This window comes from Henckelia pumila, chromosome 2 (genome assembly GCF_033568475.1).
Source record: "Henckelia pumila isolate YLH828 chromosome 2, ASM3356847v2, whole genome shotgun sequence".
Classification (NCBI taxonomy): Eukaryota; Viridiplantae; Streptophyta; class Magnoliopsida; order Lamiales; family Gesneriaceae; genus Henckelia; species Henckelia pumila.
This window is the reverse complement of record NC_133121.1, coordinates 90,862,139-90,979,732: the sequence shown is the minus strand read 5'-3', so window position 1 is coordinate 90,979,732 and position 117,594 is coordinate 90,862,139. Positions and strand designations below refer to the sequence as shown.

General features: G+C 35.5%; 9 protein-coding genes, 5 non-coding genes and 1 pseudogene across 16 annotated transcripts in view; 9 read left to right on the top strand and 6 right to left on the bottom strand.

The window, feature by feature from the left end:
- Positions 1-5,701: 5,701 nt before the first annotated feature.
- Positions 5,702-7,939, bottom strand: LOC140884272 (formiminotransferase cyclodeaminase-like protein). The gene is made up of 2 exons (XM_073290981.1): positions 7,393-7,939; positions 5,702-6,472 (listed from the first exon to the last, which is right to left on the bottom strand). Exons 1-2 carry the CDS (start codon positions 7,775-7,777, stop codon positions 5,952-5,954), a joined length of 906 nt encoding a protein of 301 aa, XP_073147082.1. The 5' UTR covers positions 7,778-7,939; the 3' UTR covers positions 5,702-5,951.
- A 9,214-nt stretch (positions 7,940-17,153) lies between these two features.
- Positions 17,154-20,257, top strand: LOC140877907 (uncharacterized). Its single transcript, XM_073281510.1, has 5 exons — positions 17,154-17,206; positions 18,292-18,406; positions 18,467-19,031; positions 19,233-19,535; positions 19,920-20,257. Exons 1-5 carry the CDS (start codon positions 17,154-17,156, stop codon positions 20,255-20,257), a joined length of 1,374 nt encoding a protein of 457 aa, XP_073137611.1.
- A 5,178-nt stretch (positions 20,258-25,435) lies between these two features.
- LOC140877906 (uncharacterized) lies at positions 25,436-27,262 on the top strand. Its single transcript, XM_073281509.1, has 3 exons — positions 25,436-26,108; positions 26,310-26,612; positions 26,997-27,262. Exons 1-3 carry the CDS (start codon positions 25,436-25,438, stop codon positions 27,260-27,262), a joined length of 1,242 nt encoding a protein of 413 aa, XP_073137610.1.
- A 15,100-nt stretch (positions 27,263-42,362) lies between these two features.
- On the bottom strand, positions 42,363-46,587 carry LOC140881642 (probable galacturonosyltransferase 10). Its single transcript, XM_073287115.1, has 2 exons — positions 46,242-46,587; positions 42,363-43,989 (listed from the first exon to the last, which is right to left on the bottom strand). Exons 1-2 carry the CDS (start codon positions 46,392-46,394, stop codon positions 42,538-42,540), a joined length of 1,605 nt encoding a protein of 534 aa, XP_073143216.1. The 5' UTR covers positions 46,395-46,587; the 3' UTR covers positions 42,363-42,537.
- Positions 46,588-48,115: 1,528 nt separating this feature from the next.
- On the top strand, positions 48,116-51,429 carry LOC140884417 (uncharacterized). The gene is made up of 2 exons (XM_073291171.1): positions 48,116-48,530; positions 50,529-51,429. The coding sequence occupies exons 1-2, from the start codon at positions 48,137-48,139 to the stop codon at positions 51,224-51,226; spliced, it is 1,092 nt and encodes a 363-aa protein (XP_073147272.1). The 5' UTR covers positions 48,116-48,136; the 3' UTR covers positions 51,227-51,429.
- A 543-nt stretch (positions 51,430-51,972) lies between these two features.
- Positions 51,973-52,120, top strand: LOC140885581 (small nucleolar RNA snoR134). Its single transcript, XR_012151024.1, has one exon. It is a non-coding gene; the product is annotated as a small nucleolar RNA snoR134 (small nucleolar RNA).
- A 228-nt stretch (positions 52,121-52,348) lies between these two features.
- On the top strand, positions 52,349-52,436 carry LOC140885579 (small nucleolar RNA U36a). Its single transcript, XR_012151022.1, has one exon. It is a non-coding gene; the product is annotated as a small nucleolar RNA U36a (small nucleolar RNA).
- Positions 52,437-52,512: 76 nt separating this feature from the next.
- LOC140885974 (small nucleolar RNA Z223) lies at positions 52,513-52,607 on the top strand. Its single transcript, XR_012151384.1, has one exon. It is a non-coding gene; the product is annotated as a small nucleolar RNA Z223 (small nucleolar RNA).
- Positions 52,608-52,685: 78 nt separating this feature from the next.
- LOC140885980 (small nucleolar RNA Z278) lies at positions 52,686-52,792 on the top strand. Its single transcript, XR_012151390.1, has one exon. It is a non-coding gene; the product is annotated as a small nucleolar RNA Z278 (small nucleolar RNA).
- Positions 52,793-53,116: 324 nt separating this feature from the next.
- On the top strand, positions 53,117-53,226 carry LOC140885575 (small nucleolar RNA snoR97). Its single transcript, XR_012151019.1, has one exon. It is a non-coding gene; the product is annotated as a small nucleolar RNA snoR97 (small nucleolar RNA).
- Positions 53,227-55,438: 2,212 nt separating this feature from the next.
- LOC140885220 (uncharacterized) lies at positions 55,439-57,057 on the bottom strand. Its single transcript, XM_073292164.1, has one exon. The coding sequence runs from the start codon at positions 56,988-56,990 to the stop codon at positions 55,563-55,565; it is 1,428 nt and encodes a 475-aa protein (XP_073148265.1). The 5' UTR covers positions 56,991-57,057; the 3' UTR covers positions 55,439-55,562.
- A 32,211-nt stretch (positions 57,058-89,268) lies between these two features.
- On the bottom strand, positions 89,269-92,633 carry LOC140884909 (peroxisomal nicotinamide adenine dinucleotide carrier-like). Of its 2 annotated transcripts, XM_073291799.1 has the most exons (6): positions 92,536-92,633; positions 91,991-92,048; positions 91,716-91,852; positions 91,543-91,597; positions 89,838-89,932; positions 89,269-89,765 (listed from the first exon to the last, which is right to left on the bottom strand). In XM_073291799.1, the coding sequence occupies exons 2-6, from the start codon at positions 92,030-92,032 to the stop codon at positions 89,738-89,740; spliced, it is 357 nt and encodes a 118-aa protein (XP_073147900.1). In that variant the 5' UTR covers positions 92,033-92,048; positions 92,536-92,633; the 3' UTR covers positions 89,269-89,737. The 2 variants fall into 2 exon arrangements, with proteins under 2 accessions (XP_073147900.1, XP_073147899.1); XM_073291798.1 differs by lacking the exon at positions 92,536-92,633 and having other exon boundaries at positions 91,991-92,128.
- Positions 91,481-100,878, bottom strand: LOC140877905 (protein ADP-ribosyltransferase PARP3-like; annotated as a pseudogene).
- An 11,325-nt stretch (positions 100,879-112,203) lies between these two features.
- On the top strand, positions 112,204-115,525 carry LOC140881763 (protein THYLAKOID FORMATION1, chloroplastic). Its single transcript, XM_073287322.1, has 5 exons — positions 112,204-112,467; positions 113,010-113,277; positions 113,631-113,847; positions 114,736-114,851; positions 115,145-115,525. Exons 1-5 carry the CDS (start codon positions 112,284-112,286, stop codon positions 115,239-115,241), a joined length of 882 nt encoding a protein of 293 aa, XP_073143423.1. The 5' UTR covers positions 112,204-112,283; the 3' UTR covers positions 115,242-115,525.
- Positions 115,526-115,633: 108 nt separating this feature from the next.
- Positions 115,634-117,594, bottom strand: part of LOC140881762 (pentatricopeptide repeat-containing protein At5g39680) — a 3,704-nt gene continuing 1,743 nt past the window's right edge. The window contains exons 2-3 of one of the 2 annotated variants that reach the window (XR_012150040.1): positions 116,480-117,594; positions 115,634-115,926 (exon numbers count right to left, since the gene is read on the bottom strand). The exon at positions 116,480-117,594 is cut by the window's right edge and continues 1,263 nt beyond it. Coding sequence is in view for 1 of the 2 variants with exons in the window: in XM_073287321.1 (XP_073143422.1) it covers positions 116,640-117,594 (955 nt within the window). In the remaining variant the exon portion in view is untranslated. Of the gene's footprint in view, positions 115,927-116,353 lie in introns of those variants that run through there. The other variant, XM_073287321.1, reaches the window with a different exon arrangement.

Genomic DNA, 117,594 nt, shown 5'->3' with positions numbered 1-117,594 from the left:
TAAACTATTTAAGAATAGTCAAACCATCTACATAATCTTGGCTACAAACTTGTGACACACAGAGCATATCAAGAGCAATAACACTGCAAGGTGCTCCAGCGCATGAAGTCGCAAGATTATTTTCAAATGGATTATTAAGTGGATTGAAAGTCAGTCCCAACAATCAAGAAATAGAACTATTTCCATATCAGTTGAGAAATAGTATCATTCAGTTCAAGAAAGCAGTCTTTAAGGACGATCCAGTATTAACATTGAGTATTCACTCAACCCTTCCAGATTGGGATGATAACAAATTCTATCAACCAATGGTATATATTCAATGTCGAAAACAAAAAGACAAGTTCTTATTCGAAGAATCAAATGAAGAGAAACCAGTAATGGATATCTCAACACTTCCTGAGATAAGAATAAAGACATTGATTGACATGATCTCAAAGACAGGAAAGATTGATGGAAACTCAAAGGTTAAAATAAATTTTACAACCAATAAAATTTTATTAACCACTGGACACAAAGAGACAATCCAAAAGAAAGAACAAGCCATGTTAGCTCAATTCGAAGCTCCAATCTATGAAGCAAGAGTTGACATGACCCGAGAAACCCAACAAATGCTATGTCAAAGACTAAGAACAATGATTTCCACACGCAAATGTGGACATTGCCAACCCATTCAGACAGAAGAAGCAGCTGTCAAAGAAGACAAACCAATAAAGAAATGGTCCGAATGTACCAGTGATTCAGAAAGTGACACAATGTAAAAACAAATGAAATCTTGGACCACACCACATGTTAAAGGCATCCACTCAGATGTAAAATGAGTTGTTTTCCATTATGTAGTGTCGGGTGGTCCCCCTCTTTTCTTTTATTATGTATGCGTTTCTTCATGCCTATAAAAGGAGATGTTTTGTGCTGAAAATAAATAAGTAAAGTTTGAGTATCTCTCTCTTCTTAAGTTTTTTACAATCTGGTTCATACAAGATGTATGAAAACTATCAGAAACTAAGAAACATAAAATCAAAAATAAAAATAAGCCATATGACTAATAACTAAACAAGCAGGGCGTAAGGAGGATAAGGTTGGAAACCAACCATTGAAGATTCATGGTTAGAGTAAACCTGGAGATCCATAGAGCAAGTACCAGTTGATCAAGTGATCATTAAGGAAAAGCAAGGATTTGGCCTCTGCTCAAAACCAAGATTCATTCAAACAAGGTAACCTTCCTAAATCTCCTGCCGCCCTTAATTCAAAGAAATATTCAAAATACGTTAATCATGTCATCATCCTTCATAAAAAATGGAAGATTGATAATAAAAAACTGGTTTGAAATAGAAGATGATCATGAATATGATACATTTCATGAATATCGTTTAAATACTTCTGATTTAACCATATTCGAATCAATTTATCAACTAAAATTTGTAATTATAACCTATGAATGGAACCAAACTAATCTGAAAACATTTATCTGTTATAAATGAATCAGATCTGTAAAGCCATGAATGATAAAATTCATAAGAATTTGAAGAATTCCGCAGATCAATTATGGAATAAAATAAAAGATCTCCAAACCTTTTATTTCAAAAATCATAAAAAAAAACATTTTTCAAGCAACTGGAAAATGATAATTCAAATTTCTGAAAACGATGAAATTGAAGACATAACAATATGTTATAAATAAGAACAAACTTTGTTATCGAAATCCGATCAACAAAAACAAAATAATAAAAGTAACAATTTTTACTAAATGTAAAATGTATGAAAATACAAAAATGAATATCTTTAATTTATATTCTCAAAATATAAATTTTGATATAGAAAATTGTGAAAACAATTTGAAACATCTTAAAAATTGTCAATTTTCAATTGATAGTTTCGAAAATTTTCAGAATTTATTAGAACAGATAGATTCAACAAAAAGGCTTTTAATAGCCTTAAGAAAATTAAGAAGTTCTATCATCTGTTAAAATGACAGAAGTAACAATTCCAAATCAAAATAGTCAAATTGATGAATCTGAAGAGAACCAAAAGTATAATTTAAATATTATATTTAATCAGAATAAGTTTGCTGAGATACAGAAAACAAGGTTTTCTAATTCAAAAACAAATCTAATAGACCAACCAGGAATATTAAGCAAGATTTCAAATTTTATTAATCCCAAAAAAAATTTAATTTATTATTCGATTCGTACAAAAGAACGATCTTGTAAAATAAATAACGAATCAAGGTCTAATACTCTGAAGTTATTAACAACTCAAGATATTGATACCATCATGGCAAAAGCCAGTGAAAAAGAACGATCTGAACTGAAATATGTTCACATTGGAGGAATCGAAATAATAGTATCAGCTCACTACCGAGAAGGAATAGATACACAAATTGAAATCACAGTTCGTGACAAAAGGATACGTAATTTTGAGGATTCTATCCTTGGAAAAACTGAAGGAAATTTATGTTACAAAAAGATAAAATTTTGTATTTATCCACAATACAATATATCTCTTTTTTAAAAACATAAATGACGTTTTAACATTAGATTATTACTTTTATAGGAATAATCTTATGTTAACAGGAAACCATCCGATCAATATAAACTATGTTGTCGGTTTATCAATAAGTAATAATTCTCAAACAAGAATAATTTCAACAAAACCAACTATTTTTGTTGAAAGAATGTTTGAAAATATTACAAGAATTGAACACCCTCGAAAAGCATTTATTGAAAAAATAAATCCCTATAAAAGATGGAGTTCAGATGACCTCCAAATCACAAAACAGTCTGTACCAAGAAGATCATTATCATTTGCTAGAAATGATGAAGATATTCTTGAAAAAATTGGAACCATGAATCAAAATATTCTTAAAATTAAACAAGCTATTGTTAATGAGTCAACCTCATCGCAATGACGTCCTTAATAAAATTAGAAAAAGATCTAGGAGATTTAAAAAATAATATTAATAAGATCAATCTATCAATACAAGAATTAGAGAAAAATTTCAAAGAATATATTGATTTAGCAACGACTAGATAAATAATTGAACAAGAAAGACATAGTAATGAAATATTAAACTATCTTAAGGAAGTTCTTCCAATAGATAAAGGAAAAATGAAAATGGAAGAAGAACCACCATTCAAAATTGAATCATGGTATAGAAATCCCCTTAGTTATGGAAAACATAAATATGGAGATATTTAGTGAAACAGACGAATCTGAACAAATAGGAATAAATACAGAAGAATTATATCATTCAAATCAGGAATCAGAACAATACAGAGATATAGATATTTCAGAATCAGAGTCTGAAGATGATTCTAGACCACAATTAAATCTACGAACGAATGTAGAAGGTAGTGGTGGAAGAGATGATGAAGAATTTAAATACAACAGAGACCAATACTCTGGATCTTATAAAGATGTTAGAGACATTCTTAGAGAATCAAAAACATCAAGATTTGTGAAACAAAATATTTTAGATTTAGGTTGTTCGACAGCTAAAGAAAGAAAATCAAAGATAGATCATTGGGCAAATGAACTATCGGTACAAATTCAATTAACATCATTATTAGACAAAAGTGAGAATATTCAAGTTTTAACTCATGGGATGATAAAAATGACATAGGTAGGAGCAGTAAGAACTTGGGCTGAAAACCTAGTAATTACTAATCTACCACAAGGAATGACAGGACATCGATATTTTGAACTATTTGTTGATGCCTTGTACCAAGAATTTTTAGGAGTTTCTAATAATGATGCTAATCTGGTAGCTAAGAACATAGAACAAAATAGAGCAATTTTTATTCTAGATAATATTAAACTATGTAATTTATGTTATCTAAAAGAATTTATATATGATTATGAAACAAACTATTATCAGTTAATAGATGCTGATAAAAAAAGAACATTATAAATTAAGTGTTTTTAATAAAATACCTAATATACCAATAAATAGTAAAGATGAATTCTTAACTAGCGCTTATGCCAAAACACTAGGAGGAGCTATTAAATTCATTAAAGATGTTATAACAAAGAAATGTCATGAAGTAACATTAAATAAAAGAATATCCAGATCTTACAAACAAAACAATAAACTTTGTTGTGACAAAATGAAATTCACAGTAAAAGAATACGGTTGCAAAACAAATATGTCACACAAATATTTAAAACGACAGAAACAGAATAAATTTAATAAACCTTATAAATCTTTTAATAGAAAATTTATTCCCTATAAGAAAAAGAAATTTAAAAGAATTTTTTTCAGAAAACCTTATAAAAGAAAATTTTATAAAAAATTTGATAACAAAAAACCACATTGCCCAAAGGGTAAAGGAAAGAATTGCACATGTTGGTTATGCAACGAAGAAGGACATTATGCGAATGAATGTCCAAAACGAAACGAAAAAAAAAATAAAGTTAAACTTCTTGAAGAAATATATACTATTGGATTCTATCCAGTAGAAACAATTGAATTTTCATCCGACGATGAAAATATTTATTATCTTGATGAATCAAGTGAATCAGATTTTGAATCTGATTCCACATTTGATAATTCAAGAAATAAAAATGATTAAAATAACGACAAGGGCATTTTTGAAAAATGCAACTCAAACTTTTGTTTGGCTTGGGTACCTATTTCCAAGTTGCCCATTCAAATACAATCTTTAAGTCCTTTTGATTTTTGATTTTGTTTTTCCTTAAAAAAAACAATAATTTACTTTCATGTTTTGTTGTTCGGCTTTTATGCATGAAAGATTTACAGCATTTTTTGAAGTTGTGTTTTCGGCCCAAAGTTAGTTTAGTGGGTAAAAGTTATTGGGTCATAATGGGAAAGCTATTTGACAGAATCTGTCGATTCGGCCCATATTAGATTACATATGAGGTTAAAAATTGAAATGCTTCGTGAATCGTGCTTGAGACTGTCAAAACCCGCTGACGGGATGAACGAATCTGCAACCCATCTCGATACATCATTTAGCCGCTATCCATCCTTCACTTTGGTGGTTTGGTCGTGACGGAATAATCCGACGAAACTATAAATTTTTAGTTATATTAGATGAGTCGAAGCGGATAAGTCCTTAGGTAAGTAACTTGTCACAATCCACCATTCGACAGACCAAATGACCTTCCATTTGGTTATTTAAAAATTATCGACCCATTTTGTCTATTTGACTAGCAGCACGAAGTTAACCCATTTTGATCGTTGTTCTATCAGTTGCAACTAATTTTTTTTTTTTTTGTCTTTTTTTTATTAACGGAACCAAATGCAGATATTTTACCCGTACATAATTATTTTTTTTTTTACATTTTTTTATACGTTGGAGCGAATGAAATCCTCCATTCCATTTTGTTATACGTTTCCTGCTATACAAATATAAATGATATAAATATTTTTTATCATATGATATAAATATTCATTCATACAAACATCTACTTGTCAAATAATGAAAATTAGAAGACTTGCACAACTGTATAATAGGAATTATATCGAGTAGAATTTCGTTCCATAAGTGAGAACTTAAGTTAAAGTAGAGAATTATATTAGTGATTTTTTATAAGAAAATTTGTGATTAGTTAGATAATTATTGATTATCATAAGTCAGAATAGTTAATTTAATAAGGATATTCTAAAATTTTAATTTTGGTCAAATGTAGGTACATATATTGGTTAAATGCAATAACTAATAAGGATCCTTGTGCTCCAGACTTTACAAAATTAATAATAACAATAACAATAATAATAAATCATACAGAAAGACCAAAAAGAAAACAAAAAGTGTAATTGCTATCAAATAAATGGGGTAAAAACAGAGGCTTAATCAACTTTGGCCTTGCCACAGACATGTTGGCCTAATTGGCACCAGCATCCCTGTCTCGGAAGAGGTCTCGCGTTCAAGACTCGTCGTAATTTTTAAACTCCGCCCCCAAGTATCAACAAAAGGGGGAAAAATTTTGGCCTATGCATCTTTAGCCGTACGAATCAGTTCAAAATATTTATCAACTAACATGTCCTGTGAAAGATCAGTATAGTATCCCTTCCCCACTTCCACTCGCTCCTCCTTCGCGAGCTGCTCAACATGAAGCTGGACTTCGTCGCCACCAATTTTACTAGGATCGAGTAAGTTGCAAGCCACCTCAATCACGTCGTCGCCATGAGCAAGTGCCATAGATTGCACAGACGCTAGGCCCCCTCCCCTACCACTTACCCTTCTTGAAATTTTACGAACAGTGGTTATGTCATGGGAGAAAACTGGGATGTTGTAGTTATCAACCCATCGGGTTGCTCCAATCACAAGAACACCTTTTCTTTGAAGAGCTCGAGGAGGGCCCTCGTCTGGAGTCAGTTGCAAAGATTCTGATCTCAGCCCACCGGTCCACTGATTCCCCGTGGAGTTCGGCTTGAAGTAACCAAGCTCTCTTCTGATAGAATCGAGGGATCTTCCCTCATGATGTGCTGCTCCGTATAGGAAGGTAGCAACTGCAGGCTCAGGAAACTAATGTAGAGTTACAATGTAAAGAAATCAAATTCTCTAATGGCTGTAGAAAAATCAGGATAACTTGCATGAACTTGTGGCTAGAACCACAAACTAATACCTTCGTAAAACATAGCAACACAAACAACATTAGACTAATCTTTAAACTTAACCAGAGCACTTTCAAGATTATGAAAGAGCGCGCATTGAAGTTTGTTTCTACATTTCGACTCAACAAGGTCGAATCTTTATGCTAAATGAATCAACTGAACTGATCCTGAAGAGAAATCACGACTCTTTATGTCTTCCCGAGCTACCATGTTTTAGAGGTAAGGTGAGTCTTTTGCTCTGAACTCACACTTCACCTACGTCTAAAGAGTTATCTTACAGCAGCCTATGATTTTAATGTCTCCTCACAAATTGAACACAGGAATGCATGATACCGAGTCTCTATTACGTTTGAACTAGCATATCCAACACAAACCAAAAGGTCTGAAACCACATCACTCACACCGAACTCAAGATCTTCCACCCAAAACTCTGACTCAAAAATAATCATGTTCTTCACTCGCACACAGACTCGGTAACGAAAAATTTGATGCAACAACTGCGTGCTTGACATATATTAGCCAAAGATATCCTGCAAGATGTGCTATTTTTCTATACGATTGAACCATCAGTTGGCCTTAAATATCAATTTTCATGTATGCAATGATGTTCCAACTTTTTTGCCAAAAGAATACATGAACTGAACTCCTAAAATCCTCACGGATCATTGACTGCAAGGGAGGGAATTGTTGAAAAAAGTTCCAAGAATAATATGAAGACATCACTACAATTTCATGTCCCATAAACCGAGAAGTTTTCAACTGTAAAAAACCTTCAAAATGGTACTTGGAGCCATTATTGAAATAAAAAACCAAACCTTGTAGCTTTGAGCCAACATCAGCAGCCAAAGATTTAGCAGTTGCTGCAACATGGTCCAGTGAAATGCCACCCAAAGAGTGAAAACAAATGTGGTCCACGACACCAAGCCTAGGGTGAGTCCCACTGTGGGTTTCAAGATCAATTTCTTGAAAGGCTACTTTTACCATTTCAAAAACACAGCTTTTCAACGAACATGAAATTGGGTTTTGACCCATTTCCGAGACAAGGGTATACCCAACTCTGTTGTAAGTTTCATCCTCAAATTTGTTCACAATCGGGGAAATTGGATACAATTTTGCTGCCTTCTCAATTGCCTCCAATGCAGCTTTGTTTCTGCTTTCAGATATGTAAACTTTGCAGCAGCCTAGCATTTGTTTTAACATTTTCCAGGGGTAAAACGCCAGCTTTTCACGGAATCACGAGTTGCAGAAAAATGAATGAATACCCAAGAAAATTTACACCATTGAAATAGGATGAGGCCGTGATTTCATTGCAAGCAAGCAACTAACTAAATTCTGAGAAACCTCCAAATCTTGAACATCAAATCTCACAAATAATATTAATGAACAGATTGGGAAGAGTTTTTGGTTAAACTTTGTAGCTAGTGCTGTCAGTCTAGGGGTGGGCGTTTTTACATCGGGTATCGGTACCGACCCGATCGGGTCGGGTAATTTTATGAAAATATCGGGTTCGGGTAATTACCCGAATCCGATTATTTGTGTTCGGGTTGGTGTCGGGTAGACAAGTGTCTACCCGAAATTTATTCAGGTAATCGACCTATATATATTATATATTTATAAAATAATTATGGCACATATATATATATATATATATATATATATATATATATTATAATTTATACATATATATTATATTAAAACTCAAAAGGGGAGAATTGAGGGAGTGCAATGACTCTTTTCTGTTTTTTGGTTATAAATTTCGGGTACCCGAGGTCGGGTACCCGAAACTACCCGACTTTTTCGGGTAACCGAATGGTCGGGTAGTGCATAATAAATTTCGGGTTCGGGTAGTATTTTTACTACCCGAAAAGTTAGGGTACCCGACCCGAACTACCCGAACCCGAGGAACCCGACTCGACGCCCACCCCTAGCTGTCACGCATACAAACCATTCTTTTATCATAAATAAAAGCTCCAAAAATATTGTCTTTACAACTCGATAATTCAAAAACTAATAAATAACTGCGCAAGCGACTATAAACTTAAATAATAAAATATTAACGTATAACGTATCAATCCCAAAAATAAAAATAACAAAATAAATTCTTAAAATATTCTTCTATCACCTCCCCAAAACATATCTTGTTCTCGTTCCTCAACATCATCATCTTCACCATCTGGGAGGGAAAAAGTAAGGGGTGAGTGCTTTGGAAAACACTCAGCAAGTGGGGGCCGATCGATCACATCAAATATATACATATATATATTTTTCTCAAAACTTGTAATATATTCCGTAACAAAAACATTTCTTTCATGTCCCAACAAAGCATAACAAAACATAACATCACCATCATAACAAAATAGACATGATTTCCATATTTTGGCCAGACACTGAAATTCCTCTCATTATTCGTGGCTAACTGATCAGTCCCCTATATGTAATACCTCTAAAGGGTGAGGTCATGGAACGATTATTATTACCTACCGCATCAGGGCCATATCAAAACATGGTTCGAAAATTTCCTTTCCACTCTTAATTTGAGTCATAACAGTGTCAAAACATACTTATAACAAATTCATCAAGAATAACAATTACATAGCAAAATTCGAAAGAATATCATGAACGATCGAAATTTTAAATCATACATAAGGTTTTAAAACAAAAGCCCACTTACCTCGCTACCCGTGCAAAATCAAATACTTGTATTGTCGCAAAAATTCAGTCATCTTGATGAAACGTCTATGACATATTGAACCGTCGGATCAATATGAAATTTGGTCTGGACTTCTCTAAGGATATGATCTAAATTGTGAACGGTGGAGATCTGGTTTCAACGCTGTTTGTATTCGTTTCTTGTCCACGAACAAAAGCTGCTCAATTCCCAAGTAGAATCTGTGCAGAAATCTTGTAAAAATTGTATAAAATATTCTAGCCGTTGGATCGGGCTGAAATTTGGACTTCAACTCGATAACATCTTCCTCTTCAATTTGAATGGTGAGATTGGATTCAAATCTCTGTACCATCAACAGTAGATCTCGTACTAGGGCTGATTTTTCAAACTTTAAGAAAAATCTCTGCAGCGTTTCGCCTACTCTCACACGAATTTGAGAGAACTTGTGGTATGATTTTTCTTAAACATTGCTTCTCTATTTATAGGCACCCAATAGAAGCTTAAGATTAACTAAGATACCGATAATCAAAGTTTGAATGGAAATTCTATCTCTCAAGATTTGACTTCATCTAAATGTTAATTACTTATCTTATTTTTGTAAACTAAATATCTCACAAAATTAATAATGAATAAATATATGAAAAGATTCTCACCAAATCTACTTATCTTGCATATATTTTATCTCCGATATGCAAACTTTCAAAATCTAATATTCTTGGTATTAATTTATCTTGGTATAATCACCTTCAAAATAATTAAATAAAAACAATATTTTAATATATTGTAACCTTTAAAAATACGGGGTTTCACAAGTGCCCTGCGGGTGACGTGACGACTCATGATTGGTTAAAATCAGTGGGCCCCACGTGGAACTCATTAATTTTGACTAATCATGGGGTTATACGTCACCCGCAGGGTAATGCCCTACTGACGGCATGTACTAAATCCAGTTCCAGCCAGAGCCCAGAAGCCTAAAGCTTTGGATTTTAGATAACAATTCAATAATTGTTATCTTAATCTTAAAAAAAAAAAACAAGTATAACAATATGTTAGTTAAATAAAGGGGTCTAGTGCAATAATTTTTTTGATGAATAGTTTTTAAAAAAAAATTATTTTACATATATATTTGCAACATTTTATTCAGATTGTTTCGTGTATACGAGCATGTCACATAAATAGAGGGAATATTTAATAAAATGACATTTATATGTGATGAATTTCAAATATAACATTCTCAATTTTTGAAATATATCAATCTAAGCCTGCGACAAATTTTTAGTTATGATGATATATGTAAAAATGTTAGTCCAAAAAAAATGATAGCTTAAATTTCCTCATAATGCTACGTGTCTCTAAATAAAAGTATAAAACTATATACTTTTTAGTTGAAATGCTTAAGATTTTAGTTCCAAATCTCATATATTACATTAATTTAGATTTAGATTTAACTAAAAGAGATATAGAAAATGGTGAAATTGTTATATGTATTCTCATCTCAATAATGTAATTATATACATAAGATTACAAACAAACTCCTAAACTAATTCCTCTGTATAAGGAAGACGTTAGACTAAGTTACAGAATTGGTCAAGGAGTTTTGAAATTTAAAAACTAAAGCTGACTCCTTTTATTAGGCCCCCTCAAGATGGATCTCAATGACAGAGTCCAATCTTGTCCCGTAGAGATAAAAATCGAGCCGGAGGTAGTGGCTTTGTTAAGATATCAGCTAGTTGATCAACTGAGGAGACATGCGCAACCCATAAAGTTTCATTTTGCACCTGATCCCGAATGAACATCCGTGAGTGGAATACAGGGTTTGAGCATAACTGATTTGTTCCAATGTTGTCACAATATATCACTGGGCATGTAGAGAGTTGAAGACCAAGATCATTTACCAAAGAGCAAATCCAATTTATTTCTGCAGTAGTATTAGCAACAGATCGATATTCGGCTTTCGTAGACGAGCGAGCAACAATTCGTTGCTTTTTAGAACTCCAAGATATAGCATTTCGACCCAAGTAAACAATATAAGCGCTGGTGGAAGAAAAGTCATCGACGTTCCCTGCCCAATCCGCGTCAGAGAATGCATGCAATGAGATCGGAGAGTCACGATACAGCTGGAGACCATGGTGAAGTGTGCCGCAAAGATATCTTAGTAATCGTTTCACAAGAGTCCAATGTTCAATAGTTGGCTTGTGCATGTATTGAGATAATTTATTCACAGCAAATGCAATATCTAGACGCGTAAGCAACAAATATTGTAGACTTCCAACTACTGCTCGAAATTCTGTGGGATCAGATAAATTGGCTCCAGAGTATAGAGATAATGATGAATTTGTTGGCATTGGTGTTTGTACTGGTTTTGCCTCCAACATTTTCACACGAGCCAAAAGATTTAAAAGGTAGCGCCTTTGAGACAGGAAAAGACCATGCTTATTTGGAAGCACTTCCACTCCAAGAAAATAAGACAACATTCCCGAATCCTTAAGAGAGAATCGACTTGATAATGATTGAACAAAATGATTCACCATTATATCATTGTCCCCAGTAACGATTAGATCATCAACATAAACAAGTAAATATAGTGTGTGACCATCAGACTTGAGAACAAATAGAGATGTATCAGAATAAGAATTCTTAAATCCAGATTGAAGAAGGAAGGAGCGTAATTCTTGGTACCATGCTCGAGGAGCTTGCTTCAGCCCATATATAGCTTTTCGGAGCTTACAAACATGTGAGGGAAAATCACGATCAATGAAGCCTGGAGGTTGACTCATGTAAACATTTTCAGTGAGATGGCCTTGTAAAAATGCATTGTTGATGTCTAGTTATCGAAGAGACCAGCCATGGCTTACTGCAAGACTGAGAACAAGACGGATGGTAGTGGGCTTGATTACTGGACTAAAGGTATCATGATAATCTACTCCTGGACATTGATGAAATCCCTTTGCAATCAATCGAGCTTTATACCTGCCAATGGAACCATCAGATTTATGTTTAATTCGAAAAATCCACTTACAAACAACAACATTTTGATCAGGATCAGATGGAACTAATTCCCACGTCCCATTCCGAACAAGAGCATCATATTCTTCAGACATCGCCTTACGCCATTTGGGTTCTTTCAAGGCTTGGGTTGGGGAGTTCGGTTCAAGTTCAGGTGATTTGGATAATTGGGTAAGAAGGTTTAATTTTTGAATACGTTTCTGAATGTTATCTTTGGCACGAGTTCTCATTGGGTGAGTTGGTTGTGGATTGGTTTGTGTATGGTGTATTGGGTTTGGGGAGGTGTTGGTGGTAGAATTTGCTGGAAGGGATTGGTTTTGGGTATTTTGGTTAGTTAGGGTTGTAGATTCTGGTGGATCTTCACACCGGGGCTATTGAATGAAAACTTCAGATGGTGATATGGTTGGAGGTGGAATATTGACCTTTATTGGTGGTGGTATCCAACTAGAAAGAGTAGTTGATTCTGGGCGTGCATTTTGCAGACATAGTGAAGTAAAAGGAAATACTGACTCAGTAAACCGGACATGCCTAGAAACATAGATTTTGTTTGTGGATGGGTCATAGCAAGAATATGCACTTTGAGTAAGAGAATATCCAAGAAAGACGCATGGTTTTGAATGTGATTCAAGTTTGTGAGAGGAATATGGTCGAAGCCAAGGATAACACAAACAACCAAAAATTTTTAACTTTGAATAATTGGGTGCTATACCAAAATTTTTTTCATAAGGAGACTGATATTCTAAGGTAGGAGTTGGCATGCGATTGATTAAATAAACAGCAGTAGAAAGGGCATGAGGCCAAAATGTTAATGGTATGGAGGCATGAGATAGTAAGGTAAGACTTGTTTCGACAATGTGAATATGATGCCGTTCGGAGAAACCGTTGTGCTCGGGTATGTGAGGCGGAGTAGTGAGATGAGATATACCATTGAGAGGTAGAAAACTAGTGAGTGCAATATATTCACCACCATTGTCTGAATAGAAGGTATTGATGTTGTGGTTAAAAAACTTTTCCACGATTGCTTTAAATCTTATGAAAACATCTTTGACTTCTGATTTTTGTTTGAGAGGATAAAACCAGATATACTTCATAAAATGATCGACAAAGATGACATAATATTTAAAGCTATCGTGAGAAATTATTGGTGAGGTCCAAACATCAGAGAAGATTATTTGAAGAGGTCGATTGGAAACTAAGGTAGAGTGCGAGAAAGAAAGTTTGTGACTCTTATTGCAACGACATGCATTACATGAAAATTTTGAATTGACAGAGGATGATAAATCTAACTTGAAACTAGAAACAATATGCTGCAGGATGGGCAGAGCAGGATGTCCTAATCTGCTATGCCATGTGGATGAGGTGGTCTTGACACTCGAGAATGCAGAAGGCTGAGAGGATGGAAAGGTTGTTGGCCACTCATATACACCATCTTTAGTTTGACCTTTCAATATTGTTACCCATGTGCGAAGATCCTTCACAATAAAAGAATGAGGTAAGAATTCAATGAAAACATTGTTAGAGATGCAAAATTTGGAAATGGAAATCAGATTCTTTTTCATGTCTGGAACATAAAGGACATTATCTAAGGTAAATTGAGCATTGGGGGTTTTTAGAGATGTTGAACCAGTATGAGTGATTGGAAGATTAGTGCCATCTCCAATCATAATGTCATCAGAGCCCGTGTACGATGAATGAAGAGATAGATTGCTCAGGTCAGAAGTGACATGGTGTGAAGCACCACTGTCCAATAGCCATGTTGGAGCTGCAATGTTGCTGTCAAAATGAGCCTTTGGTTGCCATGGAGTGGGGGATGTTTGAGTGCTATAGTTGTTGGTTGGCTCAATTGGTACTAGTCGGAATGACGGGCAATATTTCACAGTGTGTCCTTGATATCAGCAAATTTGGCAGTAGCCGAGATAAGGGCGTGAAGAAGGACATTCTGACCATGGTGTGGTAGGACCAGTTGAGGCACCGGGGCGAGTAAATGAATTAGGCGATGTTCGAGATCCCATACTGTTAGTTCCAGGTTTTGAAGATGATCGCCAGTTGTTGCTAAAGTTTTTCGAGTTAGCTCCAGAATGTGAGTAGTTGCGGCTTGTTGGATTGGCCGAAGCGGGAAAATATGAAGGCTCGTTTTTGGTACTGTGGAGAGAGACTTCAAAATTCAAAAGTTTTTCATGTATTCTTCAAAAGAAATTGGGTTATCTCTCGCTTGGACAACACGAACAAGTTCTTTGTATTCTTCGCCAAGATTGTCCAGAATTTTGTCGATGAGGTCTTCATCGTCAATCGGTGCACCAAGAATAGCAAGTTCGTCTGCTCTCGCTTTGATGGTCTGCAGGAATTCAGTAATAGACATAGAGCCTTTGGTAAGATTCTTGAGGTGAGTTTTTACTTGCTTGATTCGTCCTCGAGATGGCGTCGCATATGTGGTGGCTAATATGGTCCAAGCTTCTTTTGAGGTTTTTGCTCGGGCTATGAATGGAATTATGGCCGGAGATAGGGAGCCAACGATTGCATTTAGGATTAACTGATCTTGCCTGATCCAGATTGTATAGGCAGGATTTGGAGTGTTTTGTGTGAGGATAGCAGCTGGGCATGGTAAGGAGCCATCTATATATCCCATTAGATCATAGCCGATGAACAAAGTTTGAAACTGTAGTTTCCAAGAGACATAATTAGTGTAGGTGAGTTTTAATGGAGTTTGGGCAGCAACATTGAAGCTAACTAAATTGTTTTGTGAAGCAACTATATTGTGGGTAGAATCGGTGGTGGCCATGATGGAACGAAGGAAAAAAAAGTTATGGCTTTGATACCATAAAATAGATATAGAAAATGGTGAAATTGTTATATGTATTCTCATCTCAATAATGTAATTATATACACAAGATTACAAACAAACTCCTAAACTAATTCCTCTGTACAAGGAAGACGTTAGACTAAGTCACAGAATTGGTCAAGGAGTTTTGAAATTTAAAAACTAAAGCTGTCTCCTTTTATTATTAACATGTAAGAAAAATCAAATAAGAAATTTAGATTAATTTTGCCTTCAACCTCGCTAGTCAAATATTCGACTAGCCATACAGCACTTGTTGAGTAGTTGGGATTTACATTCTGGAGTGAGATTTGTTACTCGAATTATAATGGTTATTTGGCTATAATTGTAGCTTTTTTTTTTTTTTTTTTAGTTGGGCTATAATTGTAGTTTTACAAGAAGGTAAGAGTGTTTTAAATAATAATAATAATAATAATAAAACAACTATGGATTCTATAATTGAAAACAGATCATATATCTATCTACTTTACTCCATGCTGTTTATGTTAGTAATAGTATATTTTATAATTGGCCCTAGTTCTTAATGTTTGATTGTGTTTGGTTCGGACGATACTATTATAGTAAATAAATGATAAAAAGAATTATTGATGGAGAAATATAATAAAATAGTATTATGTTTGGTATAAATTTTGTGGGTGGGATAAATTAAGAATATTTTAATCTTCTGACTAAATTACTTTTCGAACATATTTTAATTACAATTTTAACCATCTTTTGTTTGGGCAGTTGGGCTTTTTGTTTCTAAGCTAAAGGTCAATTTTGGATACAATATAAATGTTTAAAAGATGGATTGTTAATACTAGGAATGAAGAAGTGCTTATTTTCCCACACTTTATTCCACCTAATCACAAAATTGAATGATTGAGTGAGTTTATTAAAAAATACACCGAACAAATGATAACTCAAAAAACAAGACATAATCTCACATTATCATGCACATCAAACATATAATATAGTTAAATAACGGGATTTGATAAATAACATTTTGAAAAGTAAAACAAAAACAATGCATAGACTCATACGTGTGAATTGCATAATATATATTGGGTGCATTGTTAAAAATAATGATGTTTTATATGACATCATATTCTTGTTAACACAAGAGTTTTTGTGAGTCCGTCTCACGACTTAATTTTATGAAATGAATATCTTAATCGATTCGATCCATAAAAAAATAATATTTTTATCTCAAAAATATCAATTTCCACTTGAATTGTAAGGACCCGATTTTAATATGTTAATTAATTTGTGTGTTAAAAATATGTATGAATAAATATCAGTTTATAGACGATATTAAAATGCATATTTTATTTATAGAGCACACAAGAGTTGAAATAACTCGAACCGAGTCAAAATTTAACCCCGAATGAATAAAATAAGACACACATTAAACCAATGCATATCTAATAAAATGGATATACATACAAGATAGATATATCTCTTTTCCTCGGTTTTCTCTCTCCTCCAGATTCCTTCTCTGCGTCGTCTTCTTCGTTCTTTTATTTCAACAATTTTTCCGTCGCTTTAAATACTCGTATCTTCTTCGTTTTTGGCCGAATTGCAAAAGTAAATATAGTTCTGGAATCCTCGCGACGTAAGCTTTCTTTTGATACCAATATTGTACGGTTTTCTCGCGTCACTCGAAGCTCGAATTCCGACAGCCGCCGCCGATCGCCGCCGATCGCCGCTTGCTGCAGAAGGAAGGTTATTCAGGATAGTTGGAGCTTTATGCCTTAGCTTTGAGGTAGATTTCGAGATTAGAGTTTCAAATTTTGGGAATTTTGATTCAATTGACTTCCGTTAATTGATATTTGATTTATTATTGGTTGTAGGTTTTATATCGGAATTGATATATATAAATTTCAGAATATTTGGGAATTTTATGGAAAAATTCAGAATCTGAATATGTTGGTATTTTGACTTTTAGAGTCGTTTATTCGATATTTGGACATTGATAGGATGATTTACTATGAATTATGAATATTGAGAAATATTAATTTGGATTTTTAGACTTAGTTCCGATAATTCTCATATTTGTACAAAGGAATAGGAATTAATATGAATAAATGATGTTTCCACAGGATTGGACTATTCGAGAAATACGTGAGATATTTCTGTGGTAATTAAGTGTTGATTGAGGTACGTATGAGCTGCTTATATTACGATGCCTATAATGACATTTAATGATATTTAGTATTTTGTAATGAGTGATAACGTGTTTTATGTGCTTATGTGGATTATATGATTGCATTCACTCATTTACAATTTTTCATAGTACGTTGAGCCTTGACTCCTTTGATTGCTATTGATATTGATCTCTTGAGATGTATTGAGTCATCGATGGAGCGAGTGACATTATTTAGTGCACTCCTGAGTTAGCACGAAACCGAGCGGGTAGCAACCGTGCTCTCGATGCTACGTACGACACTCCTGATGACAGCATGAGGTCGGACGGGTAGCTCCTGTCGCCCTCGATGCTACGTGTGTGGATTAGCAGTGATGATTCTGGTTTGATGCATTTCTGACATGGGTGGCCACTGAGATTATTGTGATACGATTATTTGGACTCCATTTGGTATCCTTTATTCTATTGATACCTGTCACGCATTGCATTGCATGTCATTGCATTGTACTTGATTTTATTCATGTCAGTTATATTTGGACTCTATTTTCGAGTATATATTGCTGGTTGTGTTGTACAGGTTTTTTTGGATGTCCTATTTACAAATAGGTCATGCCGAATTTTCTGTAGGCCCAAAACGCAAATTTTTAACTCGTTTTCGCTGTATACATTAGTTAATCCTGGTTGTTTGATCATTAAATATTAAATCAGGACACGGGCCCTTTCATTTGGTATAAGAGCATAAACTGGGATATGCTCGAATTAGAGTTTAGGACACTCGAGTTTAGACACTAACAAAATGGTTGCGTATGTGTGTGACTACTTGTTCTTACGTGACTTGTTTTGTTTGATTTGAACTTATCTGATAGATCCAGTAGTTCTTGGCTTTCCAACTTAGTTTATGAATTCTTATTAGAACTCTGAGTTCTTATCATAGTTTTCTGTTCGTTACATTCTTTCTGCTTGTGTATTTAAATCCTTGTGTCTTGTAGAATGGCACCGGGAGAAAGAGGTAGAAAAGGAAAAGAAGTTGTAGAATAGTCTGCAGTGGAAAATGTTAGAAATCTTGATGATATTGTCAGGGAAAGACGTGGTCGACCAACTATTCATCCTCCGAAAGATGTGGAATTAGAGGTGGAACAACAGCCACGGGTAAATCCTGACAAAGGAAAAGCTGTCCAGGCTGAGGCTGATCCAGTGACCCAATTGACTGAGAAAATGGGAGGAATACGATTAATAATTTCTCAATTTCAGTAGTTGCGTCCTCAAAAGTTTTTTGGCAATGAAGGAAGTGAGAAAGCTGCTAGTTGGTTGAAAAGTCTCAATAATATGTTTAATGGACTAGAGTATCCTGATGAAATTCGATTGAAGTTAGTTCCATTTCAACTTAAAGATCGAGCGCAACTTTGGTGGGAAACAACGACAGAAACACTTTCTGCTTCTGGTGAAAAGATTACATGGGAAGTATTTCGTACTCAATTTTCACAGGAATATGCACCACCATCATACTATTCTGCTAAGGAAGATGAATTTAATCTGTTGGTGCAAGACAATAAATCTGTTGCTGAATATGCTTCTCAGTTTTATGCTCTTCTGCCTTATGTCCCACACGTTGCAAAGGATGATCGGTCAAAGCTTTCACACTTTCTGAAGGGGCTTACACAAACTATCCACACGTTGGTAACTATTGAAACTCCATCAACTTATATGAAAGTCGTAGAAAAGGCAAAAAAGATTGAAGCAAGTCTAGTCAGGGGTGAACCACAATCAATTCCAGCATCTGTTCCTCAAGGAGCTGGAAGCAGTTCACAGACACCGATGGGTTTACCTCCATATCAGCCTACTCAGTCTTCTCAGCAAGCGAAGAAGCCTTGGTTTAAACTGCGAGGAAAACAATTTAAAAAGAAACAGCAGTCCAGTTCATCGAGTTCCAGTGGTAGTCGTGGTGGAAGTTCAGTTGGATCGACTAGTAGAGTGTACTGTGATAGATATGGTGGTAACCATTTGAGTGCACATTGTACAGGATTTTCAGGGACTTGTTTTATCTGTGGTCAGGTTGGACATTTGGCCAGAGCGTGTCCAAATGCGGGAAGACAACAGTCTCAACCACAACAATTTGGTCAGTTTCCTGGAAGACCATCGTTCAGGCCATATGCTCCTGTACCGCAATTTGCTCCTACACAGCCTTATGTTCCGGTACAGCCAACGCATCAGCCTAGGTATCCATATTCTCAGATTCAGCAGCGTTTTTCAGGTCCACAGCAGGCTCAAGTGCATGCCACGACTCAGGATCAGGCACAAGATGCACCTGGGGGAGTTATTGCAGGTATTTGTTATATTTTTGAGTATCCTGCACGTATCTTTATAGACACAGGAGCATCTCATTCATTTTTATCTGTTACATTTGCTGATGAGCATGAGATTGCTTTTACTCCGTTATTGGATACTGTGTCTGTTGCTACTCCTGCTGGTGTTTTCTTGATGTCTAATGAGATAGTTTTGAATTGTGTGATTAGATTTGAGGATAAGATCATGATAACCAATCTAATCAAACTAGCTATGTCTGATTTTGACTGTATCTTGGGTATGGATACACTGATGAATGATAGAGCTACTGTTGATTGTTTCCATGGAATTGTGAGATTTAGATCGTATTATGGCAATAAATGGAATTTTTATGGTACTGATTCACAATCTCGCATTTCATTAGTATCGGCAATGGAAATGTTTAGATTATTGTCGATAGGAAATGAAGGATTTATGATTTATGCTCTTGATGTGACGAAGGAGGAGAAATTGAAAGTTTCAGATATTCCTGTCGTCAAGGATTTTCCTGATGTATTTCCTGATGAGATTCCGAGTTTTCCGCCTCAGAGGGAAATAGATCTGAGCATTGAGTTGATGTCAGGGACAAGTCCTATTTTTCGAGCCCCATATCGATTAGCTCCAGCAGAATTGAAAGAACTTAAGACACAATTGCAAGATTTGCTGGAAAAAGGTTATATTAGACCAAGTGTGTCGCCTTGGGGGCTCCAGTCTTATTTGTGAAGAAGAAAGACGGAACTATGAGAATGTGCATCGGTTATCGGCAATTGAACCAGGCTACTGTGAAGAATAAGTATCCTTTGCCACGCATTGATGACTTGTTTGATCAGTTGCAGGGTACATCTGTGTATTCTAAAATTGATCTTCGTTCCGGATATCATCAACTTAGAGTTCGAGAGGAAGTTGTTCCCAAGACAGCATTTCGAATGCGTTATGGACATTATGAATTCTTAGTTGTGCCTTTCGGGTTGACTAATACTCCAACGATTTTTATGGATTTAATGAATCGTGTGTTTTGAGAATTTATAGATCGATTTGTTATCGTGTTTATTGATGACATTTTGATTTATTCCAAGTCAAGGAAGGAGCATAAAGAACATTTGACATTAGTACTTCAGACACTCAGAACATCACAATTATATGCTAAGTTTTCTAAGTGCGAGTTTTGGTTGGATAGAGTATTATTTCTAGGACATGTGATATCAGCACAAGGGGTATCTGTAGATCCTAGTAAAGTTGAAGTTGTTCTTAATTGGTCTAGTCCAACCAATGTCTTTGAGATTCGAAGCTTTTTGGATCTGGATGGATATTACAGGCGTTTTATTAAGGGATTTTCTGTCATAGCAAGGCCTATGACGATATTGACTCAAAAAGATCGACGTTTTGTGTGGACTGAGGAATGTGAAGATAGTTTTCAGACTTTGAAAGAAAAATTGACTACGGCTCCAGTTCTAGCATTACCTTCAGGCTCAGGTGGATTTGTTGTCTGTATAGATGCTTCTTTGAATGGACTGGGTTGTGTTTTGATGCAAAATGGACGCGTGATTGCGTATACATCTCGTCAATTGAAACCACATGAGACTCGTTATCCAGTTCATGATTTAGAATTGGCTGCCATTGTGCATGCATTGAAAATATGGCGTCATTATCTGTACGGTGAACAGTTTGTGATTTATTCCGATCATAAGAGTCTGAAATATTTATTCACACAGTCTGATTTGAATATGAGACAACGTCGATGGTTGGAACTGCTTAAGGATTTTGACTGTGATATTCAATACCAGCCAGGAAATGTGAATCAAGTTGCAGATGCTTTGAGCAGAAAAGTTCATACTAAGATGTTGGCATCTTTAACTATTTCTAAACTTCATGAGCATTTGGGAAATTCAGGATGGACTTATCGAGCTAAAGGTAATCATTTCATAGTTTCATCTATTCAAGTCGAACCACGAATAATTTCGAAAATCAAAGTAGCACAAAAAACTGATCCATACATTCATCACTTGAAAGAAATTAACTCCAGCTGGTCAGTCAGGGAAATTCCTTGTTGCTTCTGATGGATGTTTGCTTTATAATGGTAGACTTGTGGTTCCAAATTTGATAGATTTGAAAGAAGAAATACTACGAGAAGCTCATGGTAGTCAACATAGTATACATCCTGGAATTCGAAAGATGTATCATATCTTGAAATCCCATTACTAGTGGGAAGATATGAAGAAAGATATTTCTGATTTTGTGGCTAAGTGTTTGACGTGTCAACAAGTGAAGGCTGAAAGAATGAGACCAGGTGGTATGTTACTTATTTTTGAAGTACCACAGTGGAATTGGGAACACATTACTATGGATTTCGTGACACACCTACCTCGATCTAATCGTGGTTGTGATATCATTTGGGTTATTGTGGATAGATTGTCTAAATCTGCCCATTTTATTCCATATGATCATACTTGGACATATACAAAAATGACGAAAATGTACATTGATCAGATAGTGCGATTGCATGGTGTGCCAGTTACTAGAGTATCAGACCGTGATCCCAGATTTACTTCTAAGTTTTGGTCTAGTTTAAAATCAGCTTTGGGTTCTAAATTGTCCATGAGTACTGCCTATCATCCACAGACAGATGGTCAATTTGAAAAAACTATTCAGACGCTTGAAGATTTATTACGAGCTGTTGTGATGGATTTCAGTGGTGGTTGGCAAGAATCTTTAGCTTTGGTGGAATTCTCTTACAATAATAGTTATCAAGTATCTATCGGGATGTCACCATTTGAAGCCTTATATGGCAGAAAATGTAGATCTCCGATATGTTGGGAAGAAGTAGGATAAAGACAGTTGTCAGGACCAGAGTTTATTCAAGAGATGAAAGAAAAAGTTGAACTGATCAGGAAAAGAATGAAAGCAGCCCAGGATCGTCAAACCAGCTATGCTAATAACAGACGTAGACCTTTAGAATTTCAGGTTGGCGATTTTGTTTTCTTGAAAGTATCACCATTTCATGGTACTATGAGATTTGGGCGTAAAGGAAAATTAGCTCCTCGTTATATCGGTCAGTACAAGATTGTTGAGAAGATTGATATTTTGGCGTATCGTTTGAACTTGCCGCAGAGTTTGTCTGCGATACATGATGTATTTCACGTATCTATGCTACGGAAGTATGAACCAGATCCTTCTCATATCTTGAGGGCTGATGATGTGGAGTTGGATAGTTCCCTTAGCTATGTTGAATATCCAGTGCAGATTCTTGATCGTAAAGAAAAGCAACTTAGGAATAAGACGATTCCTTTAGTTATGGTGGAATGGAGTAGACATGGGAGAGAAGAAGCTACATGGGAATTGGAGTCTAGAATGCGTCAAGAATGGCCTCATTTGTTTGACATTGTGTTGAATTATGCCATGTACTCTGATTTCCCTATGTACTATCAGTAGTAGATGTTTGACCACTTGTATATAAGTTTGATGTGTGTTGATTTCGAGGACGAAATCTACTTTTTAGAGGGGAAGAAATGTAAGGACCCGATTTTAATCTGTTAATTAATTTGTGTGTTAAAAATATATATGAATAAATATCGGTTTATAGACGATATTAAAATGCATATTTTATTTATAGAGCACACAAGAGTTGAAATAACTCGAACCGAGTCAAAATTTAACCCCGAATGAATAAAATAAGACACACATTAAACCAATGCATATCTAATAAAATGGATATACATACAAGATAGATATATCTCTTTTCCTCGGTTTTCTCTCTCCTCCAGATTCCTTCTCTGCGTCGTCTTCTTCGTTCTTTTATTTCAACAATTTTCCCGTCGCTTTAAATGCTCGTATCTTCTTCGTTTTTGGCCGGATTTCAAAAGTAAATATAGTTCTGGAATCCTCGCGACGTAAGCTTTCTTTTGATACCAATATTGTACGATTTTCTCGCGTCGCTCAAAGCTCGAATTCCGACAGCCGCCGCTTGCCTCGCCGCTGATCACCGCTTGCTGCAGGAGGAAGGTTATTCAGGCTAGTTGGAGCTTTATGTCTTAGCTTTGAGGTAGATTTCGAGATTAGATTTTCAAATTTTGGGAATTTTGATTCAGTTGACTTCCGTTAATTGATATTTTATTTATTATTGGTTGTAGGTTTTATATCGAAATTGATATATATAAATTTCAGAATTTTTGGGAATTTTCTGGAAAAATTCATAATCTGAATATGTTGGTATTTCGACTTTTAGAGTCGTTTATTCGATATTTGGACATTGATAGGATGATTTACTATGAATTATGAATATTGGGAAATATTAATTTGGATTTTTAGACTTAGTTCCGATAATTCTCATATTTGTACAAAGGAATAGGAATTAATATGAATAAATGATGTTTCCACAGGATTGGACTATTCGAGAAATACGTGAGATATTTCTGTGGTAATTAAGTGTTGATTGAGGTACGTATGAGCTGCTTATATTACGATGCCTATAATGGCATTTAATGATATTTAGTATTTTGTAATGAGTGATAACGTGTTTTATGTGCTTATGTGGATTATATGATTGCATTCACTCATTTACAATTTTTCATAGCACGTTGAGTCTTGACTCCTTTGATTGCTATTGATATTGATCTCTTGAGATGTATTGAGTCATCGATGGAGCGAGTGACATTATTTAGTGCACTCCTGAGTTAGCACGAGACCGAGCGGGTAGAAACCGTGCTCTCGATGCTACGTACGACACTCCTGATGACAGAACGAGGTCAGACGGGTAGCTCCTGTCGCCCTCGATGCTACGTGTGTGGATTAGCAGTGATGATTCGAGGTTTGCTGCATTTCTGGCACGGGTGGCCACTGAGATTATTGTGATACGATTATTTGGACTCCATTTGGTATCCTTTATTCTATTGATACCTGTCATGCATTGCATTGCATGTCATTGCATTGTACTTGATTTTATTCATGTCAGTTATATTTATCGTAATTTTTCTAGTTCGTCGTACTGGGGTCCGACCCCTGTTTTCTTTTTATGTTGTGGTTGTTTGTGATTCCATAGCAGGTTATCCAGGGGATTTGACGCATCTGGTGGAGCGTCATCTAGTGGTACCCAGTGAGTCGAGCGTGGAGTCGAGTTCCCAGATATATGTATATATATCAGTTTAGCGAGTTTTATATTTGCCGGGGTGATGCCTGTGTATCTGTATCGATAGTTTTGGACTTTGTTTTGGATTGTTATTTGTGTTATCGAGCCTTGCCAGCTCTGCATGTGTTTAGTCCTGGCCAGTGCGGCTATAGGTTTGTAAATTGGTGTTGTGTCTCTATTTTCGAGTATATATTGCTGGTTGTGTTGTACAGGTTTTTAGGATGTCCTATTTACGAATAGGTCATGCCAAATTTTCTGTAGGCCCAAAACGCAAATTTTTAACTCGTTTTCGCTGTATACATTAGTTAATCCTGGTTGTTTGATCATTAAATATTAAATCAGGACACGGGCCCTTTCATTTGGTATCAGAGCATAAACTGGGATATGCTCGAATTAGATTTTAGGACACTCGAGTTTAGACACTAACAAAATGGTTGCATATGTGTGTGACTACTTGTTCTTACGTGACTTGTTTTGTTTGATTTGAACTTATCTGATAGAACCAGTAGTTCTTGGCTTTCCAACTTAGTTTATGAATTCTTATTAGAACTCTGAGTTCCTATCATAGTTTTCTGTTCGTTACGTTCTTTCTGCCTGTGTATTTAAATCCTTGTGTCTTGTAGAATGGCACCGGGAGAAAGAGGTAGAAAAGGAAAAGAAGTTGTAGAATAGTCTGCAGCGGAAAATGTTAGAAATCTTGATGATATTGTCAGAGAAAGACGTGGTCGACCAGCTGTTCAGCCTCCGAAAGATGTGGAATTAGAGGTGGAACAACAGCCATGGGTAAATCCTGCAAGGGAAAAGCTGTCCAGGCTGAGGCTAATCCAGTTACCCAATTGACTGAGAAAATGAGAGGAATACGATTAATAATTTCTCTATTTCAGGAGTTGCGTCCTCAAAAGTTCTTTGGCAATGAAGGAAGTGAGAAAACTGCTAGTTGGTTGAAAAGTCTCAATAATATGTTTAATGGACTAGAGTATCCTGATGAAATTCGATTGAAGTTAGTTCCATTTCAACTTAAAGATCGAGCGCAACTTTGGTGGGAAACGACGACAGAAACACTTTCTGCTTCTGGTGAAAAGATTACATGGAAAGTATTTCGTACTGAATTTGCACAGGAATATGCACCACCATCATACTATTCTGCTAAGGAAGATGAATTTAATCTGTTGGTGCAAGGCAATAAATCTGTTGCTGAATATGCTTCTCAGTTTTCTGCTCTTATGCCTTATGTCCCACACGTTGCAAAGAATGATCGGTCAAAGCTTTCACACTTTCTGAAGGGGCTTACACAAACTATCCACACGTTGGTAACTATTGGAACTCCATCAACTTATATGAAAGTCGTAGAAAAGGCAAAAAAGATTGAAGAAAGTCTACTCAGGGGTGAACCACAATCAATTCCAGCATCTGTTCCTCAAGGAGCTGGAAGCAGTTCACAGACACCGATGGGTTTACCTCCATATCAGCCTACTCAGTCTTCTCAGCAAGCGAAGGAGCCTTGGTTTAAACTGCGAGGAAAACAATTTAAAAAGAAACAGCAGTCCAGTTCATCGAGTTCCAGTGGTAGTCGTGGTGGAAGTTCAGTTGGATCGACTAGTAGAGTGTACTGTGATAGATATGGTGGTAACCATTTGAGTGCACATTGTACAGGATTTTCAGGGACTTGTTTTATCTGTGGTCAGGTTGGACATTTGGCCAGAGCGTGTCCAAATGCGGGAAGACAACAGTCTCAACCACAACAATTTGGTCAGTTTCCTGGAAGACCATCGTTCAGGCCATATGCTCCTGTACCGCAATTTGCTCCTACACAGCCTTATGTTCCGGTACAGCCAACGCATCAGCCTAGGTATCCATATTCTCAGAGTCAGCAGCGTTTTTCAGGTCCACAGCAGGCTCAAGTGCATGCCACGACTCAGGATCAGGCACAAGATGCACCTGGGGGAGTTATTGCAGGTATTTGTTATATTTTTGAGTATCCTGCACGTATCTTTATAGACACAGGAGCATCTCATTCATTTTTATCTGTTACATTTGCTGATGAGCATGAGATTGCTTTTACTCCGTTATTGGATACTGTGTCTGTTGCTACTCCTGCTGGTGTTTTCTTGATGTCTAATGAGATAGTTTTGAATTGTGTGATTAGATTTGAGGATAAGATCATGATAACCAATCTAATCAAACTAGCTATGTCTGATTTTGACTGTATCTTGGGTATGGATACACTGATGAATGATAGAGCTACTGTTGATTGTTTCCATGGAATTGTGAGATTTAGACCGTATTATGGCAATAAATGGAATTTTTATGGTACTGATTCACAATCTCGCATTCCATTAGTATCGGCAATGGAAATGTTTAGATTATTGTCGATAGGAAATGAAGGATTTATGATTTATGCTCTTGATGTGACGAAGGAGGAGAAATTGAAAGTTTCAGATATTCCTGTCGTCAAGGATTTTCCTGATGTATTTTCTGATGAGATTTCGAGTTTTCCGCCTCAGAGGGAAATAGATCTGAGCATTGAGTTGATGTCAGGGACAAGTCCTATTTTCCGAGCCCCATATCGATTAGCTCCAGCAGAATTGAAAGAACTTAAGACATAATTGCAAGATTTGCTGGAAAAAGGTTATATTAGACCAAGTGTGTCGCCTTGGGGTGCTCCAGTATTATTTGTGAAGAAGAAAGACGGAACTATGAGAATGTGCATCGATTATCGGCAATTGAACCAGGCTACTGTGAAGAATAAGTATCCTTTGCCACGAATTGATGACTTGTTTGATCAGTTGCAGGGTACATCTGTGTATTCTAAAATTGATCTTCGTTCCGGATATTATCAACTTAGAGTTCGAGAGGAAGTTGTTCCCAAGACAACATTTTGAATGCGTTATGGACATTATGAATTCTTAGTTGTGCCTTTCGGGTTGACTAATACTCCAACGGTTTTTATGGATTTAATGAATCGTGTGTTTTGAGAATTTATAGATCGATTTGTTATCGTGTTTATTGATGACATTTTGATTTATTCCAAGTCAAGGAAGGAGCATAAAGAACATTTGACATTAGTACTTCAGACACTCAGAACATCACAATTATATGCTAAGTTTTCTAAGTGCGAGTTTTGGTTGGATAGAGTATTATTTCTAGGACATGTGATATCAGCACAAGGGGTATCTGTAGATCCTAGTAAAGTTTAAGTTGTTCTTAATTGGTCTAGTCCAACCAATGTCTTTGAGATTCGAAGCTTTTTGGATTTGGCTGGATATTACAGGCGTTTTATTAAGGGATTTTCTGGCATAGCAAGGCCTATGACGATATTGACTCAAAAAGATCGACGTTTTGTGTGGACTGAGGAATGTGAAGCTAGTTTTCAGACTTTGAAAGAAAAATTGACTACGGCTCCAGTTTTAGCATTACCTTCAGGCTCAGGTGGATTTGTTGTCTGTACAGATGCTTCTTTGAATGGACTGGGTTGTGTTTTGATGCAAAATGGACGCGTGATTGCGTATACATCTCGTCAATTGAACCACATGAGACTCGTTATCCAGTTCATGATTTAGAATTGGCTGCCATTGTGCATGCATTGAAAATATGGCGTCATTATCTGTACGGTGAACAGTTTGTGATTTATTCCGATCATAAGAGTCTGAAATATTTATTCACACAGTCTGATTTGAATATGAGACAACGTCGATGGTTGGAACTGCTTAAGGATTTTGACTGTGATATTCAATACCAGCCAGGAAATGTGAATCAAGTTGCAGATGCTTTGAGCAGAAAAGTTCATACTAAGATGTTGACATCTTTAACTATTTCTAAACTTCATGAGCATTTGGGAACTTCAGGATGGACTTATCGAGCTAAAGGTAATCATTTCATAGTTTCATCTATTCAAGTTGAACCACGAATAATTTCGAAAATCAAAGTAGCACAAAAAACTGATCCATACATTCATCACTTGAAAGAAATTAACTCCAGCTGGTCAGTCAGGGAAATTCTTTGTTGCTTCTGATGGATGTTTGCGTTATAATGGTATACTTGTGGTTCCAAATTTGATAGATTTGAAAGAAGAAATACTACAAGAAGCTCATGGTAGTCAACATAGTATACATCCTGGAATTCGAAAGATGTATCATATCTTGAAATCCCATTACTGGTGGGAAGATATGAAGAAAGATATTTCTGATTTTGTGGCTAAGTGTTTGACGTGTCAACAAGTGAAGGCTGAAAGAATGAGACCAGGTGGTATGTTACTTATTCTTGAAGTACCACAGTGGAATTGGGAACACATTACTATGGATTTCGTGACACACCTACCTCGATCTAATCGTGGTTGTGATATCATTTGGGTTATTGTGGATAGATTGTCTAAATCTGCCCATTTTATTCCATATGATCATACTTGGACATATACAAAAATGGCAAAAATGTACATTGATCAGATAGTGCGATTGCATGGTGTGCCAGTTACTAGAGTATCAGACCGTGATCCCAGATTTACTTCTAAGTTTTGGTCTAGTTTGCAATCAGCTTTGGGTTCTAAATTGGCCATGAGTACTGCCTATCATCCACAGACAGATGGTCAATCTGAAAGAACTATTCAGACGCTTGAAGATTTATTACGAGCTGTTGTGATGGATTTCAGTGGTGGTTGGCAAGAATCTTTAGCTTTGGTGGAATTCTCTTACAATAATAGTTATCAAGTATCTATCGGGATGTCACCATTTGAAGCCTTATATGGCAGAAAATGTAGATCTCCGATATGTTGGGAAGAAGTAGGATAACGACATTTGTCAGGACCAGAGTTTATTCAAGAGATGAAAGAAAAAGTTGAACTGATCAGGAAAAGAATGAAAGCAGCCCAGGATCGTCAAACCAGCTATGCTAATAACAGACGTAGACCTTTAGAATTTCAGGTTGGCGATTTTGTTTTCTTGAAAGTATCACCATTTCATGGTACTATGAGATTTGGGCGTAAAGTAAAATTAGCTCCTCGTTATATCGGTCAGTACAAGATTGTTGAGAAGATTGATATTTTGGCGTATCGTTTGAACTTGCCACAGAGTTTGTCTGCGATACATGATGTATTTCACGTATCTATGCTACGGAAGTATGAACCAGATCCTTCTCATATCTTGAGGGCTGATGATGTGGAGTTGGATAGTTCCCTTAGCTATGTTGAATATCCAGTGCAGATTCTTGATCGTAAAGAAAAGAAACTTAGGAATAAGACGATTCCTTTAGTTATGGTGGAATAGAGTAGACATGGGAGAGAAGAAGATACATGGGAATTGGAGTCTAGAATGCGTCAAGAATGGCCTCATTTGTTTGACATTGTGTTGAATTATGCCATGTACTCTGATTTCCCTATGTACTATCAGTAGCAGATGTTTGACCACTTGTATATAAGTTTGATGTGTGTTGATTTCGAGGACGAAATCTAATTTTTAGAGGGGAAGAAATGTAAGGACCCGATTTTAATATGTTAATTAATTTGTGTGTTAAAAATATGTATGAATAAATATCGGTTTATAGACGATATTAAAATGCATATTTTATTTATAGAGCACACAAGAGTTGAAATAACTCGAACCGAGTCAAAATTTAACCCCGAATGAATAAAATAAGACACACATTAAACCAATGCATATCTAATAAAATGGATATACATACAAGATAGATATATCTCTTTTCCTCGGTTTTCTCTCTCCTCCAGATTCCTTCTCTGCGTCGACTTCTTCGTTCTTTTATTTCAACAATTTTCCCGTCGCTTTAAATGCTCGTATCTTCTTCGTTTTTGGCCGGATTTCAAAAGTAAATATAGTTCTGGAATCCTCGCGACGTAAGCTTTATTTTGATACCAATATTGTACGATTTTCTCGCGTCGCTCGAAGCTCGAATTCCGACAGCCGCCGCCTGCTTCGCCGCCGATCACCGCTTGCTGCAGGAGGAAGGTTATTCAGGCTAGTTGGAGCTTTATGTCTTAGCTTTGAGGTAGATTTCGAGATTAGATTTTCAAATTTTGGGAATTTTGATTCAATTGAATTCCGTTAATTGATATTTTATTTATTATTGGTTGTAGGTTTTATATCGAAATTGATATATATAAATTTCAGAATTTTTGGGAATTTTCTGGAAAAATTCATAATCTGAATATGTTGGTATTTCGACTTTTAGAGTCGTTTATTCGATATTTGGACATTGATAGGATGATTTACTATGAATTATGAATATTGGGAAATATTAATTTGGATTTTTAGACTTAGTTCCGATAATTCTCATATTTGTACAAAGGAATAGGAATTAATATGAATAAATGATGTTTCCACAGGATTGGACTATTCGAGAAATAAGTGAGATATTTCTGTGGTAATTAAGTGTTGATTGAGGTACGTATGAGCTGCTTATATTACGACGCCTATAATGGCATTTAATGATATTTAGTATTTTGTAATGAGTGATAACGTGTTTTATGTGCTTATGTGGATTATATGATTGCATTCACTCATTTACAATTTTTCATAGCACGTTGAGTCTTGACTCCTTTGATTGCTATTGATATTGATCTCTTGAGATGTATTGAGTCATCGATGGAGCGAGTGACATTATTTAGTGCACTCCTGAGTTAGCACGAGACCGAGCGGGTAGAAACCGTGCTCTCGATGCTACGTACGACACTCCTGATGACAGAACGAGGTCAGACGGGTAGCTCCTGTCGCCCTCGATGCTACGTGTGTGGATTAGCAGTGATGATTCGAGGTTTGCTGCGTTTCTGGCACGGGTGGCCACTGAGATTATTGTGATACGATTATTTGGACTCCATTTGGTATCCTTTATTCTATTGGTACCTGTCATGCATTGCATTGCATGTCATTGCATTGTACTTGATTTTATTCATGTCAGTTATATTTATCGTAATTTTTCTAGTTCGTCGTACTGGGGTCCGACCCCTGTTTTCTTTTTATGTTGTGGTTGTTTGTGATTCCATAGCAGGTTATCCAGGGGGATTTGACGCATCTGGTGGAGTGTCATCTAGTGGTACCCAGTGAGTCGAGCGTGGAGTCGAGTTCCCAGATATATGTATATATATCAGTTTAGCGAGTTTTATATTTGCCGGGGTGATGCCTGTGTATCTGTATCGATAGTTTTGGACTTTGTTTTGGATTGTTATTTGTGTTATCGAGCCTTGCCAGCTCTGCATGTGTTTAGTCCTGGCCAGTGCGGCTATAGGTTTGTAAATTGGTGTTGTGTCTTTATTTTCGAGTATATATTGCTGGTTGTGTTGTACAGGTTTTTAGGATGTCCTATTTACGAATAGGTCATGCCAAATTTTCTGTAGGCCCAAAACGCAAATTTTTAACTCGTTTTCGCTGTATACATTAGTTAATCCTGATTGTTTGATCATTAAATATTAAATCAGGACACGGGCCCTTTCATTTGGATCAGAGCATAAACTGGGATATGCTCGAATTAGATTTTAGGACACTCGAGTTTAGACACTAACAAAATGGTTGCATATGTGTGTGACTACTTGTTCTTACGTGACTTGTTTTGTTTGATTTGAACTTATCTGATAGAACCAGTAGTTCTTGGCTTTCCAACTTAGTTTATGAATTCTTATTAGAACTCTGAGTTCCTATCATAGTTTTCTGTTCGTTACGTTCTTTCTGCCTGTGTATTTAAATCCTTGTGTCTTGTAGAATGGCACCGGGAGAAAGAGGTAGAAAAGGAAAAGAAGTTGTAGAATAGTCTGCAGCGGAAAATGTTAGAAATCTTGATGATATTGTCAGAGAAAGACGTGGTCGACCAGCTGTTCAGCCTCCGAAAGATGTGGAATTAGAGGTGGAACAACAGCCATGGGTAAATCCTGCAAGGGAAAAGCTGTCCAGGCTGAGGCTAATCCAGTGACCCAATTGACTGAGAAAATGAGAGGAATACGATTAATAATTTCTCAATTTCAGGAGTTGCGTCCTCAAAAGTTCTTTGGCAATGAAGGAAGTGAGAAAACTGCTAGTTGGTTGAAAAGTCTCAATAATATGTTTAATGGACTAGAGTATCCTGATGAAATTCGATTGAAGTTAGTTCCATTTCAACTTAAAGATCGAGCGCAACTTTGGTGGGAAACGACGACAGAAACACTTTCTGCTTCTGGTGAAAAGATTACATGGGAAGTATTTCGTACTCAATTTGCACAGGAATATGCACCACCATCATACTATTCTGCTAAGGAAGATGAATTAATCTGTTGGTGCAAGGCAATAAATCTGTTGCTGAATATGCTTCTCAGTTTTCTGCTCTTCTACCTTATGTCCCACACGTTGCAAAGAATGATCGGTCAAAGCTTTCACACTTTCTGAAGGGGCTTACACAAACTATCCACACGTTGGTAACTATTAGAACTCCTGTTGGAACACTGTCGTTATTCGAATCGAAAAGAAAGTGATACCCGGTGCAGCAGAAGTTTTAAAATTTTATATGGAACAATTCCATATCATGGGTATCAAATTCCTACGATTAAAATTGATAACATAAAATTTAAATCATATAAATTTTACCTTAAAATCTCGAAGCGAGATTATGGACACCAACAGATTAATCTGCTCTTGTTGTATATCCCAGGAACTGATGAACGAACAATTCTTCAATCAGGTCCACGAACAGAAATTTAATCCCTCTGACAGACTGCACTAGAAAGTCTATCAAAAGTTTTTACGATGAGATATAACAGATATGATCTGTTAAATCAATCTACAAATTCAAAAATTCACAGACTGAATTTTCGAACACTGTGAGAGAGGGGGAGGGGTTGGCCGAATCCCTTGAGAGAATGCTCTCTAGGGTTTCGAAATTTTTGACCTTTTTTTTTTGTCAATTTCTGTACTGCAATAACTTATTTATAATGTGGGCTGCTAACAACTTAGGGTCCATTAGTCATAAGTTCAAGCATGACAAGCAAAGCCCACATGTTCAGAAATTAATATAAAATTCATCGTGACTCAGATTGATAAACCAATTTCACCAATGTGCACAGAAACCATTTCTGCATCTTTTAAAGTCAAGACAAATTTTCTGAATCCGAATTCAGTGGTTTCCAAAAATATCCATCAATATGTCATTTTAGGAAACCTTACTCCCTCTACTTTTAAATAAGAAGTCCTACTTCTTTATCCACTAAATTTAACTCTTTAAATTTAATTATCTCAACGGGGATTAGAAATCCATTACTTGTGTGACCCTCAATGGTTCAGGGATACAGCTAGCCGTGGGCTCACAACTCCTTGTGACTCGGAACAATAATTTCCGACTTGCCCATCGAATCATGGTAAGAGCGTCTAGAAACATCGCCCCATGATTCCCTAGGTATCACTGATAGTGCCTGCAAGAACCAGTAGATTTTGGTTAGCGCACAGTACGGTCCCTTCAACCATATATCCCGATCGAATCAACAACCATTGGTAAATCGAGAGTCGTTCGAGATTCGATAACTATGCAATGCATCTTGAAGATCAAATAGTGACATCGCATGTGCTACTAAGAAACCATTTCTTAAAGCACATCATGTACTCTGGCCAGAGATTTGTCACACTAATATCTCCTCAGATTGCATAGGATATCCACACTCGCAAGTGTGCGGTGAATCCTTGACAACAAAGCATCGAATCCTATATGTGTCGTAATTGTACCCAATCCCGACACCTGATGACCCTAATAGAGTCGGTAAACGAGTCAAAGCACAGTATTAGCATATAGAGTCTCAATGATGTTTCAAGTAATAAGAACTAATGGTGTACAACCAAAACCGCGGACTATATCCACTCGATAAGTGATAACCACTTGGAAAGTCCGAATAGGGTAGTTCGATCATTCATCATATGAATATCTATTTGCATGCTTCGAACATCTCTATGTTCCATACCAATGAAACATGGTACTCGGCATCACAAATGCTAGTCTCAATCTCGAGCGATCCTTATCCTTATTTGTGGACGGCTCAATTGACTAGGAACTGTTTAGAATATACAGTGAACATAAGATGTGTTTCATGATAGTGATCTTTCTATATTCACTATCTCATCTTACTTTAATATATTCAAAGTCTTTATCAAAATAGCAATAGTATATCATTATATAATAATAAGATAAAGTGAACGCCATTTAAAGAACGTATATTATATTAAACAAAGATTGTTTACAAAAAGAGACTCTCAAAGCCCTTAGCCACAAGTTGGCTAACGGGGCATCAACTCTTTCAACTCCATCAAATTATATGAAAGCCGTAGAAAAGGCAAAAAAGATTGAAGCAAGTCTACTCAGGGGTGAACCACAATCAATTTCAGCATCTGTTCCTCAAGGAGCTGGAAGCAGTTCACAGACACCGATGGGTTTACCTCCATATTAGCCTACTCAGTCTTCTCAGCAAGCGAAGAAGCCTTGGTTTAAACTGCGAGGAAAACAATTTAAAAAGAAACAACAGTCCAGTTCATCGAGTTCCAGTGGTAGTCGTGGTGGAAGTTCAGTTGGATCGACTAGTAGAGTGTACTGTGATAGATGTGGTGGTAACCATTTGAGTGCACATTGTACAAAATTTTCAGGGACTTGTTTTATCTGTGGTCAGGTTGGACATTTGGTCAGAGCGTGTCCAAATGCGGGAAGACAACAATCTCAACCACAACAGTTTGGTCAGTTTCCTAGAAGACCATCGTTCAGGCCATATGCTCCTGTACCGCAATTTGCTCCTACACAGCCTTATGTTTCGGTACAGCCAACGCATCAGCCTAGGTATCCATATTCTCAGAGTCAGCAGCGTTTTTCAGGTCCACAGCAGGCTCAAGTGCATGCCACGACTCAGGATCAGGCACAAGATGCACCTGGGGGAGTTATTGCAGGTATTTGTTATATTTTTGAGTATCCTGCACGTATCTTGATAGACACAGGAGCATCTCATTCACTTTTATCTGTTACATTTGCTGATGAGCATGAGATTGCTTTTACTCCGTTATTAGATACTGTGTCTGTTGCTACTCCTGCTGGTGTTTTCTTGATGTCTAATAAGATAGTTTTGAATTGTGTGATTAGATTTGAGGATAAGATCATGATAACCAATCTAATCAAACTAGCTATGTCTGATTTTGACTGTATCTTGGGTATGGATACACTGATGAATTATAGAGCTACTGTTGATTGTTTCCATGGAATTGTGAGATTTAGACCGTATTATGGCAATAAATAGAATTTTTATGGTACTGATTCACAATCTCGCATTCCATTAGTATCGGCAATGGAAATGTTTAGATTATTGTCGATAGGAAATGAAGGATTTATGATTTATGCTCTTGATGTGACGAAGGAGGAGAAATTGAAAGTTTCAGATATTCCTGTCGTCAAGGATTTTCCTGATATATTTCCTGATGAGATTCTGGGTTTTCCGCCTCAGAGGGAAATAGATCTGAGCATTGATTTGATGTCAGGGACAAGTCCTATTTTCCGAGCCCCATATCGATTAGCTCCAGCAGAATTGAAAGAACTTAAGACACAATTGCAAGATTTGCTGGAAAAAGGTTATATTATACCAAGTGTGTCGCCTTGGGGTGCTCCAGTCTTATTTGTGAAGAAGAAAGACAGAACTATGAGAATGTGCATCGATTATCGGGAATTAGCATATCTATTGTTATAATCAATAGATATGAGAATGTGCATCGATTATCTCGCATTCCATTAGTATCGGCAATGGAAATGTTTAGATTATTGTCGATAGGAAATGAAGGATTTATAATTTATGCTCTTGATGTGACGAAGGAGGAGAAATTGAAAGTTTCAGATATTCCTGTCGTCAAGGATTTTCCTGATGTATTTCCTGATGAGATTCCGGGTTTTCCGCCTCAGAGGGAAATAGATCTGAGCATTGAGTTGATGTCAGGGACAAGTCCTATTTTCCGAGCCCCATATCGATTAGCTCCAGCAGAATTGAAAGAACTTAAGACACAATTGCAAGATTTTCTGGAAAAAGGTTATATTAGACAGAGTGTGTCGCCTTGGGGTGCTCCAGTATTATTTGTGAAGAAGAAAGACGGAACTATGAGAATGTGCATCGATTATCGGCAATTGAACCAGGCTACTGTGAATAATAAGTATCCTTTGCCACGAATTGATGACTTGTTTGATCAGTTGCAGGGTACATCTGTGTATTCTAAAATTGATCTTCGTTCCGGATATCATCAACTTAGAGTTCGAGAGGAAGATGTTCCCAAGACAGCATTTCGAACGCGTTATGGACATGATGAATTCTTAGTTGTGCCTTTTGGGTTGACTAATGCTCCAACGATTTTTATGGATTTAATGAATCGTGTGTTTCGAGAATTTATAGATCGATTTTTTATCGTGTTTATTGATGACATTTTGATTTATTCTAAGTCAAGGAAGGAGCATAAAGAACATTTGACATTAGTACTTCAGACACTCAGAACATCACAATTATATGCTAAGTTTTCTAAGTGCGAGTTTTGGTTGGATAGAATATTATTTCTAGGACATGTGATATCAGTACAAGGGGTATCTGTCGATCCTAGTAAAGTTGAAGCTATTCTTAATTGGTCTAGTCCAACCAATGTCTTTGAGATTCGTAGCTTTTTGGGTCAGGCTGGATATTACAGGCGTTTTATTAAGGGATTTTCTGGCATAGAAAGGCCTATGATGATATTGACTCAAAAAGATCGACGTTTTGTGTGGACTGAGGAATGTGAAGCTAGTTTTCAAACTTTGAAAGAAAAATTGACTACGGATCCAGTACTAGCATTACCTTCAGGCTCAGGTGGATTTGTTGTCTGTACAGATGCTTCTTTGAATGGACTGGGTTGTGTTTTGATGCAAAATGGATGCGTGATTACGTATGCATCTCGTCAATTGAAACCACATGAGACTCGTTATCCAGTTCATGATTTAGAATTGGCTGCCATTGTGCATGCATTGAAAATATGACATCATTATCTGTACGGTGAACAGTTTGTGATTTATTCCGATCATAAGAGTCTAAAATATTTATTCACACAGTCTGATTTGAATATGAGACAACGTTGATGGTTGGAACTGCTTAAGGATTTTGACTGTGATATTCAATACCAGCCAGGAAATGTGAATCAAGTTGCAGATGCTTTGAGCAGAAAAGTTCATACTAAGATGTTGGCATCTTTAACTATTTCTAAACTTCATGAGCATTTGGGAACTTCAGGATGGACTTATCGAGCTAAAGGTAATCATTTCATAGTTTCATCTATTCAAGTTGAACCACGAATAATTTCAAAAATCAAAGCAGCACAAAAGACTGATCCATACATTCATCACTTGAAAGAATTAAATCCAGCTGGTCAGTCAGGGAAATTTCTTGTTGCTTCTGATGGATGTTTGCGTTATAATGGTAGACTTGTGGTTCGAAATTTGATAGATTTGAAAGAAAAAATACTACGAGAAGCTCATTGTAGTCGACATAGTATACATCCTGGAATTCGAAAGATGTATCATATCTTAAAAGCCCATTACTGGTGGGAAGATATGAAGAAAGATATTTCTGATTTTGTGGCTAAGTGTTTGACGTGTCAACAAGTGAAGGCTGAAAGAATGAGACCAGGTGGTATGTTACTTATTCTTGAAGTACCACAGTGGAATTGGGAACACATTACTATGGATTTCGTGACATACCTACCTCGATCTAATCGTGGTTGTGATGTCATTTGGGTTATTGTGGATAGATTTTCTAAATCTGCCCATTTTATTCCATATGATCGTACTTGGACATATACGAAAATGGCGAAAATGTACATTGATCAGATAGTGCGATTGCATGGTGTGCCAGTTACTATAGTATCAGACCGTGATCCCAAATTTACTTCTAAGTTTTGGTCTAGTTTGCAATCAGCTTTGGGTTCTAAATTGGCCATGAGTACTGCCTATCATCCATAGACAGATGGTCAATCTGAAAGAATTATTCAGACGCTTGAAGATTTATTACGAGCTGTTTTGATGGATTTCAGTGGTGGTTGGCAAGAATCTTTAGCTTTGGTGGAATTCTATTACAATAATAGTTATCAAGTATCTATCGGGATGACACCATTTGAAGCCTTATATGGCAGAAAATGTAGATCTCCGATATGTTGGGAAGAAGTAGGAGAACGACAGTTGTCAGGACCAGAGTTTATTCAAGAGATGAAAGAAAAAGTTGAACTGATCAGGAAAAGAATGAAAGCAGCCCAGGATCATTAAGTCAGCTATGCTAATAACAGGAGTAGACCTTTAGAATTTCAGGTTGGCGATTTTGTTTTCTTGAAAGTATCACCATTTCATGGTACTATGAGATTTGGGCGTAAAGGAAAATTAGCTCCTCGTTATATCGGTCCGTACAAGATTGTTGAGAAGATTGATATTTTGGCGTATCGTTTGAACTTGGCGCAGAGTTTGTCTGCGATACATGATGTATTTCACGTATCTATGCTACGGAAGTATGAACCAGATCCTTCTCATATCTTGAGGGCTGATGATGTGGATTTGGATAGTTCCCTTATCTATGTTGAATATCCAGTGCAGATTCTTGATCGTAAAGAAAAGCAACTTAGGAATAAGACGATTCCTTTAGTTATGGTGGAATGGAGTAGACATGGGAGAGAAGAAGCTACATGGGAATTGGAGTCTAGAATGCGTCAAGAATGGCCTCATTTGTTTGAAATTGTGTTGAATTATGCCATGTACTCTGATTTCCCTATGTACTATCAGTAGTAGATTTTTGACCACTTGTATATAAGTTTGATGTGTGTTGATTTCGAGGATGAAATATACTTTTTAGAGGGGGAGAAATATAAGGATCCGATTTTAATATGTTAATTAATTTGTGTGTTAAAAATATGTATGAATAAATATCGGTTTATAGACGATATTAAAATGCATATTTTATTTATAGAGCACACAAGAGTTGAAATAACTCGAACCGAGTCAAAATTTAACCCCGAATGAATAAAATAAGACACACATTAAACCAATGCATATCTAATAAAATGGATATACATACAAGATAGATATATCTCTTTTCCTCGGTTTTCTCTCTCCTCCAGATTCCTTCTCTGCGTCGTCTTCTTCGTTCTTTTATTTCAACAATTTTCCCGTCGCTTTAAATGCTCGTATCTTCTTCGTTTTTGGCCGGATTTCAAAAGTAAATATAGTTCTGGAATCCTCGCGACATAAGCTTTCTTTTTATACCAATATTGTATGGTTTTCTCGCGTCGCTCGAAGCTCGAATTCCGACAGCCGCCACCGTTCGCCGCCTGCTTCGCCGCCGATCGCCGCTTGCTGCAGGAGGAAGGTTATTCAGGCTAGTTGAAGCTTTATGTCTTAGCTTTGAGGTAGATTTCGAGATTAGAGTTCCAAATTTTGGGAATTTTGATTTAATTGACTTCCGTTAATTGATATTTGATTTATTATTGGTTGTAGGTTTTATATCGGAATTGATATATATAAATTTCAGAATTTTTGGAAATTTTTTGGAAAAATTCAGAATCTGAATATGTTGGTATTTCGACTTTTAGAGTCGTTTATTCGATATTTGGACATTGATAGGATGATTTACTATGAATTATGAATATTGAGAAATATTAATTTGGATTTTTAGACTTAGTTCCGATAATTCTCATATTTGTACAAAGGAATAGGAATTAATATGAATAAATGATGTTTTCACAGGATTGGACTATTCGAGAAATACGTGAGATATTTTTGTGGTAATTAAGTGTTGATTGAGGTACGTATGAGCTGCTTATATTACGACGCCTATAATGGCATTTAATGATATTTAGTATTTTGTAATGAGTGATAACGTGCTTTTTGTGCTTATGTGGATTATATGATTGCATTCACTCATTTACAATTTTTCATAGCACGTTGAGCCTTGACTCCTTTGATTGCTATTGATATTGATCTCTTGAGATGTATTGAGTAATCGATGGAGCGAGTGACATTATTTAGTGCACTCCTGAGTTAGCACGAGACCGAGCGGGTAGCAACTGTGCTCTCAATGCTACGTGTGTGGATTAGCAGTGATGATTCGAGGTCTGCTGCGTTCCTGGCACGGGTGGCCACTGAGATTATTGTGATACGATTATTTGGACTCCATTTGGTATTCTTTATTCTATTGATACCTGTCACGCATTGCATTGCATGTCATTGCATTGTACTTGATTTTATTCATGTCAGTTATATTTGTCGTAATTTTTCTAGTTCGTCGTACTGGAGTCCGACCCCTGTTTTCTTTTTATGTTGTGGTTGTTTGTGATTCCATAGCAGGTTATCCAGGGGGATTTGATGCATCTGGTGGAGCGTCATCTAGTGGTACCCAGTGAGTCGAGCGTCATCTAGTGGTACCCAGTGAGTCGAGCGTGGAGTCGAGTTCCCAGATATATGTATATATCAGTTTAGCGAGTTTTATATTTGCCGGGGTGATGCCCTGTGTATCTGTATCGATAGTTTTGGACTTTGTTTTGGATTGTTATTTGTGTGATCGAGCCTTGCCGGCTCTGCATGTGTTTAGTGCTGGCCAGTGCGGCTATAGGTTTGTAAATTGGTGTTGTGTCTCTATTTTCGAGTATATATTGCTGGTTGTGTTGTACAGGTTTTTGGGATGTCCTATTTACGAATAGGTCATGCCGAATTTTCTGTAGGCCCAAAACGCAAATTTTTAACTCGTTTTCGCTGTTTACATTAGTTAATCCTGGTTGTTTGATCATTAAATATTAAATCAAGACACGGGCCTTTTCATGAATTGACCATGAATCAGTCAGACGGTGACCTACCCGATGGTGACTTATAGTATTGCAAACAAATTACTGAGTAGATGGTTGGCATTCTCCATTGATATAATGTTTTCATTGCTAAATAAATGTTATATATGCAAAAACTTTAGTCTATAAGAGCACCCACATTGGTTGTTCAAAATAGGTATTTAATACTTAATTGGTGTTCAAACCAATATGAGTGAGTATTGTAATACCCACTGAGATGTCGCCTAGATGAACGCATTCATCCAATTTTTTTTTTTTTTTTTTTTTGTAATCTCATTCTGGCGCTTGCAAGAAAATCGCGTGGGATGACAGCCACCCCACACTTTCTACATCTCTTTTAATTTTTTATATTTAATTTTTTATTTAAATGATAACATTTATATATTAAATTAATTTTATTTTCCTTACTTTATTTTAATAAATTCGAATTAATTAAAAAAAATCCATAAAATTTTCAACGGCATCAATTAAACATATTAAACTTATTCTTGCTACAAAATAACAAAAAAAATACATCAATTAAACATATTAAAAAGATGAGAACAAGATAATATGATATAAATACATAAACTATTATGACCCTATCAATGACAATCGTGAAATGAAAAAAAATTAAGTAATAAATATATTTTAAAATAATAATATTATTTTTATAAATAAAAATAATAATCATTTAAAGATTGTAAATAAAATTAAAAATTTATTTATTTAATATAAAATAAAAATAAAGAAGAACGAATAACGAGTGTTAATGTTAAAAGGAATCGAATGCAATGAATATTTTAATATAATGAGTATGTGATATGTGAACCCCATGATTTTGAAGAGACGACGTGTTATAACGCTGACGGATGCGGATGCCCTAAATTTAGAAAGTTCATTCTTCAACGGATCTAATTAAATCTATAAGATTATATTACAACAACAAATGAGAACAACGAAGCAAAAAAAAAAAAAAACAACAATGTACCCTGCTGGCCTTCTCCATATCGTAATAAACTCCTACACAATTCATCAAGTGTACAAAGAATGGGTCTCCAAATATTATGTGAACCATTAATTTGAAACTAATGGGCATTGCATTGTTGTAATAAAGGATGACCATAATCCACATATTTATCCCAAAGAGGTTTATACTTCTCCATCCCGATCTTCAACCAAGGTTTCGAGTTCCCATTGAAATGCAGCACAGCCCCCTTCTCTATCAACTGCGGGTCGACATTCGTGTATCCCAATCCTAACACATGCCATGACGGATTCAACGGCTCTGTCAATCCGTAAAAGGTCAACAGTCCGGGAGGCAAGGTCCCGAGCTTCCATAAGGTTCTGTCCACGTTCTTTTCTTGCCAGTAGTGGTAGATGCCAGTGACGTTTCTTCTACGCCACTGCACCAAGTCGAAAATGTTCATCCCGAAGGCCCATCCGCAGGCGTCTGGGTCGAAATGTTCGCGAATTAGAGGGTGGGAGTAGTTTAAGTACTTGTGGTACCGGTGAAATGTTTCCATGCATGTCTCGACTGCTCCATTCACATTCCCGTTTAGATCAATAGAAAATAAAGGCGAAAGATCTTTCTGGACAACCACGTCATCGTCAAGAAACACCAGTTTCTTCAACTCTGGAAAAACTTCGGGTATGTAGAACCTAAGATGGTTGAGCATGGACAGATATTTTGGGTTCCGGAATTTGATTGGAGTCCGGTTATCGCCACCCTTACCAGAGAAGTAGTAACTCTGTGTTTCAGAATCTTGAAGCTGCTTAAGAACAGGAACATAGGAAGCGTTTAGCCAGGTGAATTCTTCTATCTTTTGAACATCAATAGTCACTCCTCCGAAACTGTTCATTGTGAACCAGGCCTTCATTGCTGCATAATTCACCTCGTCAGTAATGAGATGGAAAACGACCTTATCAGGGTTTTGGGAACTTGAGGCAGTTGAATTCACAACAACCGACGTTGCGAGGATGTTGTCAGAAAAGACACAGAAATGGTAAAGACTGTTATCTTTGAGTTTCATAGCTATTTGCCTCTTCTCCTTGAGTTTCCTGTGTAAATTACCGTTCTTGAACCACTCACTTGTTAATCGAACACCGAGGCAATACAGGCTCTTCGGAACTTCTTCCGCAGCAATTTGCCCATATTTGGAACTCTTATCTTTTGCAGAACTCATATCCTCTTCGAGACCCTGAATCTGCGCCTTCAATCTCATGATCATGGTAGAACTGTCATAGTGGAGTTGCTGAGCCTGAAAAAGCAAAAGTGCCATGTCACGAATGGCAGCCTCTGATTCACTGGTCGTCAATGGAGTTCTTCGTAAAGCAGCATTCGAGAGGAGGATCTGTGAGTTGCGGATTTGAGCACTAAGCTCCCATGCAAATTGGAGGTTGTTGCTGTGTTTTGCAATGACAATAAATGCCTTCGCTAAAGAAATTTGGTCATTCAGTTGCCTTGTTACCGAGTCTGGACTCAACATTTCGTCAGTGATGTTAAGCCCTTCTATGATCTTATCATGTCTAAATGATCTCTGCATGACAGAATAGCAGATGTAAATTTGGCAACTTGAACACTAAATTAGAATAGTATGGCGAGCAAGAAAAAAACTCGAAAGTGAACCAAACAGAGAAATAATATGATGAGAAGGCCACATAATTCAATGCCCCGTGACCTATCCTGTTGAGGAAACCAGCAATCAAATTTAGAAAAGCAGAGGCACTTCACTACGAGCTTCCATCAACTTTCTGAAGAACATCATTTTTGGGATAATTGAGTACATTGTTAATACAATTCTTCAGATTTAATAAGTGCTGAATGGTTTCATAACATTAAAATTCCTTCAAAATTAAAATGATGAGATTGCGAGCAGTCTTCACCAAAAGCTTTGTTGTACCAACCTGTGTTGAAAGTTGTTAACCAACTTTCAGCACCTCAACATGAATTTGCTGTAACACATCTTGGCCGATGCCGTCTTGTGTGACATAAAAAAGTAAAGGTGGAACCGAACGTAGACTTCCAAAGTAAATTAACTTAACATTGAAAATTGTTAACATGAAAAAAATTTATCGACAAAAATACTACTCTACTGTATTCCACGAAATTTACACCTTTAGTAGAAAGTAAATTCTACTCCACATATTTATATCTAAACTAAATATTTCCTAAAAAAAATGAAATAGGAAACCATTAAAATAAATTACATTGACAATGGCCCATTCTATAATTTTACATATATTGCAACCCCTGTATTGCATTCCCTGGTAATATAGAGAGTTTTCACCTTAATCGAAATTAAAGGTGTCAAAATTTTGAGTGAATTAGTCGAAGCACATTTCCTCGAATAGACCACATAAAACTAGATATGACATTTATGCCATTGACCAATAAGAGATCTTGAATCTTAATTTTCACCCTTTCTTCTCCTTATAAATTCTTACTCGTTTATAAGAATTTAAAATGGCAGTCATCATCCAAGATAAATATTAAGACAAGCCATGAAGAATTGGTCCCAGTTTCTCACCACTATTGGCTGACGCTGCAACAAATATAACGAAATACAGCAAAATACCGCACACCACAGACTCCTTTATACCTCATGTTATGACCAACTTACACGTACTTAGAGAAGTACCACTACATCTGTTCACTTCAGAAGAATTCTATTTTTGGTCAATACGATTAGTCACGACTATATCACACCAATGCATACAGTGTAAAACTCAATGCAGATATACCACATTTTACACTTGATTAACTAAAAGTTTAATGCTTAATGACTTAATCTTTATGATTTCTAAATTAACTAGAAGCATGTATATTGTAATGACTTGTTGCAGCTTCACGCTAGGAATAGGAATAATGCAGCTCACGCACTAACAAGTTTTCTGGGACAAATAATTTGGGCCAATAAATGCAGCAATCAAGCCATATCAGAACTAAGCAAGATTCGAACCATCTTAGGGTCTTGATGGCATCTCAAGGATTCTAAATATTGACAAAAATTACCTAAACTGGAGATGAAGATGACATAGAGGGAAACATGCAAATATGGTGAGATAGCATAGGATCCTTATATAAATCTTCAAAATCAAAATCTAATCTGATTGGAAAGGTAATTGCAGCTTAAGTTCTTCATTACACCCCAAGAGATATATATCTTCAATCTACAACAGTTACTCAAGGTGCTCCGCAAACACTTTGTTTTAATAATTTCGATCCCCATTCAAGCTTCCTAATGTTGACAGCAGTTTTTCATTTGATGTATCTCGTAAACAATATCTATCGCATATTCTTCAAATATCTTGAGGAGAGTAGATTTATAACTGTTCCAATTTCAGTTAAGTTAACAGAAAGAGTCTAGTTTTCAATGGTTAAAATAGATCTTATCCGGTCACCATCTGACTTTAAAATGGAAGAATTGATAAATCACACTCACAAGTCACAAGTAAATTTACGAGTCCTAGAATAAGTTTACATGAGGACTACACGAGTTGTTGCTCCCTCTCGTACCGATAGCCAGTAACAGCAATTTGCAACAGTTCTACAAAGACTTGAGCATCACTTACATCACCTCCTATTTTCCACTTCCCACTAATAATCCAAGACATTTCCTGTACCAATACCACATTTCTTCACACTTCATATTTTTTTTACATACTTCGACCGTGGCATCATCTCAATAATTTTCATCAATTATCAGCAAAGACTGAACATCACGAACCTCAAATAGCCCATATCTAATACTACATACATAACAAGAAACATACACAGATCGAAATGTACCTTAGTATAAACCGATCTTGGACTGGGTTTCCGATTCTCTCTGCTCAACACCACGATAAACAGCAAAACCACTAACCCACAAAGGGTTATCCAAAATACATTCGAAAAACGCCGCCTCACTGGTCTCCTATAATCTTGGCCTCGGCGCCTCATTTATTATTTGTGTAAACAACCAATGCTATGTACAAATAAAGCCTGAAAATATCATATAAAAGTGGAAAAAATGAAAATCTGAATACTGAATGGACGAATGGAAGCTAGATTAGAAGTGGGTTTGTGATGTTAGCGGCAAAGAAGAGAGAAAATCAGTGAAGAAACAGTTGGAATCGTGCTGAAGAATGAGATCTGTCACACCTCGTGGCAGCCGGGGTAAAATATGCAAATTAGTCCTACAACTTTACTATAAACACTTATTGACCACTTAGACCTATGGTTTCAAAAGCCAGGCCAAAAAAACACTTTTTTAAGTGCTTTTCAGTTAACAAGATGTTTGATTGACCAAAAAAGTGCATAAATAAGCAATTTTTTGAGTCAAAATTAGAGCTTTTTTAAAAACAAAAAATTATAGCTTTTAAAAGCACTTATTTTAAAAAATTTCTACAAAATCCAAACGGGCTCTTAGTTAGTGTTGAAGAGAGCTTCTAACAAACACTTCTCAACTTTTCGTTAACAAAATTTCATAAAATTTCAAATTTTTATGAAGTAAAAGTTGAGAATTGTTTTTCATAAATTCTCCCAAATACTACCTTAATTTTCATAAGTTACTTATTTGTAGAATTGTATTCTAAATTTTTTTGGTTTTTAATCCCAAAAACACCCAAAGTTGAGCTGCTGTCTTTGTGTCGGTTTGGAGTTTGGACAGAGTTTTTAAAATAAAAGCAAGAAAATCATGACATTGAAAATAATAATTAATATTTTCAATTCAACTTCGAATTATATACATAAAAACTTTATTCGGAAATACCTATCTCGAAAAGTACTAAAAATCATTCAATGGTTCTAAACAAAAATAAATAAAAAATTAATGATCCAGAATTTATATTTTACTCAAAAGATATTGACGATGATAAATATCTCTCATGTGGAAGACGAATGTAAGTTTAAAAGCATAAAAATGAAAAAAAAAAAAAAAAAAAAACTTCAATCTCAATATTGTAAATTTTTTATAAACAAAATTGAATGCATGAAATTGACATAATAGAAAAATGGGTTTGTTTCATCGCTTAATCATCAAATGCATTTATTAAAATGGTTAAAGAGAGTTTTGATGAAAAATAAATGAAAATTTGACTTTAAATACTTTTATGTTTGCAATAAACACCTTTGGCCGGAAAAGGCTTTTAGAAGTCCCTTTAATAGCCGATTAGATACTTGCAAATTGTCAATTCAACTTGGTACACGATGAAAATATTAAGGATTTTTTTTTTGAAAAAAAATATTAAGGTTGTTAAAAGTCTCGTAATAGCCTATCAGAGCAATTATTGCCTATTTATCTTTATCTTTATTAATTCAAATATATATAATTAATCTTTAATTTTAAATTTCAGATAAGTAAAATTATTATATCGTATATGTTTGTATAGTAGTAGATATAATTAAAATGAAACAGGGGATATTATTATGATCAAATAACTACAAATATATATATTTAATTTTTTTAATATAGAATAATATCCTGCACTTCTCCTTCTCTGGTCTGGGATAATTAAATTTTTACCCACACTCAACTTTGAAATTAATATATAGTATAAAAATATTATTCTTACTTACCAACGAAAAAAACAAAAAGCTGTCTTTTTTTAATTAATCAAGTTATTAATTAATACAAAAGTAAATCATATTATTTTAAAATCTCAGTTGTTTTGCGGCATGTGGTGTCGCCAGTAAACCGTAAAATGCCGATAACCCTCTCAACTCCACTCTCCAAAACCCCAGCAAGATTCAAATTCTGCTCCCATAAACTTCCATCTTTTCCCAGAATTCATCAAAAAAGCCTTTCTTTTCCTTTCACTTTTCCCTCAATTACCACAAATTTTAAGCCTTTAAATGAACTCCATAGATTTTACGGGAATTCGAAGCGGAATTTGAGTGGTTTTCCATCAGATATAGCACAGAGATCTTGTGTGTTTGTTGCAAAAGCACAAAATGAAAGTGGGATTTCTGAGTACAGCGAGGAAAAAGCCGGGGATGATGAAATGGAGGCTCGTGGACGAAGCAGTATGCCCGAAAGATTCAGATATTTGACCAAAGAGGCTCCTGAAAAGTCTGTGAGATGGCCATGGCTTATTGGTGAGGGGAATGCTTTTCTTGAAGCTCAGAATTTGTGTTTATCTTTGATATAATTCGGGTTTTGTGTGCAAGATGAATTTCTGAAACATTAAATACATGATTATGAATCCTTTAGGCTTTTATGTGGCTCATTATTCATTGCTATGGATTCTTTTATTTTTCATGCTCATATACATGAGCTCGCTGCTTGGATTTCTATAGATTATAAGCATGTGTTGTAAATAAATAGGAATTGGGATATTCTACTATGTGCTTCATATGGTGGATAATCGATAAGAGTAACTGAGGTAATGAATTGAATTGTTCGTTTTCAATCGGTCTGAGTCACGAGAGAGGTGTCAACTCTGATTGGTTTAAAACGAAAAAATGCCAAGATTATCGTGTATGGTCGGTGTACACACACAGAGTAGAGAGAGTGTGTGTGGGTTCGTTGTAGTTAGGAATTTCGTGTTTGACACTTTTCAACTCCATCTTATTATATTCAGCTTAAAGAGGCCAAAATTCCACGCAAGTTAAACTCTTTTTGTATCTTGATTTCTATCTCAATTATAATACCAGCGTGTTTTATAGTTCTTGAACTGGTTCACCAATTAAAGGTGGGGAAACATGGGAAATGATTTCACTGTCCTGCCAAAAATTATAATAGAACGACAGGAAACATGCAACACGCAGGTTGGAAAAGGATTTATGCTGCTGCTGTATGTGAAGCAAAAAATTCTTATATGCTAATTTATGTATGGATTCTTAACAGAAAAAAACAATGGATCTATAAATTTGCTCTACTTTTAAATTCAAGGTTAAATTTTAGTAAGAATGATTCAGTCTTTAAGTTATGCATAGGATTTTGTTATCAGCTGTGATTCTCTCCAGTCTCTACCTTTAACCTGGTTGTCAATTATTGTTTTTAAGAATTCATAAAATATATTTTATATGCAAATAATCCATAGATGGAAATATGTAATGTGTTCTAGTTCTTCGCTTGACTTGTTCTTAGAATCATCTTGTTGCCTTTATTTTCTGGTGCACAAACAATAGTCTAGCAGATATTGTTTTGCAAGAATCCAATTTTGGTTTGATTCCCAATTCCCATTTGTTCTTCGATGTTTCTATTGCACGTTTACCCTTCAAAAAACTCAATCCTTACCACGGTAAACTTGCCCACGCTATTGATGTTAGACATTGATATAATTTACTGTAAAGCCTCTAGTTGAGTGGTAAAGAAGAAAAAAAACTAACATATTTGAAATTCATTGTAGTGGCATTTGACTTATTTGGAATGCATCCATATAGATATTCATGCGAACATTTTATAATCTTTCAGTCAACAGTAAGCATATATGTTCTTGCACCATCCATTTTCACTTGCTACGCCTTTAATTGCGGCCAAATGCTATCTACTCTTTTACCTGTAGTAAAAGGTCTCGCTGTACTTCTCTTCTTCATTTCCCATTAATATGGAAAAGTTACATTCACATGGTGAAGAGGTATACTTCCTAAACATGCATCACTTTTTGCAAAAAAATTTGAGTGTTTGAACCATCGAAGGAAAATAGATATTGAAATTAAATTGTTATTGGACACACAATTTAACTTTAACATTTTTATGTTCTTGTTTTCTGAACATTTTCGTTTGTATTCAGTTGATTTGTTTACATTCATTATCACCATTGGTAATGATGTTCTTTTAACTGTTTTTATTACCTTTTGTAATTCCTGGTTAAGTTGTACTTACTCTTATGGTGTCTGTGCAGATGATTTTATTTCTCAGTTTGAAAAATATTGCTTCCCGCTTTACATGCTAAAGCTGCTTTCATCTCTATTGCTGCTTAAGTTTATTCATTTATTTTAAATTAATAATGATTTAATATCTCATGTCTATTGTTAGCTTTTTACTTGACCACGCCATTAATCATCCAATCATTTGTTTCTAAGTGAAATTGGCTCCTTTTTTATGTTGTTTTATTAAAAAAAAAAATACATTGTTTGTTTTTGCTGCAGTACTGGGATTCTTGATGTATGCCTGGAGGGCGGTGTTGTGGGAACTTTCTAATTGGAAAAAGGCTGTCGGAGCCATCTTTCGATTCTTGGGATACATCTCAAAACTTGTTTTGGCTCTTATATTCCATTTTATTGGAGATCCAGTTACATCTTTAATTCATGGCTTTGAGACGGCTCTCTACACCGTCCGAGCTTTCTATTCCAGTGTTATTTCATATGCTCCAGTTCAAGAACTTGTAACTATCATAATGTTAGCATCCGCTGTACTTGCTATAGCAGAAGCCACCGTTCCAGACTCGGTAAACAGCCAGCCATATCTCCTCTCATTGGCTGGCCTAATTGGCTTTGCTGCTGTGAGAAACTACATATCCGAGCTCTTTTTCTGGACATTACTGGTCTGTATGTTTGGGTATGCGAAGCTCATCAAGAAAAGAGATTATGTTTCTTCAGCACTTGCTCCGGCTGCTGTTTTAGCTGCGGTCGGAGAGCCTTGGGTGAGAGCCATTGCGATGGTTTCATATTTATCATTGGCTGTTTTTCATCATTCTAAGTACCATGTCGACGTGCAAGAAGGGGAGGATTCAGGGGCCATCGACAACAGGGTTCCGGTTCCATTGTTGTGTGCTGCACTGGCAATCGGTGTGCGCCTTGCTGCAAAGTGGGCTGGATATCGGCATTTGACTTGGATGATTGTTTAATTCACGCAAGAGGGTTTCTTGTAGTTTTGATGTTCACAACCATTAGAATCTTTGCTAGGATTTTTGATCCCTTCATATTTATGTGTATTTTCCCAATATGTAATCATCCAGTCTTTCTACCTGTTGTTACTCGTACTCAGCATTGGCCCAGGGAATTCATCTGATTGGAATTTTTTATGTTGTAATAAAAATGCAACGTGTGTATCGATTGTAAGGGTTTTCATATAAAATATGACAAACCAAAATGTTGCAGATTACAATGCAATTAAAAAGAAATAAATGGAAAGCATATTAGCATGGCACAATTTTTGAAAAACAATTTTTACAACTTGCACGAGAAAGAAATAAAGTCTTATAAACGATAGACGATGCTTATGAATTATGATTAAAACAAAAAGGATAATTGTGAAATTTGGGTCCAGGCCACCCAAATATAATATATGAAATAAATAGTTCACGATATGGGCTTCCACTCTTTAATCCAATGGGCTTCGTCCACTTACATTGATCTCAGTGCCCCTTAAGGATCCATTGGATCCGGAATATAAATGGGCTGCGGCAGCCGCTTGTATCAATTTAGGGTTTTTGCCTTTAGGGTTTCTAATCACTATATATACACCCCCCAATTCACTTTCACTTCTTCATCTTCATATGAATTTGCCTTGCAAATACTCATCTTCCGTCGCCGAAAATAATTTATTTGTGTGTCTCTTGCGTCAATGATTTTACTCTGTAATTTACATGATCCGCACGTAGTCTCCCGGGCTCCTCGGAAAAATCGAAGCTGAAGAAAAGGCCCCAATACTCGTGCCAAATCGGAGCCGCCAAGTGTTGCAGATTCGCCTCTGTACCTTTCCTTCACGGCAAATCTGTGTCAAATCGGCGGCTACATTTCTTCCCCCTATTGAAATCGTTATTTTTTTGAAGCATTCAATTTGCCTCTCCACACCTTTAGCTTTTTTTCTGATGATTTATGGAAAAAGGTCTAGTCATAGAGGCTCAAATTTTAAGCGGTCTTCACGTGGGGGTTTTACGTTTTTTTCCATTGTTTTACCTCTAAAAATATCCGCTATATTCTCTTTGATTCCAATCAAAAGTTCAAAATTTTTACCCTTTACAAGTTGGCAGTGATTAAATTTTATCCGCGCTTCTGAGATTCATGATCTTTGAAGATAGATGAGATAATGGTTGAATTTCTTGATATGAGCCATTGGGTAAATTAGCTTTCGACTCTTAGTTTTGTTTTGATTTATTAACAAGAAATTGTTTTTGGTTGCTGGGGATTTTGTTGGCCGTGATGATTGTTCAACAGCTTAATTATGCCAGTTCTGCTTCTGAATATACGTGATTGATAGAGCTGTATACTATATCTGAGCCTCTCAAATCTTCAGTGATTTTCCCAAAATTGTGTTCTTGTTTTAATGTGTTTTGAGTTATTTTTCTTGCTGATTGTTTCGTATTCAATGATGAGTTTTCCAGATAATTGAGTTGTAGCTGATCCCAAATCCTTGGCTTTCAAGGAGAACCTACTTGGGGTTGCTACATCATTTATGAAATTGCTTGGAATTTCTGAGCCTGTTTATGTTTTCTGAAATCTTTAATGGGTTTGATCTGTTCGATCGAAAATTGATGTATTTGGTTTGTTTTGATAATTTTCCAGTTTAAAAACAAGAAATAACCTTTTCTAAAGTATCAGCCGATGATGTTTGTTGGATAGTAAATGAGTTGCAGTGAAGCCAAGTACCTGCTTTTGCAGGAGAACCCACTTGGTGAATCTGCATTACAAATGATCAAATATTCATTTACTGAGGCACATTCTTTTCATTATAATTGTTGTTTGAACTTTTTGTGTGTGTGATTGGAGTTTAACTATACTCTTGCCCACAAGTTTAAAAGAATTGGGTCTAGGGTCTGAAAAACTCGTATATTGTTGTGTAATCATCAGCTTCATCTCTTGAAATTTCTCATGAGATTGGAGTCAAACTAACTTCACTAAATTTTGATTATGAGAAGATTTCTCTTTCCGCGATAATGCTCCTTAATTAAAATTTTTATAATTGAATTTAGAGTATGTCTTTAACCAAATTAGAGATATGTCTCATGCATAGACTCATAAGAGTCTTTGTTGAATTTAATTGATCTAGTAGTTATTATAGGAAGCAATATGTTTTGTTAATGCATGAACTAACATAATTTTCCTTTTTGTTTGAAATAGTGTTAAACAGAACCATGTGGCATTTAAATTTCTCCCATTCTTGCCATTTTTCTCCAAATCTACGTCAATGTTTCAATGGACCTAACGTTTCTATCTTACGTTTGGTGATTCTCTCTTTTTCTTTGCCAAATCCAAATGGTGGTCCTGTCTGCGGTGGCCTCTAACGGCCCATAATGTCTCATCTTGCTTTGTCTGCCTAGGTGGTATCCAGCCGAATGAGAATGGGAAAGGGGAGTAGCTTGGGGTGGGTAAACGAGTCTGGGCCTTTGTCTTATGAAGCTGTGGTTATGTCAACAATGATCCTAGTATTCCCAAAGCTCATGCCGGATGAGGAGTTGGTTCAGGAGACGGTCTAAATATGGCTCCGATGGAGAAAGATAACACCAAAAAAATTACTCTTTGCCTCTTCAAAACCTCCATTACATTGAAATTCTTTTTATTTACGTATGAAAATAAAAGTAAAATAAATGTTGTTATATTTGTTGATGTTTGGAAATATGATGATAAAATATAAGTAATGAATGATTTCAAATGACTCATTTGATCCTGGTGGAAGGTAAAACTTGTTGGCCGTATATAATATATTATAAAGTTTAAAATCTAAATTACTTATATTATTTTGAAAAATAAAAATTAAACTAAAATAAGCTCATATATTACTATATAATATTTTTAATAAATTTTAAATTTAAATTTTCTAATAATTAAATATTTCTATACGATCAAAAATAAAATTTTTAATATAAAAAATAAATTTATTTGAAGTGATAAGAAATAACCTAAATCTAATTTTTTTTAAAAAAAAGGTAAAAAAAAATTTAAAAATGAGGTTAACCGTTCTGGACTGGTTTTCGGTCGGATCGGTTTTTGATCGTTTAAGTTATGTGACATGGTTTATATTGATCAGTCAACGATTTTTTTGTCTACCGATCGGTTTGGTCCAGTTTTAAAAATTTAGTATCATCTAGTGGAATCTTTAAAAGTAATAATAAAATTAAATATTGTTGTTGTATTTGTTGATACTAGGAAAATGAGGTATTTTAGAGTAGGCAAGGTATCCAGAGAAATGTGATCAAGATTCAACTTTCAAGGCCTCATTTGGGAGTTAGAATGTGGGGAAAATAAAAAGGTTTGAAATGAAAATAAAGTAGTTTTGTTTGAGAGTTGTTTGTTATGGCATAGAAAAAAAAATAAAATGTAAGGAAAATTGCTGCATTCTCAACCAAAATATTTGTTCCTCCCAAATGTTGTCATTTCCAAATAAAAATTACTATCATTTACTTTCTTCTTTTCTCTTTTGTCCTTTCAATTTCCGGAATATTTTTAAAGTTGAAAAACAACTACAAAAATTGGGATGGAATCTTAAATTGTCCTTTTGCTCGATATGAAGAAGGTTGCTTAGCCGGGGTCGCTCGTTCAACCTACTGAGACAAGTTTATCAAACGGAGGAAACTAAGAGGATACTTGTGGACAAGAAGGAAAAGTGTGTGTTTTGTTTCTTGTATAGTTGTATTTTTATAATGTTTCCACTAAGCTTTTCGGACCAAAATAATGAAATATGACGAAATGTTTCATTTGTCACTTGCAATCTGTTTCTGGTTGGAAAAATCACTCTTGTTTCATAGGAGATTCGTCTTAGGCAACACTCATCTGACTCTCATGCACGCCCCTCCTCTCTCGGCCTAAGCCCCCATCCCTCTTATCGGCTCATGTTCACTGGCCTATCATCAGTTGTTTTTTGTGATACCTTCGTGAGTTTCTGTGCTTCAATATTATCGTGATTGCATCCATCCAAGACATTAGACGCATTCAACATCGAGTTATTTATGTTGACGAGAGGTGTGGCATCAATCACATGTCAGGGTTATGTACGTACAACTGATAATAATGCATATTAACCATTTCACAATGGAAAGCACAAGAATGCTTGCCCAAATCCCTTAGATTTGATACAATTCATAAGAAGACAGACTTATTCCACTTGCAGTATATATCACACGAATCATAACGTGAAATATCATCTTTAATGCTTCTTCATGCTATGTTGAAGTAAAGCATTGCACAAATTTGAGTTCAAAGTACTTATACTTACATACACAAACTATTGCAAAACCTTCTTTTTTAACTATCTTGGTCTTCTTCTGCGTAATTCAGGGCTTGACAGATTGATGGCTCCATCTCCCCATCAGTATTAGAGAAATATGAGTTCTTCCCTGTCAATTCAGCCACCCGTTTAGCGGGTCCAGAATCCCGGGGGCTCTCGTTTATGCAACGAGCGATTCTGATTCTTGGAAGCAAATTCGGAACCACTACCACGGTGTCTGGAGACTTTTCATCCTCTTCAAGACTTCTGTGAACTACAATCTCACTAGGAATTTCCCACTGCTTCTTCTTAAGTCGAGATTCGGTTCCTACATTCTTGGTTTCATCTGTATCCACGACCCGAGATTTCCCAGCTGATGTCGAGCGTTTCTTTTCACATCGTTTAGTATCATCCTTGTCATTCTCAGGCAAGGACCTCTTTCTCACCACTGAAGCTTGGCTGTTACTCTGATTGTAGCGGCTCGCCACAACTCTTCCTGGCTTGAGTGGCTTCTTATTTACCAAATTTTCAGCCTCTTTGAACAGTTTCTTTGGCTGAATTGAACTGATGATCCCATCTTCCTTCTTAGTACCCTTTCTGGATGCAATTGTGGTTACGGCCTGCCTAGGAAGAAGTTGACTCTTGAATGCAACTTTTCTTGATTTGGGACTTACACTTGAACCTTTTACACTTTCCTTTTCAACCTCCTTTTCTTCATCTATTTCTTGGAGCTTCAAAAAACAAGATTTTCTTCTACTCGGAGCAGGGGTGATCGTGTTTTGCTTGCCTGATCCCTTCGGTTTCATTGATCGGAAAATCTCGGATGGCCCCATACTCATCCCCCTTCGAACTCCGGACACAATTTCTGATGGCCCCAAACTAACCCCTCTTCTTTGAATTCTCGATTTTGATGAAATCTCATCCATCTTTTTCTTCTCTTCTGTGTTCTTAGCAACAACACTTTGTTTCTGATCCAGAAACTTTGCGGGCACCACTCTGCCTCTCTTCTCCGAAACCCGCAGGCTCATCTCCACTTTTTCCAATCTTAAAGATTCCAATCTTGAACTCAACCTACGAATTTCATTCTCGATCTCTTTAATCTCTTCGTCGATCTTCTTATCATCCCGAATCTCCTTTTCGTTGATACGTCTCGATAACTTGGTTTCTTCATCCCCCATCTTCGAAAATCCTTTATTTCTTGATTTCACCATAGCCCCATCTGTGTTAATTGGCTTAAAGGGCGTAACAGTTGGCGACACCAGAGAAGAAGAAACAGAGGAGATCTGATTCTCCAGAAAATAACCTTCATTTTCCTTACCCGAAACCGAATCAAAAGAAGCTTTCGGATTCTCAAAAGTCGACTTTAAAGAACCCCACGAGGGCCTATTCGACGTCAAATCTTCAGAATCTCCATTGTCAAACGCAGCGTTGTTCCAAATCTGTACCTCAGTAGCGTAATAACTCATGCCTTCTGGAAATTGAATTACTCTTGAAGTTCTCTAATGGGATTGCGATCAAAAGAAAGATTTCGAGAAAAAATTGGGAGATTTCTTGAAATATTTTCGATTTCGATGAATCAGAGTCGGGAAAGAGATGTGATAATGGGGGTTGGGATCTATCTTAGGGAGTTTTTATTTTTTTGAGATTTTCGACCGTTGGAGAGGAAATATACGTTATTGGCCATCTCCGCTCCATCGCGACCGTTGAATAGTAAACGGCTATTACGGACGCTCCGATTAGGTTTAGAAGCTAATATTTTGGGCAAAATTTTATTGGAAAATTAATACAATACTTTGTTAAGCAATGGCCAAAATTAAATTACAATAATTGGGCAGTACGAATTCAAGATCATTAGAATTTCCTAGTATGTACACAGTACGAGCACACATTCAATAATTGGTGTGATTTATTTGAATTCTTGAATTGATATCTTTTAACATTAAATCTTAACGTCAAATCGATTAAAATGATATATTTATATGTATATATACGCTATAAGGTATTTGAATATTGAATTTGCTTCGATATATACATAATATTTTTTGGGGGCAAGATTTTAGAAGAAAAAAACATAATTATTTTAAAAGTTTTTTTTAGCGTTTAAAATATGAAAACATTCTATTAGTTTTCTTACATCAATTGTATGTACGTACGTTTATGATCGTCAACTCGAAGAATCATTAAGATTAAAGACAATTAATGTCTCGTGTTTTGATCTCTTTGAGCACACATTTTTGAGCATATATTTGACTTGAGAGTTGGAAAATATATGCTGGAACACACTTCTGATCCTTTCTAACTATCATTCTTTGATTCAGACTAGGGGTGGATTTTCGGTATACCGTATAAAAAATATTAAAATGAAAAAAATTTATACCGGTATCAATATCTAAATTCTGAAATATTGGTATGGAAAAAATCTATATTGGTACCATATAGATACCAGAAAAAAATTCAATATACCAAAAAAATATCTATATTGCTGGTCCCAAGTCCTTCATATCAAATTTCCTAGCCAACTGTGCCTTCAATTCTTGAACTCGATCTTTGTTGGGGCCTGCTACCAACGTGTCGTCCACGTACAACAGCAAAATGATATAATCATCATCACCAAACCTCTTGAAATATGTACAAGGGTCTGCACTGAGTCTGTTGTACCCAAGGCTCATGATATAGGAATCAAATCTCTTGTACCAATACCTCGGCGCCTGTTTGAGACCGTACAGAGATTTGTTCAACCTGCAAACCAAGTTCTCTTTGCCTTTTTCTGAAAAACCTTCTGGCTGGAGCATATAGATTTCTTCTTCAAGATCGCCATGAAAAAATGTCGTTTTCACATATAGCTGTTCTAGATGTAGGTCAAACACCGCACACAATGCCAATACTACTCTGACTGTTGAAAGTCAAACCACCGGAGAAAATATCTCATTGAAGTCAATTCCTTATTTCTGAGCGTACCCTTTGACAACCAATCTCGCACGATATCGCTCCACTTGGTTATTGCCATCACACTTGATCTTATAGACCCATCTGTTACCGATAGCTTTCCTTCCTCGTGGTAGTGTAACAAGATCCCAAATTTTGTTCCTGTCCAATGCTTCCAATTCTTCCTGCATCGCTGTCATCCACAGGGATACATCCGAGCTTTGAGTAGCCTCATGGAAACTCGACGGCTCACCATCCTCTGTTAATAGACAATATGCAATGTTGCTTTCAGTGACATAATCTGAAAGCCAACCTGGTGGTCTTCTCTCTCGAGTTGACTGCCTTACTTTGAAAACCTCTGACTCAACTGGTTCTTGTTCCTCATGCTCTGGTACTGCTTCACAAGAAACTTGATCTTCGTCTGTCTTATTTTCCACCTGAATGATAGTAGTTTCTGAATTCAGTGTGCATTTGTCTCCCTTCACTTTATCTTCCTCAAAGATAACATCTCTGCTGATGATAAGCTTGTGGACAGTAGGATCCCACAAGCGAAACCCCTTTACTCCATCAGCATACCCCAAGAAGATACACTTTCTGGATTTAGGTGCGGCATTACGTGTAACACCCGGAATTTTAATACGTAAATTCGCATGCATAATTAGGAGAAATTAATTTTAAAATAAGGGTTAAATGAATTTATGTGTTATTATGTGATTTATATGCATGATTTAAGTTATTTTAGCATTTAACCCAAAATTTGTGATTTTTGTGATTTATGGAAATTAATTGGTTTTGATCGCGTAGACGGGACCGTGGTCGGACGAGATGCCAAAATATTTAGCCAAAAATATTTTATGAGTTTTATGAGCCTTAAAATAATATTTTTAAGGTATTTTGTCAAGAAAATTTTAGTATTTAATTATATATTTATTTAAGGGTTGAATTTTAGCCAAAATAAGTCATTTTAATGACTTTTGTTAATATTTAAAAATCCCTTAAGTTTTAATTTCGGGATTTAGCATTTTCCCATCAAATTATTATTATTTATTAAGGGTTTTCAAATATTAGTTTTATAGAATAATGTTATATTATTTAATAATATATTTTTTAACCTATTATCTAACCTACCCAACCCCACAACCCACTACCAAGCCGTCACTTTCATCCTGTTCATCATCTTCCTCACGTTTCATCAGCCTCCACCATAGTTTTGACAGAAAACCTCAACCTCCATAGCCGATCCATCATTGTCTTGGTTTATTTTGGTCCGTTCGTCGTCCCGGAGTCCCGTAAACGCACCGTTCGTTGTCAAATAATTATCAAAGGCATGTCTATTCCTTCGTTTGAACACCATATAAGCTATTAATCTTGCATAATGTTTTATTTTGATTTCATTTGAATATTTAGAAATTTATGCAATTTTATGGAGGTTTATGCATGTTTGGGTATTTCTTGTCATGACTCACGTTTTGACCAACATGGCACGGTCCAGGGGCTAGGTCTCGGCCAAGGGGTGTTCGGAGGTTCGTTAGGGTCGAGCAAGGTCAGGGGTTAGGGTGGCTCACTGAAACGACCCTAACTCTATAATGAATAAATATGCGGAAAATTTTTTTTTTTTTTTTTTTATACTTACTAAATATAATATGTACATATATGCCCATACATATATGCACCGAATAAAGGTATTTAAAATGAATAACCAATTAAATACTTAAATAAAAATGCATTCTTAAAAATATAATAATAAATATCTGAGTCAAACATTAATTAAAAATATACTGCATAAATAAATAAAAGTTTGCATGCACTGAAAATAATAAAAATATGTATCATGCTGACAACACAAAAACATGCATAGCGACTCAGAATATTTCACGGTCACGGGGCCACTGCATGCATGCTCATACGTCCTCGCCTCCGGTGGGTACAATGTCATCCTCAACGTACTCACCTGCACCATACCAGTGTAGTGAGCCTAGAGGCCCAACATGCTAACATAACAAGGGTTTAAAATAATTTAAACCAATTTAATACTAATACATACATATACATGAATGAGCATGCTTAAAAATTACATAACATAACTTAATTAAATAACATAATACATAACATAATACATAACATTATTGAGCAATTTATTTTCTAACATCGCATGGTTGTATCCGTAGTGTAACCTTAAATCATACATTAAATACTGATCAGCGTGGAAACCTACGTACGTGGCCGGTGACGAATCACCTCTTAAATTGGCAGTAAACTGCCCTTCAATCATATGGGGACAAGTCCCCCTTAAATTGTCACACTACTTCAACTTCCAACATAAAATATTTTATTGCTCAACTTAACATTAAATCATGCATAAAATAATATTTCATGAATGCATGCACTTGAATAAAATATGTGTCCATCCTATATATTCAATTTAATTTCTTACTAACATATAAATATAAAAATAACTTCAATGCATAAAAATAATTAAATATATAATCAGGACACATGCAAACTTTCTCATGGATGGTCCTGGACTGCTGGCCCTACACTCAAGCCCATTATCTTAAATCTGGCCCATTAACATACTTAAGCCCATTATTTCAAACCTTAAGCCCAAATAATTATTCTAAGCCCAATTAAATTAATAAAGCCCATTAAAATTTCACTAAGCCCAATAACACTTAAACTGGCCCAATGGGCCCAAAAACCCAAAGACTGGCCCAATAACTTTTATGGGCTCAAAAGCCCACAAAATTAATGGACTAACTTAATTAAAATTTTAAAAGTCCAAATAAAATTATTTGGGAGTCCAAATAATTTTATTTCAATTTATTAGTCTCAAAAACACATGATTTTGTAAAATACTTAAAAAATAAAATACTCGAGCCCGGCCCACCAAACTCGGACCCGAACTCACTGACCCGACCCACTACCTAACCGACCCGACCCGGACCACTCAGACCCGACCCGGACACCTAAACTAGCCCAGCCCGATCCCCCTCCCCCCCTTGCCTCTCGGCCGTGAGCAGCAGGCCCTCTTGGCCTGCTGCCGGCCGGCTCCGGCCGCCCCTGGCCGGAGCGCCGCCGCCCGGACGTAGCCCACGTCCGGGCGGACCTAACCCAGTCGGGCCCCAGTCCCCATGCAGCCAGGAACCCTGAACCCGAAGCCCCTGAACCCGTAACCCTAAACTGTGACCATCTTGGGGCCGATTGATGTAGCTCGGTCATGGCTCCATTCCAGCCTGAACCGTCCGACTCCAACCGACCCTAAGGCTCCTTAGGACCCTCTTGAACCCTAGCCAACAGCCCTTGACCGATCTATATCAACAAAACGTGAACATGAAGCAAGGCCAGGAAAAAAAATCGAACCCTTCAACTCTTTTCTAAAAAAAATTCGAAAGATTTAATGCATAAACCATCAACACAATATAGATATCTGATTGGCACGAAAAGTTGAAAGAAAATCATGCCTTTCACCGAAGATGACGAGAAAACACGAGCGTGGGGCGGTTCCGGGACGACGGGACGATGACTCGGCTTGAAAACCACACGAATTGAGGCTATGGAGTCCTTGGAGAATGCTATCTGATGAAGAATATGGAGAATGGAGGGGAGGTAGGCGGCTGATGCTAGGAGAATGGCGTAGGGTTTGGGGATTATTTTAGGTAGATAATGGTTTAATAATTAAAATAATCCCAACTTTAAAAATAATAATACTAACATAAATATTATAAAATCTCGAAATAATAATTTTAGGGAATTTTAAAGATAATAAAAAGTCAATATTTTGGCTTAATTTGAATAAAAATGGACTCCTAAAATTAAATAAAATTAAATACTTAAAATTTTGAGATAATAAAACTCAAAATAATATTTTAAGGCTCTAAAAAGGCTCATAAAATAATTTGGGTGGAAAGTTGTCATCTCGTCCGTCCACGGTCCCGTCTACGCGATCAAATAATTAAAATACTAACAATCATAAAAATTACTAATTATGGGTTAAATGCTTAAAAAAATAAATTAAATCATGCACAAATAATTCACATAATTATTTAACCCATAAATCATAAATTTAAATAATTAAATATCTTAATTATGCAGGCGGATTTATGTAATTAAAAATACCGGGTGTTACAATTCTCCCCCCCTTAAATTGAATTTCGTCCTCGAAATTAAAGTACTTACCCGAACATCTCCGGGTAGCGAGTCCTTATATCCTCCTCGGTCTCCCAAGTAGCTTCCTCCTCCGAGTGATTCAGCCACTGGACTCTGACCATCGGTATGACCCGCGTCCTAAGCCTCCGCTCCTCTCTAGCCAAAATCCGCACTGGTCTCTCCTCGTAAACAAGATCTGGTGGCAACTGTAAGGGCTCAAAATCCAACACATGCGACGGATTGGAGACATATCTCCGAAGCATGGATACATGGAAAACGTTGTGCACTGCCGCTAGCCCTGGAGGTAGAGCTAAACGATAGGCCAACGTGCCAACTCGCTCCAAGATCTCGAATGGCCCTATATACCTCGGATTAAGCTTGCCTCTGCGTCCAAAACGCGCTACTCCTTTCATAGGTGACACCTTCAAGAATACGTGATCACCTACTGCGAACTCCAAATCGCGTCGTCTGGCATCGGCATAACTCTTCTGCCGACTCTGCGCTGTCCTCATCCTGTCTCGAATCTGCGTCACAATGTCAGCTGTCTGCTGCACAATCTCCGGACCCAACAAAATCCTCTCACCAACCTCATCCCAATGCACCGGAGATCTGCATCTCCTCCCATAAAGTGCTGCATATGGAGCCATACCTATAGACGACTGAAAGCTGTTGTTATAGGTAAACTCCACTAAAGGCAGTCTAGTCTCCCAAGATCCTCGAAAATCGATAACACAAGCTCTCAGAAGATCCTCGAGAACCTGGATCACTCTCTCAGACTGACCATCTGTCTGGGGATGAAAAGCTGTACTGAACAAAAGTCTAGTCCCCAAAGCTGTGTGCAGACTCTTCCAAAACGCTGAGGTGAACCTCGGATCTCTGTCTGACACGATAGACACTGGTATGCCATGCAGTCTAACAATCTCTCTGATGTAAAGCTCTGCATACTGTGTCAAGGTGTAATTAGTCCTTACCGGCAAGAAATGAGCTGACTTGGTGAGTCTATCCACAATCACCCAAATCGCTGTACAACCTCTGGCACTCCTCGGTAAGCCAACCACAAAGTCCATCGTAATATTCTCCCATTTCCATTCCGGAATAGGAAGAGGTCTAAGAAGTCCCGCTGGACGCTGATGCTCTGCTTTGACTTGCTGACAAGTCAAGCACTCTGACACCACTCTCCCGATGTCACTCTTCATCCCGGGCCACCAATACAATAACTGTAAGTCTCGGTACATCTTCGTACTTCCGGGGTGAATGGAGTACGGAGATGCATGAGCCTCTGCTAGAATCTCGGCTCTCAACTGATCAACGTTCGGTACCCACATCCTCCCACGGTACTGAACGATGCCATCCTCCACTGTATACAAGAGATTACCTCTGGCCTCATCTCTCTGTCTCCATCGCTGTAGCTCCTCATCAGTGGACTGTCCCTCTCTAATCCGATCTCTCAACACTGGCTGCACCGTCAACACTGACAAACTCGGTGCATGGCCCCTCGGATAGCACTCCAAACCAAATCTCTGAATCTCGGTCTGTAGTGGTAACTGTGCAGTCAAACATGATACCACTGACGACTTTCGACTCAAAGCATCTGCCACTACATTAGCCTTACCCGGATGGTAGCTAATGTCACAGTCGTAGTCCTTAACAAGCTCAAGCCATCTGCGCTGCCTCATGTTCAACTTCTTCTGGGTGAAGAAGTACTTGAGGCTCTTGTGGTCGGTGAAAATCTTGCACTTCTCGCCGTAAAGGTAGTGCCTCCAGATTTTCAAAGCGAAAACCACTGCTGCCAACTCCAAGTCATGCGTCGGGTAGTTCTGCTCATGAATCTTCAACTGTCTCGACGCATACGCAATAACCTTACCACACTGCATAAGCACTGCGCCTAAACCAAGTTTAGACGCGTCGGTGTAAACCACTAACTCCTCATGTGGTACTGTCATCGCTAACACTGGTGCTGTAGTGAGTGCTTCCTTCAGCTGATCGAAACTCCTCTGACAGTCTGAACTCCATATAAACTTCGCATTCTTCTTGGTCAAGGAAGTCAAGGGTACTGCAATAGAGGAAAAACCCTTGATGAGCTTCCTGTAGTATCCGGCCAAACCCAAGAAACTGCGAATCTCTGAAGCATTCTTTGGAATGCCCCAATTCTGCACTGCCTCCACCTTAGACTGATCGACTGCAACTCCATCCCTCGAAATAATGTGGCCAAGAAATGCCACCTGCTCAAGCCAAAACTCGCACTTGCTGAACTTGGCATACAACCGATGCTCCCTCAAAGTCTGCAATGCGGTCTGAAGGTGCTGTCTATGCTCCTCGATGCTCCTAGAATAGATCAAAATATCATCAATAAAGACTATGATGAACTGATCCAGATATGGCTGAAATACTCGGTTCATGAGATCCATGAAAACCGCTGGAGCATTGGTCAACCCAAATGGCATCACCAAGAACTCGTAATGCCCATATCGTGTCCGGAAAGCAGTCTTGGACACATCTGCATCCCTAACACGCAACTGATGGTAACCAGATCGCAGATCGATCTTGGAGAACACTGAAGCTCCCTGCAACTGGTCAAACAAGTCCTCTATCCTCGGCAGTGGATACTTGTTCTTCACTGTGACTCTGTTAAGCTCTCGGTAATCGATGCACAGTCTCATACTGCCATCCTTCTTCTTCACAAACAACACCGGAGCTCCCCAAGGAGAAAAGCTAGGTCGAACAAATCCTTTCTCTAACAACTCCTGAATCTGCTCCTTCAACTCTTTCATCTCGGTAGGAGCAAGCCTGTACGGTGCCTTAGAGATAGGCACGGTGTCTGGCACTAAGTCAATACTGAACTCCACCTCTCTCACTGGTGGAATTCCGGCAACATCCTCCGGAAAGACATCCGAAAAGTCACGAACCACCTCTAACTCTGGTAATGATCTGCTAGATGGCTCTGAAGTCGTGACAATACTCGCTAGAAACCCCTGGCAACCCCGTCTCAACAACTTCTTCGCCTGAATATAGGATATCACCTGAGGAATATCACTGCTCTGAGATGCATGAAAAGTGAACGGGTCGCCCCCTGTAGGTCTCACTGACACTGATCTCCGACGAAAATCAATCGAAGCTCCATTGACTGTCAACCAGTCCATACCCAAAATAAGATCAAATCCACTCAAAGGCAAGACTACTACATCTGCTCGAATGGAGTGTCCCTGCAGCTCTAACTCCAATCCTCGAATAACCTTCGAGGTAGACATAATCTGCCCTGACGGCATAGTAACATCATACCCACTGTCACTACTCTCAGGTGTAATGCCTACCCGCCTGATAAACTCCAGGGAGATAAACGAATGCGTAGCCCCTGAATCTAGCAACGCAAACGTGGAGTTGCCTCCAACTAGAATTCTCCCTGCACGCAGAAAATTCCCAACAGTTTCATACCACTTCTAATTTTTCCCAAACGAGTCACTACAAGTTCTTAATTCTAATCACAAGTAAAACATGCTTTCTATTCTAACATGCAGTTAAATGACCCAAATAACAAGAATTTCAAATTAAATACTAAATCTTTAACCAACGGAGAATTTATTAAAATACTAGGGATAGGATGTACCGGTGATCAAGGAGGTGTCAGGATCGACCTCCTCAGCCTGCATCACGAACACCCTACCAGCGGTGTTCTTCTTCTTGGGGCAGTTAGCAATCTGATGCCCCGGCTCTCTGCAGTGGAAGCAAACTCCTGCTCCCAATAGGCAAGGTCCCGAATGCATCTTCTGGCACTTCGGGCAAGTGGGATGAGCTATGGCATTAGGGGCCCCGCCCCTCTGCTGCTGCGGCCTCTGCTGCTGTGGCCTCTGCTGCTGATTCGGGCCCTTAGCCGGCCCTGTATACTGCTTCTTCGCAGGTGGCTGCGAAGATGGTCGCTGATATCCTGTCTGTACAAACTGCCTCTTGCCCTGCTGCTCTCTCTGGATCGCTCTCCGACCCTCCTCAGAACGCAAGGCCCTGCTGACTGCAGACTCATATGTAAACACGTCTGCCATGCGCACGTCATGCCTGATCTCAGCCTTCAGGCCCTCAACAAACTGTCGCAGCTTCTCCTGCGGACTATCGGCAATCATGGGCACAAAACGACAGCCCCTCTCAAACTGGCTTATGTACTCCACCACAGATCTGTCCCCCTGACGGAGACTCATGAACTCCCGGATCATGCGACTGCGCACATCCTCAGTGAAATATTTGGCGTAGAAGATACGCCTAAACTCAGCCCATGTCAGAGTAGGTAGATGGACTCCTCGTACTGCACCCTCCCACCATGAGGCTGCATCGCCTCGCATCATGTATGTAGCACAACTCACCCTGTCGGCGTCTGTGATCCCCATATAGTCAAAGATGGACTCAAGTGAGCGAATCCATCCCTCAGCCACCAACGGATCGGTGGTCCCCAAGAACTCCTTAGGCCCCTTCTTCTGGAACCTCTCGGCGACGTCCTCCTCGTGGGACAGTCTGGGATGGGCTGCCTGCTGCTCCAGCAAGGCAGTAATACCCGCCATCATAGTGGCACTGGCCTGCTCCAGTGCTGTAATAGGGTGCTGCTGAGGTGGCGGTGGAGGTGGAGGTGGATGTGGAGGTCTCCCACGTCGATTCACCTGTCTGGGAGGCATTCTGCACCACCACATATTTATTTACGTAAATCGCCATGCATAACTAAGTGTTTTGAAATTAATACTAACTTAAATTCTAGAAATTAAATCATGCTATAAACATTTAAAACTTACAGACCGGTAGCGTGGATTTCTGAGCTCGCATAGCAGTGAGGACCCCTCCGAGGACCGTGCTCTGATACCAACTGAAACGACCCTAACTCTATAATGAATAAATATGCGGAAAAATTTTTTTTTTTTTTTTTTTATACTTACTAAATATAATATGTACATATATGCCCATACATATATGCACCGAATAAAGGTATTTAAAATGAATAACCAATTAAATACTTAAATAAAAATGCATTCTTAAAAATATAATAATAAATATCTGAGTCAAACATTAATTAAAAATATACTGCATAAATAAATAAAAGTTTGCATGCACTGAAAATAATAAAAATATGTATCATGCTGACAACACAAAAACATGCATAGCGACTCAGAATATTTCACGGTCACGGGGCCACTGCATGCATGCTCATACGTCCTCGCCTCCGGTGGGTACAATGTCATCCTCAACGTACTCACCTGCACCATACCAGTGTAGTGAGCCTAGAGGCCCAACATGCTAACATAACAAGGGTTTAAAATAATTTAAACCAATTTAATACTAATACATACATATACATGAATGAGCATGCTTAAAAATTACATAACATAACTTAATTAAATAACATAATACATAACATAATACATAACATTATTGAGCAATTTATTTTCTAACATCGCATGGTTGTATCCGTAGTGTAACCTTAAATCATACATTAAATACTGATCAGCGTGGAAACCTACGTACGTGGCCGGTGACGAATCACCTCTTAAATTGGCAGTAAACTGCCCTTCAATCATATGGGGACAAGTCCCCCTTAAATTGTCACACTACTTCAACTTCCAACATAAAATATTTTATTGCTCAACTTAACATTAAATCATGCATAAAATAATATTTCATGAATGCATGCACTTGAATAAAATATGTGTCCATCCTATATATTCAATTTAATTTCTTACTAACATATAAATATAAAAATAACTTCAATGCATAAAAATAATTAAATATATAATCAGGACACATGCAAACTTTCTCATGGATGGTCCTGGACTGCTGGCCCTACACTCAAGCCCATTATCTTAAATCTGGCCCATTAGCATACTTAAGCCCATTATTTCAAACCTTAAGCCCAAATAATTATTCTAAGCCCAATTAAATTAATAAAGCCCATTAAAATTTCACTAAGCCCAATAACACTTAAACTGGCCCAATGGGCCCAAAAACCCAAAGACTGGCCCAATAACTTTTATGGGCTCAAAAGCCCACAAAATTAATGGACTAACTTAATTAAAATTTTAAAAGTCCAAATAAAATTATTTGGGAGTCCAAATAATTTTATTTCAATTTATTAGTCTCAAAAACACATGATTTTGTAAAATACTTAAAAAATAAAATACTCGAGCCCGGCCCACCAAACTCGGACCCGAACTCACTGACCCGACCCACTACCTAACCGACCCGACCCGGACCACTCAGACCCGACCCGGACACCTAAACTAGCCCAGCCCGATCCCCCTCCCCCCCTTGCCTCTCGGCCGTGAGCAGCAGGCCCTCTTGGCCTGCTGCCGGCCGGCTCCGGCCGCCCCTGGCCGGAGCGCCACCGCCCGGACGTAGCCCACGTCCGGGCGGACCTAACCCAGTCGGGCCCCAGTCCCCATGCAGCCAGGAACCCTGAACCCGAAGCCCCTGAACCCGTAACCCTAAACTGTGACCATCTTGGGGCCGATTGATGTAGCTCGGTCATGGCTCCATTCCAGCCTGAACCGTCCGACTCCAACCGACCCTAAGGCTCCTTAGGACCCTCTTGAACCCTAGCCAACAGCCCTTGACCGATCTATATCAACAAAACGTGAACATGAAGCAAGGCCAGGAAAAAAAATCGAACCCTTCAACTCTTTTCTAAAAAAAATTCGAAAGATTTAATGCATAAACCATCAACACAATATAGATATCTGATTGGCACGAAAAGTTGAAAGAAAATCATGCCTTTCACCGAAGATGACGAGAAAACACGAGCGTGGGGCGGTTCCGGGACGACGGGACGATGACTCGGCTTGAAAACCACACGAATTGAGGCTATGGAGTCCTTGGAGAATGCTATCTGATGAAGAATATGGAGAATGGAGGGAGGTAGGCGGCTGATGCTAGGAGAATGGCGTAGGGTTTGGGGATTATTTTAGGTAGATAATGGTTTAATAATTAAAATAATCCCAACTTTAAAAATAATAATACTAACATAAATATTATAAAATCTCGAAATAATAATTTTAGGGAATTTTAAAGATAATAAAAAGTCAATATTTTGGCTTAATTTGAATAAAAATGGACTCCTAAAATTAAATAAAATTAAATACTTAAAATTTTGAGATAATAAAACTCAAAATAATATTTTAAGGCTCTAAAAAGGCTCATAAAATAATTTGGGTGGAAAGTTGTCATCTCGTCCGTCCACGGTCCCGTCTACGCGATCAAATAATTAAAATACTAACAATCATAAAAATTACTAATTATGGGTTAAATGCTTAAAAAAATAAATTAAATCATGCACAAATAATTCACATAATTATTTAACCCATAAATCATAAATTTAAATAATTAAATATCTTAATTATGCAGGCGGATTTATGTAATTAAAAATACCGGGTGTTACACTCACGGCTGGTTCCAAGCTAGTGTAAGGTTTTGGTCTTGGAGGGGCACGGCTAGGGTTGTAGGGAAGAGGTCACGGCTGGTTCATGCTAGGCCATGAACCAGCCTAACCATGGCATGGCTCGAACCGGCAGGACCCTGAGAAGGTCCTGCCGACGGCGCTCCAGCCAGGGGCGGCCGGAGCGAGGCGGCAGCAGCCCCTAAAGGGCTGCTGCTCGCGCAGCCGAGGGCTAGTAGAGGGGGGCGTCGGGTAGGGGGGTGCTGGGTTGTTCCGGGTCGGGTCAGGGTAGTGGGTCGGGTCAGTAGGGTCTAGGGTCGGGTCAGGCAGGTCCGAGTCCAGGCTAGGTGGGCCGGGCTCGAGTATTTTAATTTTAAAATATTTAATGATTTAATTGGTTGTTTGGGCCATTTAATTAGTTAGAAAATTATTTGGGCCTCCAAATAATTTTATTTGGGCTTTTTAAATTATTTTTAAGTTAACCCAATAATTTTATGGGTCCGTGGGCCCATCGGAATTTTTGGGCTAGTCGGTGATTTTATTGGGTCAGTCTAGGAATTTTTATGAATTAATTAGTTATTGGGCCTAAATATTTTTATTTAAGCCCAATAACATTTAAGTATTTTATTTTAGTAAAAATTATAATTTTTAAAATTAATTATTTAATTATGGGCTTTAAGTTAGTTAACAGGCTTTAAGTCAGTTAAGGGGTTAGTAGAGACCAGCAGTCTGGACCAATCCATGAAAATAAACTAAGTCCGGAATATATATTTAATTATTTTTATGCATGAAGTCTATTTTAAGTAAAAGTATATTTATTATTAAAATTAATTAAATATATATTACGGACATATTTTAAGTGCATGCATACATGAAATATTTTATGATGTGTTTATGATTAAGAATTGAGCATGAAAAATATTTTTATGGAAATTGAAGTGATGTGACAGCATAGAAGTGGGTTCTACCACTGACACAGAGGTAGTTCTACTACCGGCATAGAAGTGGGTTTTATCACTGGCACAGAGGTAGTTTACTACCAGCATAGAGGTGGATTTATCCACCGCCACGTACGATGGTTCTTTAGACTGATCAGTCGGCACAGTTATTAGTCACATTCATGGATATGACCATACACAGTTTTTATGTTTATGACATGCTCAATTATGTTATGTATGATGAAGAAAGTTATGTTATGTATAAGATTTATGATTAAGCATTTATGTTATGAAAAATGTTTCCACGCATGCTCATGTACATGTATATGTATTAGTATTTACGTGATGCATTATTTTTAAGCTTGTTATAAAGGATTAGACATGTTGAGCCTCTAGGCTCACTACGCTTATATGGTGCAGGTGAGCATGATGTAGCTCCTACCGGTGGCGAGGACGTATGAGCGAGCATGGCAGTGGCCCCGTGACCGTCTCGCTAGGATTTTATTTATGCATGAGTTATATATTTAGGATATTTTTTATGTTTTTATTGGTTATGATTAATTATTGAATTTTTATGATTTTAGTAGACATAAGTTATGAATTTTCACGATAGACATTATTTTATTTATTGCATGACTCAAGATTTTATCAAATAAATGTTTATTATTTTATTAAGCGAGTTATTATTTGTAATATCAGTTTTAAAGTATATACATATATGTATGGGCGTATATGTATAATATTATCTTTAGTATATAAAAAAAAAAAAAAAAAAGTTTTTTCCGCATTTAGTAGTACTAGGGTGTTTCAATTGGTATCAGAGCACGGTCCTCGGAGGGTGTCCATCTGCCACGTGAAGCTCAGAAATCCTGCTACTGGTCTGTAAGTTTTAAATGTTTTAATAAGATTAGAAGGAGCATATGTATTAATTTTAAGTATTTCATGTTCAGTAAGATTTTTGAAACCCTTAGTTATGCATTGCGATTTACGTAAAGAAATATGTGGTGGTACAGAATGCCTCCCAGACAGATGAATAGACGCGGAAGACCTCCACCTCCACCGCCACCTCCGCAGAACCCTAGGACAGCACTGGAGCAGGCCAGTGCTACGATGATGGCAGGGATCACTGCTCTGTTGGAGCAGCAGGCTGCACGTCCCAGACTATCCCATGAGGAGGACGTGGCTGAGAGGTTCCAGAAGAAGGGACCCAAGGAGTTTACAGGCACCACTGATCCGCTCATTGCCGAGGGATGGATCCGATCACTAGAGTCTATCTTTGACTACATGGGGATCACAGACACCGACAGGGTGAACTGTGCGACGTACATGATGAGAGGGGATGCAGCCCTTTGGTGGGAGGGTGCAGTTAGGGGAGTCCACTTGCCCACACTGACGTGGACGGAGTTCAGGCGTATCTTCTACGCCAAGTTCTTCACTGAGGATGTGCGCAGTCGCATGATCCGTGAGTTCATGAGTCTCCGTCAGGGGGACAGGTCTGTTGTGGAGTATGTGAGCCAGTTTGAGAGGGGCTGTCGCTTTGTGCCCATGACCATGATTGCTGACAGTCCGCAGGAGAAGCTGCGACAGTTTGTGGAGGGCCTGAAGGCTGAGATCAGGCATGATGTGCGTATGGCAGACGTCTTTACATACGAGTCTGCAGTGAGTAGAGCTTTGCGTTCCGAGGAGGGTCGGAGAGAGATCCAGAAGGAACAGCAGCGTAAGAGACAGCTCCAGCTGGAATCTTATCAACCATCTTCGCAGCCACCCACGAAGAAGCAGTACACAGGGCCATCTACGGACCCTAACCCGCAGAGTCAGCAGGGTCAGCAGCAGCAGCAACAGAGGGGCGGGGCCCCTAAGGCAGGAGGAGTACCACTTTGCCCGAAGTGTCAGAAACCACATTCGGATCTGTGCCTGAGTGGGTCGAATGTGTGTTTCCATTGCAAGGAGCCAGGGCACATGTCCATTAATTGTCCAAGGAAGAAGAACACCACAGGGAGAGTGTTTGTCATGCAAGCAGCTGGGGCAGACCCAAACACCTCTTTAATCTCCGGTATGCCCTAACCTATTCTTTTAAGGGAACTTTGGTGAAGTTAAAAATATTTTGTTTATCAGAGTGCGCAGCAGAAGCATTACGTTTGGGATACCGAAACTTGGGAACTAGATATGTGATAATGAGTTTAGTGAATTGGATTGTTGAAGAACTCCGTTATTAGAAATTTGATCCGTCGAATTTCGAGGACGAAATTCAATTTAAGGGGGGAGAATTGTAACACCCGGAATTTTAATACGTAAATTCGCATGCATAATTAGGAGAAATTAATTTTAAAATAAGGGTTAAATGAATTTATGTGTTATTATGTGATTTATATGCATGATTTAAGTTATTTTAGCATTTAACCCAAAATTTGTGATTTTTGTGATTTATGGAAATTAATTGGTTTTGATCGCGTAGACGGGACCGTGGTCGGACGAGATGCCAAAATATTTAGCCAAAAATATTTTATGAGTTTTATGAGCCTTAAAATAATATTTTTAAGGTATTTTGTCAAGAAAATTTTAGTATTTAATTATATATTTATTTAAGGGTTGAATTTTAGCCAAAATAAGTCATTTTAATGACTTTTGTTAATATTTAAAAATCCCTTAAGTTTTAATTTCGGGATTTAGCATTTTCCCATCAAATTATTATTATTTATTAAGGGTTTTCAAATATTAGTTTTATAGAATAATGTTATATTATTTAATAATATATTTTTTAACCTATTATCTAACCTACCCAACCCCACAACCCACTACCAAGCCGTCACTTTCATCCTGTTCATCATCTTCCTCACGTTTCATCAGCCTCCACCATAGTTTTGACAGAAAACCTCAACCTCCATAGCCGATCCATCATTGTCTTGGTTTATTTTGGTCCGTTCGTCGTCCCGGAGTCCCGTAAACGCACCGTTCGTTGTCAAATAATTATCAAAGGCATGTCTATTCCTTCGTTTGAACACCATATAAGCTATTAATCTTGCATAATGTTTTATTTTGATTTCATTTGAATATTTAGAAATTTATGCAATTTTATGGAGGTTTATGCATGTTTGGGTATTTCTTGTCATGACTCACGTTTTGACCAACATGGCACGGTCCAGGGGCTAGGTCTCGGCCAAGGGGTGTTCGGAGGTTCGTTAGGGTCGAGCAAGGTCAGGGGTTAGGGTGGCTCACGGCTGGTTCCAAGCTAGTGTAAGGTTTTGGTCTTGGAGGGGCACGGCTAGGGTTGTAGGGAAGAGGTCACGGCTGGTTCATGCTAGGCCATGAACCAGCCTAACCATGGCATGGCTCGAACCGGCAGGACCCTGAGAAGGTCCTGCCGACGGCGCTCCAGCCAGGGGCGGCCGGAGCGAGGCGGCAGCAGCCCCTAAAGGGCTGCTGCTCGCGCAGCCGAGGGCTAGGAGAGGGGGGCGTCGGGTAGGGGGGTGCTGGGTTGTTCCGGGTCGGGTCAGGGTAGTGGGTCGGGTCAGTAGGGTCTAGGGTCGGGTCAGGAAGGTCCGGGTCCGGGCTAGGTGGGCCGGGCTCGAGTATTTTAATTTTAAAATATTTAATGATTTAATTGGTTGTTTGGGCCATTTAATTAGTTAGAAAATTATTTGGGCCTCCAAATAATTTTATTTGGGCTTTTTAAATTATTTTTAAGTTAACCCAATAATTTTATGGGTCCGTGGGCCCATCGGAATTTTTGGGCTAGTCGGTGATTTTATTGGGTCAGTCTAGGAATTTTTATGAATTAATTAGTTATTGGGCCTAAATATTTTTATTTAAGCCCAATAACATTTAAGTATTTTATTTTAGTAAAAATTATAATTTTTAAAATTAATTATTTAATTATGGGCTTTAAGTTAGTTAACAGGCTTTAAGTCAGTTAAGGGGTTAGTAGAGAGACCAGCAGTCTGGACCAATCCATGAAAATAAACTAAGTCCGGAATATATATTTAATTATTTTTATGCATGAAGTCTATTTTAAGTAAAAGTATATTTATTATTAAAATTAATTAAATATATATTACGGACATATTTTAAGTGCATGCATACATAAAATATTTTATGATGTGTTTATGATTAAGAATTGAGCATGAAAAATATTTTTATGGAAATTGAAGTGATGTGACAGCATAGAAGTGGGTTCTACCACTGACACAGAGGTAGTTCTACTACCGGCATAGAAGTGGGTTTTACCACTGGCACAGAGGTAGTTTACTACCAGCATAGAGGTGGATTTATCCACCGCCACGTACGATGGTTCTTTAGACTGATCAGTCGGCACAGTTATTAGTCACATTCATGGATATGACCATACACAGTTTTTATGTTTATGACATGCTCAATTATGTTATGTATGATGAAGAAAGTTATGTTATGTATAAGATTTATGATTAAGCATTTATGTTATGAAAAATGTTTCCACGCATGCTCATGTACATGTATATGTATTAGTATTTACGTGATGCATTATTTTTAAGCTTGTTATAAAGGATTAGACATGTTGAGCCTCTAGGCTCACTACGCTTATATGGTGCAGGTGAGTATGATGTAGCTCCTACCGGTGGCGAGGACGTATGAGCGAGCATGGCAGTGGCCCCGTGACCGTCTCGCTAGGATTTTATTTATGCATGAGTTATATATTTAGGATATTTTTTATGTTTTTATTGGTTATGATTAATTATTGAATTTTTATGATTTTAGTAGACATAAGTTATGAATTTTCACGATAGACATTATTTTATTTATTGCATGACTCAAGATTTTATCAAATAAATGTTTATTATTTTATTAAGCGAGTTATTATTTGTAATATCAGTTTTAAAGTATATACATATATGTATGGGCGTATATGTATAATATTATCTTTAGTATATAAAAAAAAAAAAAAAGTTTTTTCCGCATTTAGTAGTACTAGGGTGTTTCATTACGAGATAGAAACTATGAAAATTGAAGAATAAAATATTTTCTCCTGTGCTTCGACTTTCAACAGTCAGAGTAGTATTGGCATTGTGTGTGGTGTTTGACCTACATCTAGAACAGCTAGATGTGAAAACGGCATTTTTCATGGCGATCTTGAAGAATAAATCTATATGCTCCAGCCAGAAGGTTTTTCAGAAAAAGGCAAAGAGAACTTGGTTTGCAGGTTGAACAAATCTCTGTACGGTCTCAAACAGATGCCGAGGTGTTGGTACAAGAGATTTGATTCCTATATCATGAGCCTTGGGTATAACAGACTCAGTGCAGACCCTTGTACATATTTCAAGAGGTTTGGTGATGATGATTATATCATTTTGCTGTTGTACATGGACGACATGTTGGTAGCAGGCCTCAACAAAGATCGAGTCCAAGAATTGAAGGCACGATTGGCTAGGGAATTTGATATGAAGGACTTGGGACCAGCAAACAAGATTCTAGGGATGCAAGTTCATCGAGACAGAAGCAATAGGAAGATTTGGCTTTCTCAGAAAAGATATTTGAAGAAAGTTTTGCAATGCTTCAACATGCAAGATAGTAAACCAGTTTCAACCCCTCTCCCTATTAACTTCAAGTTATCTTCTGAGATGTGTCCTAGCAGTGAAGCAGAGAAGATGGAGATGTCTTGAGTACCGTATGCATCAGCAGTGGAAAGTTTAATGTTCGCCATGATTTGTACAAGACCAGACATTGCACAAGCACTGGGAGCAGTCAGTTGATATATGGCGAATCCTGGACAAGAGCATTGGAGCACGGTTAAGAGGATCCTTAGATACATTAAGGGTACCTCGAATGCTGCATTATGTTTTGGAGGATCAGATTTTACACTCAGGGGCTATGTGGATTCAGATTACGCAGGTGATCCAGATAAGAGAAAATCTACTACTGGTTATGTGTTTACAGTTGCAGGAGGTGCAGTCAGCTGGGTTTCAAAACTGCAAACAGTTGTGGCATTATCTACAACGGAAGTAGAATACATGGCAGCTACTCAAGCTTGCAAAGAGGCAATATGGATTAAAAGGTTATTGGAGGAGTTTGGGCACAAACAAGAAAAGATTCCTCTGTTTTGTGATAGTCAAAGTGCCTTGCACATTACAAGAAATCCAGCCTTTCATTTCAAGACTAAACACATTGGAGTACAATTTTACTTTGTACGAGAAGTAGTAGAGGAAGGAAATGTGGATATGCAGAAGATCCATACGAAGGATAACATTGCTGATATTCTGACCAAGCCAGTGAGTACAGAGAAGTTTGAGTGGTGCAGATCCTCAAGTGGCCTAGCAGGAACGTAAGCAGCGGGAATGACAAGATTGAAAGGATGTGTGGAGATGTGTTTGATTCTCAATCAAATCTCCAAGTGGGAGAAATGTTGGCAAATGACATTAAATGTATGCTTAAAATTGAAGGCATGTGGCAGAGGAAAAAGTCAAGCGGTACAAGTGTCAAAGTGGAATGATGATTCAGGCACACTTGTGCGTACAAAAGAGAATTTTCCTTCTCATTTATAACCGAGAGATTGCACCTATAAATAGGTGCATTCTCTTGGAATGAAGAATCATCCCATCTCGAGTTCATTTCTTCAGTTAAACATTCAAGTGTTTTGAGTGTGTTTCTATATATATTTGTGAGATATGTTTTCTCCTGTATTAAGAGAGTGTGTGTCTCTTTGGAAACACAGAGAGAGGTTGTAATTCTCCAAATATTATAGTGAAATCTTTTGGTCTTGCCCGTGGTTTTTACCCAAATAATTTTGGGGGTTTTCTACGTAAATCTTGGTGTCTATTTTATTCTTCAATTTTCATAGTTTCTATCTCGTGATGCCGCACCTGAGAGCAACATATATTTCAAAAAAAGTTCGGTACGATATGCCGAAAAGTCGGTATTTTAGCTCGGTATCCCAGCCCTAATTCAGACGATTGTTTTGCATCAGTTGCAGTTTCATGCCACCACTTAATTGATTTTAGCTCCTTTTTATTTTGTAGTTTTGGGAAATTTTATACGAACACATTTTTCTCAGAAGATCAACAGCCATTGTACATGAAAATGTTGTCACAACTTAGATTTGGAACTAGAGAAGTACGAGGTGATGTTATTTGTCTGTTCAATGGCGTAGCATGTGTACGTGCTCCGTATAAATATGTTGTATTGTACCCCAATCCTAAACTTAAATTTACATTTGGTATAGTCAGAAAAAATGTGTTGTGTTTTGCACCATCTGAGCTACAAAAATGTTTGTGCACTCTCTAGACACACATGTATTTTCACAGGTAAAAAAAATCAATACAAAATATGATATTAATTGTAATATATGATTTTTGAGCACCAATTAGTTTAGATATGGTTCAAAATATAAGATTTCAAGTATACAATTAGAACAAAGTTATTAATATCAACACTTGCAACACATGTTTGTGCACTAAAACAATCATATATTAGTATAAAATATAATATTTTTTAATGGATAACTCATATAAGAGATCCGTCTCAAAAAAATGACCCTTGAGACCGTCTCATAAGAGTTTTTGTCAATAAATATATATTCATTTGTTTTCCAAAAATAAAAAAATAAAAAATTGGGTTTGCTTTAGTGCTTCCCATATTCTTAATGGTACAAATTATTAAACTCAACTTGGGTGCTAATTATAAACAAGAGAACCTTTAAAATCCGAATTAATTTCTTTAATCTTGTGAAACATGAAAAAGTTGCACTCTCCCACATTATTATATACTTTAATTTTCTTGGTAATATACGATTATAATATATAGATTTTTTGTTGGGTTTCTTTTGTTTCTTTTGTTTTGATTAATTAAATTCTTGTATACACCACTGGAATAAAAAAAAAATAAAAAAAAAACTCGTAACAATTGAGGCACGAAACAAATATATATATAATTAGAAATTGTCATTAATACAGTAGTACTTGGACGTACGTAGCCAATACAAAAAAACATCAAGAACGAGCATGCATGTTTTATGAATCTAGCTAGCCATATGCAAAACGATGAGATCGATAAAATATTTATTCATTTATTAATGATATTTTAATTATTATATATATATAATGATAGCTAGCAGACGATGATATCGATGCAGATCAAGCCTCAATACAGAGCCACTGTCCCACAAATATAGCATTGCAGTTGATATTGGGATTAAGGGTTTCGAAGTGTTGTAGCGACATATCGAACCCTTTAGCCACACTATCGCAAGTGTCGCCACTCTCTGCTCCATACACCGAGGAGCAGCTGGGAACTGTGCCTGTGTTTCCAAAGCCAACTGCATTCCCAAAAAATCTATTATATATGTGATTATTTATTTATTTGGAGGAAACGTCATATGTATGTGAACCAAAACCAAAATTAAGAAACTATAAGAATTAATATATATACTTACTACCAAATTTTGCAGACTCCACCATTGACAGAATAACAAGAACGAGACTCAACACAAGAAGAATCCACTTGATTGAACTTGACTTGGCCATGTATGCCAATTCTATATATGTTCTTTTTTTTGTATACTAAATTTGTGAGATTGTTTACGATGGACTTGTGCGTTCTTAAATAAGATGAGTTGCACCCATGCACTTAATTTATAGTACACATTATATTGGAATTATCAATTATCTTTGCCGGATTATGGCCAGCTTTCACATAATTAAAATTTAATTATCATTTTATTATTATTAATTTTCTAATTATAACAACACTAGAACGGTTGAAGAAGACAAAAATATTGGAAATGTTGCTCACAATGCATAAATCTTGTGAAGGATAATTAAGTAAAGATTGCTCTTTCAAATGAAAAATTAATTAAGTTCTTGCTACGGGTGATTTATTTACGGAAAAATGATTTTTTGGTCCATTAACTTATCTATTTTTTGGTTTTGTTCCATCATTAACTTTTCAAATTTTGATTTTAGTATACTAACTTTTAATTTTCGATCATTTTTGTCCAATTGCTAACGTAACAGCTTGACATATCAGCATTTTTCGATGCCATATCATCATTTTCCAATATCACGGCATCATTTTCCAGTGCTACATCAACAGTTAAACCAAAATAGCCAAAAACTAAAATTTAGTATACCAACACTAAACTTTGAAAAGTTAATACCAAAATGAAAAAAAAAATGAACACGTTAATTGACCAAAAAAATTATTTTTCCTTTATTTACTGTGTAAACCTTTGTTATTGATAGTTTTTTATTTTAGATTATTGCATGAAGATTTTTATATGAAAGAAAATTAACTAGGTGGATTTTATGATTTTTTTCGTTAAACAGGATGACTAATGATGGGAGTGCCGTACCCTGTAAATTTGTTAATCGTTTGAGTATTAATTGTATTTCATATAAAAATAACACAAACTTCTTATTAAAAATATATTATTCTTTATATCTAAAACATCAATTATCTCTTGAGACATCCGTAAAACCATATCACAAAAGACCTAATCAAAATTTTGTTACGATATATTTGGGTTGGAGAGTCATAGTCTTGGACCTTGATATTTACTTGTTAATTTTATGTAATTTTTGTTGGCGCTTTATGCAAACTAGGATTGAAACAACTTAGCGTAATTTAAAATGTTTTGATTCGAGGCTGCGGAGTAATCAATTTGCTCTCAATTCTATACTAGTGTATTACAGAATTATAAACTTTGGCGTCATAATATTGTTTTCATAAACCAAAAATATCATGATTTTTAAGAACAAATTAAAACATTCCATTGTTTATTCAATAAATATATTATAAACGTATTTCAGTAAATTTATTTCACCCTATATATAACTAATACATCTAATATATACTTTTTAATCTTGATCTACACTTTTTAATTTTTAAATGATCATATATAATTCATATATATACTTTTTTCACATAATTCATATAAACTTATTATTATATATATATATATATATATAAACACATTTTATGATTATAAATTGTATATATATACATATGGCTAAAATAAAATGAATACCGATAAAGGTGAGACGTGGGTTAATATATTTGTGTGTGTAAAATACATTCGGACAATATATATAATTGCTTGATTTTGTCTATCCAATTAGGTATATACATATATATTGGTGTCCAATTAAAATAAAATTGATCGTCTTTATACTATTATTCAAAATGAAACTAATTAAAATATTTCTAAATTATAAAACATGACCAGTACCCAGTAAATTGTAATAGAATCGAAAAAGATATTTATTAAACCGTTACGGAGTGAGCTTATAAATACATTTCATAATGCAGTCTCCTACATAATTATATACATAAATTTTCTTCGTATAATAATTAACTATATATATGTATAAGCTTTTTTTTTGTTATCTTTTCTGTTTTTCCCCCTACCATTCATGTGGCACGATACAATTAACATACAGTTGGAAAGCAACATTTCTACAGACTACAATGAACATGCATGCTTTATTCAGCATATATTATCTCATGCAGAATCAGAACCCTAGCTCAACGCAGAGCCACTGACCTTCGCGTTGCATTTGAGCTAGGATCGGATTCAGGGTACGTTGCGAAGTTTTGTAGTGACATATCATATCGAACCCTTTAGCCATGCTGTCGCAAGTGTCGCCGCTCTCTGCTCGATAGACGGAGATGCAGGCCGGAGTTGCGTCGTCTGTGTTTTCCAATCTTGAATTCCAAAATTAATAAAAATATAGAAATTTTTAATATTGTGATACTCAAATATGCTTAAAACTTTATATAGATGAGTGTACGTTTATTGTATTATAATATGTATAATTATTATTATTATATATAAATGAGCATATATATGACATAGTTTACAGGGGTGGCGCTACATAATTATTATTAAGTTATAGAATATTAAGTTTAAAGCATCTTTAAACTTTTAAAATTGTACACATAATTATTATAAAGTTATAGAATATCGTCCAAACCCCCCACCATTAACCTAAGACACGCGTTTTAAGAGTGAAAAAATGACTTTCTTCCTTGTTATTATAATTTATTTCTATTGCTAGCTCTTTGTCGGCATTTCAATGAAAGTAATGAAAGATGAAATTTGAATGAAAGTTTAATTACTTAGCTTCTTACATTAGTTATTATTAATTATTTTCAAAAAATTTCAAGTCGTATGAGATATTGTAAGTTAAATATAAAATTTAAAAAATATTATATATATATATATATATATTCTGGATCTGCTCTGCCCTAGATCTAATGACAAAATTTATGGATTCACCCCAATTAATTCATGATAGATTTTTGGACATTAAGGTACTGCTTGATGTTGATGATAAGATATTAATTGGTTGATTATTCATCATGTTCAATGCACGGCTCAAATTTTATAAAAGACTTATGTTATGCACCATTATCTTATCCAAATATGTTTTTTTTAGAGTTTTATCCAAATATGTTAATTGATTATATTATCCTCATATTATATATCATTCATCGTCATATATATCATGAGTCAAACCATGTCTAAAAGTTCGTCATCCTATATATCATGAGCCAAACCATGTCTAAAAGTTACGTTAGGAGGATCAATATGTGAACCAAACTCGTTAAAAATCAAGAATACTAACATCCAAATTGTGCAAACTCCATTGTTAAAATAACAAGAACAAAGGCTCAACACAATTTCCACTAGATAAAACTTGACTGGGCCATGAGAATGCTTTTTTGTTGTGACTTGTGATAATTAAGCTAATGTATATATTTGATTGATAAGCTCCCAATTGAGAAAATCACTAATGGCCACTGATTATATTGGAATCATCAAATATCTTACATTATATGTCCGTGGCCGATTTGGCCCACTTTAATTAACATATATTAAATTTAGCTCTCACTGTATACTAATTTGTTGCTAATAACAACACTACAAGGATATATATAAGACGACAAAAATATTGGGTATATATGTTGCATATATGTGGGGAAAATCTTGTTAAATTTGTGTTGAGCGTTTAATAATTAGTGGTATTTTACTTAAGATATAATATAGTAAGTGATGACCCCTAAAAATAAAATTTTGGTTACATCAATAATTATTTGTGGAGCATCAAATAATCTACGATATTTTCGAAAATAGGGTACGGTTGCCGTTGGTACATGTACCGAATTAATTCAATCATGTGCAATCATCGAATTTGATCATTTCGTATACAAATTTAATACTTCTTAAGTAGGCTGAAAATGTTCACAAGTTGGTTCTATTTGTCTACTCAAAGGATCAAGAGTAATATGTGATGTGACATTTATTATTCTTTTTACCGACGTGGAAATCCGCAGCCGTTACCCTTAGATGCGCTCTGAATAAACCTCCGGACTAACGCAATAACCTGCAAACTACGCTAGTCTCCGTCCTTTGTGTTTTAAAGGATAGGGGGCGGCCGGACGGGCATGGGACTAATTAATATCTAGGGTTCGAGTCCTCGTGAATTAAAAAGTGTTTTTTTTACGAAATATAAAAAATAAAAGTATAGAATAATTTTAAAAAGTGTTTTTTTTATATAAATAAATTAGTTTTATAAAAATGGTATTTTTGTAAATTAGTAATTATCATTAGACACAAATAAATGGTATTTTGGTAATTAAATATACATTAAAGAGTAAAAATAAAGGAATTGGTCATACCAAATTACCAACATACCAATCCCTCAACTTTAATAAAATAAAAAAGATTATGAAAAAACGATAGTTTTTATTTTGTAATTTCCATATTTTTCATTGTTAATCATATATGTTATTAATCGATTCATAGTTGTAGTTTAGTAAAACTAGCAAACAAATTTAAAATTTTAATTTGGCCATTTTTCATCGGAATGTTAACGTAATATAAGACATGCATATTAGTAATATATGATATTATGTTAATATTATTCAGTGTCACATCATCATTTTTTTTAATATCACATTAGCTTTTCAATTTTGGTGGGGGTTAATTACATTTACCTCCCTTGAGGTTTATCAATTACAAAAAAACTCCAACTAAATGTGAAATAACAATTACCCCCTTAACATTTTTATACATCTAACATATTACCCCTCCACTAAAAAAATTACTAAAAGTATTTTTATATTTCAAAAATCATTACAAAATTCCAAATCTACCCTTTATCGATATTATTTATGCAAACTTGCATTTTTTTAATGTTTTCATTATAATGTTGAGAACATTTCACAGTTTTTTAGATTAAATAGATATTTTTAATATTAGGCACATTTAATTTCAAATTTTTAATATCGTCTTAATTATTTTTATTTGGTGAAAATAGTGTTAATTAAATTATATATAATAAAATTTATAATAAAAAATATTTCATATTTAAAAAAAATTAAAAGATAAATAAAATAAAATTAATTCCGATGAATTTAATTTTGATAGTAATTTTAAATAAATTTGTCAAATTTTTAAAAAAATATTGTAGGACCGAACGCTTGCTGCTTTACTAAAAACTATAGCTGGTGATAATGGTGTAACTTAAATCTTTTAAATCGCACAACAGCTTAAGCGTCATGGTTCGATCGCTTTACCAACAGGGACAATTATTGCACCTCAACAATCTATCTCCCAATAACTGCACTCCTTGCAATCAAATAAGAATCAAACTCATGACCTTGGCTCTGATATAGATTGTTTAATCGAGCGCTTGCCGTTTTACCAAAAGTTATAGCTGGTGGTAATGGTGCAACTAAAATCTTTTAAACCGCACAACAGTCCAAGCGTCATGGTTCGATCGCTCTACCAACAAGAAAAAATTATTGCACCTCAAAAAAAATTTAATATAAATAATTATGATCAAATTATACATGTAATAAAATTAATAAAAAAACTGGTAAATTTTCATATTTTAATTAAGCTAAATCAAAATTTTACACGAATAAAAATAATTAAGATGGATACTTCTAAAAACTAAATTTAAAATCGTAAAAAATTAATATATTTATAAGAAATATTGTGGGGATCGAATATGTGTGTAGAGTGGAGGTGAATGCACACTTATAGATTTTTTACTTTAAAAACACGGTGATTGAGCAAATGTTAGTCTACTCAACCAATTTTTCTTTTAGCTTCCTAGATAAATAAGAACTACTAGAGTAGTGCGAAAACAGTTCTCACTAAGCTAGGTGATAAAGATGGAAAGTAGTGTAATGCAGTAACGTAAATAAACACATATATGTTTATGGATGTTCGAAAATCAATCTCCAACATCACCTCTTCTTACTCACGGAAAGGATACACTAGAAGACTTTGGTTATTACAACGTCTTATAATACACCGATCCAAGTTAGGACTTATCAATCGCCTAAGATGGAACTCCTAGATTTACACTGATAAAATCTCAAGTTCTTATCAAACTTTTCTTCAGTTGATGATGATTTACGTCTAAGCTGTTTGAGAGCTTAGAATCTCAAATCCTTGTAACGATATGAATGTTCTTCAAACAACAGCTTGGATCTAAGTAACCCTTGAGTAGATCTCTTGATAGATCAGATGTGCTTTGGACGAGAAGGGTTAAGTGAGCAGTCGAGTGCTCAGAGTAGTGTCAAGTGCTCAAGTATGTAAATCTTCATAAAACGTAGTTCAGTTTTTTCTTGGTGAGCTCTGATATTTATATCAGTTTCTCCAACGTTTTTTTTCTTTAATTTGTCAACGGTGGGAAACGTCTTGAGTGTCAGATATCATTCATTGATTTGTGAAATGTGTCTTTATCTTCTGAAGTATCTGTACTCGAAATGCCTTAAATTGTCTATTTAATATGTCTCGGCATTAAATGCTATTTATGGTTTTTCTCACTTTATCAGACGGCTCCTTAAATGCTTCGTCTTTTGCATTTAAATTGTTTTGTCAACTATCCGATACTGATTCGTGACTTTTTGAATTCGGCAGATATTTTAGCAACTTATGAACTCAGCCCAGATCAGTTGAGCATTAGTCGGTTGATGTGCTTAGATCAGTTGACAGATAATGGTTAACATGCTTAGATCAGTTGATACTGCATACTCCAGTCGATATATATCTTCCATTGTCAGCTGATATGTTGAAGTCTATAGATTTCTCTTTGTCACCTGTTATACACGTAAACGGCGGCCGAACTATAACAATGAAGTATTGTTTTGTTATCACCAAAAGTTAGGATTCAACAAATATTAATAAAAGAGTATGTAATAAAAAAACTCTAAAACATTCCAAACATATTTTTTAGTAAATAAAATTTTTTGAAATATTAAAATATGAAATTTTTCAAGAAAATAATTATAAAGACATTAAAAGTTACAATTCGTATAAGTAATATTAATAAAGGGTAAATTTGGAATGTTGTAAAGATTTTTGGAAGATAAAAAAAATTATTATTTTTTTTAATAGAAGGGGTAATATGTAAGACATGTCAAAATATCAATGAAGTAGTTGTTATTTTTCACGTTTTTTGGGGGTTTTTTTTTGTAATTGTGATAAGCCTCAAGGAAAATGTACGTAATTAACTCTTTTGGTGGACTGTTAAAAATGAATTTGTATTTCTAATCTTATAACTTCAATTTTTTGTTTCATTCTTGTTCATGTCAACATTGAATTCGCATTTTTAGTCATGTAACTTGTATGTTATTTAATTTTAATTTGTTTTTTTTTTCTCGGAGTGTCTGCCAGATGTTGCAGCTTATCCAGCTAACAAGATGTATTAATCATGTCAAAAAAGAGATCAAAATGAAAAATAAAATAAAATGTTAAGTTACAAGTATACTAAAAAGACACTTCACCGTAAATAAAACCAAAAGTGGAAAAACTGCAAATGACGGTTGTCTAGGGCCTGGGGCCTCGATTTTTATATTTTATTTAATTATCAATAAATTTTTTATTTAAAATATTACGTGTGTCTCTTAATATTTTTGTTAAACATTTGAAATTGTGTTCAATATTTTATATTTTTTTATCATTTCTTTGGGTTAAAAAAACATATTTCTTGTTAAAAAAAAATTTGTCGTTAAATTACTTCATTCAGGTAAATTAGATTATTCAAACTATGTCAACTATTTGTCATTTTTTTATTGAATTTTTTTTTCTATTTGTGATATTGCGGTTGGTATTTTATTTTAATTTATTTGGTCTTTGATCTTTGAGATTCTAAAATCTCGTAATTTTTTTATTCGACTGTTGGGCTGATTTTTACTCAAATATATCATAACTATTCCTTTCATCCATTAGTATTTAAATTATAGTTTTTATTTTTTTTATGATAAAAATAAATTATTTACAAAAATTTTAGTTTGATGATTCTTATTTTATTTGTATTATAAATTAATACATATTTGACTCGTGAGATTAGAGAGTTCATTGTGATTATATACGGTAGAGAATGAAAAAAGCGGTGTGCTCCAAAAATAGATCTTTTTGTTTCTTTTTGTAGCCACGTTTGCGGTTTGACTCTCTCATTTCATGCAAAAAACGCGTGCGCTCCAAAAATCGATAGCTCGGTTGTCGTCTTGTCGTGAATAAAAATTGATCAATCATGGGATCGAAAATTTCATCATCCGATTATGGTGTAGAAGAAGAAGAAGAAGAAGAAGAAGAACTTGTGTATGGCATGATAAACAAATGCGTTTAAAATTTGTTAATTATTTGAAAGATGTTGGATTGTTTTTAGAATGGAAGTGGAAGAAAATTGATTATTTGAAGCTATAATGAAGTCAATTTATAAGAGATTCAAGAATATAGTACTCGTTACTAGCCGTTGGAGATTTTGATGCAATTTTTTTAAATTTTTTAAAAATGATTTTTCTATTTTTTTAAAAAAATAAAGGCTAATCTATACTATATTATAATAGTTCAAGCTATTATACTAACCGATTTTGGTGTGTCAAATTACACAAAAAATTCTTCCTATTTTACCCCTAAATTTAACACGCGTCTCTTTTATTTTAGATCTTAAATGACTAAATTTTCCTCACTTTTCTCTAAAATTCTTATCTCCTTTTATCTTTATATATTTTTTAAAATTTAATCATTTATCAATTTCTATTAAATTTTTTGCATAATTTTTAACAATTTCTCTATATTTATATCAAATTATCGAGCACGTGAAAATGACATGTCACGGTCTCTAATATATATTATATTACATACGCAAAGCGTGTGTTGTGGTTACTAGTATAATATTGACTATTGATCTACAACGACCAAATAATCTCATCCACTCTTTTATATTTTTTTTAAAAATATTTTATTATTAATTTTATTTTTAAAAAAAATTAAATTATTTTAATAATTTAAAACGGCTAGATTAAATCTGGCCGTTTGATCTCTAACGGGATGTTAGATCAACAAGCTTTAAAAAAAAATAATTAAACAAAATAAAAAAATAATTGTTTCAGGGCGGGCTTCATCATGCGGAAAGTATCCACGCGGGACCCGCCTGCAACATTGCACGAGGGCCCTCTCTCGTGCAACTTCCTTGCCCCTTGAAGGGGCGAAAAATTAGATGGGCGAGGAAGCCTACTTCCTTGCGTGTGCTTCCTCGCCCGTTGTATATGCCCTTATGTAAATAAGAGGTACGTAATTATCCTTTATAATATTAAAATATTTTGATGGTACATATATAATTAAGTTTGAAATATCTAGTTGTCTGGTGATGAGTCTCAAGTATACTACATTAGATGAATACGCATATTATGTGGTTTAATTATCGGATTGTATATTATTTCAGTAAATTGATGTTCAGTCTCTATACTCAAACTCAAATATATGCAGGGGCGGAGCCACCCCAGCCCTGGTTAAATTTGTTTTTTGGTAGTATTAATATATATGTGATTTTGATGTAGCCTAGGATGAATTTCTTAAGTATGGGCTGACCAAGTTTTTTGTGTCAGTGAATTAGTTATTTAGCCCATTTTGAAACCAATTTTTCAAGCCCATTTTATTTCAATTCATTTGCCATCATAAACAAGGAAAAAAAAAAAAAAAAAGGAGCCATCATTAGCAAAAAAAAAATTTTCAGAGCATCGTCCCCCGAGCAAAGAAACGATATTACACGAACGAGTGATAATTGAGACTTTTTATGCATACACTACAAGAAAAACGGTCAAATACAACGCTTTTTTCGCGTTGTTAATGTCCCCAAAAAATCGTTGTCGTAGCCAGTGTTGTAAAAGACCACGCTCAAAGACAACGCGGAAAAAGCGTTGTCGTAGTTCAAAAGCTTTTTAAGCGTTGTCTTTTTTAGTAACGACAACGCTTTTTCCACCTACGACAACGTTTAAAAAGCGTTGTCTTTTCTCAAATAAAAAACAAAAAAAATATAATTCACAAATTTTCAATATTATCACTCAATATTCAAATTTTTTGAAAATTAAATCTAATATACAATATTTCAATATTATAAATCATTCAAATATAATAAAAATCATTCAAATATAACAAATAATCAAATTCTTCATGTTCATCTCGGCCATTTGCGCTATGCTTTCTGCCTCAAACCGGAGTCGGCGATCATACCAACTCTCAGAATGCTAAATCCATTTGGAGGACTGGAAATGTGCTGAACAACTTCGTAATTTGCTTGCTTTAATATAAAGGTAGGATTCATCATAAGCCCCATATTATCTTATGGGCATTCTCTAGAAATACACGCATGATAGAATACTGGATGAGAAGATGGTAACAACCACCATAAATCAAAACAAATGCACACACGACTAAAACCCAAGAGCTAGTAGTGATTCACAATGTATGTCCCAAAAAAGTATGTGGAAGTCACCTGTATAAAGTAAATTGCGCAATTACTCGAAATATAGAAAACTCTCAGTTTATCTGTTGGCAAACTTCTAGCCTCACCAAGAACAACAATTGAATTGTTAGTCAATTCTTCATGTAAAATCAAGCTAAAAAATATTTGACACACCATGGTGATGATGCTATTTGTGACAAAAGTGGCCCAATGCTTTGAGCCATTGGAACAAGAACAGGTGAAAGCAAAGGAATGGCCAGGCTTGCGTCCTGAAAGTAGAATAAACATGTAAAGCACCTAAACTTTAAACATATATTAGTATGCAGATTATGAACTCAAAAAACACATGCCAAAAAGGGACAACCAATAGATTTAAGTCAAACTTGAGGAACTTATGTGCACTACCATTAGATGATTATTGTTCCGAAATATGAAAAATACCATGTATTTGATATCTGTAAAGTAAGAGAAATTGTGCTGTTTTCATACTTGTATAAATGCGCTCTAGTCAAACAAGAACAGGTATCCAATTCAAGCCCGCTAGCAAGCAACAATGTTTGTCATTTAAATTGATGATTATTTTTCTGTTCAAGGCAGAATGTTTCCAGGGTGGCATTTGTGTTAGGCTGAGCCACTATCCATTATATGGATAACGTCTAACTTATGTTGCTACTGGTGAAAGCAATATAAGTGGAAAAGCATAAGAAAATTGTCATGTTCCTCGCTATCAAGAAATTTATGCGTGAAAATGTGCAACTGTTTGCACAAAACACACGAATGTGCACCTTATTAAATGGGATTTCTCACTTTTCCATTCATCCTAATTCTTCCTTCATAAACAACTTTAGGAATATCACAAGACACCTAATGAAGGTGCATCCTAATAAGTAAACGAAGAACTGTATTTCAATAAAAAAATTTAGAGGTGTACTTCTAGTACTAATAAAAAAAACAACCTCAAATTTATTTAAGATCATAAATTTAGAGGTCCTAATTCTTTCTTTCGTTTATGTCCAATAAAAAATTAGTTTTTTTAAAGAGAGTTTATGTCCAAATAAATAAAATGACAGTAACTGGGATCCATTAATTCCATATATATATCAAGAGTTAAAAACTTAAAATGAACACAAGAAGGCGCTAGCTGCGGGTCTCCATCCCTGTCCTTTTCACTCTCATGTTCAAAAACACTACAAAATTTAAAAGACCAATGTGTGTGTGTACACATTCATGATAACTTATTTTTGCCGACTCAAGGTTACTTTCCAATTACTCAAGGTTATTGCAACGGTATGGAATGGAGGAAACTTCTTAATAGAAGTTATGTCAAGGCAAGTGTTGAAGGAGAAGAAGAAAACAGAGATTAAGCCCATTGAGGCTCAGTTTGACCAATCTGCCGAGAAGGAGAATTTAATGAAAGCCAATAATTCTACTGATGCAATGAAGTCTTAGTAGCATTTTATTGCTTGTACTTTACTTTTGTTGATTTGTAGAAATGCTGTCGTTTATAATGAATTGATGTTTTTATATTTGGTGAAAGGCTGTGTAATTGTTCTGTGTTTTTTGGTGTCTTGTGTGTAGCATTTTATTGCTTGTACTTTACTTAAGAGCACACTTAAACACTCAAACTATAACATTAAATTAGAGTGCAAAAATATTTAACTCGAATTTATAAAACTGACAGGACAAGGAGCTGGAATATGAATCACAAAATAGATGTTTTCAAACTATTTGCATCAATTAAGTAATACTATATAATGCACTTCAGTCCTCACATACTTGACCACTCAAACTACTTAAGTTTAGGAACAGAAAATGGAAATTGGTGCACAGTATTATTCTCAGAAGGAACATAATTGCCATAAATAACTAAATATGCTACCTGCATACGAGTCACAAGAACCCATATTGGGTTCGTTATCAAAACATTTAGTGACCTGTGGCATAAAATGGCAATCATGTTAGGTGAAAAATAAGAGTAATCCTGAATGAGATTATATAGGACGTGAACACAGATAAATAAACCAAATAATTTCTGAAAAACAATTCAAGTACCCATCAAGGACCGCAACAATAAGCCACGAAAGCATTCCTAGAGTGCCATCCCCGTGTCCTTTTCTTTTATTTTCAGCTACTATAGCCTTGGCTTTATTTTTGAAAACTGGTAAAACGAATAATAAACACCCTAGCAGCTTCACAAAGGAGATCATTAGTTAAAATGCAGGATATATGGAATTTAATGAAATCCCGGGAAAGTATTTCATCTCAGAATGGAAAATCAGAATAAACACACTGGAATTGGCTAAATATTAGAGTCAAGGATTATATACCTCTTGTGCTGACATCTGCGCCACGCTTTCTGCCCAGCCCATGACCCCGAGCTCGAAGCTGGAATTAACTCATGTGAGATGTGAGTAAACAACAAGCATCAAGAGTAAGATGACTTTTTAAGAGAAATATTTAATGATATTAAATATAACACAGTAAAAAAATGCAAATGAAATGGAATAACATATTTGTGCCTATCGATTGAACAAAACACTCAATTTGTCATTAACCAAATTTAAAAAAAAAAACCATACATTTAAATTAAATTAAAGTTGAACACGCGCACGGGCACATTTTATAGAAAGCGATTCAATCCACTAACGAACCACTGGTGCATATTACAATACAATCAAGAATTGTAAATTGTAAAATTAAAACAATATAGAATGCAAATTATTAGGTAGGAAAATGTGAGATTTGTAATTTGTAAGGGGATGTGGGTGACCAGTTTAGTTACACTATATATAAACATTTACACTATAACAAAGATAAGATCGATGTCCACGGAATAGAGGCAAAAAAGATGATAAATCTTCTGACATATTACATGCAAAATATATATATTTTTTCCTGTCTGAGATCGACCACTTCAGCAGCAAAAACATGAGCCAATCATGTATGTTCACCAAAATCCCACCCTTTTCACCAACAAACTTCTACTTTAAAAGGACCCAAAATATATATCATATTATTATTCTTTCATAATATATTAATCATTCTTGTTCTACATCGTACACCACATCTTTCTCTTCCAACTTCACAGCCACCAGAAACCTTATTGTGACCTGTCAAATGGGCAAAAAATTGAGATTTGAGACGTTCCAATCCAATGGAGAAAAAAGAGTATGATGGCATATGTTTGTTCGTACCTTTTGGGGATCGTAGATTGCATATTCATTGTACTCGAGAGGACTATTCTTGTGCTCAGACGACTCAGACGGGATCAGTCGGCCGCATGGCACTTTTACGTCATCTTTCCACATGAAATGCTCCGACTCATTGGTTTTCTTCCGGCCACGGCCTACTACTCCATGTTTCTTCTTCTCAAGAGATGACGAATCCTAACATGAACGCATGAGAAGTTGCAACTTGCAAAGTAAAGTATGACGACGAAGGCAAAAAGAACGAGCTGCGAATCAATACCTCTGGAGTTGATGTCAATTCTGTACCGGGCTGCTTCTGATGCAGCATCTGAACAAACTATAGCCTTGCCAAACTGTACATAAGAAAAACATACCATATGTTCGACGAAACAATAAAAAAAGCATGTAACAAAAGGTGCAAGCATGATAGATGATTAATCGATCTTGCCATGTAACCGGGGATGGGTAGAGAGCATGGAGCTAGCAAGAATCCTTTCTGAAGGTGACGCAGCATATTAGGACTTCGAGTACCTGATATATGAATGATTAAAAACCCGGGAGGAGTTTGAAAAAGGATACACAAGGAAGGTGTCCTGTTCCGGTCATACCACACCACAGGAGGACTTTGTTCGTTAGCTTCTTGATTTCCTCGAGCGAGGGGCAAGCACTAAATTCCACAGAATAAACATTCTCAATTGTTACTCCATAACTCTAGGGGAAATGTCAGAAGAAACAGTGTCAAATATGCAAACAATTTGGACTCGATGTTATAAGATAAACAGACGACAAAGGACGAGACTAATCAGTCTTACAATTTCGCCGACTTTGACCGGTTCATAAGTTTTCTCCAGATATTTTGCTATCATCTTGTAATCATGGGCTTCTTTCTCTAATGGAGATATGGAACATCTCAATTTCTTATATACTTCAAACAGAGGGTCATCAAGAGTTGAACCGGAAATATCTCCTATGATCCGTGAAGCCGAGTTTATATCTCTTAAAGTCTCGAATGCAGACACAACCTGCACGTCTCTTTCAAAATTAGCATTCAATGAATCCATAGCAACGCTCACAACATAATTTCAAAGTATTTGGATACAGTGTTTAATTTCCAGTATTTCAGAGTTTTTGGAACACTCACGTGATCAGCAAGATCATTAGAATCTCGGAAAATAAACGGTCTTGTTGAAAGCATAAGAGTAAACATTCTTTGGCTAAAACCAGACCACATCGCTTCGCCCTTCATCCCTGTTTCTTTCTGCCGCTTGAGCTTCTTCACAAATTCCAATAGGGCATCTTCACCTGCATTATTCCCATTCATGAGAAAGTGTAGTTGAAACACTTAATAAAGATCAAGACTGGGCAAATAACTTACATCTTTTCAAATGGTGATCCGTCAACATACCGAACGGTATATCCGAAACATCTAGCCCTGTCTCCATCAAAGCATACCTACAAACAAAACATAGTATTTTGCCTACCCACAACCTAGAAAAAAATACAAGTAAATTTAATTAATCCATGGACTACCCACCTATAAATCTCCTGGCCACACAGAATTTTCATGATATGCGCCACCTTGGGCACAGGCTTAGGATGAGCTCTAACCGAATTCTAGCTCCAATAACAAATTTCCGATGCCCATGGCAGCGAATCGACGACAAGAAATGGGTGGCTAGGGTTGGGTCTTGGTGGAATCGTGAGAGCACGAGAGACTCGTGAATGATTTTTCTTATCTTAAGATGGGCTTCTCAGAGCTCACTTGAAAAATCGTTGATGAATCGAGCAAGACCAGCAAAAATCGACATGGGAAAGCAGATTTTGATTTGAAAGAGATAAAAAGGCAAAAGGGATCAGAGAAGGTGATCGAGAAGGGGTTTGGGGATTTTGGTGTGTTAAGGAAGTGTAATATTTATTTTAAGTTTTATTTTAAATAAAAATTATATTTTTTTTTACAACATTTTTTTAAAAAGTGTTGTTGTATATAGGAAAAAAAGCGCTCATAGACAACACTTTTAAAAGCGTTGTCTTTGACCTAAAAAAAACGCTAATAGACAACGCGTTTTTAAAAAAGCGTTGTCTTTGATGAATAAAATATATATAACGACAACGCTTTTCACTAAAAGCGTTGTCTTTTAAAAAAAGACAACCCTTTTCACTAAAAGCGTTGTCTTTTAAAGGCTAATCTATACTATATTATAATAGTTCAAGCTATTATACTAACCGATTTTGGTGTGTCAAATTACACAAAAAATTCTTCCTATTTTACCCCTAAATTTAACACGCGTCTCTTTTATTTTAGATCTTAAATGACTAAATTTTCCTCACTTTTCTCTAACATTCTTATCTCCTTTTATCTTTATATCTTTTTTAAAATTTAATCATTTATCAATTTCTATTAAATTTTTTGCATAATTTTTAACAATTTCTCTCTATTTATATCAAATTATCGAGCACGTGAAAATGACATGTCACGGTCTCTAATATATATTATATTACATACGCAAAGCGTGTGTTGTGGTTACTAGTATAATATTGACTATTGATCTACAACGACCAAATAATCTCATCCACTCTTTTATATTTTTTTTAAAAATATTTTATTATTAATTTTATTTTTAAAAAAATTTAAATTATTTTAATAATTTAAAACGGCTAGATTAAATCTGGTCGTTTGATCTCTAACGGGATGTTAGATCAACAAGCTTTAAAAAAAATAATTAAACAAAATAAAAAAATAATTGTTTCAGGGCGGGCTTCATCTTGCGGAAAGTATCCACGCGGGTCCCGCCTGCAACATTGCACGAGGGCCCTCTCTCGTGCAACTTCCTTGCCCCTTGAAGGGGCGAGAAATTAGATGGGCGAGGAAGCCTACTTCCTTGCGTGTGCTTCCTCGCCCGTTGTACATGCCCTTATGTAAATAAGAGGTACGTAATTATCCTTTATAATATTAAAATATTTTGATGGTACATATATAATTAAGTTTGAAATATCTAGTTGTCTGGTGATGAGTCTCAAGTATACTACATTAGATGAATACGCATATTATGTGGTTTAATTATCGGATTGTATATTATTTCAGTAAATTAATGTTCAGTCTCTATACTCAAACTCAAATATATGCAGGGGCGGAGCCACCCCAGCCCTGGTTAAATTTTTTTTTTGGTAGTATTAATATATATGTGATTTTGATGTAGCCTAGGATGAATTTCTTAAGTATGGGCTGACCAAGTTTTTTGTGTCAGTGAATTAGTTATTTAGCTCATTTTGAAACCAATTTTTCAAGCCCATTTTATTTCAATTCATTTGCCATCATAAACAAGGAAAAAAAAAAAAAAAAGAGAGCCATCATTAGCAAAAAAAAAAAATTTCAGAGCATCGTCCCCCGAGCAAAGAAACGATATTACACGAACGAGTGATAATTGAGACTTTTTATGCATATTTATTCTGATTAATTCTTCCCTCGAACTCTGTCTTCATCTAATTTTGCATAGATTCAGTTGATTATTTAATTAATTGTTTAAAAATTGTTTAAATTATGTCACATTAATAACAAACTTTATTATTTTAATTTAGTTTCATTAATTAATATTAAATTGAACAAATTTTTTTCTATAGTACCTTGAAATTTTTAAATGTGTTCAGATAATGTATGATATAAAGTTTAAATTAGTTTTTTTTAATGGATATCAAGTAATATGACAACATGAATTTGAACTTAGGAGTTGTTTATTCTAGTGATGATAACTATTTGTAAGGAATAATTTAAATTTTCAGCCTTGTTTATTCTAACATGGTGTTGGTTATACATAAATGAGAAATTTGCATCTCAATTAAGTTTTGAGGTCTGAATTAGGTTAGTGATTAGTATTTAATAGAATCTAAAAGACACACCATTATCACTTAATTGACGTACCGATTCATCTTCTTTTAACACTTCTTGTTTTTATTGCAAAAACATAATGATCATTCTCATCCTTGAAACTTCTTAAAACTTTTCTCCGGAATAATATGAAGACAAGTTCTTGAAAAATTATATGATTGTCTACATTGAATGTAAGTTTACCGTAAATAAGACATTGATTGAATAATTGATGACTTATTTACTATTAAAATTAAAATTGTAAAGGACATTTTCAGTAGATTAAGGTGGTGTTTGACAAAACTTCTAGAAGGCACTTCTCATATTTTTTTTCACAAAATTTTGAAATTTGGTGAAATTTTGTGAAGGAAAAGTTGAGAAGTGCTTCCTAGAAGCTCTCCCAAACACTGCCTAAATCTTATTCGTTTCACTATGTAAAATTTATAGTTAACATTAAATATTTTGTGAGTGTTCAATGATTATAAAGTAATCTTTTATTATATTTTAATTTTAAATATTTAATTAATATCTAGTGAGTTTATTTCAAATCAAGCAGCCCAAGAATGCATGATCAGTGTATGCCATAAAAAATAGTTGTTTGCACTACCTGGACTCACATGATTTTTTTCGAATAAAAGTCGATACAAAACATTGAAAATATGATACGAATACATGATATTCGAGCACTAATTGGTTTAGATCTGGTACAAAAAATAATATTTTGAGTATAAAATCTGCACATATTTATTAACACGAACACTTGAAAAATATGTTTGAGTACTCAAAAATCATATATGTGTATCAGATCTAACACATTTGGTACTCAAATAGCATATATTAGTACCATATTTCTAATATTTTGTACCGATTTCCATCCAAATAAGACAAATGTGTCATTAACATACTTAGTGAAAAAAAATCATATATTTTTACCAGATCTAACACGTGTGGTACTCAAATATCATATATTAGTACTGTATTTCCATTGTTTTGTACCGATTTCCATCCAAAGAAGACAAATGCATGTGTCATTGATATCAATATTTGCTTACATTTTTTAGTACTAAAAATTCATACATTAATACCAGATTTGATATAGTTATACTCAAATATCATGTATTCGTATCATATTTTCAATGTTTTGTACCGAATTTTATCCGAAAAAACCATGTGGGCTCAGAGAGTGCAAATAACCATTTTTTTTTCTAACAGGGACTGATCATGCATTTGAGTTTGGGTATAGAGACTGAACACCAATTCACCCATATATTGTAACGTCCGTAATTTTATTGAAAATTAATGCAAGATTTTTTTATCTTAGGAAATAAAACCATGGTTGTTCCATCAATTAAAATATAATAAAAATTTCCACACCAAAATTTTGAAACATGCATCACACTTGAACATAAAATTTAACATTTAAAATATTGAAGAGTTACACATCTAATGCATGAAAATACTACTATGACATCAACGATACATCAAATGCGACGTCTCGGGCTAATAAAAAGGCGGGGAGTGATAATTGGTGTCAAGAGGTTGCACGGACAATGAGCGGCTCCTAGTCCTGACAGGCTTTTAGGTGAAGAGAGTCATGAATGAACCGATCTCGTATCGGAATGAGAGAGATTCTGAGACTGTGTAGGTATGAGACTGCACAGTTTATGAGGACTTAAAATATTTGATATGTACTACTCATATCACGAAATTGCATCTTTTTTTCGGGAGCTCATCATATAAGAATTTCAAAGTTAAGCGTGCTTGACTTAAGACAATTATAGGATGGGTGACCCCTGGAAAGTTTCTCAGGGTGCGTGTGAGTGAGGACATAAGCATGCTGGAAAAACTCGTAATAATACAGTGAATATAGTCGTCGAATCTGAAACGTTACAGTGATATATATATATATATATATATATTATAGAGAATGAAATTTCATATACTTATGGTGCCAAAACATACTCAAAATACGTGCTAATAGCTTGTGTTTGCCATGGTAAAGATTCAATTTAATATTTTAATAATGTAGGCTGCAAATATAAATAATTTAGTTTCTTGTTCATCAGTAATTTTCAATGTATATATAGAAAAAATTAATATATTAACGCTTGAGATGAAATTGAAAATGATAAAGGAACAAGACATGCGGCGAGCCGGCTACCTTCATTGTGCACTCCAAACACTTTGTACGCAATCCAAATTCCAAGATCGCACTTACGGAAATAATGTAAGCCTTTGATAATATCAATTAGAGTAGTAGTTTTTTTTTTTTCACTTTATATAATGTTGTTCAAACATATATTTTAAAAAAGTTTTTAAAATATTTGTCTAAATGGAACTCAAATCTTATTACATGTGAATGGACGAACTTGATTTGGATGAATGTATTTATTTTATTAACGTAGTTTTTAAGATATTCGGTTCAGATTATCAACGTCGTACGTTGAAATGTGACTGTTATCATTAAAAAAAAGACTATTGAGGAGCAATATTTAAATAAAATAATTAAAATATTTACATATCAAATTTAAGCAGATAATATCAATAATTACTTAGTATGCATAAAAATGGAATACATGTCCAAATCAAATATAGGAACCTGTCCTAATCTAGACTAGAACAACGATTTACATCAATTGGTCATACTTGCAATTATTTAGGGGGTGAAAGAATAAAGATAACGTTGTTACTCGATGAGGCCCTATCTTTTACAAAGATCCTTTGAATCATTCAACCACCTTTCATTATCTTAACCTCATCCATGTATCCGTGGGTGCCAAATTATTCCACTTGCTTCATTTTTTTTCCAAAATAATTAATACTTGCTCTCTTATTGCTTAGACTCTCGTATCGAACAAATATTGAAAATTTTTGTTTTGTAAGAAAAATAAATAAATTTCGGGAAATTAAATAAATGAAGGTGGGAACTATTTTCAAAATTTGAAGCACCCATTCCGTGGTAAAACTTGTGAAAAAGTAATATGAGAATAAATAATATTTATTAAATCAGCTATTGTTTTTTTAATTAAGTTTGGGTTAGTTTAGAAATTTTATTTATATATTTGGCTAGTTACTGTATCACCCACTTGCACTCGTCCTACATAGCAATAGATTTTAGACATTAGATTCTGGGTGCCAAATTATTCCACACTGTCTATATATTATTTGAAAAGATTGAAGTTCCGTTTTGTACATGTATCAAAACATTTTTATAAGTGTTTCAAAAAAAAAAACATTTTTATAAGAATATTTTTAAAAATATTTTAAAAATAATTTTAAGAATAAACATGTGTTTCTAAAATATCTAAAAATATATCTCATTTCTGCTTCAAAACCATATTTGCAAAAATTATTAAAATATATTTAAAAACAATTTATTCGTTTCATTTCAATGCGTTTTTTTTTTTTTTTGCTTAAACCAACATTTTAACGTTACCAAGCATTGAAAATATTTTGCAGCTTTAAGCATATATACATCAGTTTGGAAAAATTTTTACTTGGTGCCATTTAATTCAACATTAATATTAAATATTCTTGGTTCCAAATACTTGGAATAGCTAATTTGGATAATTAAATAAACCCCACGGCCAAAAAATTAAAAAAAAAAAAAAGGGAAGAAGATTAAAGAGCAATAATAGAACCACCACAAAATTAAAATAAAGAAAGCGTCATGTCATTAATGGCCCATTAAATTTAAAACCATTCCTTTCAGTCCCTTCCATCATAACCACAAGGGGTTTCAGTATAAGTCCTTCAACTATACAAAATTTACATTCAAGTCCTCCGACTCCCGAAATTTTCAATAACAGCTCATGACTTCTCTCGCCGCTGTAAGCAAGCAGGGGTCATGCCGCCGGACGCCCCCTACTCCGGAGACCCGCCTTCAAATAATACCCTTCTCCTGTACAATCAATCAGCTAGGACCCCAGCAGTTCATGTACATGACCTGGCGGAGGGACTCCTCCTTCTGCCTACTCTTCTCCTCCTCTCCGTGGAGGAACTTCGCTCCTGAATCGGAATTCACGATCCCCGCCAACGGCCGGAGATCGGCTGCTTCGGCTCCGCCGGAGAGCAAGCGGCCCTTGGCGTGGTTGATGGAGTTGAGGCCAGATCTCAGCTTCTGGGCCTGATCGGAGTGGGTGTTCGCCGCTACTGTTACCGCCATCCAGACTCTGTTCATGTTTAGGATTCAGTGTATGGTTTAATTTTCTGGTTGATAAGAGTTGGAGTAGAGAGACTGTATTTATAGAGGGGTTGGGGGTAAATTAGTAAATGTGGTAACTAACCGTGGTTAAAGATAAGGAACTAAGGTTAGTCGACCAGAGTTTATTATTATTATTATTTTTTTCAATAAAGAGTTTATTAATTAATTAGCTTTTGCCTTTTTCCCTTTTCTTTTTTTTGTTTTTTTGTTAATTAAATAAATGAAATGATAAAGTAAAACACGTCCAGAGAGAGTCACACTGAAGGGGGGGCAGGTGGCGACCTTATCTGAAAGTACCGATGCATCTTCATTATTGCTACATCTTTGAGTGGGTCCCATTATTGTCTTTATCCCCATTTCATTATTATTTTCTTCTTCCTCCTCCTTTCTCGGGATATATAATCCCAATTTTACACTTCTTCAATTAATTTTTATTCTCTTTTTTTTTTTTGCCTTATAATTTATATACACTTCTGCAGGATGTGTTTTTGAAACTTTTTACATTTGATGAAATGAAATGTCTAAATTTAATATGTTATTTCATTCAAGTAACTTGTATTTTATTTTCATAAATAAAAGAAAGAAACATGTTGAGATACATATAGCATAGAATTTGACAATTATGAAATGAAGTATTTTACAAAAAAATTAATTAATTAATAGATTAGAAAAGGACAAAAAAAGGAATGAAGACAAGAGGCAGAAGAGTGACATGGGATAGGGAGTGGGGGCTCATGGGGCTTCACGTGGGACTAATATAATAATGATTGTAGTGCAAAACAAAACAAAGTTAGCATCATGTAGGCTTGCTCCATAACTCACCCCATTTTCCAAATATTCGAGCTGGTTTGGCTTTGGCTACGTCGGTTGATCTCCATATTTTTTTAGCACAAATTAATCTAAACTTCTTGATTTAGGATCCGGGATTACACCACGTACAATTGGGATTGCTTTCTAAAATCGAATCATTCCTATGAATCAGATATATAACCTAGAATCGGGGATTACGGATCTGCAAGAATCAAATGTTACCAAATCATCCTATGAATCAAATACCGGAATAGGTGTCATATAGAGCCACTTGTAATTAGCTTTAGCTTTACATTAACAATTATTTAGAATATGTGGAAAGATATGATGGCGTTGTGTGTGTATTAGAGTTCTCGTTATTTTGAAGATTGACGAGCGTTGTCACGTAGAACAAGAAGATAGATGCGTTTTCATTGTCAAAATTTTCTAAATCATGAATTTCGCATATATATATTTTTTAAGAAGGTAAGTTCTCGAGAGATAACGAATATCATATATTGTGAATATGAAAAAGAAAAAGAAAAGGAAAAAAAAAAAACTAATGAGCAAAAACGAAACCGTTCATTTTAACTCGCGACAATTCTTGAGACATGCAAACTTCTATATATCAGTGCCATTGTATTCATCCTGATTTCAAGATTTCAACTAAGGAAGGGAAGATATTTTTTTTTTTATGTCATTCAGGATCTTGTACTCTTTTCAACTCTTTTGATATTTATTAGTGTATTTGCTTAATGTATGAACATCACCTCTCGACTAAACGACGTTAAAGTTGTCCCGAGTCTCTTATTTTGCTGTCAATTTTTTTTTTTAATAAATTGCGTTAATAATCACAAAATCGGTTAAAATAAGACAAACACCGGAAAAACATAATCTTTGAAATCAAAATCGAGTAGTTTGCACTGCCATTCACTCTTTGAACCATATATATATCATAGCTTCTGATCAATTGGAAAAGGATTTGCTTTTTTTAAACTTAGAAATATTTGGAACTAATTACACCGTTTTGATTATACATTTCACACCCCACCAATAATATTATTTTTTACGTACCATAACTCCTAACTAATTTGCACGTGCATCACCAAACGTGGTGGTAGTAGCCTAGCTATAGTACGCAATTTTAGAGCCCAAGCATGAATTAAAACTCGATAATATACTACTTACATAATATCAGAGGATGCATATATAATAAAAAAAAAAAGATTAATGTAACGATAAAAACATGGAACAATTTCACAAAGAAAGTATATTATATGTCATTTTCTTTTGGGGGTCAACGCTGAACCATTACATTCGATTTAATTAGGTCTCTGTTAAAGAGTCCCTCAAAACTTTCAAGTATTTCCGATTTCAACCCCTATATATATGTATATACACCATCAACCCACGAGCTAGCTGAGGCAAGGCGGCAGTTCGGTGGTCCAACGGCGGCAGGCAGCCGCTTCTCCGCCGTCTTTAACTGGATCACGACCGTAACCCTTTTCGGGTGATTCGAGATAAAATTAAGCAGCTAGCTAGGTCAGCCCTAGCCCTAGCCCTGGCCCCAACAGTTCATGTACATCACTTGGCAAAGCGACTCTTCCGACTGCCGCCTCCTGCTGTCCTCGGCGCGGAAAGCTGATCCCGAATCGGAGCTGAGGATTAATAATCCGGACAACGGCCTGAGATCCGCGGCGGCGTGGAAGAAATGGTTGTTGCCAACGTGGTTGAGGGACTGGAGACCCGATCTGAACGTCTGGCCCTGATCGGGGTGCGTGTTGACAATAGCCACGCTGGCTGCCATCCACACTCTGTTCATGTAACTCATGATCCTTCTTCGCAAATTCACTGATCTTTGTTTGATGTATATCTTCCTCTCAATGTAGCAAAATCATGTGGAGTAATTTGTTTTGTGGGCGTAGGGTATTTATAAGGGGGTTGGGAGAAGAAGAATAGCGTAGTGACACGCAGAATTTGGGAGAATGGGAGTCATGTGCATGCCACCAATGGGGAGGCAACGCAATTTTCCCTGACAGGACAAAACAAAAGGTGTCGTCTCGTTTAGTGGAGAATCCACAGAAAAAGCACGTGAGTCCATGTGATACGCACCGTTGGGAAGTGAAGGATGGAAGGATTCGCATGCACAGGCTTTCACGTGAGAAACCGCACACAATTGATTTGATTTTGGATTTTGGATTTTGGATCTCTGGGTTTTCAGCTGGGCCGGGATTAATTTGTCCATTTTGCAAATCAAATCTTCAGCCTACTGATTCATTCAAATGTTTAAGGGTAAAGTTCAGATCGGCCCATTGATTATACTTTTCCTTAGGGTGGTGGGTTGCGGGCCAACTCGACTCAACCTGCCAAATATATATAACTAAAATTTGACGGGTCGGTCGGCCCCATACCGCAAAATAGACGGATTAATTGTGTTGATAATTTTCCAACCCACCTAAATGGTAGGCCGGCCCGTCCCGCATCGCCAAGTGGCGGGTTTTGGTGGATTGCTGGTAGGCCCGCCCCGCCGGCCCATTTTGACAGTTTTACAACCCTGTGCAGGTCTTGGGCCTAAGCGGGCATGGGTTGGCCCGTGGGCTTCAAGAAAAAAAATTAAAATTTTTTAACTTTTATGGTGATATATATAATTTTTTAATAAAAATTGTCAATTTTTTTATTAATTATTTTATATAAAATTTTCACATGTGAAATCAATAATTAGAAATTTTATTAATATATTTTTATTAATATTTATTTATGAAATAAATTTTATAATTAATTATAATGATTTTTATTTTTATTTATTTATTTTTAGTGAGTCAACCCGAGGGTTAGCATGCTTAACCAGCAACCCACCTTAGGTTGAATTGAGTTGAGGATTTCAAGCCAGTCGGAATGGTGGATCCGCCTACCCACCATCGACGGGTCAAACGATGGATTTTTGGCAAGTCGTTCCACTCAGTCATAAGTTGGCCCGTCTGACAACTTTGTTTTTCTCCGTAGGTTGATGACATATAGCACAAAGGGAGGTACCAATACGTATCTTCATAATCCATAAATAAAATCGAGATTTCTAATGAGTTATTTTACTATAAAATTGGAAATTACTGAATCTGAATAGAAATAAAATTACTCCATCGTCCCGATTATATAGTCTTACTTTTTTTCACATATATTAAGAAAAATCACTGGAAAAATAAATTTTATACAAACTTTCTATTTTATCTCTATTTAGTGTATTAAAAAATGATTGTATAATTTTCAAGATGTAGTTAATAGGGGATTATTAATAAAGGAATGTAAAAAAATATTGGTAAATATGATATATGACTATATATTTGGGACAAAAAAAAAATATTTCGGTCTCAATTATATAGACTATATATTTGGGACAAAAAAAAAACGTAGTCTATATAATTGAGACCGAAGAATATTTCCAAAATTTTCATCTAATTTTGTTTTCACTCACGATCTCCATGAAAACTAGGTTTCTTGGCTTTAGAATTTAGATTGCTTCCAATATACTAAAAGCCAACTTTTGTTGCTTCATCAATTCCACAACATAATTTTTTTTATGCGTGTATACATTCACAATATATATTTAATATTTTCAAGAAAAATAAGTCATTAGTAATTTATTCATGGGGACATATTTATAGTTTGAAAACAACATTGATCATCAAAAAAAATTATTTGGCTAGTTCTCCTCTCTTCAGTCTTCCCTACTTGGCAAAATTCCTCATCGCCCCTGACAAGACAAAGATAAAAATTGATCGAGATGGTTGTTAAATATTTTTCGTCATGAAGACATGATCGCTAATTTTTTATCCATGGTATTTCATTTTTTGACCAATTTAGGATATATCATTTTTGTTATTCATAATTATACTAGCACTAACAGCGACGCACATGCGCTGCATGTATAACGTAATAAATGGAAATTGTATAATTAATGTATAAATTAGGGGGTGGGGAATTTAAACGTATGTTTTTATTATAAAATTTTACAAATTAAAGAGACAAAAAAATAAGTAACATTCCTTCAAAAAAAATAAAAAATAAGTAAGATAAACTTTTATACTTTTGATATTATAGTTGAATATAATAATTAAATTTACCATGGGGAAGACAATGTGAGATCTAACACACTTTTTTTTTTTTGAGAGTACAAGTACAATATTTCATCAATATTACAACTACACGATACAACAATGTAATGAAACTGCCCGCATCTCAAGCACTTAAATCCGAGTGCTATTAAGATGATACTAAAATTGCATGAATATTAAAAAAAGTTCTCAAGCAACTTAATTTAAATGACGTGTGAATCCAAATTGGAGAGCATAAAAAAATTCGAAACAAATTTATATATGCTAGCCATTACCTAATTTACCTTAAGAACAATAAAACATTTTCATATATAACCAGGGTTTTTTGAAAAATGAAAACCTCCTATTTGCTAATAAGACTAGATACTTAAAACAAAAAGATGAATAACGAAACAATTGTGTCCATGTAACAAAGATACCATAAACTGATGTCTCAACTGTCAATTAGTGGAATACTCACATCATTCAACATACATATAAATATTATTCATTGTGAATAACATATATATTCCCAATCAATTCATGGTTAAAAATAATATCAATGCTCAGATGATTCACTGATAAGTACGAATCCTATAGTAGATTTAAAATTGTATATATTTTGTCATATTTGTGCTTAATCATCTAGCATTTTATGTCGAGTTTTGTGTTTAAATCGTCATATTTTTATACATTGTAGGTTTGACTAAAAATTTGAAAATCTTGAAAATGGAAGAGAAAGTCGGACTTTATAATTCCACGCACGTTGGAATTGGGCCGGAAATCAAGGAAAAATTATAAGAAAAATTCCACGAAAAATCAAGAAGTCGAATTCATAGACCAAGTATGGGGTCTAAACCATGGTATGTGTACGTACCATTGTAAAATCAGTCTCGAAAAATCTGCAAAAAAAAAAATAATTCACAGACCTGTGTCCGAAGCATGCACGGATGTGGTCGGACCACCTTCCGGATGTGGCACGACCCATGCCCTTGCGCTAAAATTTTCCCCGTTTTGAGCAGAATTTTGTAATTTTTGAGAACTTATGCACTTGGGTTTTATTCTTTCTTGGGCACAAATTTAAGGAAAATGAGGGCCTTTTATGGAAGGATATAAAAGGAAGTTTGGGCCCAACTAGAGAAGACTTTGGGCACTTTTTCAAGATGATGACTAGGGCTTGAAGTGAGTGGAAGAAGACGCATTATACGCGTCATCGTTGAGATTTTTTCATTTTTATTTTATTTTTTTATTATCATGAATTCTAATATTAGATTTTTAATCTGGTTTTGATTTTATGGAGTAGTAATTTTTTGATTGGGCCCACGATATGACCAAACTATTGATTTTTCTCATGTATTAGATTGATTATTGTTTTGACTTATTTTTATGTTATTGATTGATAATTGCATATATTTCTTGAATTTAATATAGCCAATTAATTGCATGTTTGTTATTTGATCTTGACTCAAAATATAATATATTGAAAATCACTTCAAAAATATTGATCACATGGTTAAATAATCGACTATTATTCGATTTCAGTATGCGATTTTAGGCTAAAAATGAAATTTCATATTTGTTAAATGTATTTTTTAATTAAATTAAGTTCAAAATAATTGGATTGTTAAATCAAAATAAAATTAATATTATTAGTTATAGAAATATATTAATAATTAAGATATGGAATTTCATCGTGGCGTCAAATAATTATTGTTTGATTAAATATGAATGTGACAATAATTGATGTTCGATACCGTTGTATGTTCTCGGTCATTTTCTAGGAATTTGGATCTCTCCTAATGATCTTAATTCACCGTTTAATTTAATTGTATTATTTGCTTTAGAGTAATTTTGTTTAATTTAATTAATCATTCACAAAAAATCACGTCTTTTCTTTAGCCTATATTAAATTTAATAATTTATATCTTAGTAATTAAATATTAGTTTTTATGAGATACTTGGACTCATAATCAATTTACTATAACTTGACCTAGTCCGCTTGATAAATTTATTTTCATTAGAAATCGTTGGTCATTCACTCATGTATAATTATTTGTAGTTTTATAGAAAATGTAGTTTTAGTTTAATGTACTAATGACATGAGCATAGTACACATACATGAACGATCAACCATTTACAAATTATTTGAAGATCGGCTGGAGAGTAAAAACATTCACCATTAAGTGCCACTCCAAATTCGTAAAAAGTCTTCCCAACGATAGCATTATATTGATAAATTTTTTATATCAACTAGCATAACTGCATACATGCAATGCATGTATATAAAATATTAATATAATATATTTAGTATTATATATTATATACAAATAATATATTTTTTCTATAATTAATTTTTAAAATTATTATTTTTTTCGTTTCTAATATAAAAGTAAATTTAAAAGTTATTACTTATCATTTTATCCTATTTATAATAGTTGTTGAGAAAAAAATGAAAATATATATAAATAAAATCAAATTTTCTTATCTTACTATCTTATAAAACTTGAGCCACTTTTAAAAACTGCTTTGGTGTGTTTTGATGACACCAAAATATATTTACAATTTAACCTTTGGTAGTTATTTAAAATTTAATATATTTACATTGAAAAAAAATGGTAAAAATAGGTGAAAAACAAAAACAAAAAAACTGTCTTGCATTTTGAAAACTGCATTCTACACATGCATTATTAATAACTAAACCCACTTCTCCTATGTTGAAGGAAACTGAAATGAATTTGGTTTATATTATATTGACCACATGCACTTTTACTTGTTTATATTATGTAAGGGTAGCTTTGAAAAAAAAATTTGGTGCCCTCACTCTAAAATGCTCAACTATTATATATAGTATAGATATAGATGAGTCATATAGGCTTCTTTGAACATTTTATCTGCATGTTGAAAACATTATGCTAATAAAAATGCAATAAATTTAATAATTAAATTTCCATCGAGAAAATATTATCTTAATTAAAAGAGAACTAAATACTACTTGTATATGATTCAGCGTCTGCAAACAAATGAAGAATTTCATTAAATTTCAACGAACATGAAATTGGTGATAAATTATCATTTACCTCTAAGCTTTCAGATGTGTCATGTATTTTCTTTCTCTTGATCACTTTGTTTATGCTTTAGATTGATTCGCACGTCTACGGAAGAAAATATTTGTGTTTTCGGTTGATAGAAGTAAATGATCTGTAATTTTAAGAGAGATAAATAATTTATTATCGAGTAAAATTCTTCCAATTTTAAATTGATCGCTTCAACCGCAGCCAAAGAGAGATAATGGGAAAGAGGAGAAAACTGTGTTTATTTATTTTTATATTTTGGATTTTGTCATACCAAACGTACAAAACTAGCTTTTCAGGTGCTGGAGAATGTTGCAAATAATTAGTTTAAGAGTGATTACAACAGCTTTTCACAAAGGGATTCAACATGTTTCTCCAAACTAGCATCGAACCAGTTGAAACAAGCTACAATGACATATTTCATAATGTTATTTTGGTGTAATCTTTTGAGATAATTGAGTTTTCACTAGTTTGATCAGCAAAAACAATAGATTTAAGGGAAATAATATTTAATTTTTCATACTTGAATAGTTTTTATAAATATTTGTGTTGATTTTGGTGTTGATAAGTAGTGGCTTGGAGGCTTGGAATAGTTATATTGATGTTCATATTGCGTTGTACTTTTTGGATGGTTATATTGATTGATTATGCATAATGTGTTGTGACATTTTTCAATTTTCCGTTGTCTTAAATATTTTTACAAATTCCAAAATAGGTCTTTATCAAGTGAACGACTTGCTATGGGTGAAGATTTTGGAGTAAAATCCCCGGAAAAAAGATACGTCATGCAAAATGTCAATGTTTCAGTTTTCTCCTCCAATTTGACTGCATTCCTCTTCTGGATGTGTTTGTCATCTGTTTCCAGATTTTCGGGCTTTATTGATGTTTATTTTCTGCAGTGTTTATTTTTCTTGCGATTTAAATTTTGCAACCTGTTTCATTTTAAAGTTTGAAGAAATTTTTTGTCAATCGAGAATTCTTGTGTCATAATCTTGACCTATCTGCAGTTACTGTATATTTCTTCTTGGCACAATAGATGTATGCTTTTTCTAATACAGTAGTGTTTTACCCTTTTTTAAACGTACAATAGTGATATTATTTAACACAAAGAACAGCTTACGTTTTATACAAGCAATGACAAATTATAATTTTGTTTTGTTTTCTTTGTGCAGATTGATGTTGAAATTGGTGTAGGGTATAGTTTGGGCATAGATGATGACATGTAGATATAACAATATTTTGAAATTTTAGAGGTTTTATATGGATTGAGTTGAGAACAATAGCTTTTGACTTATATCTTATGTATTTAGAGTTTTTGATATTGTTCTTTATTAGTTACTAGTTATAATGTTTTTGTAAGAATTTATGAATATTATGTACAAATATTTGTTTATATATATGAAGTGTGCATTGATTTTCTGTAATGATGTTGATTGTGATTTAATATGATGTTTTGGTTGAAATTGGTTACATAAATGAATTATAGGAGTGTGCTGGATGACTGATGAATAGCTACTCTTTTTGTATTTCAGTTTCTAATTTAAAGACTGAAATATACAAAAAAGTCTCTAATTTAAAAACTGAATTTTACAAATAAGTCTCTAATTAGAGACCGAATTAAATTTAACAGTCATTAATTAGAGACTGCCAAATAAATGTCGGTCTCTGATTTAGAGACCGAAACAAAATGTCGGTTTCTAAATTAGAGACCAACTAACATATTCGGTCTCTATTTTTAGAGACCCAAAGCAAATCCTGGTGGCTAATATTTAGCGACCAAGAAAATGGAGACCAAAGAAATTCGGTCTCTATTCGGTCGCAAACCGTTAGTAAAGACCGATTAGAGATCGAATTTCCAGTCTTTAATATTCGTTTTTCTTGTAGTGATATGTTATCCTTGTGTTTAATAAGATAGAGAAGATATGTATAATATATATATACAGAGGCGGAGTCAGGATCACGCAAGAGGGGGCCAACAAAGAAGAAACTGAAAGTGTAAACACATGCAGATAGATTTTTGACTTTTTTTTAAAAAAAAAAAAAAGGAAAGAGAGATATTATTAGAAATAAAAAAATAAAAACAAAAGAGGGAGACTAGACCAAAACCTCTCTCAAGATCTAAACAATTAAATAAGTTTTGAGTGAGTTCTGATAAAAGAAAAATGTCAAACATGATCAAAATGCTCAAATTGGATTCCTAATTGCAGCATGTCATGTTTTGCAAAGACACTATGTGCCTCCGCTCATGTATATATATATATATATATATAATTTTGATCTCTTGTGCAACCATAGTGGGTAACTATATGAGCACCACTTGACGTGACATTTACTTATTGGATGTACAAGACATCATATCAACCGATATTCACATAGTTGTCCATGGTGATTGCCTAAGAAATCAAAACTATATATATATATTTGGTGTACTTGATGAAAATGAGATGAAACATATTTTTTTAATCATATATATCATGCCTTATTTCACTTTTAGTCACTTCAATTTCATCAATTATCCCATTTAACACTTAACACTGTCACTATATATGGTTGCATTAGTCAATAGTCATGTCCCGACATCCACGTGATAAGGGGCGACTGTATGATAAGTATGATATAAATGAAAATTTACAATTATATTTTTTAGCAATTATGCTTAATTTAGATTTTGTAAAATATCATAAAAATTTTAAAAACACATCAAATCTTTATTTATTACCCAGTCGTATTTCATCTTGTTTTTAATCACATTTGTTATGCATCTCTCACAGTCACTGATCTCATTAACACCACCAAACGTCGTCCTAATATTTTAATAAATATATATTCTAAGAAATTGCATGTGGTAAGCCGTAGGGGAAAGTGATCATCATCTACGTACGATCTTGATCTTACTCTTACCATCCTAGCAAAATATTATTAAAATATCCGTGTCGTCACTCGTCAACTCTTAATGAGAAATAATAAAGATTATAAATAAAAGTCGACTCTTAATGAAAAATAATAAAGATTATAAAAAAATAAAATGTAAGATTAAAACTGAAATTTTATAATATATATGAAATTAAAATCGAAAAAACAAACATAAAAAAACGAAAAATAAAATTTTCTCTTTTGTTAAATATAAGTAAGTGTATTTATGAAAAATATTTTACGAAAATAAATCCAAAAAAATCCGTATGCGTTTTTTTCCAGAAAACTCATTTTTGTTTTATTATTTCATTGCCAAAAATCCCAAGGTTCGAGTTGAGCCCACGTGTCAAGTTTCTATTGGGCGAATTGATAAATTTAAAAATAAATAAAAGAAAATCCCACCCGGATAATCCTTCAATCCACCCATCTTGTTGAATCCAAATGGAGAGCCAATCCCCACTCTGAACTCAAATTTGTATGAAAAAACAGATAACTGATCTCTGCAATGGCGGCCGTTACTTCTGTATCCATCACTGCTATCGCTCAATCCTCCGACCGGAAATTCCATGCTCTGTTGCCTTCCAATTTCGATGCTGTTAGGTTCCGCGGTATGGTGTCGTATGATGCGTGCAGCTTCCGTGCTTCCAGTTCAACTCGAATGGTGGTTCATTGCATGTCCACTACCACAGGCAGGTTTCACCTCTTTTTTTTTTTTTTTTTGGTTAAATTTGGTGCGGAATTCTGTTGGTTCTCTTAATTGCAGCAGAAGAGAGTGTGAAGCGGCCGAATGCTTCGTGATAGCGTAACAATTTTTGAACTCATAATCGGATGTAGAAGTTGAAGGCAGTTTTTTGTTTTCTTTTCCTGTAATTGGTTTCTTCTTTCCGTTCTATGCATTTTACATTGTAATTGGATCGATTGAGTTGATACTTGCGTTTTGTTTGTGCATAAATAAAAAGTTGAGAAATGCCAATCTGTGGTTTTTTTTCTGACGACCAGGTGACATTTTTAGTGATCTTGTTGTCGCCTCGTGTATTGTGCTCAAAATGCTGTAATTGCCTACTCTTTGCAAGTGTGATGGAATACATGGAAGAGCAATCTATCATAGATTCTTGAATGTATTTTTTTTTTCCTGAAAACTGTGTCTTAATGAATTTCTGATTCGGTTTAGGACTTTAGCTCTACTTTAGAGCGGCTTCTGTAATTTTATCAGGAAATTTGTTGGTTTCAGATGTGCCTCCTGTGTCCGAGACAAAGCTCAATTTCTTGAAGGCTTATAAAAGGCCAATTCCAAGTATATACAACACTGTACTACAAGAGCTGATTGTTCAGCAGCATTTGATGAGATACAAGAAATCATACCGATATGATCCGGTGTTTGCACTTGGTTTTGTGACCGTGTATGATCAACTCATGGATGGTTACCCAAGTGATGAGGATCGGGATGCCATTTTCAAAGCTTACATCGAGGCTCTAAAGGAGGATCCTGCCCAATACAGGCACGTGGAAAACATTTTGCTGTTCATTTTCTATTACCTTTTTGTGTTTGTTGGGTTCATTTGTCACTGATGTAACTTAAGTTCAAAACAGATAACTATTCGTCATAGTTAATGGGTCATTTCAATTTTGATTGTACATCATGCGTCAACAGCTATGAAGCGTCTTCTGTGCCACTGACTTGATATTGCTAAATTCTGAATATCATGCCTTCCATTAATCAGAATTTTGCCTAAAAGTAGTGTGTGTCTCTGTGTATTTATGTATAGGAAAAACATGTCGATATCTTTGTTGCAGACTTCTCTCAGATTTAAAGTGGCTAGGGTAATTTCTTCTGGTATTTTTTATACAACAGGGCTGATGCTGTGAAGTTAGAAGAATGGGCTCGTGCTCAATCTTCTAGTACTTTAGTTGATTTTGGATCGAGAGAAGGAGAAATTGAAGGTTATATGAAAGATATTGCAGAAAGAGCCGGGAGCTCAGGAAGTTTCAGCTACAGCCGCTTTTTTGCAGTTGGTCTCTTCCGTTTGCTCGAGTTAGCAAATGCCACTGAACCAACCGTATTAGAAAAGGTAATACTTTTTCCCTATTGTTGCTAGTGTGGTGGTAGATATACTTCCGTATAGTTCACATAAAGGAGCTTCCAGAAAGGCACATTTAGCTCTGAGAGGAGGTTTCAGTTCATGGATGTGTTTGCTGAGTCCGTTAAACATCTCCAAATTGGTAGAGTGGGCTGAGTCTAGACAAAACCATGTGCGAACAGTCGGTACCTGATTATTTGGAGTTTCCAGGAAGCATACAATATGCTCAACCTCAAGCTTAAATTTTGTTTGCTACAAAATTTGATTTTATCAGAGTTAATCTCTTGAGAAGTCCCCTTACGGTAAGGAAACACCAAAAAGGTTTCTGCGGATATCGGAAATGCCATCTTGCTTTTATTTTCTTTTTTGGGTTTATTTGCCCTACTGTCCAACAGCTTTATTCCTTCATACTTTGGAGTCTTCCATAGGCAACTCAAACTGGAACATGGAAGAACTTTAGTTGGGATGCATCAACAATATCCTCATTTCCCTGGCTCTGTTTTGGTGGACAGCCTAGAAGAACAGGAACAGGCTATGAATGCCTTCTCATTGTTTTAGACTAGTTTCCCAATTTGTAGCAGTTAATTCCACCTTGTTTGTCCTCGCATCTTTTTTCTTAACCAAAATCAGACAGGCTGAGATGGCGGGGCCAATACCATGAGTTAATCGATATAAATCCCCGAATCAATCTATTAAAAACGAAAACCAAGACTTGAAAATTAGTGTCTGGTCTTTTTCTGTACTCGCTGTACATAAATTGTTGTGCAAGTGAGGAAATATGAATGTTGCGTCAGACCAATATTATCACATTAAAGAGAAAAACAATACAAATGAGTTTTGCATTCTATGGAATTTTATATTTTTTTTTATGCTTGACAGCTTTGTGGCGCTCTGAATGTGAATAAGAAAAGTGTTGATCGGGATCTTGATGTCTATCGCAATTTGCTTTCCAAACTGGTTCAAGCAAAAGAACTGTTAAAAGAATATGTTGATAGGTAAAAGATTCTCCTCTCCAACTGTGTTCATATCAGATGTTCATCCTAGAGTTCATTCTTTTTATGGGATTATTTTCCACTTTCAATTAATTCAGTAATAATATCAATTCAAGTGTAAATCACTTACTCATTTTCAGGCTTGCTTATTTCTAGTTCTCTTTTTATGATTTTCCTGTTGGAGGTTGTACCTGTAGTCATAAATATGCTTGTCAGTGGCACAAGCTTACTAAGCTTTGTCCTCGCAAATTAGTACGTCCTTTCAATAACATCCTCCACTGATACGTGATCTTCAGGGAGAAAAAGAAAATCGAAGAAAGGACGGCGGAATCTCAGAAAGCAAACGAGGCTGTCAAAAAATTTTCAGGGGAGTACCAATCTGCTGACCGGTAAATAGCAAGCTTCTGTTACATTCAGACGATCGTCGTCGAGAACAATGGCATGTATCAACTTTGAGACAAGCGTTTTATTTTCTAAAGTTCAAGTAGATGTTAGAATAGAGGCCACATCAGGTGAGAAGAGTTTGGAATCTGGAGGTTTTACGTACATCCTGATGATATTTATCGACTACTAGCATCTATAGAACCTTCTATTTTCTTTTTTGTGTGTACAATGTAATTTAATGTTAATACTTAATACAACACCTCACTGGAGTCACAGATCTGATTCTATGCTTATACTCTGTTTGAATTCTAGTAATTGTTTCAACAGTTTTCCCTATCACTCTCAACATTGTAATGTTCTCGGAAACTGTCTTGAATGCCATTCATTATCAAGAGAAATTTCAGTATACCTCATCGCACTAAATGTCATTTAGCTTTACGGAAGAACTCTATATATCGAGGATGATACATAAAATTGCTTTTGATGCCCAGCATCAGAGCTAGAATGTAGAAACTTATGTAATGGAATATGAAAAATAGAAGTTTAAAAATTATGAAGGGGAGTAACGGCTTCTGCTGGTCCTTCTCACCTACTGCCCATGCCTGCTGAACCGCCGAAGTATGGGTTACAGAAATGCTTTCTACTTCCTGCTGGTTGAATAACCACGCCGGCCTTCCATGTTCTTCTGTATGGTCTGAAAGATGTTTAGATAAGCAGACTTACTATCATTGAAGTATGTTAACATATCAAGTGACTTGAAAGAGGCATACATCTTCTTTCACTACACTTGTATATGCATGCAACTTATATCCAAGCACACAGTTGTTAACCTACCCCTGGTATTTCACTTACCTCGACTATGTGTATTAGAACACAGAATAGCTGGGAGAGTTTTTGTTAAGTAAGCATACGGTATCTTTTGGCAATCTTCTGTCATGCATATGATCGTTGCCACTAGTTTTCCAGTTTGAATATTACTAGAATAATATCAGTCAAGTGAAAAGTACATGATTTTAATTCTTGCTTTCTTATTGTCCTACGGCACAAATACTTCTATGAGTCAAGACTGCAGCAAAGTACAAACGGCTAAATAAGGAGAAATTACATTTTCTTTCGACAGGTTACATTAATCATCCACTAAACTGCATGTATAACCAGGCAAAACATATGTAACAACAGGAGTGGACATTTTGTGCTTCAACCACCGTCAGAGAATTTTATCAATTTAAGAGCTCTGAACAACTTACAGAGCAGTGAAAAAAGTGTTCGGTTGGGCTATTTCCTGCATCTTACAATGAGAGGCTGCTGCATCAAATCAAATGGGCATCAAATCGCCTACCCAACGCATCGGGAATATTTTCCTCTAATCTCCCATTAAATGATTAAGACTTAAGAGTGAGCCGCATTTCACCAGTAGTCAGCACATGAACAACGTCCATCCCTAAAATGATGAAAACGGTGCACATCTCTGACAATTATCATTCTCTTTGTGGCTTTCGAGATATATTTAGCAGCAGAATGACAGTCATCACATATTCTTAGGTTTTTAATCACACGAATTGGTGCCCCTGGAGGTGTTTTCATGAGTCCATATGATATAGCCAACTTCTCACTATGGTAACTAAGGTAGTCCTCTTTCTGTTCTTCTTCCACATCGTGCAACTCAGAAGCTGTATCTGGAATATAACCCAGAGATTTAATTTCTGTCAACAGTTTCTTAACCTTTTCACGAATTTGAACGGATTCCGCGTGTTTGTTGTCATCTGAAACAAATATATGTGTGTCATTCCTTATTTCTATCCAGCTCAGTCCAGGCTCTTTCTTTATCTTCCTTTCTCTCGTTAACTTTCGTACTACCACCACTTTATCCCATCTCCTTGCTTTAGCATGCAGATTTGACATCAAGATGTATGTTCCGACATCGCTAGGATTCATATGCAGCACAATTTCTGCAACTCTTTTTCCCAAGCCATAATGCCTGTGAACATGACATGCATTGAGCAAAGTTCTCCACGCAACAACATCCCATCTTATTGGTTTTGATCTCATAAAATTCTCAGCTTCATCAAGCCTTCCTGCCCTGCACAGAAGCCCCACAATACAGGTGTAATGCTCTAATCCGGGTTCAATGCCAATCTCTCGCATCATATGATCCATATAATAAAACCCTTCATCTACCCTGCCTAAGGATGCACAAGCAGATAGCACCCCAACAAAAGTTACATAATTTGGTCGTTGTTTTGCAGCTAACATCTGTTGAAACGCAGTCAAGGCCTCCTCCCCGAGTCCGTGGTTGGAGCAACCAGAAATAATTGAGTTCCAAGATATGACATCCGGAAATAAGATATGAGTGAAAGCACTT

Bases quoted from the DNA above. Each gene is read 5' to 3' on its own strand.
- LOC140884272 (XM_073290981.1), bottom strand. From the start codon at position 7,777: ATGTTAAAACAAATGCTAGGCTGCTGCAAAGTTTACATATCTGAAAGC. The intron at 6,473-7,392 runs GTTTGGTTTTTT...CTGAGCCTGCAG, and splicing joins TGTTGGCTCAAAGCTACAAG to TTGCTACCTTCCTATACGGA.
- LOC140877907 (XM_073281510.1), top strand. From the start codon at position 17,154: ATGATGTTTCCACAGGATTGGACTATTCGAGAAATACGTGAGATATTT. The intron at 19,032-19,232 runs GTTTACCTCCAT...CACATTGTACAG, and splicing joins CAGTTCACAGACACCGATGG to GATTTTCAGGGACTTGTTTT. The intron at 19,536-19,919 runs GTATTTGTTATA...GCATTTCATTAG, and splicing joins ACCTGGGGGAGTTATTGCAG to TATCGGCAATGGAAATGTTT.
- LOC140877906 (XM_073281509.1), top strand. From the start codon at position 25,436: ATGGGTAAATCCTGCAAGGGAAAAGCTGTCCAGGCTGAGGCTAATCCA. The intron at 26,109-26,309 runs GTTTACCTCCAT...CACATTGTACAG, and splicing joins CAGTTCACAGACACCGATGG to GATTTTCAGGGACTTGTTTT. The intron at 26,613-26,996 runs GTATTTGTTATA...GCATTCCATTAG, and splicing joins ACCTGGGGGAGTTATTGCAG to TATCGGCAATGGAAATGTTT.
- LOC140881642 (XM_073287115.1), bottom strand. From the start codon at position 46,394: ATGAGGCGCCGAGGCCAAGATTATAGGAGACCAGTGAGGCGGCGTTTT. The intron at 43,990-46,241 runs GTACATTTCGAT...TCTGTCATGCAG, and splicing joins CAAGATCGGTTTATACTAAG to AGATCATTTAGACATGATAA.
- LOC140884417 (XM_073291171.1), top strand. From the start codon at position 48,137: ATGCCGATAACCCTCTCAACTCCACTCTCCAAAACCCCAGCAAGATTC. The intron at 48,531-50,528 runs GTGAGGGGAATG...TTTTTGCTGCAG, and splicing joins GAGATGGCCATGGCTTATTG to TACTGGGATTCTTGATGTAT.
- LOC140885220 (XM_073292164.1), bottom strand. From the start codon at position 56,990: ATGAGTTATTACGCTACTGAGGTACAGATTTGGAACAACGCTGCGTTT.
- LOC140884909 (XM_073291799.1), bottom strand. From the start codon at position 92,032: ATGGGCTGGGCAGAAAGCGTGGCGCAGATGTCAGCACAAGAG. The intron at 91,853-91,990 runs GTATATAATCCT...TCCTTTGTGAAG, and splicing joins CGCAGATGTCAGCACAAGAG to CTGCTAGGGTGTTTATTATT. The intron at 89,933-91,542 runs GTAGCATATTTA...TTCTACTTTCAG, and splicing joins TTCTTGTGACTCGTATGCAG to GACGCAAGCCTGGCCATTCC.
- LOC140881763 (XM_073287322.1), top strand. From the start codon at position 112,284: ATGGCGGCCGTTACTTCTGTATCCATCACTGCTATCGCTCAATCCTCC. The intron at 113,278-113,630 runs GCACGTGGAAAA...TTTATACAACAG, and splicing joins GAGGATCCTGCCCAATACAG to GGCTGATGCTGTGAAGTTAG. The intron at 114,852-115,144 runs GTAAAAGATTCT...CGTGATCTTCAG, and splicing joins TTAAAAGAATATGTTGATAG to GGAGAAAAAGAAAATCGAAG.